This window comes from Xiphophorus hellerii, chromosome 3 (genome assembly GCF_003331165.1).
Source record: "Xiphophorus hellerii strain 12219 chromosome 3, Xiphophorus_hellerii-4.1, whole genome shotgun sequence".
In the NCBI taxonomy this organism is placed as follows: Eukaryota; Metazoa; Chordata; class Actinopteri; order Cyprinodontiformes; family Poeciliidae; genus Xiphophorus; species Xiphophorus hellerii.
Genome location: NC_045674.1, coordinates 26,356,286 through 26,499,638, shown reverse-complemented (window position 1 = coordinate 26,499,638; position 143,353 = coordinate 26,356,286). Strand labels below are relative to the sequence as shown.

The window sequence follows — 143,353 nt, the reverse complement described above, 5'->3', positions numbered from 1 at the left end:
GTAAAAGTTCTTGAAAGCCATATTTGATATTTATAACATTCTTATATCAACTGAAGGCAACATTGTTTTTGATTATGCTATAAAATCTCATTATGTGCGTGACAAACACATAATACTGCCCCTTTAAGAGCACTTGTTTATGGTGTCTCTAAATTAAATTCCTGCACTACCGTCACCATTCATTCTCACACATTAGGATAACAGAGCACTGATCAAATGTGACCAAATGCAATGAGCAGAGGAAGATAAACACTGCAAACACCCGGAACAACCAAACCCCTTCATGAAACATTTTTTCTGATCTACATTTGAGGCCTTATTATTGAAATAACTTTTTCTTAATATTGTTCCCAAAATATTTAACCCAGCATGCATTTTTGTTTGAGTAACGCTGATTCACCGAGTATATATTTTTTATTTGAAAAGCGAAACAAAAAGAAAAGATACAAAGAATTTGTCAACATACTTGAACAAAGTAGAGCTTTCAGCTAAATACAAACAATGAATTGCATCTTCTAATCGCCATCATTTTAATTTAGCTTAGTAGCATGACAGTAATTGCCAATTAAAGCAAAATGAAACTACAGTTAAGGCTGATGGAATTGCAATTAAGCAGGCAGGAACTTGTTCATAACGTAGCCTTATAACAGTTTATCTGAAAACACAATGGGAAACTTTTTTTTTTTTTTTTTTTGTAGCTGCAAAACAATTTCCAGAGTGCAAACAAATATACCGGCCGGAGGAATACAGATCTCATTGGACATGATTCTTTCAGTCGTTCTTTTAAAAGGTGACAGAAATCTGAAGCTAAAGCTTGCAGTGCTTTTGACCTCTCTGTGGTATTATCTGATTACACTGCTGGCAGTCGAACAATACTACACCACAGAGGAGCAAGGACAGGAGCTAGACATACTGTACACGCATTCACTGAGCTCTGCGGCTGAATGCCTGAAGAGCTGAGAGAAATGCAGCCTGGGCAGTAAAACACATAAAACTACAAAAAGAAAAAGAAAATGCCTGCCTGGTGTAGAAGCTGAGAGTCTGTTCAAGCTGCGATCTTAATCGGTGTTGAAGGAAACAACAACAAAAAATAGTCCAAGTAAACTGACACACTGCCGCTTCTTTGAGATGATGCTTGACATCTGCATTAGGACCTCAGATGAACACACAATTAACTTACAAAAAAATAAATAAAAACTAGAATAGGCTTTTTTTTCCTTTTCTTTTTTTACAAGAAAAGAAAAACAAATCCTACACTTTTTGGAGTAATTTTTCATATTCTGATCACATTTTTGAGCAATTTGTTGCTTGGATGTAATGATGTTGGACGTGTCCGTCTGAGTTTAATTCTGGTTTTCTATCATCCACACAGGTTCTAAATTATACATCCAGCATGAACTATGTGTTCGTACACCACCAACAAATATTTGCCATCAACAAGTCCTGGCTTTAACACTCCATTCAAACCGATTGATGTGCTAGTGCAGACCTAGACTTTAAGCTAAGTCTATTAAGTTTCCATAGGAGAACCACACCAGAAGCTTCACGTTATTTGTCCCAAAACCAATTTCGATGTTGATTTGGGATCGTCGTCTGGTTGGAACACCCAAATGTCTATAGTTTGACCCAAAATGTCGCCTCTAACGAAAGGAATTTGGTTAAAATGTTTAGGAACCACTCAGACGCCAACATGACCCAAAGCTTGTCATCAATTGGAGTACGGTTGCCACGTGAGGTAGCATCATGCTAAGTGTCTGTTTTTTTCTGTCTGTGGCACAAACTGTATGCCATAGACAAACAGTAAAGAAAGAGGATAACCTCCTAATGTTTCAACAATTACTCACTAGATTGTTGGTACTTTGAGAGACAATGTTTTTTTTTTCCAACAGGGCAAAGATCCCTAAATCATATCAAAGCCAGATTTGGAAAGAGTGAAAAGGTAGACTAGGAGTCTGGAAAGGCAAAATCCAGACTCAATTGATAACTCTGTCAATTCTGCCCAGAAGACTTTTAAATGCCCAACCTGAATTGTGCCAGAAGCTTTTTGATGCCTACTAAATCACTGGGTGAGGTGCAACATGCTAAAGGGACTTTTAGCCAAATATTAATCGAGGTTGTGTTTATTTTCTATTCAGTTTTTCTGATGATCAACCTCAGCGTCATATCTCACCATCACAAAGACGTACCGTTCGAATAGAACGTCGGTTTTGTTTCATGCATCTTGAGAATCAGCTAATTGTCAAAGAGTTGGAAGCTGAATAGCGCCAGAGAGTTTAATCTGACCACAATGACATGTTTGATTGGTCAGAGCGCGGCTGGGTACACCGGGGTGGAGGGCGTTGGAGGCTTGGGGTGGGGTGGGGTGGGGTGGGGGGGGTGCCCCTCTCTTGTGGCAGCGGAGAACAAACATAAATCTTCTTCAACAATCTATTTTCCATCATACTTATTCACAGGGGACATCTCAAAGTGGTCTTTACCCTTTCTGTCAATGGCTGCCCTCATCCATCAATTTCATAGAGAATTATACCCAGGATCGATGTAGTTCACGACCGCTGAGCATTTGTCGAGGGGCGGTGGAGGTGGCTGCGGTGGGTGGAGGTGGTGGAGGGGATACCGGGTGCATGCATCACTGCTCGTTCTCAGCACTCCGATGGCTACTTCTCCTCGGCCTACCCGCTCGCGCTCGGATAATTCACACCACGTCGCAGAAAACAAAAACAGTGTTTTTCCCGGTCCTTAAAGGTCTGCCTTCTCCCCCTGCAATTAAGAACTTAGAAGTGACCAAGTAAACACAGAAGGATTCACTAGTAAATGGAAAGCCATCAGCCAAATGAATAACAGCCTTCCTGCGAAAATGTTTGCATTTTGCTTTCGAGGAATTTATTATGCAGCTTTATATTTAATTAGATTGAAAAAAAAAAAACACACACACAAAAAAAAAACACTTGGCTGGTCATTATTCCACCACGCTGAAATTAAAACTGCGTGAAATGGATGCACGCTCACTACAGCTCACACTCCGGCAGGCGGAGAACACAACAAACAAGGCTTTTAGATTGCCAAATGATATATTTGCTGTTAGCACTAACCAAAGGGTGTATTAGAAAAAGAAAGAAAAACAAAAAACACAATTATGCTCGTAGCGGAGCAGCAGAGCTTCAAGTTTGGATGCGTCGCTCGCTTTTCTTAAAAGCCGTTATTCAAAAATAGAAATGAAATTTCAAAAGAAAGGCGTAATTGTGGCCGTCGTGGCTCTTCTCGGCAAAAGTTATCACGCTCCCTCCGCAAATATAGTCTGGATGCATAATGAAGCTATGAGGAGCTGCAGCACAATGTGTAATTGCTCCTTCTGAAACATTGATGAATTAGATTAGAGTGTGGGTGGGATCAAATTCATAAATCAAATTACAGTACCTTTCCTTCTGCATGCTCAAACAGCCGAGGATTCTTTAGAAGAGGCGCTCAAATTGAAGGGGTTGAACTAAAGTAAATGAAGTCGACAAGATTATGTGTGTCTTCTCACTCCAGCCTCCAATGCATTTTTTACAACGGCGACCATTAGGCACTAATAAATACCAGTTAAGCCTCAGCATAACTGAATTATTAAATCTGTCAGTCAATATCCCATTACAGCCATCTTATGAATAGTTGATTTAAATGACAAGGCTTGTCATGCAGCGGGGCCCTCAGTGGCATCTTTTGGACCTAATAAATAGTCCATGTAGTATCGTGGATAGTACGCTGTGAAAGTATTCATACCTCTGTTTTCACATTTTTGTCACATCAAAGCTACAAGCTTGAATGTATTTCCTTAGGATTTCATGAAAAGTGGAACATTATGATGAACCGATGCATGGTTTTAAAATTTCTTACCATATCCGTCTGTCGGTCTATTGTTTAAACCAGTTATTTACATACACTACAAAAAGACAAGTCCACATGTTTTTTCCTCATTGTCTGAAGTTAAATCTGACCAAACTTTCCTTGCTTTAGGTTAGACAGAATTATAAATATTATTTATATTTGATAAATGCCAGAAATAACCTTGGAACTTTTTTTTGATTTCAGAAGTTACATAAATTTGGTCAGTATCAGAGATAAACATCTTTTACTGTATGACATGGGTCAAGCCATATACTTTTTTTTATTCAATGCACATACAGTACATATCTTGTTTCAACTCTATCTATCTAGCTAGCTAGCTAGCTAGCTACTGTAGATAGCTAGCTATCTAGCTATCTAGCTGTCTGGCAATATAACTAGATAGCTAGATAGATATCTAGCTATCTAGCTAGCTTGATAGCTAGATAGCAATTTATATATCTAACAATATAAATTGCTCTTTTATGTTGCTATTAGTCTGAAAGTTTAATTTTGGGATGAAGGCTTTCTTTCATTGATTACCTTTTTTGGGGCCAGACTTGTGGAGTCCATGTCTAACATCAGTCCTGTTGATAAGACCCTCCAACTTGAGCTGTGGAGCTCTGCAGTTCCTCCAACGTTACCAAGGGTCTCTCGGATGCTTCTCTGAATAACACTCACCTTTACCTGATCTGTCAGTTTAGGTGGCATTATCTGAGGAGGTTTGTTCTGCCTTAGTCTTTCCATTTCCAGACGATGAATTGAACAGTGTACAATGCTGAAAGCCTGGGGTATTTGTTTTCTAACCTAAACCTGCTTCATAATTCGTTTTGTTGGTCAGTCACAGAAACTTCCAGTGAAATACATGGAAGACTGTTGCTGTCTGTAACATTATAAAAGAATCCAGGGAGTATGAATACTGTGAATAATTCTGCAGACATATGATGCAAGATGTGAGTTCCTTTCACATTCTTTTGACTCCACTGCTCGGTTTCCTTGCTTAACATGAATGGCTTGCTTTAACAGCCAAGGCTCTATTTCAATATCAATGTGATGAAGCAAAACATAAACTAAAGTCACTCAATGTGTAAATTAACTGTCAAAATTAAAAATTAGACCCCCAAAAGGGCAATAAATTAAATCCAGACTCAAAGTTTCCAGATATACATCCTTGTTTGTTAACTTCCAATTTCTTGCTAATATGCAAGTCTCCCTCTTACACACACACACGCACACGCACACACACACACCCCCACTTAAGACATTAAGTCCTCAACCTGGACTGTGTTTCTGAGGGATATTGGCATGTACACGAGATTGATGAAAATTACTTCCAGAGCATTTATTTCCTCTAATACCAGTGAAAGAGGAGTGTGCACTCAGGAGATATTTGATCTGAATTAGGGAAACTGATGAAGCAATTGATTAATTGGAATTTAAGCCATCAGTCACTGGAGCCATCAGCAGCATCATTTACATTCCAAACAATCAGCTGATGGTCCAATAGGACACTGAGTATTAATACGCAAGAGTCAATGTGATACAGCCGCGTCGCCACCGCCCTTCATTGACATGCACAATGACACTTTAATCCCCGCTTTATCAAATTGCGTATATTTTGGGATTCTCCGGCCAATTCGATAAATCCCATGAATTTTTAATCCTAAAGCAGGAGCGGTGGTTTCGACACGTAGATTTGTCTTGTTCTGTTTTTGACACATTAGGGCTGAAGAAAAGACTGAAACAAAGACTCCAGCCTGTTCAGCATAACTTTTCACAATTTTCCTATAAAAAGTTAGCAGATATTTAGCATTAGTCAATTTTTTAATTTACACTTTTACAGCTACAGTAAACAAATCGACTCATGTGTGTGTAAAGAAATAACATTATAAGACTAACAGAAGTTTTCCAAAACTGTACAACTGTAAGTCACAGAACCTGTATTACTTGACCACATAACTTCATAAACTTACAATTTTAGAGTTACTTTCTGGTAGCCATTGAGGTCTACACTGTCAACAATTCTTGCTAGTCATCAACAAATACTGAAATACCTGTAGGGACTTAACGATGCGCTCAGCACACAAGATGAGTTGACACATTATTAGATTCTCGACAATACGATGGCTGAAAACCTCAAATTCCCCATTTTATTATTTTCTAATATGAAGAATTGTCTAGAATCCGTCCATCCAACATTACTACGTTATTTTTTTATAACTAATTTCAAAATATTTTCTTGTCCGATTCTGGGACGCTCCTCTTGCCAAAATGCCTTCCTTTTGCATTTTTCCAAATATATTTACTTCAATTTCTAATCGTATTAAAGATTCTCTCTACGGTGCAGAGAAATTCAGTTCACGTTTAATCCGTCTGAATATTTTAGAGGTGGAGCCACTGGAAACTGTAAAATAGCCCCTTAGTTTTGTAAATGTAGGAAGCTCTGAATCAGTCGTGATATCCTCGCAGAGCTGTCGGTTAGCTCAACGAGCAGTTTGTGAGCAGACTCTGTCGCTCACAAACACAATAACTACTTCCTTTTTCATAACAACAATAAGCGTGTGTCCAGGTGTCGATGTAAAAGCGACACAATTTGGTTGCATTTAGTTCATCAGAAAAAGTCACACACTGACAGGAACTAGATAGAATTTGACAAGAAATATTGGTTCATTATTTCGCGTCACGAGATTTCATTACAGCCCCCTGTGTTTATGCAATATGTTAAATTAGAACAGCTAGGCTACTTCACTAGTCGCTCTTCATTTAGCTGACAACTGAGTAAGCTATTTTTGTCCAATAATCATTTTAAGAAATATTCTGGAATTGTCACTAAGTTAGATCCTCTAGAACCAAAAACAGAGAAGAGTACATGTATTTCAGTATCATATGTCACATATTCATACAGCTGTGTTGTTGCCATTCTCTAAGTTTTATTAAATATTTGGTCTATTTTCATTTTTTTCTGGTAGCCATACAGGGTAATATTTTTGGAAACCACTCTATTACAACTATTTTTCACTTCCTGGTCAATTATTTGTTACATTAGCAAAAAATTTATGTTTCCACAAGGAAAAAGCAATACGTTACAAAACCAATTTTGATCTACAATCAGCTGCAATAAAACAAAACTATAAGGTGAGCTCTTAAAGGCTTCCTATGCACAAATGACAAAGTAAAAAAAAACAAAAAAACTCCAGATATATAATATATGTAAGAAAATATGAGGAAAGTCAAAGTTATTTAATCAATAACCACCTTTTCAACACGTTTTGACATCAATTTAAAGGAATGCCTCGCTACGTTTTCCTTTGCAACCGCATTTTTATGTTTTCTTTCTTGCTTTTTTTTTTTTGCAACACTCTGTTGTTTGATGGGGGGTGGGGGTGGGGGGGGGTGATCACACAACTTGCCTTAAAAAAAAATTTGCTTCAGAAAGATATTTTCCCAACTAACATTTAGTGAATGAGCAGTGACATCAACGTGAAGATTAATTCCTCTATCCATTGGTACCGATTCACTGGATACGTCATAATACCAGCCGCACTGAGTTCGCAGTCCAACAAAGTCACACTCGAAGGAGAGACAGTACAACAAAGCATCGAGTTCACTGTGAGTCACACCGTGAGCCACAGTGCTGGAACCCGTGAAAGGTCACGCATAACCATTAGCTTAGTTTCTTCAGACTACAAATAGTTTCTGCTTTCTGACGCAAACATGAATTATACGTCGGCCTATATGATTCACAGAAGGCAGTGATTGTCCTTTCAAAGTGCCCATTACGGAGGCCTATCATTGCGACATCAAGCCCTCCTTCCCATTGACAGCCCTGACGTTTCCCCACATGGCCTGAGCCCCCCCACTGACAGCCATGCCAGTAACTCTGCCTTCCTCCCTCCTTCTCTGTCTTCGCTCCCTCACTCGGCCGCCCGCTCTCGCGTTGTTAAGATTTTGCTGAAGAAGTTAGTCATTAGTTGAAACAGCAGAGTGCAGTAATGAAATCTGCCGGCCGCATCAATAGTGTTTACTGTTGCCAGTTTGCGCTTTTTTTTTCTTTTCTTTTTTTTAATGTCTTTGTTGGGCGCGCCGCAGTGGTGCTACAGCAGGCATCGGTGCAATGCTGCTGACCCCCACTGATGTGTGAGGCAGAGCGACTCAACTGTCTGTAACGTACAACCGCGTGAATCAGGTGTGTGTAACTTTTTGTTGCGCCTCCTATTATGTATCCCTTCCCCCCCTTTTTAAAAATCATTCATCATCGCCTGAAAACAAAAAGATCCCATTCATGTTTGTTCAGAAGTCAAAAACGCATCCGGTTTGCATCGCCGGTCGCCCTGGTGGCTGATTGACTCGTTGAAGCGACTGGCTGCTTTTGCTCCGTCTTAAAGCTCTAATTAAGTCGCCGGGTGCGAAAAGTGACAAACAGCCCCAGCAAAACGGACCGCGCCGATGCGAACGGTGGCAGGAGGAGACCCACTCGTTTCCACAGATGGGTGTCAAAACATGGCCTCCAATCAAGGCCCCCCCGCCGCACACGCATGGGGAGTGAGCTTCTGAAAAGGAAAGATTAAAGTATTCTGGAAGCACTGCTGGCAGCTGCACATGCCCCAAAGATAAACTTTGTCAGACCACATGTTAGAAACTGTGCTGGACACGTTTGTCATTTTCGAAAGTAGTACGTATCCAGGCTACGGCAATCTGGTGTTCTCATACAGTTGTGGTAAAACTCCTCCAGATATTTGACATATGTTTCATGGTTTGTAGCAGCTTTTCATCTTCTAAATTTTTTTTTTGTCCTTGCTCTGAAGTTTTGATTGTGTTTTAAGAAGGAACATAACTACGTTTTTTCCCCCCGGGGTTCATAGATGACTGGAGAGAAAGCTCATGTCTCATGTATGACATAAACGTGTCATAAAGTCTGTCTTTCCCCACTAAATGATGAGCAGATGTGAGTGACGGCTGTCACCATGGTTACATAGCAAAAAAAAAAAAAAAAATCTGAACATTAACCATATTTAAAATTTGTGGTGTATGATTTAAAGACATCCACATTCAATAAACTACAAATTTTACATTGAACTGTGGTCAAACACACTTGCCTTGTTGGCAACTTTAAAAATTGAAACCCGCCAAGAGACATGTCATTAGATCTCTGAGGGTTCGCATGTATATTTTTGAACCTGTTGGTATGATTTTGAGCTTGTTTGGGTTATTAGGGGAGGAAAACATCTAAATAATGTCTGCAGATATTTTCTCGACCTTCCGATGTTTCAAAATGAAACAAGTTAAACTAGTTTCCACGCGTGCATCCCACAGCAGAGCAGCAAACTGTGTCTTTGCCAGATTGCGTCTAAAACTGACTATTATAGAGGACTCATACGAAGGAAAGCGAAGCAAAAATAAGTTTTATATGACAACCACTTGTACCAAATAACAGATAAAACAAGATTTCACCCCGTTTTCCACACCTCTTCCCAGCAGGGGAGAGGTGTGGGAGAGGTGTGTCTCAGTACGCAGCTGATCCTGAAGTGGCATCGAGAGCCCATCTTTCATCACAGCCTTCAAGCGGGCCACTCTCGCACGAGGCTCATCCTCTCTGAAGGTGTACGTATAAAGTTTCACTAATGAGCAGTCACAGAAAAATTGCTATTTACACCCACTTAACCCTCAGCCGCACACGCTCTCAGAGTGGCACGCAAATGAACGTGCGTGTACACATCCTGCCAGTCGACGCCCCTGTGCCAGCTAGCCATCTGGTCAAAACATGATCATCATATGCAATCTGCCCACCCAGCCTGGCACTGATTCACCATGCCAACACTCCAATTACCCTCATCTTGCCAACAGCGCAGGAGAAAACCAAACAGTGTGCAGGCACCACAATGGGACCCACCTGTGCTGGGAGGGGCTCACGTTGCCTGACAGTTGGTTGCAGAGGTTGGTGGTACAGGATTGGAAAAGGTTTTGTTGTCCTTTTTTTTTTTTTTTTTTTTTTTACATGCATTTTGGAAACATACTGCAAGACTTTACAGGTTTTATGCTACAGAAAACTTACTCTGCCCTCAAAAAGTAAGCATACTTGATCTTTTTTGCATTTTTACACAGTTTTCTTTTTTTTTCCCTACATAAAACACAATGTAACTTTGTGTTGTAAAGTCACGACACAAAGTTGCGTTTCGCAGAGGCAAGGGCTTTCTATTCGAAACCCTTTATTTACTCTGACACGAAATCAAATCCGATGCAGCCAACTGCCTCAAAAGTCAACCAGTTGATGAATTCATTGTAATATTCCTGTGAAGGCCCCAAAGCCTCCACAGAAAACACACCAGAAAGGTAAGATAATGTAAGGTAATTTGGTTTATATAGCACATTTTCAGCAATGAGGCAGTTCAAAGTGCTTTACATGAATTAGAAGGAAATACAAACTAAAACAAAAAGGTAAAAGTATAAAACTACATATTGGTTCCGCATGTTTGATAAGAATAAGCATTTATAAACTAGTAGGGTTTTCTCTGGATTCTTGATCTGATAAAACTAAATGTTGGTTCTAGGTTGACCTCTAGATTTGTACAATATAATGCTCGATGTTGGTTCTCCATGTTTGATTCTTGTTCAGGGAGTTAAGTACATGGTACTTTCTAAGTTTGTTCTAGATTTGTAAACTAACAGGAGTTACTCTAGGTTTTGCTCCGATATTAAAAGTATAAAGCTAAAAGTTGGTCTAAAGTAATAAGTACTCCACAGTTTATAAAAGTAGCTAGATGTTGATCTAAGGAAGTGTGTACTCTACAGTTTCTAAAAGTAATGAACTAAGCAGTTTTCTGAATGGTATATGGTATAAACTGACTGCTGTGCAAAAGTAAGTAAAACTTTACTTAGATAGCAACTCTCAAAACATAAATCATTAAGTACTATACAGGAGAAAGCCTAAAACATTAAACACCAGTACATCAAATAGTTAATTAAATGTAATTGTAAAAAGAGTTTGAAGTTATTTTTTAAAAAGCTGACAGCTAGCATCCTATCTCAGGCTAATGCTAGCTTGTCAGTGCTAATGGAGAGCAGAGGAAGTAGGCAATCCAATGGGTGACCAGTCCAGACATGTTAGTTGCCAACTTCTCCAACGCCAACGCAAATTAATATTCTCCTTCCCCTTTACCGGACAATCATTAAGGATGTCAGTGGCTGGCCTTTGGAATGGGTTTAGCCTCCTGTAGCAAGGAAGTAGTCTTCATTTTAGCACTTATGCTGTCAAACATATTTAGGCAGGGGAATAATGAGTTACAGTAATCTAACCTCAATGAAACAGATGTATGAATAACAATTTCCGGTTCTGTACACCAAAATGAAGATGGCCGGAGGAAGATCTACAATTTGAATCAGCCAAACATCACCAACAATCAGAAAGATATGAAAAAAAAAAACCACTGTAGGGCAGATCGTGATACATCGGCTCAACATCTCAACCTGGCAAGCAAGTTCTGGCGGTCAACTGTATCAAAGGCTAAGGTTAGGTTCTGCAGAGCAAATTACGAGCTATCTGTGTTGTGTTATTGTATTATTAAAGTAATACTTTAATAATACAATGTGAAAAATTAGCAAATACTCTTAAGAGTGTAGATTTCTGATCATCTATTTGCTTTAAAGTTCAGAAAAACGTAGAAACAGGCATACCTTATTAAGCTTTCGTTGTGAAATTGAATGCAAAAGTTCCTAAATGATGGATTTTGCCTCATCAGTTGAGCCTGAAATCTTCTTCTTCAGCCCATATCTGCCGGTAAGCCCCCCGGCTCAACAGTAATCAATCTCACAGCCCATCTCCCTTTTCTTAATTTTAATTTTCCCTTTCTTAACCCATGCTAATTCACCCCCCTCTGCTGTATGATCCACGGACCAAAGGCCTCGGCAGCGCAGAGTGCCAGGAAGGGTCACTGTCAATTATATCCATTTAATACCCACTTATGTCTGCAACAACGTCTTCCTCCTGGGGTCACGCAGACTTCGCCCTGCGCTTTATCCAATAATCTCACAGAATATAGGCTCGGATATTCCGAAAGATCAATGTCATTAACAGGGAGACACAGAATGCATTTGATTATGGATGTAATTAGTACAGGCTTGAGGGGGCTTGCTCTTATGCACAAAGAGGCAAAATCCATTTAGTATCAAAATTGCCTTAAAAGTGGACACCACTCTCAGATCATTTTTGCAACTGATGACCACCATAATGCAATTAGTATCACTAATGACAGGGAATTAGGGCTCATATACATAATACTGAAGCCTAACTTTGACAGATAGTGGAGAGCATTAAGTGTGGCTGAAAGATGTCCGGCCATGTGGTCAGAGGGTTCAGTTTACTGTGACCAGTCAGTGGATAGTCTAACGTTGGGCACTGATTTAAAACCAGTTTACCTGTGACAAAAAAAAGTGCACTCCTGTGAAATGCTGCATTCAGAAGATGAAAGTTTGATAATTGTGTCAGAGGACCAAAGAATATCGGACCAGGATCAAGAATTGGATTTCAGTCGACTTTTGTAGATCTGAATGGATTTCTTTGTCAATTCTTCTCTGCACCTTAGCTCAAGCTCAGTCAGATTGAACAGAGAGCGTCTGAACAGCGGTGTTTACATCTTACCACTATTTCTCTAATGGATTCAGGTCTAAGCTTTGACTAAGCCATTCTAAAATATTCATTTTTGTTGTTCTAAACCATTCCATTGTAACTCTGGCTGTATGTTTAGGGTTGTCTGTACTGGACGGTGAACCTCCTAGCGGTCAGTGGATGAGTGTGGCTCTAACTTAAAACACTTGAGTTGTTAGTATGACTAGAAAAGCTGCATTTTCATGACTTTCGTCTTATCACTCTTCCGCAAAGGCCGGACAGATAAATCCCAATAAAACACACCGAAATCTGTTACTGTTACTTTCAACAGGCACCAAAAGGGCCGTTTTGGCCTCCAGTGGAGGCCTGTAGCTGTAGATGTGAAAGGAAACAGGCAAAATGACAAGACAGAGGAGAGTTTCTCTGACGTCTATTGGATTGCAACTGCGCTGAAACCCAAGCCTGTGTGGTGACAGAGTACGGCCACTTAAGATGGGGAAGATAACCGCAGTGACAGGCAGGTACATTTTTTATATAATATCATCCACCGGTCACACTGCGCAAGTGCAGAAACAGGGGAAACCAAAAGCGCAAAGCATTCTGTGAAAAAAAAAAAAGGAAAAAATATTTAGTTATGTTACAGCTTTTTTTCCCCTAGTTTAATTTAATACCGGCTTCTAAGGTAACTAACAGCGTTTCGCCAGGACGGCTGGTATTAATGCGATCTTGTAACACCTTGTAACATGTTAATTATAAGCACCAACAACCTATAAGATGTGTGCTTTGCATGTTAACAAAACCTCCCAACATTTCATGATACTCAATTATAGGCTTGTATATGCTTGGGCAGATTAGAGGACCATGTCAAACGATGGAGAAGAAAAAAATGGAGGAGGGGAAAGACAGCCTTATAATGTCTAGCTGATTTTCCTTTATAGCAGGGCTACTGGACCACTGGAAGTGCACACATGCTAAAATGTTCCTCTGTTTTCCATCAAGCTGCTGTGTAGTGGCAATGTTAAATGTAGGTGGTAAGCTCATGTATCTAATTATACAATAGCCAAACATTTTTTGTTAATGAAATGGAAGGAGTGTAATTGAAAACTTCAGCATAATTATTGCTTGGCAAGTGTCTGGCTTCGGAAAATTGCACATGTAGGAAGAAGTCTCAGCAGGAGTACCTCTGACTTATGAATCAAGCCGGTCCAAAAAGTTCTTGCAGAGAGAGAGAGAGAGAGAGAGAGAGAGAGAGAGAGAGAGAGAGAGACGTGTGTCCCATATAGGAATGAAAGGTTCACCATCTTTTATGATTACCGGGATAACGATGCTGACTGTTAGTATTACAGTTATAAAGTAAAAAAAATAAAAAATAAAATAAAAAACATTGAAAAATGTATTTCAATCAACCCTAAAGAAAAATCTGAACATTTCAATTGTCTATTATACAAATCATATGATATGCAGAGGTTGCTGGAAGTAATGTTTCAACCACCAAAAAACACCAGGTGTTAAATAAAACACCTGGTGTTATAACAGCACTACAATGACATGTTTAAGATGTTTATTGCATCAATACTTGTAGGAGGAAATGATGTAAGAAACCCTTTGCCTGTGGCTTTAGCCACTAGGCCGCTAATGCTAGAATTAGCATTAGGTACCTAGTGTTAGAAGTATGCAAGATAATTGTGAATCAAATGCATTCCGCTATTTATCAGACTTTAACAAATTCTAAACAACTCAACCAGACCTTGTTTGTGTTTATAATACAATGGCTGTGAATATTAAACATTTAACATGATTCTGGCAGAATAACCTCTTGTTTTCTTCAGGCTAACAAAATCCTTGTTACTTCATGAAGTTATGTCGGAGTCTCCCGCCTACAATAAGCTACAAGCTTTCCCATTCCCACAGCCTTCAGTCACTTTGTGATGTTATTTATTTTTTTCAAAAAGCTCACAGAGATGTGACCTGTTTTGTTACCGGTAAGATAATCGTTACCAATGGCAACTTAAAAAAAAAAAAAAAAAAAAATCTTCCACTTAAGAAAAGGTCATTCAGCTGCTTCACTCGAGAGATTTTTTTTTTTATTGCTATTACAATAGCTGATAGTTTACACGTGCAAATTTAGCAAACCTAAGCATTTTGCTGCTTTTAGTTTTATTCTGCCTCGTCCTCTCACTGAAGCACAGTGTCTCTTTTTTTTTCTTTAAACAAAAAACCTCGTAGCAAAACACAGATATAAAACTGAGCAGAACATATTCTGCCTGTGCGCCTGTGATTAACAATCAAACGAATATCACAGCCAACAGCAGAACAATCCTGTTGGCTTCATCTTCAAAATATACTTTTTTATATATATTTAATACATTTGTAACAAAATGGTTAATAATAATCATAAAGCATTTTCATCCAAAATATAATGATTCGAATTTGATCATTTTCATTACAGTTCTAGCTTTGTCATTCATTGTTGTACTTTTACCTTTTCGGAACAATGCAGCTCATAAGACCCTGTCCTCCCAAATACAGTGTGAAAAAATAAATAGCATTTGGGTGCCTACAGCTGCACTTTTTCCTCATGTGAGGGATTAAAACGGAGCAGGTATTTGAGTAACTTGGGACATCACCTCATAGGTTCTTCCACAAAGAAACCAGAGCAGCCAAGACATATAAATCCAGGTCAGGGTGTCTTGGCAGCAAGGCTAACAATGTTTGTCACAACTGCCCTCTTTCCATCTCAAGCTCAAATGAGAGAAGTCAGAGAAATATGGGATTACCATGAGTTATTTATGAAGCTGAAACCCAAGAGCCCTCTTTATGAAATCATCTCCGCTGATTGGGGCGTTTTTTGTTTTTTTTTCTTTTTCTCCCCATCGTCCCTCTCAGCATCTGATATGATTTTAAACGGGTTGACATCAAAGTCGCTTGTGTAAAGTATGAGTGGTTTTGCACGCATTCAATCAAAATACAGATCTTTATCGGCATCACGCTGATCGACGCCAGCGGCCTGTTTTGAAACAGATACTGGGGCTTTCGTAGTCGGAATGGATTTTTTTTTGCAGTTTCGAGATACGTTGGCAGGTTGGGGGAGGGAGAGGAATCCAAAAGTCCTTAAGAACCTGGAACCGATGCACTTCTTTAACCTGGTTAAGCAGGTTTCTTCTCAAGCAAAACCAGTTTTTGTCTGAGAATTTTTAAATAATACCAAAGATTTTAATTTAGTTTTCAGCAGAACGCCAAGTATATGTGTAGAGTTACTGAACAAAAGAAGAGCGCGTTGCTTTAACAGTTACATATCCTCACTTGTAAGCCTACACCGGGCAGAGAAATACACAGGGACACAATCAATGGCAGCTCATAGTTAATGAACTTTCTGACCTTTAGGAAAATGTACACTGCTTAACCAGATTCTGGGTAATTAATAATTCAGGTTCACCGTAAGAGAGATGGAGAGAGGAGCATCCTTCACCCACGTTCGGTCTTCAATATTATTTTGCCCAGACGCAAGGCGTGATATTTTATTTTGGACAACCGGACACAGTAACAGAAAAGCTCATTATGGAGACTTTAATTTGGTGTCGGTTTTAATAAAAAGGCCGAATGAATCTCGGTTGCCTGACGAATGGTGGGATCCAAGCAGAGCAACAACTCGCTTTATAAACGTCCGGGACATTTTAGGCCGTCGCTGGAGACATTTTTGTTGAAGCTGCGGCAGAGGGTGGTGAAGAATTACAGCAGTAGCTTGAGCTGCCATTGAGAGCTTCTAAATGGGAGATCAAGGGTGCATTATTGATGAGTTTCAGTTTAAGTTTCAGCTCTAGAGGAAATGATAAGATGTAATGCAATGGTCCGCTGTGATCATGTACAGCTTTGTCCTACATACGGTGTTGTCAGAGGCTAAAACGGCAGTCCGCCTCTCCAGTATGTCATTTTTTCTTACCTTGCTGTAGACAGAGTTCTGTTTGAACTAAAAAAAAAATGGGTATTTCCAAGTTCCCACCCAGAAAAATGAACTTAAGCATCATTTTAAGTTCTGGTTTGGAAAGTCAGAGGTCCCAAACTAAAAGTCCAACATGGCTGCCATTGAACAGGACGTAGTGTTTATTCCAGTAGTGAACTGTTCATCTGGGTTACTAAAGGAGCGTTAAGCCTACAGGTATAAAACATCCATACAAAAGATAAGTCAACTAATTAAGACACATAGAAACAGATTTAAGGAGTTTGGTTGATAGCTGAGCAGTTTTAAAACTAAATGCTGCCTTGATTTATTTAGTTCTGATCCTGGGAACATAGAAGTGAATGGGACTCTGATAATGTAGGAGGTGTCGGTTGTTGATACCGGGCAAATCTGAAATGTATTTAGGCCCAAGACTACTCAGAGTTTTATAGACCAGATTTTATAGACCAGTCCTTAGAACATCTTTCTAAGGACTGGTGTGAAATGGTTGTACGTCTGAATGGGTTGCTGCTGCCTGATTGATTCCTTGTACAGAAACCAGTAAATACACATTGCCGTAATGCAACGTACTGAAAGTAAAAAAAAGCGGTTTCGCTCTATCCAGTGTTTACAGCAAATCCTCTTACTTAGATAATATTTTCAAGATGGTACTAGGATGAGTAGTGCTAATAGACTTTATTGGGGTGTTAAAATATAGGGCCGACTCCATGACGACACCTTGGTTTCTCGTATCACTTTGGCCTTTACTATTTTTGGAATGATGTAAACTGAATATGCTTCAATTAATTCATAGCATGCCACATAATGAAAATGAAATGGACGAGCAATTCATAATAACAGGGACAAAATCTGCTTCCTAGGCCAACTTCCTAGGTTATTATTGCTGTGCGTATGGTGTTTTCTGGGCCTGTACATATAATCAATACCCCTAGGCAATTTCAAACGTGATCACTTTGGATGGATTATTGCTTCGAAGCAAGGCTTTTCCATTGATCCCCTCATCATGTCAATCACCGACACTGACAACTCCGAACTCTTCAGATTCCACACATCAGCAAGCCCTGTTCCCAACCAGGCCGCATCAAAAGCAGCATGAGTGAAGACGCTGTTGCGGGATGTGCTGAGGTTGGCTTTTTTCTTCGTTTTTATGTACACCGTAATGTACTTGAAGGAGCCATCCAGTGTCAGTGATCTGCATCATTCTGCTTTCTGCTGTGCTTCTCTGTCACTTTTTCTTTTTTTTTTTGTTTTTTTTGCCTATGAGAAAAATTTTCCAGCACAGGTTTTACAATGCAAATGCTCCACAGCTGTCACAGCTTTGTCACAAAATGGCAATGTTGATCTGTCGCATGATATTTGGATTTCTAAAGTTTAATCCAAAATTTGCTGTAGGTCACAACTAGAGCCGACCGTGCAACACTTTGCAGACTGCTACTGGTACGTCTAGCTTTCCCTTTTTTTTTTCTTTCTCTTTTTTTTAAGGCTTTTTATTCATTCCTGCAGTTGCATCAGAGGCTGAGATCTCATCTAATGAACAACAGATAGCAGAAGCTGTTTCAAATCAGTGTTGGGAAACTAGGGCTGGCTGGTGAAACACAGAGTGAGTTGTAATATCCTCATTTTCTCCCAGCTGGAGCAGACTAGAAGCATGTAACCGATAGTGTCTGCATGCATATTTTACCACCACAGACCAGGTGTAGCATTTCAGCCCATCGTACAGGAACTGAACTGATTTGACCAAGGTAGAGCAGAAGACGTGTAAAGAATGAGGCCGCATGCAGATTTGGTTTGGAATCACTCTGGTAGTTTATGCTGACGACATGTTCACGATATGCTTATCGGTTGCTCTTCTCGCAGAAACCTCAAGCAGCCAATACAGTCTCAAAAAAGGAAAGGGACTTTAAGAAATGTGACACAATAATAACTTCATATGGTAATGAATGAATTTACAGCTTTTTCCTTTCGGTCTGTTTAAGCTGATGATCATTCATTTCGAGGGCAATTTGATAAATTACCATAAAACTATATTTCCCCATTCTGCTAGTTGTGGTTCCATAAGCATGAAAAGACAGATATTTATGCTCCAGCAGGCAAATCAATTGATTTTGTCACAGATTCACGACAATTGTTTGCCAATTGAAATTGTTTGCCCTCCGACATGAGGTGTTTCGAATGCATTGTGCCACGTAGGAATAAATCTCGTCAGTTCTCCATTCATTCCACTTTGAAACACACTTTGTTTTTTTGCTTGTATGCGGTTAGATAGACGTATTCACAATACAAAAAATCAAGGGGAGAGTAGGGGGGATGCGAGTCAGTTTCTCAATTTCTGGTCAGGGGGAGTCTCTGAAGATGGTAAAAATGTAAACTTTTTCAATGCACTCCAACGCAGCCTCCATTTTGAGCTACGTAAAATGAACTGGAGAGTGTAGGTAAGAAGAGGGATGTCTGGATTTGCTTTCCAGATTTGTTTCGCCAATGACCCAATCTCAAATACGCGAAATGTATTCGCATTTTTGACGGATCAAAAATACAACATGTCGGTTGGTTTAATATTAGTTTTCACTTTCAAAAAGGACAGAAACTGTTCATCGTTTGATGGTGAAAATGTCAGTAGGCCGAGAAACATTCAATACACTTTCACAAATCAAACTTTAAACTAGAAATTGAATTTGGTTTTTATAAAAGAAAAAGTTAAATAATGGTCCTAGGATAAACATAACAGCACATTGACACTGGGCTGTCCATACATTAGGAGCACGGTTAACCGAGCCGATAAAAAGATGAAATGAGCCGTTGTTAATCATTGAATAACTCAATTGTAAATCTCATAATGGCCTCTGATAATGAGGAAGCTCCTCTTAGTCATATGACTGAGTTGGAGCCCTAATCATTGAATTGTTACAGTAAGTCTCGACAGTTTATTGGCATGGAATTCCATAATGGCTCGGATCAATAGGAACCCAGGAGGGATTCCTCACAGTCGGATTTGACGTATCTGAATAAGTGCCACTAAGGGAAAGTAGGCATACGAGAAGATGTCCTTACCAAGCAATTATATTAGCAAGAGTGTTCTCAACTTGCTTCGATTTTTTATTCTTTTTTTTTTTCTTTTTTTAGAAAATGAAGGCAAACTGCTTGTGAAGTTGTGACTCATGAAAAAAAAAAAGGCTCTCAAATCTTCTGGTCAGTGAGGCCATCAAAAGTCAATTGTTTGGACAAATAATGCCGTGAAACTTCTGCGAACAAAAGACTAAATCAGGCTCGTGCCCTTCTCGCCCTTCCGCCCCCCTTTTGAGATATATCTGCGGTTGGAATAATATAAGGCTTAAGGAAGCAGGTTGTGAGATAAAAGATCCACATCACAATGATGATCTCTATCGATCCGCAACCTTGGGAACACAGAGGAGGTCCGGCATTTGTCACGTCGAAGCTGAACCCAATAGCTGATCCGCAACGCGCTCTGATGAATTGGCCCTGTTCGCCAAGTTTGTTTAATTGATGACATGTTCCCTTTCAGGTGGACCACCGCTATGTTTCATGCATTCATTGATTTTCCAAAAGACCCCCACCTTCTCCTGCACTTCTTTCCCTGGCTCTCCTTAGACACCTCGGTGCATACTACAAACCCGCCACCACCTTGATTAGACCTCGACGGAAGAGGAAAGCAGCGTTCCTCGAGCCGGCATCTCGACAGCTTGTCAAGCTTTTAGAGATGACGAGGCAGAGTACGTTTGCACAGGAACTGGGCAGAAGTTAAATCTATTTTCTTCACAGACAACACTACAGATGAAACCGATGTGACCCTTTTGACTTGCAACATTCCCCAAAGGGGTTGAGGTACCTAAATTGCTGTAATGATGGAAGAAGGAAGGCCTGACTGGCTCTTCAAACATAGATTTTTTTGTATTTTTTAGTCAAATAGTACTTTTTTTTTTTAGTATTTCACTCATCAAATAGCACTGTTGTCATTTTAAAGCAAATCAAAATTGTAAGATTTTTTCCCCCCCAGATAAAGGTTTTCACAATCCCAAAAATCATTATCATGTTCAGCTTGATGGTCTTCAGCCTTTGGGACCATAATTATTAATCTTTAGTTGTATCCCATTTCACAACTTCTCCCTATTTTGCACACCTACTCCCTAACTTTCAACGGAAGTTTCCTAATGACCTTTTTTGATGAATAGGAGCTAATACAATCAGATTATCTGAGGTCATAAAACGATGAAACCTCAACATTCACAAATCTGAGCATTTGGTTTGCTTAAAAAGACAAAAATGTCTGCAATGCCCCATTTCATATCAAAAATGTTTTAGGCCTGATCTAATATTTACAGTGTAGTTGTTGAACATTTGAAATTTGGGTCTTCCAATTATGCAGTAAGGGTAAAGTTCAACACTAGTTGTGAGTGTAGGGGTGGGGATGACATCAGGAAAAGGCGTTTGGAAAACAACACGCCAAAATGCCAATAGGTGCTCGATAAAAGAGTTTTTAATTTAAGGTAAAAACAGTGAGTGAGATCTTACTTGTAGCATTAGACAACGCTCCTGGCATTTTCATTTAGGATAAACTCAGGTTAGTTTGTCCCGGAGTCTGAAGTCAACATTTACCCTGAAAGACCACAAAAGCAACTTCATTTCAACTGCACTCTCAATAAAACCTCGTAGGTGTCTGTGCAAACATCGTTTCATGAACCTCCAAACCGCTGTCATGTTGGCATTTGGAGGTTATTTATGCCAAAACTAATCACTGTTTACACAGAAAAAGGAGGTAGGAGGCTGTGTACCACCCATGATTTTCCTGTGTAAAACACACGCTGAGAACGGACCATGTAAATTGTTTCTGGTTAGAGTAACTATCTAATAGAAAAGTAAGGCAGGATAAAAAATAACAAAATGGTCTCTTGCAGAGCAAATAAAACATAATAGGCAAACATATAACATGTGGGGACATCAGTTTTTACACTTTAGCTGAATACCGCAATCATGGTAGCAACGTCATCTTAGCTGCAAAAATATGAGGGTAAAATTTAACTTCATTTGTTTGTTTTGTGTTTGACGATTTTTAAGTGGAAACTATTTGTTGTACTTTGAGAATACAACTCTGAAAGGAAAGATCAGAATGTCATACAATGACGTAAGTATAAAAAAGATGCACCAGTCCTACCTGACTGGCTCCCAGCAGTGCTGACAATGTTTTCCTCCATGTTCTTTTTCTCTGGCCGTTGGTCGGAGCCGGGTCGGGTACGGTATGCCCAGCAGTCTCCGTGTCGAGGAAGAAGTGAAATGAACAAGCGTTAATCCGGTGATCTTTTTCAGTTTTATTCATCTTGGTTTCCTCACCTGTCGAAAACGTAGGGAAACCGAGCCGCCGATCGCAGGAACAATCCTGTTTCACTTTGGGTGGAACACGCTCCTAGGTAAAACTGCAAACACAGGAAGTGCCGAAGCTTAAGAACAACAAAACTGACAAAAATGAGGATGAAATGGTGCTTAAGCTACCTGAGAAACTGCTATCTACATACAATTCGACAATAAAACAAATCACTCCACTTTTGTCTTAGCGGAGAACCTTCAGTCAGTTCTACAGCCACACAACTAGGAATATGGTGGAAATGATAACTACTGTAGATAAGATGATGGCTTCCTATAAGCCTTCAGTGACGCACTTTTTATCATTTGAGTTATTGACAATGTTTTCTTTCTTGGCTTCCCGTCTTCCTCCTTCCTAGTGGCCTCAAACGTCTCCAGTACCGTTCAGGACCGGCGATCACTAACTATTACTGATTGCGTTCAGGAAAGCATGTAAAATGTGAAGTGCGACCGCAGGCGGCCTTCTGACGTGCCACACTGAATTGTTTATCACTTACTATAGTGAAAGGTTAATGTTTCAAATGCCAGCTAGGCTAAAGTGTACTACGCCTCAGCAACTCTTAACAACCCATACAGGAAAGAATTTGAATTGGTAACCACACAATGCTTCTTCTTCTTTTCTTTTTTTTTTCCTTCAGGGTATCGGGAGTGCATAACTTTGTCATCTTGAAAGCCTCGCTTGAAAACGTACACTTGGAGGAGCAGCAGAGCGAGCAGCCAGTCGAGCGCTAGCCGGGGCAGATTTTGACCATCAAAGGGGGAAATTCCGGCCTTGGTGGGGTTTTAGAACCGTCCACAGAAAACACTGATTACCAGAGGACTGTTATCATACAGACACCCACCCACGCACGCGCACCCACACCTTTCACACTCTCTTAACGTTGAGTTTGTACTTCAGGCGGATGCCCATGCTTTAGACAAGCGACAGTGGGAGAGGTGTGTGGGAGGGAATTTGACAGCCGAATGACCAAGAGTCCAAATGTGTGGCGTCTGTCATTAAGGCAGCTCGGACTTCGAGCAAATATAAAGGAAAGCCAGCGGAGCACCTCGGCGCGCTGCGGATTGACTCCACGACCGAGACGTGGAAGTGAAAGAACAAGAGGCGCCGGAGCAACGAAAGCAGAAGAGCAGTGCAAAATGAAGGTAAAGAGAAAAAAAAGAAGAAGAAAAAAAAAAAAGGCACACTTTTGGATTTAAAGCACCTATCTCCAATCCCACAGCCTTGAGAATGGGATTGGATTACTGTCGGTTAGATTTACTCCCGAGGCTCTTCACCACTACATCATCGCAGGGCCCCCTGCCTCTGGATCAATGGGGATATTTACTGCGCCTGTTTCAGGGAGACTTTCACAGTGGGCAGGGCATTAAACAAACAGCCGACAGCCCCCGTCCCAATGATGGCCTGTCTGTTCACACTGCACTGTGCCCAAATGTCACACACGTTCACTTGGAGCAGGTAGCCAACACAAACAAGTGCAGCTGAAAGAAGAAACGGTTGAGAGATATGCTCTGTGAGGAATTAACAAGAAAGCTAACACTTTCTTTCTTTGTTTTTTTTTTTTTTTATAAAACGTAAAAAAAAAAAAAGGCAGAGAAATGCAAAAGCATGTTTATTCAGATAATTAGCCTTGTAACCTACTCTTAAACTATACTTGTTAAAGTCCTCCTAAATGGACATAGCTCAACTGATCCTTTGTCTGGTTTCTATTAAAAAGTTCTTCACTAGTAAAACAAAATTGCAGGGCTAAATTACATTGTATTCTATTGCCTAATGGAAAAATAATAAAATTCTGAAAGGAAAATCTGGATAACAGTGTTTTTCTATAGAAATAACATTCATACATAGTCACCGCCGGGTCTAACCTCACGTAACCCCGTGTTGAGCAGGCAGGCCAACATGGCTGAAATCACCCAAGCAGCTGGACAAGCAAAAAAAAAAAAAGGGAAAAAAAGAGGCAATTGAAAATATCATACAAATGTGAGGAGAATCACCATTTAGTGTCCCAGACAACAGCCTCCTCATACGCGGATGTGCCGGCTGTCTGCAAAATCATTTGCTAAATGCGAGCGCATGAGTGAAAGCATGAGTGGAATGCGTTCTGCTTCCAGACAAATATCAGCAAAAAAAAAAAAACGATCGTCTCAACAGAGGAAAAACAGTCAGCGTGAGATTTCTTCATTACTCGGCGATTTCTCTGACTAAGCTCCCGGTGATCAGCTGACAGCGCGGTGTCAGACAATGGGCCCTACACGCAGGGAGCATCGAGCATTACCGGATCAGCCCCAAAGAGCTCTCCAGGGCTCTTGAGGAGTTAACTCACATCCATCAACATGAAAAGTAATATGTGTGTAAAAGTGAAATGGGAAGGGGGGGAGTTGGGGAGGATAACAGAAAAATAAACACTCCTGGCTCAGTGGTGAAAGCCCATATAAGCTGGACTTTGATAGACCAGTCATTGCCTGGCAGCAGTGGTTTATGTCCGGGGTGACTGACTGGGTTTTTGCAACAGGAGTCATAAATGGTATTTTTGCACCGAAAGGGGGGTGGAGGGGATATATTTGTCTTTATTTCACATCTTGACTGTATTTGGGTCTCCATGTTAGAGTGTAGCTGATTTAACATTGACACGCATTTGTTTTCAGGCGCGTCCTTGCAGAAGAAATCGGACCGATTCATTCCGAAGGGCCTCAAGTGTTTCATTCTGACCCCGATGGATGACTCTTCTTGGCAGGAGCGGGCGTAAGGACAAGCTAATTTGACTTTGTATTGTGAGGAATTCAGGATAAGCCCCTTACATTAAAGTCCTCCACGAAGTCGTTAGACACAGATAAGCATTCAAATGCTCTTTTGATCTCAGCGATTGCGCGATTGCAGAGCTTTCATCTCGTAGCTGATGTGGATGCAGTTTGTTTGTGGTGGAGATATTGCTTTATCCTGCCTTTCTAAGAATATATATAGATTTTTTTTTATGTATATGTGGTAATTGTGAGAGCAGGAGGATTTGTGTCAAGAGTCTGAAGTTGTGCGGATGTGCGTTTGCACATGTGTGCGCCATGTGTCATCACGGAGTCCCCTGTAATGTTATTGCGCGGCATTACTCAGACACATCGCTGTCTCACGCTTTGGCTCCGGTGCCACAGCTTTGGCAGACGTCTTACCTTGGAAAGGAAAACTGTGTTTAACAAAGTCACAACATGATACTCCAGCCTGATTTGTTTCTAGAATGTTCTCCTGTATTAAACCTAACAGCAGTGACTTTTAAAGTCGGGCTTGATTGCAACACGTTTTCATTGGGGCTGCTACAAATTCGTTTCAATCATGTGCTGTTTCGGATAATGAATGGAAATACTGAGAAAGAAATGGGTTAGGAAGTTAATTTTGCACTCTGTGTGATGTTAGAATTGAGGTTAATAAAACCTGCCCAATTTTGTTTATTTATTTGCTTATTTTTAGATTTGAAAGAAAGCTAATTTGACAATATCACGAATAACGTCTCATATTAACACGTTCTTTCACATTTCAGGAAGGTCTGAACAGCTTTCGAATGTGTGCACGTTTTCTCAATCTGGGTAATGAAGCGAGCCGATGTTAAAAAAACAGTACTGATGCAGAAATAGAGTGAAATAAATAGCAATTTGTCTTTTTATTTTAACTCTCCAACTCTTAAAAATTCTGATCAATAAAAATAATTAAGCTCACTTTCAAAAGGCTTTAAAAAAACAAATCCTTTTAGAAATATAAAACATAAAAACATAACTTAATTTATTATCATTCAGTTATTTATTTTTGAATCTTCTTTGTTATAATGAAGCAGTTAGCGCTGAATTTGTAAGAAAACTGAACTGGACTGAATCATGCACTAATATAATCTAATCAAATGACAAAACAAGCTGCTCATTGGTAATAACAGGTATAAAAAATGTATTTCAGTTTTGTGATTAGAAATATTTTACATTGTGTGTTTTAATTTCTAATAGAAACAACAACAACAAAAATAAGACGAGTAAAAGAGAAAACAAATTCCACGAGAGAGAAAGAGACCATTCAGACGCACACACACACGCACACACACACACCTGTTTTCCTTTTTTATTTGAGGGGGGGTGGGGGGGGGGGGGGTTGATTGGGCGATGAGTTTTGCACTCTTGACGAGTTGCAACAGATGCAATAACAGAGAACCGACTCAGTCAGCTGGAGCAGTGGTTTGCTGAAAACAATGAAAACAGCACGTGATAGATAGCTCAGTCAAAAGGTTAACGGTAACTCACAGACAAAAACGTCTTGTTTTTAAAAAGTGCATTCACAAACATGACAAATAACTCTCAACTCATGATGTCTATTTTATGTGATACAAAATATGCATACCTGTTTTAGATTTGTCTGTATTTCTATACATAGATATTTCTTCAAAAGGTTCACCTCTTCTTTTTTTTCCTTCTTATTTTTATTTATTTATTTATTTTTTTTTTACAAAGGTTAAAAGCAGGGTTGTGGTCATAGCAGCTTTGGATATCTCTTGCCTCCTTGTCATGTGAGAAGATACACATGGTGTCAACAGATATCCAAATAAAACCTACAATTTTATCTCTGTTGTTCAACTCAAGTGACATACTGCCTTTATTAACAGAGATACTCATCAGTGAAGCCTGCTGTTTATAAAAAAAAACCAAACAAACAATAAAATGCTTGGGCTGTTAAATATATTTTTGAATACCCGCTTCTTCTTTTTTTTTTTTTGTCAATATCATAAATACTAAAGACACGGGACAACATTATAAGACAATGCTGAGAGACTAAATGTAAAGATTAAAATAGTTCAAACATTATTTTTTCAAGTTTTCTAGTTCATGAGAAAAAAAAAAAAAAAAACAAAAACAAAGGTTGTATCAAGCGACCACGAAAACGCTACACTTCAGTCTTTTCTTCAGTCTCGTCTCGGCCCTTGCGTTTAAAAGAGCTACCGCTAACGGGGCTGCTGGACAAATGTCAGACTGTCGTTAAACAAAATTGTTCCTGTGTGAACTTTGTTCTGTCCGTTAAAAGATGCTTTGCCCATTGTCGCTTAGGCAGGATCCTGGTTTTCAAAGGAATTCATAAAAGCAGTCAAACATACCAATAAAAACAAAGAAGTACCATGCATATCTTGCAAGACGACATATTCTCAAACAAGAGACAAAGTTTTCTTTGTATAGACGAAATATCAAGTGAGAAGGGAGTGGGTGAAAGGCAAAGGCCTCTAATCAATACTAAATACCATAATTCCAAAACCAAACAAAAAAAAAAAAAATCTGTACACACAGAAGTATGCATGAGTTTAGACTGGATCAGCAGTTTGTTTTTTTTTCCTCAGTAATTTTCTCATCATACTTTAAGTCTTTGCCAAACTGCTACAATACAGACAAGTTTTCAGTTGATCCCAATCTCTTTGTTCTCCTCCATATATCTGGAAAAGGGTCGACTGGCTGGAACCTCCAGACCAGACTTCTCCATACCCGTGATGGGGGAGCTTCTGCCAGTGTGAACACGGTCCATGCCTCCTCCAGGCATGGCTCCCAAGGAAGTGATTCCCGTCCCGCCGAGTCTGACGGGTAGCTGGGTGATGCCTCCGTTCTGAATCACAGAAATCTCATTGTTCTTCATGGCCAGGCCGTTGGTGATGGCGGCGGCGTACTGGTTCCAGAAGCCCGGGTCGACGTTCATGGCCCGGGCCGCCAGATCCTTCTGAAACATCTCGCTGAACTTCATGGCGTCGCCGCCCAGGAGGGCCATGGGGTTCTCCACCGACAGGCGTCGGCCCCGACGAGCGGGGGCGTTGTTCCACATATGTGTTCCCATGTGAACCTAAAGGATGCAACAAAATGAGCAAAACAAGGTCAACCACGGTTGGGCATTTTCTGTACGTCAAAACTGTAAATACCACATGAATAACGTGCTACGGTCTAAAATGAAATAGAAATTGCAAAAAATTTTACATTAAAGAAACTTACCAAAATCAACCCCCCAAAAAATAATGCAACAGTGATGTCCAACTACTGTGCTCAAAGGACAATATTTCCACATGTTTCTACTCTAGTACAGCCGATTTAGGTGGCTGAATCACCTAACAGTCAAGTTGTCAAGTTCAGTAGATGCCTGTTTTTGGGCCATCCATTTTAATAAGGTTTGTTGAAATGTCAAAACTCCTAAAATACGTAGGACGCTGCCTTTGAGGGCTAACACCAGCCACCACTGTCTTACATCAAGCAAAATTACAGAACAGTTTAGTCGTCAGCAACTTTGAATATATGTTGGTGGTTTGATCCTGGAATTAGTCTTTAATCCAAACAACCAACTCTCCTCCAGAGAAATACGATAAACTGTTTCACCAAGAACATTTCCATGAAGCTAATGTGTTCCTGCAACCAGAACGACCCAGTGTGTCCAGAGTTTGTTTGGGGTCTCACCTTCAGATTGCCCTTTGTGGTGAAGGCCCTTCCACAAATGGAGCAGGCGAAAGGTTTCTCTCCCGTGTGTGTGCGCTCGTGGATTTGAAGCGCGCTGGCCGAGGAAAAATTCTTCCCACACGAATGGCAGTTGTGCTGCTTAGGAGTGCGACGTGGAGGCGGCGGTGCCAGCATAGGGTTGATGCTGGGGCTCATGGTGGTCGGGGGTGCTGCGGCTGGAACCTGAATGCCCACGGGCAGGTGAGCGCTGTCGCTCAGGGACTTGCCATGTCCGTTAATTTCCATCTTGATCATGTTTGTTGCCGTACTGGCTAAATTAGGAGTACTTAGTCCTGAAAAACAAACACAAAGGTAGTATTTTAAATGTTGATTAAATACATTTTCATATAGTAATTTAACAAAGTAGGAGTCTGATAATTCTCTCAAACATGCATATTTTCATAAGCCAATATTCTGATAACTAGTAGAATGAGAAAATCGACAACATACACATAACATTCTATCAGGTTTTGCTCAGACTCACCTCGATCTCTGTTTAGAAACAGCATGTTGAAGTGGCTCTCCTCCTTGATGAAGTGCCTGCCAGGTTGAGTGGCAGTCAGGTCAAGGGCCCCGGTCCCTTCAGTAACAGAATGGGGAGACGGGGTCTCAGATTTTTCTGACTTCACTGTTGCCAGGCCAGCTGCATTGTTCTCCTGGCCCTCCTCTGCTGTCATTGCACTGCTGCTGTTGTTATTATTGAGTGTAGCTGGGGACTTGGGCCGCTGGCTCTCAGAATGGCTGTGAGCTGGGGACAAATGCTGCATAGAGCCAGAGGACTCTGACAAAGCGGGACTTCCCAAGCTCTGACCTTCAGCATCCCCCATAGCAGTCAGGGAGTCAGTTGTAAAGCAGTCAGTCTCCCCAGGAAAGCTGCTGCCATTCTGTGCAGTCTTCAGGCCAAATGTGCGACTTATGTTGGCAGTAGAGTCAATCATCTTCATCTGGTTTTCCATTGCAGCAATGCTAGAAATGATAGAAGTTGGAGGTGAGCTCCCAGGTGAATAGGGCTTAGAAGGGTCTACTTCTCCGTCTTTTAAGTCCATGTCATCATCCATAGCCTGCTCCATTTCATCCAGCAGGTCGTCATCGTAGTTACTCATTGCGTCTAGGCTCTTTTCATCGAAGGACACATCCATGTCCATCTCCTGCAGATTTTCAGGAACAGGGGTGTTGGGAATCTGCCCTCCCATGTGCATGCGGATGTGTTGTTGCAGCACAACAGCATTGGTGAACTTTTTCTGACATATAGGGCAGGAGTGCTGGACTCGAAGTGGTGGTTTCGACCTGTGCACGCCAAAGTGCGTCTTTAGATTTCCCTTAGTAGTGAATGCACGTCCACATATCTTGCATTTGAAAGGCCTCTCGCCAGTGTGGATACGGTAGTGCATCTTCAGAGCACTCTGACAGCTTAGAACACGATGGCAGATGACACACTGGTTGGGATCGGTCATCTTCTTATCAATGTTCTCGACAAGCTGCTGCAACTTTGACGTCTCTGAGGTTTGCATAGAGTCTAGGAGTCCTCCAAAGGGAAACTTTGCCTTAAACTGGTCAGAAAGCATTGGAAGGACGGGATGGGAGACAGAATTTGAAGCGGAGTTGGAACTGCTGATAGGCTCAGTGATTTGGCCACTACCTGACAATGTCGTAGAGGTGACAGTGGTGGGAAGAAGCGCTTGACTTATTGTGGTTGTGGTGGCTGTGCTGTCTCCTGGCCTAATAGGGCAACTTGGTGACAAGAGAATGCCTTCAGGTTTCAGGAGCGGAGGTGCATCACTCCCAATGCTAGGTTTCGGGGAGGGTGAAGTAGTGGTCATGCCAGAATCATTGGCAATATTTGGGGACAAAGATGCACACTCACTTGTGGGCGGTGAAGGCCTCTGAGGGGACCTATTAAGTGGAGTGAGGCTAGGAGAATCTGTAAAACCTCCAATCATACTGGAAAGCGTTGGAGGCAGCTGGAGGCCAATGGATGTGGGGACAGTGGGGAGGACCGGTTTACTGTCGAGCCAGGTGGTTACAGGTTTTTCGGGAGGCAGCGACATGCCGTATGGAATACCGGAGCTTGTGGGCACATTGTCCAGGTACTCTGGTACAGGGTAAGGGTTCATTTGAATGTGCGGGTATTTTTCTTTGTGCCTCTGAAAGTGGACTTTAAGATTCCCCTTGGTGGAGAAACGATTGCCACATATATTGCATTTGTAGGGCCTCTCTCCAGTGTGAGAGCGCAGGTGGATCTGCAGGGCGCTGTCGCTGCCAAACACCTTGGCACAGAACCGACACTTATGCTTAAAGAAGGGGTCTTCAGAGCTGGGCTTGGTGTCAAACACAGACACATTGGGGGGCTTTCCCTTGCGGTGTTTCATTAGAGCAGAAAGGGGATCAAGTGCATTGGCTGTGGCTGCTATGCTAGCCAGTGGATTGGGGAATATGACGCTGCTCGAGGAACTGTGAGGTATCAGTGGTAGACTGGAGGCAGAGTTCAGGAGGCTGCTGTGACTTAGCGAGGGAGGGGTGGTGGAGTTCCTGGGAAGAGCCGAAGTGCTGCTGACGCCACCGCCACCTCCTGTTTTGCTGCTACTAGTGCTACTGTTGTTATTTGAGATAGTGGATGAGCAGGTGGGATGTAGGGCTGGCAAACCAGAACCACTTGGTGGTGGAAACGCTGAGTTGTTAGACGATGTGTTTGGAACTGAGGAGTTAGACTGTGAAGTACTGCTCTGCGGTGTTTGAGAGAGAGGCCCTTCTATTGCTGAGGTGAGAGATGAAGGTCCTTGAGCACTAAGAGTGGCAGGCAACCTGACAGGTAGCTGATGGACAGGGGGTGTGATGAAGTTATGTAAATGAAGTTGGTTTGCAACGGGAGGGACACAGGAGGATACAGAGCCCTGGTTTCCCACAGCACTGTTGTGATGGTGGCTGAGAGCAGGTTGTGGGGCAGACTGTCTGTTCATGAGAGCTACTTGACTTCTTATTTGTTCTATAAGCTGCAGCTGATGAATCTGTTGCTGCTGGAGAGCCATAAGCTGGTCCAGGATCATAGGGATAGCCATAGTGGACACCCCACTGCCCGCTGCCGCCGCCGCCGCCCTTACACTCTGCGAAAACTGGGCAACTGCAACCCGAGTACCGTGCAGGGTCTCCAAGGTAACATTGGTGCTTGGCATGGTGTAGCTTGTAATTGCAGAGGGGACAACATCGCTTAGCTGAGGTAGGGAGCCATCTGGCTCGGGTGATGTCACGTCTCTCTCTTCGGAGTCTATATTTTTGTCAGGAGAAAGCTCCAGCTCCATCTGCTCATCCTCCTTTTCCAGGACACCGACCTCGTTTAAAGGATCCGTCTCTGGGATGTCGTCGCCCTCACCGGCAGGACTCTGGTTCCCCTCCCTGGCGTCCTCGCTGTCGTCTTGCTCGCTGTTGCAGCTCGGGATAGGTGAGGGCTCTGAAGGGTACTCCTGGGAAGGGTTCGGCGTGTCCTCATTGTCGTTCACGATGAGCACAAGCGGGTTCTTTGTACAGCTCTTTAAATGTTCACAGAAGTCTGACCACTTGAAGAACTCGGCACAACACTTCTCGCACACGTGGGTTTCTTCACTGCCGCTGCGGCTCTCGTTCCCGCTGTCGGCATCCTCCAGCACATCACCTGGGGCTGCAGGGAGGGGAGAGGGTAGAGAGGAAGGGAGGAGGGGGATGAAAGAAGAATTAATGAATAAATAATCAATAAAGAATTCACACATATTTTGCAGTAGAGAGCAGCAAAGATTTAACCTTTGATTTTTTTTCCCCTCTCTTTTAACATAACCAAAATCAATATTCTTTCTCTTTTTTTGCTTTTTACGCTGAACAAATTACCCTAGTTCACCAACTCTCAAGACCCAGATTTGTGCATTCACACCCTCTCCAAAGAGCCAGCTAATAATTTTCTTTGTGCAATCCATCAAATTATGAGGGCCTATCAATTGTGGATACTGCCGCTTAATGAAATTCCATAGAACCCATTGATTTCCAATATTTCATACAATTCACAGCTGCCTCATCTGTTGGGTACAAATAAGGACTTTGATGGCCCCATTAGGATTCCCCTCTGCTATCAAGCTCAGTCATTTCCACCTGAATTTCAAATGCTCCGGCCTTTCCCTTTAGTCCTTTATAGCACTGCAAAGATAATCCGCGAGCCCCGAAAAAGCACGGCAGTCTGAGCTTTCAGCTTAAACGTTATTACAAATCGACTCCTATTTTAACTTAAAATGGAAGAACATGAAGGAAATTGGGCATTTCAAATGAGCGCAGCCAGAGGAATTTAAATTCTGTGCAACAAAATGTTCTTCTAAAATATTCAGAATGCTGCAGTTCAGTTCCTTTCAGCTACTCACTTTTTCTTCCCAACACTAGACTCTACAAATTACATACTTGTGCCATGGCAGCAAAGTCACTGATTAGTTACACATGTTTAATCACAGTTGTTGGAAGCCACTTCCTCTTCCACATGCAGTCCTCGAGAGTCAAACAAGCCGGCACAAGCTCTGAACATGGATCCAGTTCACACTTGATCAAAACCGAGGCAAACGTCCTCTTGTGTACGTTTCTGTTTTTCTTTCTTCTTTAAGTGCAGCTACACAGCATGTCTGTGTCTCTGTGTGTGTAATGTGCACAAATAAGTCAAATTAAGCAAGACGAAGGGGAGGGATTATCAGCATCAGAACACACCAAGACATCTAAACAACAAAAAGTGATACTTTAGATGGAAACCTAAAGACATATTTTTGCAGGTGAAAGCCCTTTTGGTGAAAGAGCAGAACGTGACGGATGTAATTTCCTCCTGTATGGAGCACAGAGTCCCTCCCAGCTCTACCTGTTGCTCCGCTCTCTCAATCACTACGTCGAAATAAGTCCACAACGCCTTCACAAGTGTGACAAGCAAAGGTTGAAAATATTTTAGTCCAGAAAATTGTGGCGTAGAAGCTAGAGGAGCAAACACCCATCACTCTTATTAGGGAGACTTTGTTTCAAAACTACAGCTTTACCTGCCGAGCAGCAGAAACCTTCACTATAAATAAACAGCTAATTCTTTTTTTATTTTTTTTTTATTTAGCAAAACGGCAAAAATATTCCGCACAATAAGCAGCTAAAGTCAGCAGGTGTTTATTCAAAAATATTTTGCTCAGTTTTATGAATAAAACAGAGCAGATATTACTATCATCCTAGGCAGAAATTGTTATGTTAGCAGCAGTGGGAATATTGTTTCTTGCTTTTCTGTTTCTTTGATTCAAAGAAACCTGATGTTATGGCATGCATTTTTGTTTTAAACAAATCTGAAAATCAAATCTGAAAATATCATGACAGCCTGAAGCCGTGGTGTTTTGACGCTTTGAGAATCTCACGCAGGCCTGCATGCCTGTCTTCGGTCTCGGTAGGACGCGTGTTCACTCGCGCGTGTTATTCTGATCTAAGTTTTTTATTGTCATTGATACAAACTGAACCCAAAGATCGTTCAAGCGTCAAATGCAAATCAGCTTAATTTTATTTTTCTTTACCATTTTGACAACTTCTGCCCTGTGTGTGACTTATTCAATGAAAATATTCAAATAAAAATACAAAATAAAATAAAATTAAAAAATGACAAATGAAGCAAGGTTCCAATTACAGAGCCTTGTTTGTGTTGTCATCGCCACTGCCTGCTAGAAGTGACAGTCAATTTTTCTTATTAAGGTAAAAACAAAACCAAGCAGAAGAGAAATAGAAAGCTAACACTAAGCCCACTTTAAATGTGCATGATTATTTTAGAGTTCCCACCGTATTACAAAGTACATTTAAGCAAGATTTGAATGTCATAATCTCCCTTAAAAATTATATATATATATATATATATATATATATATATATAATGTTCAGTTTCAAAAGAAAAACAAAACCCAAGAAGAGGAAAAAAATAAAAGTAAAGAAAGGAGCCAGCGCCTGGAAATGCAGTCGACACGTGACAGCGGGTTAAAAAGCTCCTTAACCCGGCAGCGGACAGCACAACTCATTTCCATAATTGAGGGTTGAAAGGTCAACTCAAATGAGCAGGCATTGTGTTGAGCTGATTAGTTATTAGAATGGTATTACTGTCAATCTCTTTTATTCATTCATACAATCACAAGTGGGGGCCTTTGTGTGCCTCTGACCTCACACACTCACACACACTGGCACGTTTTCCAAAGACAAAGAGTGTACTGAGACCCTGCGCATATGTGTGGAGATCAGCATGTTAAAAAATTATATACGTATACACTGAGAATTTTTATTTTTATTTATTTTATTTTTTTGCACAGACTTGACAATCTAAAACTGACTCATATTAAAGTTGGTCCAAAAACAAAAGACAAAAAAAAAGGACTTCCACTGTTGTGAATTTACAAATTCCTCATATTAGAGGAAGAATGTATAATTAACAAGATTTTATAAAAAATAAAAAAAAAAGCTCAACTAAATTAAATGCTAAAACTCGATAGGACGCGTGTGTGTTCGCCGTTTAAAATTTCAGAGAAACAGGACAAAATAATGAAAAAAACAATCAGTAAGCAGAGGCGTGCTGCCGAGTGTGTGAGTTCGAACGCTGCAACAATTAGTCAGTGTTAATTACAGCGATGCAATCCGTCGCCATAAACCACCTGAACACTTCCGAACCTCGAGTGGAAACATCACAACGTGTTGGAGGCTCAGGAAAACAAAAAAAAACAAAAAAAAACACTTCGTCATGCAGCTGTCAGAATTGTTGCATCTTTGCAGCTCGAAGGTGTGCGTCTGCAGACACGTGCGCGCGTGGGGGTGTGTGTGTGGGGGTGGAAGAGTGTATTGATTTTCTAAGGACTACAGGATGAGAAAGAGTGTGGGGTGGGAGGAGGAAAAAAAAATCCAATCTGTTTTTCCATTCCTTTAAAAGTCTTCATTTACACAGATGTAAATATTTAGCTGAACGCAGTCGATGGAGGGATTGTTGGGACAGAATCTGTGTGTCCACGTTTGTTTATTTATTTAATTATTTTATTGAATTTTTTTTACTGGAATCACTAATTTGACATAAAAAATCAGAGATTTTTTATGCTAATTCTGCAAAGGACATACAGGAAGGGGATCGACAAAGAGAAAAGAAAAAAAGAACAAAACACAAGTGCCGACTACGCTCCCGTTCCTTCGTTTTACAGATTCAATTAATAAGACACAGAAACGACGAGCGACGCTTTTCACATCCGAAGTGTCTTTTTTTAGAAAAAAAAAGAAAAAAAAATCAGGTATTGTCATTAATTTGCCAGCTTGTTTTCTACATAAACCGTCGATGATCAGCATCTGTGCTCTAATTATTCCCACATCATCCATTTCTTTCAAGAATCCGAGGACAACCTCACACTCTGAGAGAGAGGAAGAGAGAGAGAGATGATTCACTGTGAGTTCGCTCTCCAGCTGGGAGAAAAAAAAGAAAACAGAAAAAAGAAAGAAGACCTTAATGCTTCCAACATTGTTGGAATTCTGTGATTACGTTTTCTTTTCTTCCGGTAAATGTTCTTTTCAAGATACAAAAAAAATAAAAAATTCTGCTCCCAGAACTCTAATCATCCAGATAATCATTTTTAAAAATAAATGTATGCTATAGATTCCACTCAGAAAAGATGAAAAGTGCTCTGCTTTGAGATGTCCACAATACCACTTAAAATTAATTATGTGAATCTCTCTAGTTGAAGTTTTGCTCAGTGTGAAATCGTATGTGTTAATTATTTTCCTGACATTTTTTTAGTTTTCTTTAGTGTGTTGGGGTGTGTGCGTGGGTGTGTATGCGTGTGTATGCTTTGGCTATTGAACAATTCCTGGAGACTGGTGTCTGCGAGGCAACACCCCGGTGAATCCCCCAGACCTGGCGGAGGCTCGGCCTGCTCCGAGGCCGGATGTGCGCACGTCATCGAGTGGTACAGTCATATCTGCAAAAACAGCCACACACACAACACACACACACACACACACACACACACAGAGGCCTTTTGTCATCCCCCTGCAGATGTGGCGCAGCCAAAACATTAACGATTTGTTTGTGCAAGCGTTCGCAATACAGTATTCAGTGACGGCGCTCCGTCCGGATGGCCGCGCCGCTCGGCACGATGGCTCTCCTGCGCGTGGGGGGGGTGGGGGTGGGGGGTTCAGGAGGTACGACACGCGAGCACATGGACATTTCGTCAATTTATGTTCTTTCTAAACTCAATATTCGCGGCAGGCTTCAACTGCTGAAGCAAAATTGGTTTGGAGTTTGCTCTTCCTTTGCATTGAAAGTCTGCACCTTTTACAGCGGTTAGGGATAGGGTTAGGTTCTGTGAAGAAGAGGAAGGAAGGTTAAGACAGGACGGGAGGGAGTGGGGGGGGGGGGGGGGTAGAGTAAATTTGACCTGACACTGCAGGGCAACTAGACCCACCACACTGTTTGCCATGCAGGACAGGGAGGTGGGGGGCGGGAAAGAAAGTGCAACATCTTCAGCAGGTGATCCGTAAGCCTCCCAAACAAGCTCCAGTCAAGTCAAACAGCGCCTTCCGTCTTCCTGCCTCGGCCCTTCCTCTCGATCCGGATCGCGCTTGCTCGTGCGCCGTTTTCAAGCTCCGAGTAGTAATTAAGACGCAGCCATCTTTATTTATTTATTTTTTATTTTTTTTGTTTGAGTGCCTTCTCAAAAAGACATCCTTGGCACATCCACGTGGGTGGTCCGCAGGCCTGCACCCAGTGGTGAGAAGGGATTAAAACAAAAGGCAAACAAAAGCCCCACTGCAGGGGAAGTGGGCAACAACTATGTTGTCACTGTCAGCAGGGGTTTTAGCACTCGCTCCATAATTTCTCTCTCTCTTGTTTTTTTAACTCTTCAACAAAGCACAAAAGAAGAAGGTTCTGACTGAATCATTTATCTCTCTCTGAAAATGTCAGCCTTGAATTAATACAAGCACCGGTTTCAGGAATGTTGCGGCTAAAAAAAAAAAAAAAGAGCAATAAATAAAAGGTAAAAGAGCAACCGAGTTATGCTTGCTCATCCATGTCCTGCATTTTCCCCTGAACTCTCTCACCACTGCACACAGGTTGAACGTAAAAGTGTAGACGGAGTGACGGTGTGCTGCTTCTGCTGCTGCTGCTTCCCACTCAGACACGAGTGAGCTGTGCAGCCAAGGTCAGCATCACGCATGTTCTAATTGTACAAAGAGCTTGACATCTAGCGGCAGGATCTGCCCGGCCAGGGGACTACACAAAGGTTAAGTCAGCAAGCTTTGTAAAAGCACTCCTAAGCTGACAACCCCTCCCTCCTTCCTCTCCCCATGCTAACACACATACACAACCCCCCCTCCCCAACCCCCAGCCTCCCAATCACCGAGCCCCCAGGCGAGGAGGTAGAAGGGTGGGGGGGGGCAAATGTCCTGAAGGCCTTAGAGATGGCAGCAGACATACTCTCTGGTACTTTATTTCAGTTTTTCATGTTTTGTTTTTTTCCCCCTGTTGTAGTGATGCAAGACAATTACCGTGTTTGAGCTGAAGAAGAGGGGGAGGCTTTGTCTGAAACACATCAGATCAATTTGAAGGTTTAGGGAGAAAATACGACGTTTTTATTCAACTTTTGTTTTTCTTTTCTTTAACAAAATGAACGCCTTACTTTTTTTTTTTGGTTTGTTTTCTTTTTATAATTTCCCCTTTCCAGGAATATCAATTTCAACTTCGAATTGGAACTTTCGAGCTACTTCGGGGAGCAGGCTTCGAAAGGCCAGCGGTCGATATCGCCGTGGCGACGGGTGGTAAGAAGGAGGAAGAGCGGAGAAAACCGGTCACGACGACGGTGTGGCGTTATTAGGTTTGGTGAAGTGACTGTGCGGGGATTCGACACTCCGTGCCAAAAAAAAAAAGGTTGGGATTGTTTCCATCCCTCCCCCCCCCCCACCTCAACACACACACACACACACGCACACACACCCCCCCACACACACACACACGCACCCATGAGGACAAGCCAGCCAGTGTGGTGCAACAATGAGAAGAGGACATTCCACGGCCACTTCCAGGCTCAGGCACAATGGCATTGTCGGGATACAGTAAAAAAAAAAAGAAAAAAAAAAGTTGCAAGTTGAGTTGAGAAAAATCCAGTAGTAAAGTCTACATTTACGTCATCTACTCCCGTTTCTAGATCCATCTCATTGCAGATTTTCAACAGGAACAAGAAGTCCCCCCCCTCCTCTTTTTTTTTTTTCCACATTATAAATCCAACAGGAGAGAAACCTGATGGATGTTCTGTATCTCTGCCCAAAATTCAAGGGGGTGAAAGGAAGGGAACAGGGAGGAGGGGTAAAACGGGGCGATCTGAGCCCCCAAACACTGACGGTGTTTGTGTTTTTTGTGACTGTGAGCAGCCCATAAATTACCCCCCAAAAAACACAACAAAAAAAACAATGAGCAAATTGAACAAAAGGGCCAGGAGTCATTAATGTGAACCCCCTCTGTCTCCGTACACACACACGCACCCGCACCCCCCCCCCCCCCACACACAGCCACAATTCAACATGCAAAGACAGCCGCTCCCCCGAGATTACATCACGCATTTCTTCCCTAAAGAAGCCCAGAGAGATGTGTGTGTGGGGGTGTGTACGAGCGCACAAGTGTGTGTTTTTGTCAGTGGAAACGCAGACATTACCAGATTTTTCTTTTTTTTTTTTTTATTTTACCTTCAAAGCCGTAACTTTGTGACAGATTTGCATTTCGACAGTGTTAATACGAAGGCCTAGACCGAAAACGTTGCATCAAATTTCAGCATTTTCTCAAATAGCTGCTACACGTTCCAATATCATTTTCAGCACTCCGTTTTTCTTTTTAAATTGTTAATTTTGTTCTTTTTAATGCCCCCTCTGCCCCCCACTTGTTTGCACAATTCCTACAGCTGCCTCCAGACTTGAATTTAACTCTAATATAGTGATGCTTTTGCGGCGCAGGCTGAAGGATAAATAATCCCCTCTCTCCATATGGCGAGGACAAGCTCTGTCAAGCGATGTTGTCGAGATTGTGAGCAAGAAGAAAAAAAAGGAGGGGGGGGGGACAAATCAAGTGTGGTAAATTTATGTGGAGGGGCTGTGAGGGGTGTTTGGGGTTTGGAGGAGGGGGGTAAAAAAAAAAAAAACATTTCCATGACAAAAAACAAACAAAAAAAGAAAACAAGGCTTCGACCTGAAACAGACTCCCGCATTTTGACCCCTTCTTACAAAGCATATAAGACAAAAAAAAAAAAAAAAAAAACTAAACAAAATAACAAAAAAACACAAAAAAAAACCAAAAAAAAAAACCTTGAAAGGACATTTAACACAAATTATATGTGAGGCCTCACATGAAGGGTAATTCCACATTTTCAAAGACAGACAGCAAGAAATAAGACTGTCAACTATCCCACGGTGTGTGTTTGAAGAGTCGTGGACGTAACGACATAATCAAGTGGAAAACGACGTAGATGTAAGAGTTTGTACAGCTCGGATGTTTAAATTAGCAGAATTTATTATTATTATTTTTAAAAAGAGGGCCTTTTTTTTTTTTTTTAAAGAAGTAAGGCCTACTGCAAAGACAAGCCTGCAAATATGTGAAGCGCCACTGCGTCCAGGTCGCTTTGATACACGCGTCTGTTCCGTTAATCCTAAAGGTCATCTGTCAGCCAACAGCCGATCATGATGCAATCTGTGCGACAATCAAAAGGCAAAAACTTTCCCGCAGAATAAAACGAGGAACTCCTGCGTCGACAAGTGGATTATTGAACTTATATAAATATGCTATTTTGTAATTATTGTTATTATTATTAATTTCATAAATAACCCACACCAGAACCTTAAGAATAACGCAAATTAATTCAGAAAGGATAATAGCAATAATATCAAGTGTTTTACTCTGAGGGAAAAGTTGAAAGAAAGACCGCGTCTGAGGTCGGAAGCTGACCGGATCCCACTCACCGTGCTCGGAGATCACCCCGGTCAGAACGGGATCCTCGTCCGACTTGAGGTGCTGCGGCTTGGCTTGCTTGCGTCGGGACATGCTGCTGCTGCTGCTGCTGCTGCTTCGGCTGCAGGCGTGAGTGCTGGCGGTGCTGCTTGCGCTGATTTGACGCTGATGTGTCCGCGCTGTGCAGATGCATCAGCGAAGATCGGCTTAAAAATTATTATGTTTTTAAATGATATATATATATATATATATACATATATATATATATAAAAATAAAAGTAAAAAAAATAAATAAATAAAAACAAAAAATAAAAGTTCACAAACAGTCTGCGGCGCTTTGGAAAGTGTGTGTTGTGCTGTTGGCGTGTGTGTGTGAGAAAGAGGGGGGTTGCAATCTGGGGAAATTAGCCAGTGTTGCCGCTCCTGTCGCCTCTGTCGCTGTGCGTCGGATTGCGCATGTCGGGATAATAATTATGATAGTGAATAATGCCTCGCGATTAATGGCACCGTGTGAAGGTGGGGAGGATTGGCTGGGGTCCAGCGGACGCGCATTGGATATGGTAATGAGGGACGGACTGAGCAATTAGAGTTTTTTTTCTCCTCTTTTTTTCTTCTCCCCCCACCCTTCCTCCTCCTCCGTCCCTCCGTCCGTCCGTTCCCCCCACACCCCCTGTCACACCTCCAACACAACACACCAAAATCTCTCCTGTTCTGCCCCGTTCACAGGGAGCTCTCCACAGAGGAGCGCAGGGCTCAAACTCCGCTGTTTCTGGTGCGCATCGCTCAGCCTTGATGGAGCTGGGGGAAAAAAAGAAAGAAAGAAAGAAAAAACTTCTCAAAGTCTCTTCTGGAACAGTCTGTCTTCCAATCTTGGCTCACTTCTTGCACTCTCTCGTTTTGCCTGCTCGCACCTCCTCCTGCCCCCCCTCAAAGGAAGCGACTTGACGTGTGGTCTCTCTCTTTAAACTTTTCTCTTGGAGCGCATCTTTGGATGCTTTGGGTTGTTTTTTTTCTTTTTGGAAATAGCAGTGTAAACCATCACCGCTTCCCCCCCCCCCCCCCCCCGTCGTTGCTTCTTTTTTGTTTTGGAACAGATCGGTTCTTCCAAAATATATATATATATACATATATATATAAAAAGAAAATAAAAGAAACGAAAAACAGTAAAGCAACAAGAAGAAGAAAAATTTTGACGCGCGTCTTCCGAGAGAACAGAACGGGTTTTCTTCTTCTTTTAAAAAAAAAAAAAATTCTTTCTCTCTTTTTGTTTTGGCTCAGCAACACCACACGCTGATGCGGGAGCCTGAACTGAACTGTCCCCCCGACAGAAGAGAAGTCTCTTCAGTCTTCTCGATCGCTTGTGAAGTTGCTGCTTCGCTCCTCCTGCAGCCCCGCGCTTTCAGCTCCCGGTTGCGCCCCTTTGCAGTCGGTGCGCTCTGCGAAAGTGACCCCCCCCCCAGAAAACTAAAAACTAAAAAAATATGTAAGGATAAAACAAAACCAAAAGAACACCCGCTTGTTTCCCAGACGAAAAATGAAAAAAAGGAAAAAAGAAACTTCGGTCACCGCGTCGATTCTCCCTCTCCCTCTCTCTCTCTTTCTCTCTCTCTCTCTCTTTGGGAAGCGAAGCCAACTTTGAAATTATCTTCTGACTGCCCGCTCGCAGCGCCGCTGCCTCTCGTCGCTGGGCATGGTTCTCTGTGTGCGCGGAGGGGGGGACTGCGCTCTCTCCGCGTGTGTGCGCGAGTGTCAACCCCCAAGCAAAGGGTTCAGCCCATTGCTCTCAGCCACCACTAGGATGTACCACCACGTTGCTGTTCAGTGGCTCGTCCCTCTCAGTCCTCCACCGGCGCGAACCGCCGATCTCCCATCATATCATCATACGGCGCGGGTCGCGGGATGAATGGATGCCGGATTCGTACGGATTTGTCGTGGAAAGTTCTGCGCGCTCTCTGAAGTTTTATGACGCGTTGACGCAGCCGCGGGAAAGACTGACGGTCTTCAGTTGTTTGCATATATCAAATCAAATCTGGTGACCTGGACCTGCGTGTGGCCTTCAATTGTGCAAAGTCAAATATTAAAAGACATAAAGACCGACTTTCAGTTACATCCAAATGTCTGGACGTTTAATAAAAAGCAAATAAACAAAATATGATTTGGCACAATTAAAATAGCTTTACCTTTACTGCTCTATTTAGAATTTTACAAACAATAATATTCCATGTTATTGCAACGCATCAAAAGACAGAAAACATAAAGTTGTCTCCAGTTTATGGAGTTTCTTTCACTGATGCAAAATAATATTTCTCTCCCTCAGAGCCAACTCATTCCTCCACCAATTTGAAACAATCCCTCCAAACAACAGACGTTAACGGAGGTTTCTTTTGTGGCGAACTCGTGAGTAAGCCTATATCGAGCAACGTGAAAATGCAGTTTAAAGTTCAAAAGGGTAGCTGCTGATGGGATTAATGTGGCAGAAAAGTTGTTACGGTTGATCAAATGTAACCAAAGGGATGTTATATTCTTCCCATGGTTGATAACTCAAAGCACGTCGCTGGTTTCTGGTCCTTAATCTGGTTTCTGACCTCAAAATTTAAGCTAAATTTGGAACAATCACATGACCTGGAAAGATCTGGAATTATTATTATTATTATTTTCCTATGTCAGGTCAGCCAATTATATTTAACTCAAAGAAAGGCTGGAAGCATGTGGCTGAAAACTGAACAGTGGAAAAGATCACAACAAAGATACATTTGTCTTATTATTGTCAAGGCAAATATGTCTCCTGGTCATATTTGAGTCTGTCTTTTACTCCCAAACTCCGAAAGTTCCACATTCAGGCCCAAACACTGGACTTCCTGAATGTCTTTCCTGTGGCTATTTCAGGTGGTGGTCAGTTCCTTTATTCAGCACAGAAATATGCATTGAAAATGCAACTCTTTAACTTGCATATCTTGTCTAAATTGAGTCTAAACAAATACTACGAAGCTACAGAATAGACAACGATAGACGCAGGTGTTCAAGAAGATGCCTACAGGTCTACATATCGAGGTCGATCAAATAACTAAATTTTGACTTCCTAAATCAAAATGCATCGCTTTATCATGTTTTTGTCCAAATTTTAGCCTCAGAACCTCCAAGATTCCTTCTTAAATTTAGAGCAATTGCTCCAAACAATGGACATCTACTTTAAGATGCATAAAGATGTCTAAATGTCAAAGAAGTTGTTGATGCGATTGATGTAATGGCCTAACCAGCAGTCGACAAGTCCTTGTCTTTATTTAGCTGTAATCAGGCTATAAAAGCTAAGACGACATCATTAGCCCCCAAAGACAACGTTACCTCCCATGTTTACGTTGCTAAAAAGGCGAATAGATGTGTTTTGAAATCTAAATGTGACTAAGAACTTGTGAGCCTTGATAAACTGGGAGCATAGTCTAACCTTGTGTATGTCGTGAACATGTTAACGTCTGACTTTCACCTTCAAAAGCTGAAGATTTTAAAAGAAACATGAAACACTTTCTCCTAGAACTCCCATCAAAATATTTCTTTGGAGCAACTGTTTGATAAACTCGCTGATCAGTATAGAGCTCCTGTTCAAACTTAGTCCACACGCTGACATTGAAACTCATACCATGAGCATAGAACAGACAACACTGCCTTGTGTTTAAACACTAAGAAAAATGAAAAATGAAATCCGGACATCTCTTCGCCTTTTCAGACGGAAGACAACGGGGTTTTTTTTTTAACGTCTTTTCAACCTAAGGCTTCCCTCCATCCTCTCCGTCCCTCTTGTCTGTTTGACGTCTGCTCCCCCGTGTTCGCCTCATGCGAGACGAATCTGTTGACAACAAGGTCGGCCTGCAGACCAAACTTTACTCCTACTCCCCCCCCCTCCGTCCCACATCATCCCCTCGGAAGGATATGTCCATGAGGGTGTTATTATCTGGTATTAATAGATGCAGCCCCGGGAAGACAAAATCAGCTATTGATAATTGCAAGGAGTCCACGGCAGCCATACTGTATCGATCGGCATGTCCTCCACTCCCCCTGGTACCGGGAGATAAGGAGACACACTCTTTAGAGCAATATAATTTCTTTTGACCTATCTGCTTGCTACAGACTTATGATGAATAGCCGCAGTGGCCGGAGTCTTTTATCACCAAAGTTACCCCCCTTGATATAATATTGATTCTTTATAACTAGCTCACCGCACAAAAATCAAACTGTCCACTTGGCCATCATCATCATCAATATCATCACAAAGGCAGCAGAATGAAGATCCCCCCCCACTCCCCTTCACCGCCCCATGCCTCAGAGAGGGAGAGCCCTTACAATCCCCTCCGTACAGGCTTAATCTTTTATTTTGCTGATGATGAAAGGGAACGTGGGGGAAAGGAAGTAAGGTGCCATTTAAGTCCAGGTGCCACTTTAATTCGGGGTGGACACAGGAGGAGGGGCTTAGAGGGGGAGATCCAAAAAGTCCAGGGAAAATCATTAGGATAGGGTTTTATCCTGTTTGGGATGTAATGAACTCACAGACGCTATAAAAAGGTTTTCATAGGCTACGTAAGTTTAGGGAGGAAAATTCCAGAAGTTTTAATGACATTTTCAAACATTTTATATGAGTAAGAATCTTACCCTCAAATGTTGATTAGAAATTAACTAAAACTGTCGCATCAGTCCACTGTTATTATTACACCGCCTGTAACAGAAACATGTTTGTATGGCTTTTGTTTTGAATGAATTAAAAACAAAACAAAACAACCTACTAATAAAGTTGTTATTGAAAAAGTTCCCATTTAGCAACGATGCCAATGGTATTAGGAGGTCCAGGTTCTTAATTCTGATAGTTACTGTGAACGGATGGCATATGTTCACACAACTTATATATATATATATATATATATATATATATATATAAACATTCACATTCCACCTTATAAAGGCAGATTTTAACTAGAAGTGTTGTGGGACATGATCTCCAAATGTTAAAATGCCACAATATTTTTAGTCAAAGCTGATTTGGTCTGACAAAATAACATTACGGTATTATTTTCAAATAATAAGTTAGACACTAGTTTTATGTATGTTGGAGGCTCTTATTTTGAAGTGGAAGAGGAAGTAGTTATTGAATTGGTTTGTTGTGTTGACTAAGTGGAGCTGGCAGACAACACTTGCTTAGGAGTTGAAGACGCATCGTCTCTTTGAATTAATTTATCTGCCCGCATTTTGGGAACAAGACAGGATAAGGAAACACTAACAGGCAGGACACAAAAGATCTGTAAGGACTGTAAACAAACACACAGACGGCTAACTATTAGCCGCTAAGCACAAATAGGTGGCCCTTAACTTAACCTATTTTTCTTAAGGGGCTGTGAAAAATGTGCAACTATTGGCCCCCATCAGTGCTACACTAAATGGCTGTTTCACAATTTTTATAGTGTCTGTATTACATGTAACAATATTTATCTAGAAGGATAATTCTACACTGAAAAGTCAATCTTTAAAAGAGTTTGAGAATTTTAAAATCTGTGTTCTCCGTGTGAAGATGCGCAAAAAGAAGATTTTGCAATTATATTTCAACCATTACGACAAGCAGCAGCAGACATTCAACTACCCTGAGACCAGTCTAACCAGAACTGGAGATCTTTAAACAATTGATTGAGCCCTGTACTGATGAAAACAAATAATAATTTTTTTTTTTTTTGCCTCTAAATATTGGAAAAGCTATTTTGTTTTTATGGACCCATAGTTATGCCTCTATTTCAGCAACATTTCATAGCTTCATCAAATATCACGTTTTACATTTGTTGTTCCTTTTGAACATAGGATGATAAAATGATCCCAAAAAATCTTAACAGTTAAAATTTAAGTAATTGTATTAACCTAAGTGCCTCTTAAAAGTGAGTTGGAATCTACGTTGTTTAATTTAACATTTTTATTCCCCCCCCAAAAAAATATTATTGAGATCTAATCCAAATAAAAATCGTAAAATATTTACTTTTTTTTTTTTTTTTTTTTGCTTTCAGCGGTTAAAATCTGTCGCCGCTAATGAATTACAATTAGACTCGCGCATTTCCGACGCCGACAGCAGAAGGGAAAGCAAAAACTAAAACCTTGTTTAATGATGCTGTCGGTACCGGATGCGGCTCACTGTTTTGGCTGCCCCACCGAGGCCACTCACTCTTCCAACGAGAGAGTCACCAAACGCTGCTGCTGCTGGAGGAGAAGGGAAGAGGAGGAGGAGGAGGAGGAGGAGGAAGAAGAGGTGGTGAAGGGAGTGGGGGGGGGGGGGGGGGGGGGGGGGAGTAGGCAGGGAGGGTGGGAGAGAAGAGGAACGCGTAATCTCCCAAACATCCGTTGTTAACCACTTCACCCCCTCTGGATCCGTGCGGCAAGGTAAGAAAAAAGCCTGCGCGGCTTGGCCCTCTCTGCATCGTAAAGTGCACAGGCAGGCGGGTGTAGCAGCTCCTCTCCTCTCCTCTGCTCTCCGGGGCTGAGGCTGAGGCTGAGGCTGGCTTCCACTGCGGATAGAGAGCGGATGGAGGCCGGGCACGGAGCAGGACACCAAGAGGGTAATTTAACTTTTACATTCCTTACTTTTCTTTTTTGTTCTCCCGCTCTCTCTCTCTCTCTCTCTCTCTCTCACACTGTCGCTGTGTACAGTTAGGGGAGTTGGCGTGTGTGTGTGTGGGTGTGTGCGCGTGTGTGTGTGTGGAGGGGGTGTTCAATATTTACCACACGGAGCCATCCATCGCTGGGACATGATATTACACGCGTGTTCCGGGGAGTGGGGAAGCATTTCATATGCCCGCTGAAGTTGCGCAGCATGAGAAAAAAAAAGAAAAAAAAAAAAGTGAGGATTGCGTAAGCGACCAATCAGGGGTCTTTGCGGCGCCGCAACCGACGCGCTTACAGACACAACCGCGCGCTTGCGCGCACACGCAAACACACGCCGCGCGGGCTACTGTAGCAGCCAACGGCGCACAACCCGGAGCACCATCTGCACCAATCAGACAGCTGGGAACCCCCACCCCCCCTTATTAATATGATCATCTCTGAAGACAAATTTTATTAGTTATTGCGCGTCTATCGTCACATTGCTTCTTAACGCCAATTCTGAACTATTTCTAGTAACACATGGACAACTCAGACTTGCAGATTATAATAATATCATATCAGGTCCTATAACTTGAAGGGTTGTCATTTTCTGCAAGGGTCAATGTAATTTTAATAAAAGCACATTTATGCAAATTCATAAAATGTTTATATTATTTGCATTTTGAAACAAGTTATAGTCTAGGTTGTTTCGGTGTGTGGAGATATTACAACTGCCCCAGCTGATACACACGTTCAGGTATTAAAATGACTTTAATTGGTTGAAGTATTTACTGAAAATGTCCAGACATTTTACAGTTACCGTGCCCAAACGGACTGACAAATATTTACTGGAAAAACCTGAGAAGTCCTGTCAAAATCGGAAAAATTGACTTAATACATGTGTCAGCATTTATTCTTAAGAGAGTTGGATTTCAGTCGAACGTTCTGGCTCGCTTCGAAATAAAATTAGGGGGGGGGAAGTTAACTTTAACACTGTACAGTTTCAACATTTCACTTGAAGTCAGGGTAGCCCAAGGAGAGTTTGTGGATTTCATTTTCACACTAATGAACTTTAGCAGTTGAACTGTGGGAATGTTGCGAGGGAAATCGCAAACTGTATTGTGTGAAAAGCTTTTACTTTGGGCTGATGTGGGTGAACTTACAGCCTGATCCTGCCTGCGTTCATTTAACATGACAGCGTTGGGTTTTGGGTGTAACCCAACACACTCTGTTGGGTTTGAACAAAAAAAAGAAGAAAAAAAAGTGTTAAAGTTTATAACGTTAAGGATAAGGAAAGGGGTTGTTAATAATAATAATAATAATAATAATAAACACAAAAAATATATTTTACATATATTGCATTAAAAATGATCAGGTTTTTTTTTTTAATTGAACAATCTCACAGTGTTAAAATGTATAACTTTTTACGTGACAATTCGTCTTCATGTGGAAAATGATGCCTGAGATCCCTGTACTTTGCAGGTGAAGAGTTAAAAACACACAAGCAAAACTTCTTCCTCTGGTATTTAACAGAAGCATTTTTCATTGTGTTTTTTATTTATTTATACACGACTCAGAGTTTTTGTCAAGGAGGTCCAAGGGGATTTTAAAAATAAAATAAAAATGAATATGTCAAAAACTTTGCTTTACAAAATGCTGTATAAATAAAGTTGAGATGACTGATCAGCACTGTATAGCAAGGTCGCCACAGAGAGTTGAAAAGATTGTTGCTACAAGTAATTTTTGGGTGAAACTAAATGAGTTTAGATCACACTCCACGTTTAATTGCATTTTTACACAGGATTTATGAACACATTTTTGGTCAAAGTATGATTTTGTTTTTAAATTATGGTGATACATTTTTTATTAGTCTGACCTTTTTTTAACTTTTACCCAATAATAATAATAATAATAATAATTTTTATTAAAACAAGCAAAGTAGTTTAATTTCTTAATCTTTGGAGTTGTGGTTAAGGGCCACACAAACTCATTCCTCAGGACCATAAATGGCCCAAGAGCCACACGTTGGACATCTCTGCATATAGCTCGTGCTAGCTAACCTTGGTAGCTTTTCCTAATTGAAATGAAGAAAAATCATTTCTTCATTTTAGAAGAAATGACTTTTACATCACACACATTTACATTATTAAAAGTATAGTTTTAATTTAAATGGCTTCTATTCTTTTATCTAAACAACAAACTGGGCCACATTTTTGTGACTCATTATTTGGGTAAATAATAGAGTAATTAACATTTTGGATAAAAAAATAAAATAAAAAATAACAAAGCTGCCTGACCGAACAACGCACTGTGCATCTTTTTATTTCCAGACGGTTTGTAGCGTTGCACTCTGCCACACATCTCTTAGTTAACTATGTAAGACGCACACAATCTGATACATAATTGTGGACATCATGAATTAGTAATGGCTATTGTAGCTGGGGCTCCACTAAGTGGCAAGTGGCTGTGAGCCTGCACTGAACGTGGAGTGTTTTTACTCTCCCTCAGATCACAGACTCAGCATCTACTGCCTCCATTCTGAGAGCCTAACCAGAAATTATATTATTTACCATATCAGGCCCCCGTTGCTTATCTCGCCTCGGCCGAGACGCCCGGAGATAAAAAGCGGCTGTACCTGAGATGAGTCAAATTTGATCCGACTGGCCCGATCGGGAATAAGCGAAATGAATTGAATCAAGCCATTTCCGCTGCTACTGTAATTAAATTAGTTGCCGGGGCGTAATTGGACATCGAGTTGGCACTTCAGGCGGAGACGACACAACGCTCACTCCTGCCACCGAACGGCGATGTGTCAAATTTAGAGAGAGAGGCAGAGCAGTAGATGATGGCTGACACAGCGATGAGTCTGCCGCTTCAATGGAGGTTTTCTGAAAATGAACCGGATTCACATATGATTTATAAATGAATGCACACACACACACACACAAAAAATCAATGCTATAAACTGTTGAATTTTGTACCCGGAGAATATTTAGTAATTCATTGTACAATCTCTTTTAAATGTGAACAGCCTTGGCTTGTTTTAAGATCCACTGGCTGATTACGTCATTAGGAAGTGCAGAAAAATATCTATTGTTTACTTTTTCGTAAGTCTCTATAGTTGGTGTTTAAGTTTAGTCAATAATGTGTTTCAATAACGCGTCATTACCTTGTGATGCTTTAAAATTCCTCGTCAATCTTTTACAGTTTTGATGCAAAAATGCCCGCTGGTGAACTTCCCCACTAGCCCTACCACCAGGTTTAGCTAGTTTTATATATATATATATATATATATATATATATATATATATATATATATATATATATATAATATAATATAAAGTGTGTTAGAGTTATGCCTTTAATTTCTGTATCAAACCCTGCAGAAATCCTCAAATTTTACAGTTTGGTGGTTTTAAACGCAAAGTAATCTCCACGCGGCCACAAGTCTCCTAAAGTGAAAGTAGAATCAAAGTTGCCCGAGTTGAAACTTGTTGGACGCACATTACTGTAGGAACGTTATCACTCTGACATTTTTAAGCTGCAGGTCCTGCATCAAACATCCCTGGTGTAAACCAGACCAAACACTCAGGGGAAGAGGTTTTATGGCACCAAGACGTTGGCCATTTCAGCCTCGAATGCGGCTTCCAAGAACAATGAGCAGAAAGGAGCTAAAGCCGCAATGATGACACTTAATCTCACTGGAATTCCTCGTCAGGTTTGACCTTGGGACTCGACAAGTGACTAATAATAAGTGCGTGTGTTTGCGCGAGGGGAGAAGGTGTCTCTATCTACAGTGTTGTGAACGCAATGTGGTGGGGTTTTTTTGTTGTTGTTTTTTTTTTACAAGTTTAATTGCACAAAATGATACAAAAATTCCATAAAAACACATTCCCAGGACGGGTTTCAAAATAGCAGCCGTCGCAACATTTTCTCGCACTTTTCACTGCCAGGCCGGAGGAGCTGGAGTTGTGCACCCAGATGTGCTGCTGGAAGTGGAGGTGGAGGAGAAGGAGGGCAGCAGCCAGTCGAACCGGTGTGTGGCGCAGGGATGTGTGTGGGGGTGTGTGGGTGTGTGTGTGCAACAGTGTCTGCTCAATAGAGGCCCTTTGAATTTTTAAACAGCATCGGTTACCTCATACCGTCATTGTTTTGGCACCGTTTGCCATGCTTAATCCTGGTAAGTGCACATCTACCCTGTCTGACTGTGTGGACGTACAGCTGTGCGCTGGTGGCTGTGTGTGCCACACTGCAGCGCGACCTCATGCTCATGAGGGCGACTGTAAATGAAAATATGGAGCAACATTTTTGCTTCCTTCGCAGTCATACACTTGCTTATAGACAGTGTGTGTGTTGTGTGTGTGTTCGTCTAAGGGGAATTTAAATGCAATTTGGAGAGGAGTTGATTTGATGAAATTAAATGAATTTAACGTCACGTTATGAGTAACTCACAGTGAAATCTGATGTTTCTCTGGAATTATTTGACAAATGAGTGGAAGTGATTGCATCGATAGAGCAGAAAGCTGGGGAGAGCGGTATTGGATATAAATTTTAATGCAACTTTAGATGGAAATAGATCTTAAAGTTTGTAGAAACGGTGTGAAGAGCTTCTGACAATGTTGGGTAAGAAAAAAAAAAGATTCTCCGCTCTCTATTGACCTTTCAGCTCCCCCCACTGTCCTCCACAGGGCCTTCTCATCTCCTGCTTTTCATCCTGCAAATTGGGAGACAGTGTTCACGTTATCACAGAAAGTGCGGTTTATTCTGACCACGTTTGAGAATTACAAGTTAACTTGAGTCACAAAAAGCAGACCAAAAACAAACAAAAAAAATATAGACACAAAAAAATATTAAAGTCCTGTTAGTTTTCCATGGCACACCATTTGAGCAGCCAAGTTAAACTGTGTTTGCATTTCTCTCCTGAGATGTCTTTTGTGTGTGTGTGTGTGTGTTGGTGTGGGGGCGTGCGCGTGTGTGTGTGTGTGTGTGTGTGTTTGGTTCAGCTGTACATACTAGTTCCAGGAATACAGTACAGTGCAACTAATGAAAGGTCTGCTTTAAAAGGCCTGCAAGCTGTAAAAGCAGCAAATAGAGTTAAAGCTTCACCTGACTGCAAAAAAAGAAAAAACACACACAGCGAAGGTAGGGGACATGTGAGAACTATGTTTTTGTTTTGCAATAATTTTTTTTTTTTTAAATAAATTCTGATTTAATACAGGTTTATTCGCAGGTATATCATTATTGACCTGTAAGGACATTTTGAAATGAAGAAGCTATGCATCTTGTGAAGATAGACGTTATTTGAATGTGTTTTATATGTTTAAATGCAAAAGTTAGGAGTGCTGTATTGTAATACTCATAAACAAGGGCTATTGAGGCATGAACAAATATTTGGCAAAAACAAAACATGGTTGGTTTGAAGATGATACCTCTGCTTAAACTGATATAGATAAAAATATCTAGTCTGACATCTGGATATAAAGGGCAATAAATCATCTACTTTGAATAATTAATTGAGCGTACTGTACTGTTTGATAAGTAGGATGGATTCAAATGTATGTGTGATTGAACTGAAAAGATTTTATTTTTCGCAAAGCGCCTTTAGACGACTTTCGTTGTGAGCGGGCGCAGAACTGGACTGAATTATATCAGACACTTATAAGTTTAAGTTTTACATTAATTGGACTTTTAAACTTAAGCTTAAAAGCTTAAAACTGATAAACAGGAAGAAAAAAAAAAAGGAAGTTGGTCTTCCAGGCAGAAAATAAAAGTATTTAGGGAACAGGTTGGTGTTTCTGAGTGACCAAGCTGATTGAGATGAACAAATGAAAAACCTTGCTGAGTTTACTGTACTGGATGCTGTGGTGTGTTTGCAGGCGTTTAGCTCTTCTCTTCCCCTGCCTTGCTTCCGTCTCCATGGGGGAGAAATATTTGTACAGGGAATCCTTTTTTTCTCTCTCTAGCTTCTGTAGTCATCCCTCTTCGTCCCCCGGACTGACTTTATTTATGGCTACCGGCTAATGAGCTATACGCCGTTTTGCAGCGAGCGACAGCGTGTGTAAACATTTAGATTTTACCCCCTCGACTACAAGGAGCGGTCCGGCGAATTAAACGGCGCAAAGCGAAATGAAATCGCAGAGCAAACCACAACGCCTGATCAAACACAAGGTTACCCAGGCTGTGTTTTTGTGTTCTGCTGTGTTAACGCCCCGTGCTGCTATCAGTCTGCCATGTGTTTTGGAGGGCTGCCAGGCAGGCGGAGGAAGAGCACCTATTTGGTGGAGAGGTAATTGCTACACAGCATAGCCTCTGATTGCCAGGAGCCTTCGCCGGGGAACATCCTCGGCTCCCCTTTTCGCTCGCTCCGGCGGCCCTGATTACAAATCATCTTATTGATTTGACGAGCGCAAGATGCTTTGCTAATAACTGCTCTCATGCCATCTGTTAATCTTTTGTTGTGATTAAAAAGGTAATCCCAGTAGCCATTATTCCCGGTGACAAGTGCCGCCCGGGAGAGAGAACGCGCTTCTGTTCTGACAGGGGCCAGAAAGGAGTGAAAGGGGAAGTCAAGGGGGCGAGGGGGGAGGGAAGGATGGGGAGGGAAGGGGGAGTTCCAAGGATATCAGTGATCTCTGAACGCGATTGAGAAATCTGGTCAATCCTTAACACGACATACAAAAGAAAGAAAGAAAGAAAAAAAAAAAGAATTACATCCCTGCTAGAAAAAAAACCAATACCCTGTATAATCACGCAAAATGATTTTTCTTAAATATGATAATAAATCACAGGCCAAATCAATAGCCTGCAGACCAACTGCTGTGCCCTGATAAGGCATCAATCAATATTTAGTATTTAGATTTTAATTAATACCTCGGCCGGGGGCCCGTGGCCCTCTAACACTGGGAGAATTATGTTCTGTGATAAAAATGGATCAAAATAAAGCAAGTGACAAAAAAAAGCAGGCCTGTTAACACTCTAAGCTGTTACTCATTTCTGCTATTGATCAGTTCGTTGTTTAGCTGTGATTGAGGACCCTTTAAAAATCAACCCGGTGTGCGTTTGCGTGCGCACGCGCCTGCATGCGTGTGCCTGCGTGTGTGAGAGAGGTTATGCATTGCACAGGGGAGGTATGGATGTGTGCGTTCACATGGCAACAAACCCAATGATCACGGTCGGTACAGGAGCCCGAGGTAAGCTTCAGGAGTACCTGCTGCAGACAGAGCAGGCAGACAATCTCTACCTGACACCATGTGTTGGATTAGAGGTGGAGCGAATGGGGCGGGGGAAGCGAAGAGGGAGATGGGCCCAGATCCATTTCACGGCGAAACGCAACCGAGACGACATGTGGGCCAGCCGAACTCTCTCAACGCTACATTTAGTAATCCCAATCTTCATAGTTGTGGTCACCTAATGGTCGCGCGGACCGGTTTACAAAACAGTTTAATAGCTGCTTCCCTGAAATGCTCCCCAGCATACAGGAAAGGATCTACAACTAATTTCATGTTGTGCAAAAATAACGGAAATACTCCGGCTAATGGTGTCGGAGGGATGCATTTAGGGTAACCGGTGGGATGTATCTGTTTGTTGTGCACAAAATAACCGAGGAGAAAATGTGAAGTATAAACAAATAGAGCAGATGAACTCCAGATTTTACTGCCCTGAGCTAATTGTTACATGAAGTAGACTTCGCTTTCAATATGGAGTCGCAGTCGTGTTTTTGTTAGAATTTCTGTGAGATGCCCTGCAAATTAATCAGCGACGTCATGTCAATGGATGTACACAACATCTGAAAATGAGGTGTTTTTTTTATCTCGGAAATGACTAAATCTGCAGTTTCGCGCTGTACGTTACTTCAACAGCAACAGCGTTTGATCATTTTACTGTTAAAACTGTAAAAAGAAATAAAAACCTGTTTACAGGGTAAACAACTAGTACTTTCTTCCAAATGCTCTAATTATGGGGTTGCAGTTGAAGTACCTGAAAACCCATTGATGGAACTGCACCTCAGATACATTTATAATGCACTATGAAAACTGGAGGATGTTAAATATTGTAGAACAGATGAATACAACAGATCAGGAGGAAAAGCTCCCAAAAAATCCACTTAAACAGTACATTGCATATCAAAATAAAGCAGTGGCAATTGCTTTTCCCCCCCTCTCCTGTTAATATTACTGTGATTTAAATTAATTATAGAATTTGTTGACCTTCAGTGACGCCATGTAAACTGGTTGTACAGTACCGAATTTAAGTTGAATTCAGTTTTGTTTTCAGTTCAAATACACACGCTCACGTTTAATACAGTAAACGTGGGTGAAAAGCTGCAGGTCGAAGCTTTGTCTTGTTCTACCTCCACGTCATTCATGTCAAGCATGCTTCACACTCCAGTGAGTTGAAGCGCAATACACACAATCTGGAAAAATTAATAAATAAATAAAAAAAAATATGATGAAAGAGAATCAAACCCTTCTGTTCTCATACCCGCTGCTGAGAACGTGGTAACTTTACTGTGAAAACCACTAAATGTACCGGGACACCGTGTACTTTGCTTTGACAGTAAAAAAAAAAATAAAAAATCTGTTGTAAATAGAGTAATTTTACAGCTAAAACAACACAAACAGTTTTCGGTGCGTCCAAAAATAACCGTTTCTTAATGTTTGTTGAAAACTTTCAACATGATTTAACTGGAAGTGGTTTGCTTCGTGTTCGACAGATCCACTGAAATGACTGGATCTCAAACGCGTCATGGAGGTAAGACTCAAATTTTAATAATACAACAAATGCACAAAATATTTAGTGAACTTTATCTCAAAACGGCATTTTTTTTTTTACCGATTACTTGATATTACTGCGACTGAATTCATACTATTTTAGAATGTTTCCAGAATACTTATATATAACGCTACAGTAATATTGTGTAAACAAACAGGACATAACTGCAAGAATCACTGTAGTTTTACTGTAAAAAACAAATTCCTCATTGAAAAAAATCCATATTCCTACACCTTAAGAGATGCTGTAAAATTTCTGTTAATACAACATGAATGTTTACATTGTGTGCAAAAAAAAAACCACTCAAAGCGTTGAAATGTTATCCAATGGGTCCATGAGGAACTCATGACAATTAAGGGTTAAAATTACCTGCACCAAGTATGAAACCGTTGAAATTTCTTTGACTCATTTGAGTGACATTCATCTGACAGCTACACAAAATTTCAGGTAGGGTTTGACCGGCGGGATTTGTATCGTTAATAACTCAGTAAGACAATTTGACAAATTGGATTCAGTGTTAATCTGCTCAACTGGTGCATCTGACTCATAATCTTCAAACGTGCGACATCCACCGCTCAATTTACCTAAAAAAAACATCAGTTCGTTCAGCTTTTCTTGTACAACTCATGTGCAAAAATGCCAGCGTGAATTCCTACTGTCGACATGAGCTGTGCAGTCATTTCGTCGCCTGTCGGGAAACACCGTCCCGTGTCTGGCTTGACCGAGGGTGTGGCGTTGCAAGATTAGTTGAAGACGAGCGTGGAAGGCTGCGCGGCCCCCTGTTTTTTTTTGTTTTTTTTCTTTTTGTGTTTTTGGCAGAGGGCCCGGAAGGTCCCCCTGTTCTCCTTGATGTGAGCTAACCAGACATGTGCGTGTTGCTCGGGGTTTGCGGCTGGATTTAAGTGTCTCAAGGCTGTCTGCTGTCTAACTTAGGTCAACAGGATATTAGGTCGCAGCAAGGCAGTGTCCAAGTGGATGGTGTTTCTTTTAAGCCGATTCCTAAGACACACGTCCAGTGTCGCCCAATGGCAGACGCACACACACACGCCCACGGGACGGCGTCTGCACAAACATGCGACGGATGTCAGCTTAATCAACCTTGGTGTCAGCCGAGGCGCTGTCGCACACAGCGCTATCATGTATCGACATCATTTCTTTGCTGCAGTACAGTACAATTAATTATTTTTATTTGAAGTTTAAAAAAATGCTTGAAAATATCAAATGGTCAAAAGGAAAATTTGCCACACTCCTGCAGTCAGTACCGGTTTGGCTTCGCCAATTGGCCTGCCAAGTGGTAAGACAAGACGAATATGTTTTTACTCAACGGAGAGAAGCCATCAAACTGCAGTTATCAGGGTTTAGCTTAACCGTGTGATAAAGTTCACACACCATGAGTCTAAACAGGATTTGACAATCCCTATTAATCCCTTCTTACTGTTAGATGGACAAGGTGCCAAGGGGGCCGTGTGTGTGTGTGTGTGTGGGGGGGGGTGCGTGCGCGGGTGTGTGGGGCCAAGCATAAGCGGAGTGAGTCAGCTGCTGCTGGAATTACTGTAATTAAATTAGCGTATCTGTGACAGCGCTCCGTTTCAAACCACAGATTAAATCTGTTTTTTAAGAGAAAAATAAAAACTCAGATGGTTGCAAAGTCGGGTGATCAGCATCAAACAAGATCCTAAAACTGCTTTTCAACTGAGCATTAAAGTGAACATATGAGAACTTATAAAGCCTAATCATAAGTTAAAAATAGGAATCCTCAACATTAGGCGTAAAATAACATACAAAAGAAATCCAAACGCTTGGTATATCAATATATATATATATACTGTATATATAATTAGCAACTTTTCCTAATATGCAGATAATGTTTCTATTGTTGTTATAGAGGGCATGGTTTGATCTGGATGCAGTGCTGTGTTTCTGCAAACAGACTGCCTCACTTTGTAGATTACAACATGCTCTTGTCTAACAGGCATTACGTCCTGTAAAATATTATAATTTGAAAAGTTTTTTATCTTTATGTTGTCTGTATTAAGTGAATATCCACTCAGATTTTTGCACTGTTTGGTGAATAATCCTCCAGCATTAGTTGTAAACCCATAGCTGACTTGCTAACTTGCATTAAGAGCCATAAAAAGACAATGTGGATTAAATAAAGCTTCCCTGTACATCAGGATAAAAAGATATACTGTCACGGAATTGCTAAAATACAAAGAAATCCTACATATTGGTTATGATTAACTTTCTTTTAACGCATCTCTCCACCTCTGTTTTTGACTATTAGCATGTCTGCCACTAAAATTACACGCCAACTCATATTCAATGTGGGTGATAAATGTCTTCAACAGGTCAAATATGTTACTTGACTGAATAATTTGTAATAATATCACGCCAAATATTGCATCCAATCCATTAATGCATTTCATACCATTGATATTTTGATCCTAAATTCCAATTTGATGAATTATGCAGTATATCCAGTTCTTACGGTGTCATGGTGAACCTGTGGCCGTTTCCTGCAGTCAGTGGGCAACAGGCTGGGTATACCAGTCAGTCACAGGGCTTACTGACATCCACATGCATAAACAAAACATACATTTGCATTAAAAGGGACACAATTTCTATCCCTAGTCATCACTACAGGCCTGTTTTCTATGGAGACGTCGCTTCAGTATGAAGAACATCCTGCTTCTGACCTTCTGTCTAACTTTAATCTTCTTATTATCATTATAATCGGCTAACAATCTGACCTTAATGGTTTTCAGGATTACAAAGTTATTTGAAGTGTGTTAATTGACATAAGCTTGGGCTTGACATAAGCTCAGAGATCCCTTTTTGTTTATAAAATGTCTTACATTCGTGCTGCCTGGGATCCTTTATCAACACATGTAAAAAATAATCACTTCTTTAGCCTCTTTCATTCCTTAGGATAAAGTTGGAAATGGAAATGTATGTCGTGCAAGTTTAAGTTGATGTGCAAGTTCAAGAGAGCAATAAAAAGTTACTTAAGTTTCAATGTAAAACAATTACAAGCAGGGACAGTTTATATCAACTGCGTTAAACGTCGCTGGTGCAAGTTCAGTCATTTCTAGTTAAAAGCTAGCAAGCTAACCTTTACGACAAGCTGATGAATGCATGAGTTCAGCACTATAATGTTTAAGATACAGTCAGTTCGTGTTATTCAGCTGAGAGTCCGACTGTATTCTCGTTGAATTTCAATGTTTTTTCGGATTTTTTTTTGCCTTAAATTTGAGTCCACATACATTTTTGACTTGGTTATTGGTTCTTCATGAGGTCCTCAGTAGCTGCATTTCCATTAATGACATAACTACACAAATTGGAACTATGAAAATAAATTCACTTAATGGAAACACGGCAATTTTGAAAAAAAAATCTCATGTTTTTTTTTATATGTTTTTGCACCAGGATGAGGTGGGTCTATCCGGCTGTACCGAAATTAGGGTACTTTGCAAAACTGCAATGGGAACATTCAAATCACGTGATCAACAATCTGCTACTGTTGGCGGAAAAGACGACAAAGACGACAGGACGTGGTAGGAGGATCACGGCATAGCGTGCTTTTTTTTTTTTTTTTTTTTTTAATTATCGCGTGAACAAACTTATTCCCTTGATCTTTATTGCAAAATCGTCACAATTGCGAAATTTTGTTTTTCCGACATTAGCGGAATATTGACAAAGTTCTTTGCACATTTGTGATGAAACTGTAGCGAGTGTTGGCATCCTAGCGTTACCACCGCTGTGGATCTAGTTTGGTAGAAAAATCCAGTGTGAGATTTTAACAAAAATATTTGTTTCAATGGATCCCAGTCAACTCAGTTTGAGTAAAGGTTTAGAGCAAAGGTAATTATCAAATCTATTTTAACAGAGAAGATTCCAAATACTTTAGCATTTCTCTTAAAAAATACAAATTTATCAAGAAGAAAGAGCTGCAGGCTGAGTCTTTCTGATACCCCACCTCTGCTCTGAAGCCTCAACAGTCTGTGGTCTCTTCCAATTACTGTGTGCATAGAGGTAACCCAGACATGCACACGCCAACACACACTGTTTGAAACTTTAATTAATGTAGTTTGTGTTTATAAGGTTCGATTGATAGGATTAGGATTAGCAGAGGCGATGCAGAGAAATCGCCTGGTGGTCAGAATTGTAGTTTTTATTAGACGGAAACTCAAAATGTCATTCTTTGACATACTAAGTGCTACCAAGCTAGCTGTTTTCAATATCGGTGAAGTGTTTAAAACAAAGTCTGCAGAAAAATAGGGACGGATAAGGGCAGAACTGGAGAGATAGATCAGGTTCTAGTTTAACGTCATCTCCAGAATCGTTCAGGTTTTGCTTTAAAATAATTGGAAAACCCGGTTTTACAGTGACAATTGTCTCACATTTATAACATTGCCTCTGCTCCTAATGCAAATAATTAATGACCACTCAGGAAAAGCAGACTAAGAAATATTTGAACTTACTGGCAAAACTTTACAGGAGTTTAGAAATCAAAATCCTGATACAGTTAAGTGTTGGAATCAGAGTCGGTAGGTGGTGACAAACCAAACCCCCTCCCCCCCCCGACAGAAACAGAGAACGAGTAAACTTTTCAAGACTGTGGCATCAAACTGATGTAATTTCCTGTTTCGGGTTGTAACATTCTTATCAGTCAACTTAAACCAAATCTGCTTCCTTGGGATTTCTGGACCGTTCTTCTCTTTACGTGGACTTGTGGTGGGCCATCTGTCTCAGACAAAAGCCAAAAGAGGTCGGCGAAGATATTTTCTAATTCCAATAAAATTCATGCAACAATAAATACCAGCAGGATAGACAATAGTGACACTAAAGCCTCGACTTTCATTGTAACATTTTAATTTAAACTGCTTTTAAACTGTACATGAAATGGGGTGTGTAACAATTTTGCAGGCAAAAATGGTTTATAGAATGAGGTAAATGTGGTTTCTTTGTGCGTTAATGTTACTTGTGAAATCAGGCTGCATTTTCCTCATGTTTTTATCTCTCTTGAGTAGTCAGTGATTATTCTGGAAATGCATTGGTGATTTGGTTTGTATTGTTCTTGTGAAGTTTGAAGTAACACAGAGTGAAACGTCCAGGGAAATCACGCAAAGTAGATTTTTAATTATCAGCAGAAAAAAAAAAAAAATGCTTTCTGTAATAAAAAAAAAAACACACCCAAAACTTTTCTATTTCCACATAACTTGCTTTAGGTTTACATGTTTAAATTGGCATATTGTTCAAATTTGACTGGATTGAAAAATTTAAAAATGAAAGTTTAAAAATCGTGCGTAATCTCACAAAGCGCACGCACCAAATTTTAACCGTATAATTTCTTTTCAAGCTCTGCATTGAGTAAAATAAAGAATAACAGCAATGCAAAAGCAATCAGGTGAAAAGATTGAAGCAAACCTAAAGAAGAGAGCTGTGATGGTGGAGGACTGGGGGGCTTCGGGGACGGGTGGGGGTGTTGATGGACAGTTGTGGAGACAGGGTTGTTAGTTTATGTAGGCTGCAGGCTGAGTCGACTGGAAAATTTTGATCACTTTAATTTACTATATCCAGCGTTGCTTCTCTCCCTGTCCAGCACTTTTATCAAGTCCTGTAAGGCCGTATTGATTTTTTTATTTTCTGCCCAGGATAAGAAGACAGAGAGTTAGGGAGCTCTGGTGAATGGAGAACTTTCCTCAGATTGCTGCTATTCTCCAGCTTATTGCATCCTGTCGTTTGTAGTTTCAGATGATGTCCAGTACGCCACGGCTGCTCCAGCCAATAAACTAGGTGACTAACAATGGGAGAGGGCCAGGAATGAAGAGAGGGAGACAGGCCAGCCAGCCAGCCGGCCGGCCAGCCACACCACACACAGATAAAACACAAGGTCGGAGGACATTTTACAGCCAGAAGTTGCCGTGTCGAAAACCGGCAGTGGGTGGGAGGAGCCGCTTTCACAAGGTTGCGTTGAAATAATTGCATTTTGTGTCAAAATACTGTTTTCATTCTATTTTTTTTGACCCAATTAATGTATTTCTAGTAATCAGAGAGAATTTATAAATTTTTTTAGACGCGTTATTTTTTTTTTAAATGCTTTAACTTTTTTACCTAAAACAAATTATTTTTCTCATTTTAAAGAAAAAAATTGTAAGTCAACCTGGAACTTTTGCGGCACGGGTTCAGCTTGCTTACTTTCCCCTTCCCCCGCTAGTCTAATAACGGTGGATTGTGAATTTTGGGAATGCACTTTAACATTTTCTTTTGCACATTCTTGTTGTTGCCTCACGTGTGCCTCCCTGAGTAAAACGAATCATCGCCTTTGCCCCTACAAAAATGCAATTAAAAAGTAGAGGTAACAGTTGTTTTTTTTCCCCCCTTCGCAGTGAAATGGGAGAACGGTTTTCTCGCTACTTTATGGTCCTTCTCATAATGTGGATATCAGACAAATTGTTGCGTAAAGTCTTTCTTTTGTTATATTTATTTTTGCGCTCTGACGGCAGGAAATTTGCATTTTGTGAGTGTCGGTATGAGATATGTTTGTGTGTGTGGGGGTGGAGAGGAACGAGTGAGATTAGTGACAGTCTGATAAAAGATGTCTCCAAAACCCTAATTAAAATTGAATACCCCTGCAAATGCAAAGCAACATGCAATCTGCAGGTATTTCATTTAGAGCAACTAGCTCAGTGAGGGGCAGTTTTTTTTTTTATGTCTTCCCTCATTGCTACCAAATAGCTCTCCCTCTTCCGTTTTATTTCTTCACACCTCTACATCTGCTGCTGTCTTTGTCAAACCTCACAAGTTTGCCCTTCTCTTCCCCTCCACCCCTTCATGCCTCCTTGCTCGATGTCAGACATAAAGCCAAAATAAAATTAAAACAGAGGTATTCGCAGTGTGTCCCTCTCTTTAATGGCAAATCACTTCTGATGCTCAGCTCATTAAGAGAAGAAAAAAGAAAAGGGGGGTGCGAGGGAAGGAAGGGATTCCAAGTGTTGAAGTTTTTACCTGATAGCGCAAATGGGCTAGGAAAAAAAAAAACAAAAAAAACTGAAAATGTAATTTTATTCCGTAGCACCTGGTGACAAAGATGCTACTCTTTACGTGATTTGCTGTTTAAAGAAAAGAAATTCTAAAAATTTGGTCTTCCAAGGTCTCTGCAGAAACCCTGGAAAGGTGCGTAGAAAGATTTAGAGTAAATTTCACTTAAGGAGCAGAATCTCACATGAAATTCAACTATTTAAAATAGCAACATAGCAGTTCAGTAAGTTATGTATTTCTTTAAAGTTATATATATATGTGACCAGATTCCTAATTCCTACTAATTTTATCTTGTTTTAGGTAAAAAAAAAAAAAGTCACTATAATGAAAGAAAGTATTTCTCTGAAATGTATTTATTAACATCATCAAACTTAGAAATGTACATACATTTTCTCAGTATCTAAGCTTAGCCTCTGAACTGCATGACTTCTGTCCAACACTATGGGATTGATGCCATGGCTTTGTGCTGGCCACGTCAAAACATTGACTTTTTGTAACCACGTTGGCTGTATGCTTAGGATTATTTATCCATTTGGACCCAGTTGAGCCCCAGCTTTAACATTCTGGTTGATGTCTTTAGATGTTGCTTCAGTATTTCCACTTTGCTCATGATTTTGATTTTGATTATTGAAGTGCACCGGTTCCTCCTGGAGCAACAACATAATGCTGCCACCTCCATACTTCACAGCTGGGGTGGTGTTCCTCAGTTTTTTCTTGTAACAATTTCGAGACTTTGTCGCTGTGTGCATCTGCAAACTGCAATCTGGCCTTTTTATTCTTCTGTGGAGTAATGAGTTCCTCCTCGCTGGGTGGTCAGTACAGGACAGGTTTCGCTGTGGGTAACGACACTGTCTTACTAGTTTCAGCCACAAAGCCTTTGGCTTTTGTTTTGGGTTCAATATGCAAACTTAGGACCAAAACATGTTACACTCGGACACAGAACCCGTCTCCTTATGATTTTTGGACATTCCCATCATGTCTACATCAAAGCATCTGGAAACTGTTCCCAAGAACGAACCAGACTGGAGCCGCTGCACAGTTCTCTTTCTGATATCTTGGTTGATTTTTTTTTACTTTTCCAAAAAAAAAGAAAGAAAGCAAGCAGTGGGCGTGGTTTAAAATACCTCCACAAGTGTGCCTGCACTTAACTTAAGTGGGTCAGTTAAATTGTTAAAAGTCTTAGAAGCCAACACATCACTCCTCAAGAAAAAGGATATGTACATAAAATAAAAAAATAGCTACATTAACAGCGGTCTCCTTGTCGCTGGTCTTTAAATACCTCTTGCAGCTTGGCGGCGGAAGCAAGAAGAGCGGCTGCACCGTAAAGCGGAAAACCGCGGTTGAGGTCTGACCTGTGTTGTGGCTGCTGTAGCACTTTCACTTCCTACTGTCTGGACACAGACTGCCGGTCATGTGAACCCTCTTCGGAGGAATTCACAGACAGACAGACACTTGCAAGTGTCATCAGCAACTTGCGTTTTATGGTTAAATCATCGCCTTGCAAAAATCGCTTAAAACTTTTAGTTACGGGTCTGAAAGTTAGAGCAAGGATTGGATACCAGCATGTCATTTGAGGCATTTTTTTAACTTTCCACTTTTTCTTCTTTTAACATTCAGCTTCAATCTTTTATAAGTGCGTTGTCTAGTCTTGCAAAGTTTGTATTCCTACATTATATATGCAAGACTTTGATCATTTTTTGGTCACTTTTAAAACTATACTTTGCACCAGAGCTGGACTCTGCATTCCTACTCATGTTTCTTTAAAAATTAATTACATTAAAACAAGCATAAATATATTTTGTGAAATGTACAGCTGCAAAAAAAAGCACAGGAAATTCAGCTTTAATAAAAGAAAAATGTTGAGTTACATTAAGAAGAGGAACAATATCAAGACCAAATTGTTTGCTTCTAATAAAAAAAACCACAAAAATGTCCTGAGAAACATTTTGCCATATCAGCCTGCGTTGGAAGTTTACCCAAAGCTCACTGCTATAATAATTTCTACTTGGCTGCTTGCTGAAAAATCCAAAGGAAATTGCTCTGGCCTAAGCTGCCGTTTAGTCATAAGGATATGGTCAATTTGGTACCCAGCCAAAGCCATGTCCTTGAGTCATTTTACTGTATGTATTATTGTTTTTTCTTTTTTTTTGCTTCTTTTTGTTATCCGTTCCCAGAAAACCCGTTGAATCATAGACAAACATTTCCCAGCTCATGACGTGCGCCTCGAGCGTCTTGTTTCCTTTTCACCGCACATCTCTCTCCGTTTGCCTTATCCTCATTTTCCACTCATACAAATATAAACTTCTCTGATAATTATTTTATCATGCAAACTATCGATTCCCCGTCGTCAGAGGGTCTGATATTAAGGATATCTCCCTGACGGTTTGGTTCCATCTGCCAGGAGAGACGGTCCCATGTGTTAAAGACATGTTTTCTTCACTCTGGGATCAATAAGTGCTGTGAGCATGTGTTGCCGTCGTTATTGATGCACAATGTATCAAATTATGAAATATATGTAGGAGGAAGATTGAGTCCTCATAGATCAATGAGAAGTATGAGTGTTAATATAGCGTTAGCATTCCTCTCCTCTTGAAACCCCACTTTGCTTTTTTTTTCTTCTCATTTTCCTCTCAAACCGAACACTGCTCCACGTAAACGTGCTTAGATGTGGACTGGGTGCATTAGGTTTGCTTGTTGCTGTTTCAGTCCAATAAGTGCCACTGAAAGGATTCTTTTCACTCCCATGGCCAAAGGTCTCTCATTTTAGGTCCAGGAGAACAGCAGTACCTGGTAGACTTTAAACTGCGTTATCAAGATGGAGTATTTTCTAGACCTGGGTTTGGGTGTTGTGTGTGAGACATAGCAATTTTCAATTGTAGCAATTGTTACAGGTTGTTGTTGACGATGAAACTAGCTTGATGCACTCAGGGATATATCCTCTTTACATATGATTTTCCCACTTTCTTACACTTTAAAACTGATTGATAAGCAACCTGTTGTGTTTTGTTTTGGGGTTTTTTGTGAACCCAGCCCTGGGTTAATGTAGCACAACGGGGTTAAACTACGAGTTTGCCCTAGCATACTGAGCTAGCTTTTTAACGCAAGGCAACGTACTGAAACACAATTAACGCAATGTAACGTAGCATTTGTTCTCCTTGGTACGTCGTTAACTTTACACTCCAAATTTAATCAAACAAATGTTGGTAAACTACACCTACAATTATAGCATGTTGGTGTCCTTTTGGCCAATAATAAAGAATTGTTTTGGTCACTATAAAAGTTTTAAAAGCTAGCATTAGCTTCTGCCAAAGGCTTAGCAGGTAAAAGGTTAATGTTACACTAAATCAAACAGGTTCTATAAATTATATCATTGGTTAAAAAGAAATTAATAAAACTAATTAGCTCATCTATAATATCTATAACATATTTGTTGGTTGAAGTGTGAATGTTGATTACATCTAGCTTTATCTGCTGCTGATAACTAGTGAGAACTAAATTGTACTTTGGTTCAAGCAAAAAATTGAATCGAACTTATTACAGCTAAAATTAAAAAAAAAACACAGGATGACAATTGTAAAAACTGAAATTAGAAATGCATATATAAATTCTTAAACTATATTTTCTAAATGTTATCTTTAATATTTTTTGGACAAAGGGTTAGTGCGAAACATAGCTAGCAGTAGACTGTGAAATTACTAAGTAGCTTAAAAGCTAATGTTGGCTAAAGTGAATAATTTCTCTCTTCGATGTAAAGATTTGTTCTTTAAAGATGTAAAGATATTTATCAATATACAGCATAATTTTACATTTCACCATGTTTTACGTCATCTTGTAAAAGAGTTTTATAAAGTCTGGTCATGTTGTTGACGATCCCAAAATGGAAGCATGAATAAGCTCTTTCCCAAATACACAAATCCAGCATGTTGAAGATATAACCCAGCTGTATTTATTTTTTTTATTTTTTTGCTTATTTATGTGTATATAGTTCAACAAGATTTTGTTAAATGTGACAACAGCCTGTTTCCATTTTCATTGAACTATAATTTAAAGCTTCCCCTTTGTGTGTTTTTCAACTCAAAATAACTTTTTTTTTTCTTTTTCCATTTTGCCATAAATACAACATTTGTGCCTGGTTACCACCCTGACCACATCCAGCTGACCTCACATATAAACTACACTCATAAACAAATTTTCTATGACGCATGTCAGGCTCGCATATATGAGCGTGTGGGATGAATATGTCCCCACTGTAGAGAGCGACAGAGGCACGCTGTCGGCCGGCTGACCCTTGAAGTACGGCCTGATGAAGGGCAGCGAGGCGGAGGAGGAGGAGGAAGGGCGAGGGGTGGAAGGAAAACTTTGTCCAAGGTCACGATAGCTAATTTGTTTCCTGGATCCTTGTGCCTTCCCAGAGAGGCAGACCACACACTGCCCATACAGAGAGGGCTTTAATGTGGTTAAGGGTGAATAACATGAGGTGGAGGTCACCGGCTACTGGGTCCTGTAATGATTAGGACACATGATATGTTCTTTTGTGGTTCTATATTTTTGCTGCGAACGTTAAGACACAGGCACAGCGAAGAAACAACGAAAGGGGCGCTTAACCCAAAAGGCTGCATGAGAATAAATAAATAAAAAACAAACTATTTTCATGAAAATACTAGTAAATACTAAAAAAAAAAAAAAACTTCCACGAGTCAATACAATAAACTTCACTTTAAGTTTCTTAAATTTCTTGTGATAAATGCAAATAAATGAGAAAAAAAAGCCATTTAAGGAAATAAATGAATGAAGAACACAGAGTCACTTGTGCAGCACCATAAACTGGATGACAACATGTCTGTTAATTAGGCTTGCTATGACTCGTTTTTTTCGAGTCGCAACAGACATAAGGCATGTGAAACGTCTCTAAATGAGACGTTGAGCAATTTTATGCAAAAACAAGATATTGTTAGATGCTTTGGCGTTACAAAATCAACGTGCAGTTTTTCCAAAACATACAAAAACCATAATTTGTAAAAGGATTAGTTTAATAGTTATTGTGGGAAATTGTCATCCTAGCAAAAGCCAATAAGACAATTCTGAAGATGGATATTTTTTAATGTGTTCATTTTATTTAGCACTAAATACAATGACTGCATACTTCCATAAATGACTTATTATCATACAAGTGTTATTGAAGCCGTCACATCTACTGAAAGTCCCGGTTGCTCTAAAATTCTTTATTTGCATTGGAGATTTTCTTTTAGAAAGTATTTCCCTGACTAAAGGTATGGGCCAGGTTAAATGAGTGGCTCATTTCTTTCAGCTATTTCCCGATTTATGAAGATTACAGGACTTTTCTGTCCGATTGGTAATTCAGCAGGCAACTGAGGTTTCATTTCTCATAGTACTTCTTCAAAACCAAGTTAGAAAAAGTAAAACAATAAAATAAAAACGGCTTTAGATTATTTACTAAAGGTTTGCTTCTTCAAACATGTTCCCATTTTGTTTCCTAAATTAGCTTTCGTTCTTAGGTTTCTGTGAAATTGCAGATTTTTTTTTCAGCTGACGCTGGCCTTCTCTCATCATCACCCCTCCTAATGTGTACTATGCCGTACGGGAAAACTAGTTGTGCCAGAGCAGCTGTACCGTCTTCTTTTAACAGTCGAAGTCAAAGAGGAAATGAATGTATTAGCCACCTCAAGGGCACACATGTTTCCTCAGTTGATCCTGTAAAGCGGTAGTTAATCAGCATCTGCGTGGGGACTCAAGAGCCTTCAGTGGGGAAAAGCCAACAGCCGCAGAGGAGAGAGAGAGAGAAAAAAAGCATGCATTACTGAATTGCCATATTTTACAAAGAACAGACCCCAGACCTCGTTATCTTACCGCGTAGTTGTGGAATAAATGTTGATATGTTTACAGTAGGAACGAGGAGAAGCTGGGACATCGGGGCGTCTGACTGCATGCGCGACTTCCCAAAGAGAAGTTGGCCGTGTTCGCAGAGGGTGAGCAAATAGATTGACGGCCTCAAAGATACCGAAGAGATCACTTTTTTCTTCTCTATTTAATTAGCACCTGTGAGCTGTTTCCCATTAACACTGGCCACATTAAAAATCCCTCTGTTTTTTCTAATTAAGTAAAGTGGAAACAGATTAGATGGCTTCTTTGAACAAAGGTCAGTGATTGCACTCTGTCTCGCCCCCCCCCCCACCACCAACCCCACCCGTTTGTTTGTTTGTTTGTTTGTTTGTTTGGCCGACTTCAGGAGAGGAGAGAGTGCCACCCCTTGCCAGAAAGTCTCTTCGTGATCACCTCTTGTTTTACAGAACATGCTTTTTCTCAGTTTCATCTTCATGTCCTCTGATTTTTTTTTTTCCTCTTGTAGAATTTGATCAATAGATCCTCTTTTTAGTCTTTTTTTCCCCCCCACCTCCCCGTTTCTTCGTGGTGGCGTCCTGTAAAAGCAATCTCCACAGGTGGAGGGGAGGAAAGGCGATTTATTTATTTATTTATTTTTTGTATTTGCGGATATGATTATGAAAGATGGGAACCTTCAGATTAAAGCTGAGCTGATGAAAGATAAAGCATCAATCGGCGATCTCTCAGGAGAGGCTGCGAGACATGACATGGTTGTCAAGATGGAGGAATATGGTGACTCACGCCGCGCTAATCTTCCCTTTCCTGGCCAGATTGATCTGACTTTCATATCCATTAGCTGGGCTTTCATAGCCGCTTTAATGAATGGGAAGACTATAGACATACTTGTAGAAAAAGGTTGTCTCTTAGAGTTAAAGAAAAGAAAGGAAATGCGGAGCTGGAGGCAGTGATATATAGGTAATACCAAGATCTCGTGGATGTACCGTACCTCTGTAAATCCTAGGCAACATGGAGAAAAGTTTCAACGTTTAGCTTATTTTTCCAACAACTTGTTTCACTCTGAAAGCAGAAACTTCAAACAGCTTCTTAAAATGACTAAAATGTTTGATTACACTGGATCAATGATTTACTTAAAAAAAAAAAAGTCAAAAAGATTAATAGATGATTTTTATTTTTTTTTTCCTTTTTCAAATATGAGTGTACAATGTTGTTACATTGTTTCTTCATTGCTGTAGTGTTATAAATGACATTGTTTTGGGATTTCGAAACATTTCCGACCAGCACGGCCTAAAGAAAGTTTCTAAATGGGTGGTCAGATAGTGATCACCGCCAGTCTTCGGTTGAACAACCAAAACTAAAAGCCATTTTAGAATTTCAGGAGTTATTTTCGGGTTGGAGTTGGAAGTAGAGGCAGATACTCAATAGTGGCACACTGTAAAAAACAACAACAACAACAAAGAAAACAGGTAAAACTTTGAATAAAATAATAAAATCAGAAAGTTACACATGGTTGAAGTTCAGTCTTTGTCTTCACAAAACATGCCGGGCATAGAGCTCTTCTGCCCAGGGGCACAGATGCTCCTAACATGGTTATGTTTTATTTTTTTCATTTAGTAGAACAGACTGTTACTGGAACAACTTCATATATATATATATATATATATATATATATATATATATATATATATATATATATATAGTGCTTCTGTATTCAGATACAACTACATATGGGTTTAAGTAAGGTAACTTTGAATTTTGAACAGTGAACAACCTCAATAAACTTTACATTTTTTACAATATAATGTTTTTTGCATATCTGTTTTATCTTTTCGAATAATTTAAAGTACTTTGAACTGTCTTGTTGCTGAAAAGGTGCCATACAAATAACTTGTGTTGCCTTCTGTTGGATGAAGTTGTTCTGAAGATGATGCTTTTGAAAAATGTATTTAAAAAATATTGAACTGAAATCATTGGTGTTACCAAGACTGAATATGCTGACGTTGATATTTTACATAACATAAAGTGGAGATTAACACTTTAGTAAAACACTTTAAAGTGGAGATTTGTTTCTAGACATTATTAGAAACATTGTCATAAACGGTAATATTGCTAGAAAACACAATAGTCAGGTGTTTTCATGTTTTATTTCCACATTTCTCTCTCTCTTTGTGTCGACTCTGTTTTCTTGTAAGCATCAAATATATGTTAAAGAAGTTTTGACTGAAAGGAAAAATTCAAAAAAACTTTAATAAAAGTTGAGCTATCGATGCTTTGGAGGATATTTGACCTGACGCTGCTTTAGCCATGCTCAGGATCATCTTTGAAATGTCAAATTTTTTTTTATTGTGCAATCTGGTTTTGTAAAAGGAAGTTGTATTTCCTGAGTTTCCAGTTAATAAAAAAAGAGACTTGAAAACAATCAGAATCAGAGTTCCAACTGGGAAAGTAGAAGAGCAAAGAGCATCCTCGATGTAGAATTCAAAATGGCTTCACATACATTAAGTTGAAGGAACAAACTATTTATTTACATTCCTGATTTTACATTAGACCACAGGGATACAATGAAAAGCTTATTTTACTGAGCTTGTTCCATTTAGCTAGCTAGCTAAGTCACTGGGTTGCATTGCTGACAGGTTTCCTGATCAACTTCCTGATAACCATTCAAGATCGGAGTTCCCACTTCCGCGACAACTTGAACGCACTTCCAATGTTTACATCCCTGCCACCTGGTGGCACAGTATAGATACTACAAGGTTTGACATTTTCATTTCACAAACATCAGAAAATATTAAGAACATTATTTGGAGCGGCGTCACAGGGCAGCGAGAACCACAGAGGAAGAGCAGAACATCAGTAAAGACTATATAAGATTCTGACCAGAGTCAAACATTAAACGGAGAATTAATCAGGAAGGGAGAAAGCAAAGATGAAACAAAGACCGATCATTGGTGAAACTATGAACTTTTGGAGGACTCATTTATAACAGCGACAGACACAAAATGCACTACATTAGGACAGTTCAACCTTTTAAAACAGCTGTTTACAAACCTTCTAAATCGCTGTATATTTATTTACAATGTTGTGTTCACAATTTGCCAATTGATCATACATTTGCAAGCCAACTCTCTCTGTTATCAACTATCTCCTGGCTTTTTGCTGTAAATAAAGCACTTACAACTAGCCTGCTAACTGTGTTCCTTACATACAGTTCTTTTAAAACATTCTGAAGCAATTTAGCCACTCAGTATTTAAATACATTTTATAGCTTCCAATACAATAAGACCTTATTTTACATGCATCTCTGTAGGATTTTATTTTATTTCTTTCTACCTAATTTGAATTGGCTCAGGGTGAACACCCGCCACATTTCCTAAACAGGAGGACAAAAATCAAAACATCTGAGCTCTGCATGAGGAGAGGCTGACAAAAGAAGCCAGACAGGAAGGAAAGAAAAACAGAATTTAATAAAGTTCAACAAGGCAGAAAGGATTGCCCATTCAGTGAATAGAGATTCTACTTTCTTTTTCTTTTACAACTTCTGCCTACTTAAACACTTTTTCACCGCACCCCCTACCCGTGCTTTCATCCAAGCCCGCTTTCACTGGGAGAGGAATAGCGGGGACACAGAGGGAGATGCTCGTTTCGTTTTTTATTTGAATGTTGACCGAGGATGGCCACCATCTGGGCAAACTGTCAGACTCTATGACTCTTTTTTTTTTTTTGCGGCCATAAATATCCAGACGGAGCTTCCCTTGAAAGATAATTCACACATTGCAATTTATGGTCCCTGCTCGCTCTCTCGCTCTCTTTTTTTTCTGCCACTGTTTGGGCTTTTATCACTATTCTCTTAAGTTGGCATGAGCAGAAGCACTTTATCATTTGCAGCAAACACAGATTTCTGCCTTTCATCATCATTTCACACCCTTCTCTCTAGTGCTTAGTGTGGCATCTGGGGCTTTTGTTTTTCCTGTGTCTCATCGGAAAGGACAAAAAAAAAAAAAAGTCTTCAGTCCTCTCTGGAATGCAGCATACACTTATCTTTTCTTGCCTTTTTGTGTGTGTGTGTTTTTTTTCTGCCCGCTTTCCTTTCCGGTCACTTTCACTAAGCTCAAACACAAAAGGGGAGTGGTGAAAATGGGCTAAATGACATTGTTTTCAGTGATATTGACGCTCGGCTCAAAGACAAAATCTGCTGGCTGACTGTTGTTATGTCAATAAGCCATCAGTCGCGCCGCTAACAATAAGTTAATGATTCCCCAGCAGTAATACATCTATGAATAGAGAAGTGTCTCCGTCAGCGCAGTGGGGGTGCCCATTAAAACGGAGCATGAACAAAATAATTGTGATTTGCAGATAAAATCCACTTTAGAATGGGATTCCGACTGAGGAATTGTTGAGAGAGCTGTAATTTTCCACTAAAATGTGACACACACTCACAGGAGTCCCGCTAATCTACTGGCGTGTGTTGGCGCGCGTTTGGACGTGTGTGACTCATTTGAAGTCTACGGCTGGCATTATGCTCGAATGAAATGATAAAGAGATGCAGTCAGGTGCTGGTTCTTCAAAGTTTAAACCTGTTTTCTTTTATTTAAAAGCTGGTCATAACTCAACTTACAAATAGGACTGGAAAGTACATGTAAATGTGGTTTGTTTTGCTGTTGATGAAAATGGGAAACGCTGGGGATAGCAGTGGAGAAAAGGAGATATTCCATCCATCCATCCATTTTCTTACACCCTTGTCCCTAGTGGGGTCGGGAGGTGCTGGTGTCTATTTCCAGCTAACGTTCAGGGCGAGAGGCGGGGTCACCCTGGACAGGTCGCCAGTCTGTCTCAGGGCAACACAGAGACAGACAGGACAAACAACCATGCACACACACACACACCTAGGGAGAATTTAGAGAGACCAATTTACCTAACAGTCATGTTTTTGGACTGAGGGAGGACGCCGGACAACCCACGCATACACAGGGAGAACATGCAAACTCTGTGCAGAAAGAATCGAACCCAGGACCTTCTTGCTGCAAAGCAACAGTGCTACCAACTGTGCCGCTGTGCAGCCCCCATGCTGGGGATAGCAGTGGAGAAAAGGAGATATTCAGAAAGTGTAAACTTTTTCCTGCTGAAAAATACTTTGCTCTTCCCTACAGTAAAAAGTTTAATCAGAACTTATTCACTTAGTTCTTGTTGCAGTTCATTTTCCGCTTCATTTTTACTAAATGCTTTCAAAGTTGTAGAATTTTTCATCTGTTTTGGGTACACCGTTCTACCCAAGGTACATACTTCATCTTACCCCACCTGATCATGTTCATGTCTGCTTTTGAAATTTGTTGAAATTTCTATTTGTATAAGTCATTCTGACTATCTATTTCTTTTGTTTTCTTTTTATTACATGGCTGTTTACTGCCATGTTTGCAAGTTTTTGCTAAACGTAACCCTACACCACTGAAACATATTTGTGTTGTCGCCCTACTGTATGGTTTTCATCAACCGCATCATCACTTATGGAAAAAACCTTTTGATGGAATGTATATGCTAGTATGGCTACCACATCTTCAACTAAGAACTATTTTAAAGGAGAAAAGCTAAGCAGCCTAGTCACCTTTAAAAAGCAGAAGTTGGAATATTTCTCAAGGCAGCAGAACAAAATGATTTCCCCATAGCTATCTCTGAAACGAAGTATGACAAAGCAAAAACGGTAACCACCCTGCTCCCTAGAGCTTCTAACCAGAATCAAGGTATATTTTTGCTGAATATAAAAAGTTTACCTGCAGGATATGCTATGGGACTGAAAAGAGTTTTCTTTTGCCCATTCTCACCGCCTACCCTCATGTAGCCAGTGCTACATGGACAGATTCCTCATCAATCAAAAAATTGCAAGGCCAGGAGTTTCAGAAATGATGTGTGGCTCACTCGCCATAGTGGGACAGCCATCAGTAGTGTGTCATTCAACATTGGAAGTTAAGGCAATATCAGGTACGTCATTCTCACTCACTTCTAAAGGTGTTTCTAATTTGAATGTGGGATTTCCCTCTCTCGCCACTCACCGATGTTCCTCGTCTTGGTTTGCTTTGCTCTTCTAAATAGTTGATATTTAGTGTTGGGTTTAGTGAGTGTATATAGTGTTGGGCTGTCATTTGCCCTCTTTACTTGGTGTACATCTTCAGTCTGGTACATCTTGTACCCCAAACTGCATTGCATTTGCACTAAGAGCATGATTTGTTCTTCTCTATTCAAGATCTTTCTGTTCTATAACCCAGTGTAGAGTTTAGCGAAACAACTGAAGATACCTCCGATCTCCAATGAGTTCAAACGATGAACAGAACCTGATCAGGAAGCTGACTGTTCATCAGTTCACCGTTAAATGTGATTGATGGATGCCTCTTATCTCGAACTTTTGCTGCCCAGAAGTCTTTAACGGAGGCATGGAAGCAGAGGAGGAGCTGCTGCATTTTGCTTTCCTTGAGTAATAAAACGTCTAGACACCAACTAACACAAATTTCCCTAAAGAATTAGTGTCATCAGTGTGAGAGCCATGCCCTGTGCTCTGGGGTGTAGTTTGAAATACTGTCTTTCAAATCAATGCTCACCTCTCTTCTCTCCATTTAATTGAACTTTGTGGCCTCCCGTTAAGACCTTTTGTCCAAGACAACAATCAAGCCCTTAGCAGTAATGAAGGTAAATCAAACTTTTTCTTCAAACTACTGTGGCCCGGTCAGATGTGAAGACATACAGAAAACATTCTTAGGTTTTTCTATGCCGTTTTCCCCGACTAGTTAACTCTTTGCAAAGTTGCATTCTTGAACAAAAAGAAAAGGGCGACCGCTAAAGTGAACACCGGAAAGAAAACGTTGATTCCTTATAAGCAGAAAAGACAGTAAACAGCGTCAGCATGCAGCGGCAGAGGCATTGTGAGGTGATTTAGATAATGGCAGTTTTTATTTATCTTACTTTCAACAATTGGCACTTTGGAGAAAAGTCAACCCAAAATGTCTCCATCTATCATGCTAACTGTGTTTCCACTGCAGCGTTATTGACACCATAAATTAAAGGAGTCTCACATAGGCTACTTGACGGGTTCAAGGCGTCAACAGCAAACTTCTGTCACAGTGGGTGAGTCTGCCCCCCACCAAACCCCGGTCTTTCGCTGCTATTTTTTATTTTTTTTTACATCCACATCTCTCAGTTTTTTGTGCATCTTCATTCTAAGAAGTAGCAACAGGGTTTGATTTTTATGCACACTTAAAAGAAGGAAAATGGATCCCATATTTTATGGAGTGTTTTATTCGTCTACACCAGGAGTGTAATGAGAATTTATTTTCTGAGACCTCGGAATATTAATAAATCACATTTATTTGTCAAACTGAAGTCTTCTTCTTGAAGGGCTATCCAGGTGACTGCTTATCCCTCACATCTATGTTTAAGGCTCGTTGTTTACAGAAAGGCCGAAGTTTTAAGTCGTCATCTTACTGTATGAAGGATTTCAGCAAGAATTTCATCCTTTTGTAGACCTACAAATTTCCATATTTGTAGGTCTACCGAGCAGTCAGAATTGGGGGTTGAAGATGACCCACCAATATACGGTAATACCTCTCATACATGTCTGAGGGTATCCAAAAATCCCGTAATGAGAATGAGATCTGAAAAATAATCGCTGCCTTTGGTCTTCTAGTGTCTAATTTAACATGTATTTTGATTGGCAGAATCTGGAGCGTAATAACAATAGCTTTGCTTGTATTTAACCACTGAATGCATCTTGGCAACCTGCATGAGGACTATGGCAAAGATCTTGGCCTAATACAGCAGCTTTTGCTGTATTAGGCCATACATACTTCTTCTGAGTAAGAAGTGCTATGTGCAGGTGCATGTGAAAGGTCATAAACCTTTGGTTCTGCACTCCAAGCAGCATGGTCTGAAAGCACACATCGCCCGTCATTTATCTAGATCAACTTGCACAGTGTGGATGGTGAAATTAGCTATAAATGGAGGTTTGTTGTTTCATGTTCCAGGTTGGCAATCTGAAAGGGGTTAGTGAGTGTATATCAAGCTCGGCAGACGACATTTAATTGAAACAGCAGTAACCAAACTGCTGACACTTCTGGCACAAAGTGATACACAGGATAACTAAAGTTTGCCTCTCTAAAACCTTATAGACCATTTACATTTTGAGAAAATCTGGACTCAGTTGTGCAGATCTTACCCTAAAATAGAGAAGTGAAATCTGAACTTTGTATTTCTAAACTGAACAGAGATTCATCAAAGCAGAATTTGTAAAAACCTCACTGGAACCATTAAGAGAAGCATAAACTCTGCAACATATAGACTGGTCAAATGTAGATTAGTGTTAACCCTAGACTATTTCAGCATTCTAATTTTGTATTTAAACATTTACATAAAAATAACTACAGCGTACTGTATTGTGAAAGAAAAAATTAAGCTGATAAAAACGGTAATAAGCATTCATTTGTGTTGAGAAGCCTCTTTGTCTTTCAGTTCTGCAGCTATAGATCACATTTTTTCCTGTGATTTTGTCCTTTATGACTAGTGATAATAAGCAGGAGTCATTTTTGTCCAACTTAGTAAAAGGTTTTTGTCTGTATGGGTGAAATGATTGGACTTTAAGAAGACATACGACCTGTTGCAAATCTTTTTGACATGTTTAAAAAAAGTAATGAACCACAGCAGGATGAGAGCAGCCCTGAAAAGTGGAAACCTTGTTAAAAGTGTTATAACACTAAGTCATTAGCATCATCTTAAGCAGAACATTGTTAAAACATTTTAAACGTTCTGTGTTTTAGGAACACCTTTGGGAGACTTGGGGATGAAACAACAACAAAAAAAACAACAACAACAAAAAACTACAGAAAAACGCCACTTTTATGTCCCGGGCCTGGAATCTTCCCTGGTTGCCATGGCTATGAGAGGGTTCAAGAGCATATTAATCATGAGGATTTAGATTTCCCCCGCTCATTTAAAAAAGACACAGAACCTCTCCTTTATGAAGCTGATAAATCAGCCTCTGTGTGCCGATCATGGGGGGGGAAAAAAAAAAAAAAAAAAAAAGACTTCAGGAGCTTCCAGTACTCCAGCGTTAGTGTTGAAGGAATTACTTTACGTCTTCATGTATTACGGTAAAAATGTGGAATACAGCAATTCTTTTATCAACTGTCTTCCTCTTATTGATGAACATAGATGTGTGGAACTGGTCTGCCATGCAGCAGGTTTTCTGGCACATATAATTTCAGAGTTCAAGAAAAAAAAATAAACATCACTGTCCAAAGATGCTTTCTATTACTCTATCTTATTGCGTAACCACCATCTCGGTGAGCATGTGCGACGCAGACTTGTCCGTTTCGTACCCCACGACAGACAGGGCAGCTGATAAAAATGAGATAATGCATAAATAAGTTTCACCTTCCCCACCCCACCGGTTTTAAGCTGCAATTTTTTCCCTCTTTGTCTTTGGTCAGAGACTGCAGATTGATGACATGGTGACGGAGTGACATTGCATTCTGGGAAGCCAAGGCCCGCAACTATAAATCCATGGCGATTCAGCTTTACAATGGCCTACTGTCTAGCCATCAGAGGGGCTGGGAGGCTGTTACTGCAGCTCCCCCGCTGAGCTGCTAGGGTACAACCATTATATGCCGTTCAAGGGGGAAGAACGGTGAAGTGAAGGCGTCGGGGCCCAAACAGCCCAGGACGCTAATGAATTATGAAAAACTAATACAATTAAAAGGAGGAAGGGGAAAGAGTGATTTCTTTGACGGAGGTGGTGGGGAGCATTTCCCACACTCTTTACAGGCTGCCGTTCTTTTCACATAGATCTGTCAAATCTGCTGTATTAGACAGCAAATAAAGCAGTCGGACAAACAAACTCTGCGAGTTCCTGACTGACCTCAGAGAAGCAGCTGTGTTGTGGGGACGGCTCAGCTTCGATTATGGGATCGGTCTCTATATGATTCTGTCTCAGCTATGTGTTTTTGTTGTTGTCTTTTAAAAAAAAAAAAAAAAAACTAAAACATTTCAGACTAAACGAGAGAAATTTTCAGAAATGATTCTTAAAGTGATCCCTTGCTCGTCAGCATTGATATGAGAAAGTTTCTGCGGGCTGACCTTCGGCTCTCATTCTGTTTGCTCGCCAAGCATGGGCTGGCATGAGATTCTCACGGCATCATAACCTTGAGGAAAAGTCTATATGAAAGAAAAAAATATAAGTGAAAAATGTGAAACATGACTGAAATGAATTGGAAGTAAATGAATAAAATGTTTAAAAGAGATAAGCAACAATTATTCCTTCCGAGGCAAAAACAAATACTTGAAAATGTCAAGTATTACAGTTTCAATAGTCCTTTTTTGGAAATAAAATAATCACCTACTTAATGTAAATCTCCTTGTGTAGAACATTTTACTTTTTAAAAAATTTTTTTTTACTGTTTTTCTTTTTTTTCTTCTTCTAAACAGAGCCGCGGTGAGTGGCTGCCTTTTTAGTTTCCGTGCCAAGGCCGTGTTTGTCACAACTGGAAATATTTCCCCCCCAAAAAATAGACTTCTAAGCACATTAAAGGTGTAGTGGCCTTCTGTCAGCCAGAGCTTCTGCAGTGTGGAGCACAAAGTGTGAGAGAAGCCAGACTTTCACCATTGTCTGACTGAACTGAGTTTAAATAGAAAGAACGGCGGGAATAGAACATTTTTGCGGTTTAGTAGCAGTGATTAAGACACTGGTTTGAACAGGAAATATTTTTCATCAATGGACAAATGTAATAAAATGCTTTAATACAGTAACGCAAGTCTAAAAAAAAATACTTCATTGTGGTCACATCTCACAAATGAGAAGTAGAAACATTTTTTGGCACCCCTAATAAATCCTAGAAATGAATTTAAGTGAAACATTTTTGTATTTCATCCTTTACCCGTCTATGAAGTTTTAATTTTTTTTTATTTTATTGACTTTCAGTTTCCTTCTGCACTTTGACCCTCTTCACAATGGGAAAGACAAGAAAATCTGCCATTTGCATGAGGTCGATATGTTATGACTGTCGGAACATGAAGCAAAATAACAGTGAAAGAAATTCAACTGTTTGATATTCAACTGCAATTGTAAACCAAGCCCACTGGGTCAATCAGATAAAAGGTCTGCAAGAAATACATTTCTGATTTTCTGAAAGTGAAAGTTGGTGAAAGTTTAGCTAGAGAGCAGTAATAAGAGCAAAATACAGTAAACAAACTGGAATGCAATTAAATGGATTAAAGCTATTTCAGAAGAATTGCTCCAGGGTTGAATTTTCATGAGGAAAACATAAAATTTCCTCAATTTAACTATGGTCTTCAACTATTTAGAAGATCTTAAACTGTTGCAAATGTATTTTATTGTTTATTTTATTTCTAAGGAATGTGTGGAATGCTTTGACATTTTGGTTCCTGGAATTTTTTTTTACAATTAAATCCTTTTGGGGCATTTGCAAAATTTATTTAGATTCATTTTTATTGAGGTTAGGTTTTAGCTGCATATCAAAATCCCCGTTTTAGATGCTAAACCGTTTTAAAAACTACAATTCCTCAGGTTGACAACATAAAATGTTTTATTCTTAAACACCAAAAAATTTACAAAAAAGCTGAATGTCTAAAACAAATAGGACTTATTTCTGCCATGCAGAGTTTTGCCATAAGTTTTTTTTGTTTTCTGACAGCATAACTAGACTTAAATGCATCCTTTCCAGCAATCAAAGACAATTTGAATGGAAAAAAACAAAACAATTGCACATATTTAAGGTATGAATATTCTTTTGAAAACTGGCATTAAAAATCTGGCCAGATATTTATGGTTTAAAATGTATTTTATCTTTCGGATATTTAAATCCATCTCAAAAGTTGTCATATTTAGCTAATTAATTTGTCAATATTCTTGAAATATATATTTTTTTTCTCTAGAACTTGGAACCAGTTTTCTGTAGACAACCGTCTTCTTCCTCATAAATTACAAATCAACATTCAACATTTTACCGTTACAGGAAGATTAAAAATTGAACAAAGCAACTGAAAAATGACAACTGTTGACAGGGTGTTGAATTATCCAAGGGACACACTAGATCATGGTAAACCAGCCCAGACGTGCTTCATTTTATAGCAATCATGTTTTTCGGCCCAGACCGTTTCTGATCGTATCCCGAAGTGGCACCGGTCCCATTCGAGTTTTCCGAACAATTGAACAATTCTCTGTTTCGGGAAAACGTCGGGCATACGTTCTCCAAGCGGCAAAAAAAAAAGAAACGCCACAAACACGTCCCCGCTGCACAGTGACCGCAGAAGTCGAAGGAACGGCCTCCGCTCGAGCTCGCCGGTGTGGTCTGTGCGAAGCCATTCCTGAGCTAACTTGACTAAAATACTGTAAAAAGCAGTAAATTCCAGCCAGGCTAAAGCTAACCGACATGTTTACCCTCATGAATGAAATGCGCACAATCATCATCAAGTGGAAAATATTTGACTCTTATTTGATCACCACAGAGAGGCTCTTGGTAAATTTGGCCCAGTAATGGGAGCCATGCCTCCTTCCCCTCACTGTAGTGAGAAAGCAGCTCCACTGTACCGACCCCCGCCTTCCTCCCCCTCCACCCCCACTTTGGTGTTCTCAGGCCTGCAGCACTTGTCATCTCCCCAGTGGCAGCTTAGATCCTCCAATTTTAGGTTAATTAATCAAAAATGATTTCTTTTCTCATTAGCCATGCAGTTGGTTCGCAATCTGCGAAATCGATGTTTTACAGATGTTTCCCTGGGTTTTGTTTTTCAAGCCGGTGCTGATTTTTATTGGATATAGATTTAAGAGGGTGCTGAGGGATTGAAAGTTAACTCAGCCACACAAAATCACACACATATGCAGCCACAGCCACAACAAGTGCCCATTATTAATAGTCGCATGCTCACAGCAACACAAGCTTCAATAAAGTAGATAAAATAAAAAATAAAAAAAAGAAACACGGAAAGAAATCACACGTTTTGGCTCTGCCGCTCAATAACTCATCAATAACTTTTCTTCAAAACATTCATTTTCCACCTTATGGATCACGGCGCTGTCTTCGCTTTGGCTCGGGTTCTCCTGAAACCCGTTTGGTTGTTGCCAAACCCATGGAGATTGGAGCCCCCCACACACACACGCACACACACACGCCTACACTCTCTCTGGGTAGCGCTCTTTAATCACGTAACGGCTTCTTGTTCTAGTTCCTGCTGGTTGTAAACAAATGTAATGTTGCATTTCCTGTCGTCTAGACATAACAACAAACCTGGCACGGGGGAAAACAGTGGAGCGACTTGTGGTCGTTAAGGAGTGGCTGGCACGAGTCGCCAAGCCAAGCCGGGGCATGTGAGGTGTAAACGAAGAAGCAACGGAGACGGAAACAGTGGAGGTGTCGGGGCGTCGCATGGCGAGCCTCTCTGATGTTCTGGATCACTGGGTAAGGTCAGATTTCTAACGCCGAGGTATTTTTAGGTTTTATTTTGGAATTCGGACTGAATTTCTACTCTGCTCTTTATCTCCAGTTTGTAGAGCCGATTTGCATAGATTCACAGCCACAGCGTTACAGACGGGAGGAGTATTAATATTCATACCCCTTGAACTTTCTTTTTTTTTTTTATGCAAAAACTTGAGCCGTGAATTTAGGGTCACTTTTTTTCTTAAACCATTTAAATAACTAAAATTTCAAGTCGAGGCAAGTAACAAGGCAGTTCAAAGTGTTCTACATCATAAAAACATAATACAGTGGCCAATTATGAATAAAGAAATAAACATTGAATTTTGTCAAATGCCATCATCAAAATCATCAAGCTCATACACATCAGACATATTGATTAATGATCCAGTTATTATGACTCAAAATCAATTCTAAACAGGAGGGCTTTTAGCCTTGACTTAAAGGATCTCAGTGTTTCGGCTGTTTTGCAGTTTTCTGGAAGTTTGTTCCAGACTTAAGGTGCAAAGAAGCTGAATGCTGCTTCTCCATGTTTGGTTTTAAAACCAGGAGATGTGATAGAAGGTTGATGCAACAACAGCAGATCTTTAATGCATGTTGGTGCTAAGCTGTTCAGTGACTTATAAACAAGCACAAGTATTTTAAAGACTATTCTCTGAGCAACAGGGAGGCAGTGTCAGGTGTAAAATTAATGCAGAGTAATCAATTACCTTCAGAAAAGTTTTAATAGTGGATTTAAAAAAAAAATACAAGCACAAACCTATCTGCCTTGTGAATGCTAGTTAGAGAACACTAGAGATGTAGATGAACGCAAGGTCAGAGAGAAGGTTGTGGAGAAATTTAAAGCAAAGTTAAGTTATGAAACAATGCTACATGTTTTCCTTTCTTCAAATTCATCATCTTAAAATTACAGATTAAAAAAAATAATAACCTAGGCAATGTTAAACAACTAAACAGGCAGACAGGGCAAAGAGATCAATAAGAGAAGGAGCCAAGAGCCTCATGACAGCTATTTGCCACACACTCCATAACCTGGCCTCAAGAAAAAAAGGCAACACTAGAAGAAAGCTGTAAAAAATCCCATTTGGAGACAAACATGTGGAGGAGGGTGCAGTGGTGCATCAAAAAAATGCTTAAATAAATAACACCCCGAACAATCCATACACATGGTGAAACATGGTGGCGGCACCGTCATGCTGTCGGAATGATCTTTTTTTTCTGCAGGGACAACGGGACAAGTTCCATGAGAACAGGCCCAAACCTACAAAGAGTTAAAACAAAGTGATTAGATCAAAGCTAATTCGAATGTTCGGATGACCCAGTTCAAGTCCAGGGCTAAACTCAGCTGAGAACCAATGAAGTTATCTGAAATATTACATTTACAAGGGGTTTCCGTCCAACCTGACGGAGTTCAAACTGTTTTGTAAAGAAAAAATGAACAAAAAATTTGAGGCCTCCAGACGTGCAAAGCTGGTAGTGACATAACTCCAGAGATATTTAGCTTTAATGCTGATGAAAGAGAGTTCTATCTTTTTTAAAAAAATGCTCTACTTTGTTGCTTTTTCAAAAATAAGAACAACAACAACAAAAAAAACTCCCTGAGAAACACGTAGAAGTTTGTGGCTGGACTATGAGAACAATGTGTAAAGGTTTACGGGGTATGAAGACTATAGATTTTTAATCGCTCCTTCAATTAAGTGTTTCCAAGTGTTAAAAATTTTTCTTCTCTCAAAATTTCTGGACCCACCAACATGCCCACTGTGCCATCTGGGACGCAGTTGTTCTGTCTTTTCGCAGCATATGGCAGCTCTGTGTGTGTGTGTGTGTGTGTATGGGTGAGCATTCTGTGCGCTGCATTTCTACTTGTGTGCGCTGCTCCCCGCCCACCGTTCCACTCAACTACACAGGAAAAAGAAGATGAAGCAGAGGAGCAAAGGAGCCCAAACAGAAATTATTATTGATTTAATCACATAATCAGCTCCAAACACTTCAGGCCAAGATAGCAAATCCATAATAGCCTCCCCACATAACCACCCTTACAAATTTACCATCACAGCCCTCCACGCGCAAACTGCAAACACAGGAACCGGGGGTCACCTTCAGTCGCCGGCAAAATATTGACTCTCCTAATGCCTGTATATGTTTTTGATTTAGGCGTTATCAATCACTGATAAGGGCCTCGTGTCTCTAAAACATAACTCCTGTGGCGGCGGAGGATTACGGCGTCACTTTTCTTGTCATAATCTGAGAATATCTGTCCAGAAAAGACGAGATGTGAGGAAAAAAAAAAAAAAAAAAAAAAATCAATGCAGCTCGGCGGCGGACATTTCCCACTGCGGACGGTCTAGTCGTGTGTTGACACGAGTTACAGGAGCTCCACTCATCAGGTGGAAGATCTGGTTTTGTGAAGAGATTTAATGGGGAGGTAAGAGGGATTTTTGATATTTGTTGGTTTAAAAACTTCCTATTTTCCACTTTAGACACTTTAGTGGTGTGTTGCCATTGTGTCTTTAATAATGAAGAAGAACATCTGAATTCATTCAAACGGAACAAAAATCCCCAATTGTGTTCGAATTAATGAATTTGGACCCAAGACTAAGCATAGCAACTAAATCCTTTGTTTCAGTTTCTATGTGTATTGTTTGATTTTTGTCTTACTTTCTACGAAAACATAATAAATTAATTGTTAGAAACACAAAAAACACAGTTGGAGTGACATTAATTGAATGAATAATAACCTCATGAAACAAAAGTCCTTTTTTCCCCTCTAATTTGTTGTCAAAAGTAAAGTAAAAATTGAAAATTGAGGTTTTTTTTCTTTTTACCTTGAATGCAGCTTTAGAAATCCCAAAATCTGCAGCCCACATACTTAATCAAAATATTTCACAATGTCTACATGTATGCCCATTTTCTACTGTTTTTAAAAAAAAATTAATCCTACAGTAGCTTCAGGTTAATTCGCCCCACTTCGTTCCCCCCCTTCAGTTCCCATGTGCCGCCATTTGCTTCCTTCGTTCTTCCATTCCCTACCATACTGTTCCCCCACACGTTACTATTCCATGTCAGTTAATTTGATAGTTAAGGTATTTGGGTAAATACTAGAGAGAAGTAACCAGTTCTCATTGAGAAATTAATTTTATTGTATATCCTATTATAAAGTCACCCTATATTCATTGATTGTAGATTTGATCCCTTTTAACTCTTATGAAACAGCCTGTGATCGCCAGGATTTGACTTGTTGGTGATACAGAATCAATAATTTTGAGTTGTTGCCAGATGTCTGATGAAGTCGACTGTCAATAAAGTAAGCGTTAAAGAAAGTTTCCCATGTTTTAATCATTCACGTTGCATTTTGCGTAATTGGTCAGCAAACGAGAGGTATTGTCTTTACACACAAAGGAAAAAAAAAAATCCCCCATTCTCCTCAATGGTTGCGTGAAACCGCCAACCATTGGTGGTTTTTGAGGTTGTTCATTAAGGCACTTGCCCAGAGCAGCATTGGCGTAGGGGAGGCACAAGCACCACATAAAATTATATCGTCAGACGAATCTCTAAGCAAGTTTCCTGGAAGACCGTCTCGTTTTATGTGGAGATTCACTGCATTTGACCTCCGCCACAAAACTTCGGCAGAAGGAGGCGTACGCCAAGCGCGCCATTCATTCAAGTATCGCCACTGCCTCCAGGAGAATTCAACTATAAAACTTGAATTTATAACTACTGTATGTGCAGATGTCCTGGTTTCTAAATTTTTAAGGACAATAGAAAAAAAATACATTCTAGAAATGATAAACTAACATTAAGAAATAGTCAACACTGGCCTTAAATATTTGCTACAGTGTTTTGCTCCATCGCCCCCTTCTTTGTTGACATCCAGCAATAAATCTGATTTAGATCTTGACACTCTCTCAACATTCATATCTTAAAGCATCTATCCATCCGCTTGCCTATCCTTGTCCGTCCAGCCTGCGGCTATGGAAGCCTAATTGTTTACCAAAGGGTTGCGGCTCATTTGCTCCTGGAGATTGGGCCTAATTAACACTAACTTGTCTGAACACCGAGAAGCGCTGTCCACTCCACTTTAATCTAATCTGTACTCTTTCAAAAAATAATGAGATCATTTACACCTCATTAACGAACAATGTAATGTCCGCGCATTAATCATAATGATTGCTTATCATTTCACTTTGCAATATTATCTCCTCTAATGAAACTGTTCACACAACTGCCAAGAGGGCCTTAATTGGTCGTGTGAAATCACAGAGCGCCCAGCAGCTTGCTGCAACGTGTGTGAAGTTCTAATTTGCATGGCAGGCAGAGGGAGGGGATACGGGAGGTGGGCACGAGAGGGGATGGTATCACTTTGGAATGCGCATAACGGCGCATGAAAAGGCAGGATAAGGGGTTTTTGATTTCTTGTAGAAGGAAAGTAATGTGGTTTTTTTACAAAAATAAATAAATTTAAAAAATCGAAAAAGTGTCACAAGAACTTAAACGGTCCATCCTCCAGCAGGACAAAGACCTTAAACATAACTAGCCAAAGCTGCAAATTAATGGTTTAGATCAAAGAATGTCCACGTGCTCGAATGACCCAATCAAAGTTCAGACCTAAATCCAATTAAGAATCTGTGGCACAACTTAAAAAAAAAAAAGTGATTCTAACATACACTTTGCATCCAGTCTGACTCAGTGTGAGCCATTTTGCTAAAAGGGATGATTAAAAATAAATCAAACAAAAAATATATCAGTCTCTACGTGCAAAGCAAGAAGAGACGTACCCCAACACACTTAAAGCTGTAATAGTAACTTAATTTAATGACTCAGAGGGGATGAAAGCAAATGAACACCACCCATCCGGTTGTAACTTCACTGCAATCTAATTTTACTTAGTGACATACATATTAGTTTTTATTAAGAGCAGCTTATGTGATATTTGGTAATCCACAGATTTATTCAATAGATATTGTCAGTCAAAGGCTGCATTTCCTGATTCTTTGCAGTCAAAACATGGAAGAGAAGTAGTTGAGATTTGCTAAGGAAAAAGAGTCAAAGCTCACTTTTTTTCCCTATTTCTGCTCCACATCATTTGAAGTTTTACATCCTGCTCTTTTTTTTTTTGCGAAGTGAATTTGCAGCAACATATCCCTTTTTTTGTTTTATTTTTTTCCCAACAAATTCGCAGCCATACAATGATTTGAAAATGTCCAGAAATACAGCAAATAGTTTGTGGCTGGCGTGTGACGAGATGGGGGGGGACGGGACAGTTCAAAGGCTGTGCATACTTCCGTGAGGCAGCGTAGACTGAAAATTTAAAACAACTCCTGGCCATGGATCTTTTTGGCATAAGATCCATGCCAGTGGTGGATGTGATTACTCAGATGATGTGGCGTCCAGAGTGATCCCAGATTTATGCAGCCGCCTTGAAGCCAAAACAAGAAAACTCATCCAATATTCCAGTTTTTGCTTTGCTACTTCCTCTTTCTCACTGTATATGCAGCCACCTGGTCACCCCTCTACCCCCTGGGAGCTTGATCTCCGGTGGGGTATTCTAATACCAGTTAGAATATATTAACCCACCATAGTGTGTGGACCACCTAAAGAGGCCATGCTTGACTGGGGGAAGGAGAGCTCTGAGACTGCTCTGTGCCACAGCTCCTCGGGCTCAGGAAGGCTTAAGTATGGATGTCATTTACTCTGTCTCCCTGGTCAGAATGGCTAGCTGCTAATTGTGGCCCCTGGTCTGTGAGTTGAGCTTGTGTAGCCTAGGAAAAAAAAAAGAGGCTTGCCTAAATTGAAATCTTATAGCGTGTCTGAGAGTTGGGGCAACTTCTTACCAGTCCATAAGGTTTTAAGACGTGGTCATAAATCCCTCTGGAGTAATCTCGTCAACCATGCAAACGTTATTTTTCCTGTTCACCGCACCAGAATCTATGAGCCTTTCTTCTTTTTTTCCATTATAGTTTTCTTTTTAGCATATAATTTTTACATAAGTGCACAAAAACATTGCAACCTGACGGACTCCAGGAGCAATAAAGCTAGGAAAGGTCAAATAGTTGAATCTTTGTCATAACGATCTGACAATGCAATTTAAAATTTCAAACTGAGCACAATTTTCCTTTTATGGCAATAGATTGAGTTTGTTTCTTCGCCTTTACAAATTAGTTTGGCAGAAATTATTAAAATACGGCATGTGTCTATCTTGTGTTCTTCAAGTTTAACAACTAGTTATAACCTTAAGGATAAAATGTATTATTTATATTTTTATGGTTTTCTTCAATTCACAGCTCCAACATGAAATAGTTCTGGTTTCACTAATCCAAGTTTTAAGAAAACAAACTGTAGATTATGCAGCTAAAAATGCTAACATGGAGCATCAGAAATCTGGTTGATCCCCTTTAGTTAGACCTGAGCAACAAATGAATTGGCCAAAAATAAAAAAAATGTTTTGTCTCCGACTAAAAAAGTCACAGACATAAATCCTTGGTTGGGTCCTCCTCAGGTCCCAAACAAAACTCAATTGTCAAATGCTGACATCATTTAAGCTCATACTCCCCGACAACAAGAAATGTACATGTTTTACTTTGAGAAGTAAAACATTTTTGACCAACTTAACCAAAAACAAACTAGCCCCATGCAATACCTTGACAAGGGATTATAAAATCTTGTAGATATATGCAACATTTCAAAATCTACAAAAACAATCTCTTGGAGCCATGGTTCAATCCCAGAGGAAGTCAGCCATTTTTTATTAAAGTGATCATTTTACGTACATATCTCAGCAAACTCCTCCTACAGCTTTCCACTTTGAGACTTCAAAATGAGTCAGTAAAATGTTCAGGTATTGGAGTTCAAGTTATCAAAAGCTTTTTGCTGCATCAAAGCATGTGGGTGTGACCGGTCTTCAGAATCTGACTTCTCGCCATCAAAGACGAAGGTGTGATAACTTAAAACACATAAGGTAGGAGTTTATCAAATGTGATGTGTTTGGTAAAGCTCTGATCTTCATCATCAAACTAATAGAGTAAATACGATAGGTATTGTTTGAATCATGGCTTCCTTACTTGAAAGAAATAGAAGCCTTTCAAACCAATCTGAGTTTGTGTGAAAATGTAATCTCCCATGAAATCTAATCACTAGTTTTGTGGCTTTTGGCAGGAACGACTGACTGAGTGTTCGCAGTAACTAGCAATCAGTCGTCTACATCTCTGTCAAGGAATCTTAACCATTCAGATGTGGACTTGCAGGGTTACTGTCCCTGCTGAGCAACTCCAGTGCACCTGATGGCTGGATCATTTTCTTTTTGGAGAGCAGAAGTCGTGGTTCCATCAATGATCTGAAACATTTAAGAATGAGCGAGGGGGCGGGAAAGAGCAAAAACAGAAGACATCTATAAAAGGGGAAATGCTTTTCCCCAGCTCAGTCAGCACACACAAACAAACAGCAGTTACAAGGCCCATTCTTTCAGAGGAAATGTGTGACTCATTTATTCATAAAGATGCTAAAGTTTGTCCTAAAAGTTTCTCATCTCTGAGGTTTTGTTCCCTCCAAACGTTCAATGGAACGAGAACTGCTCCTGAATTAGGTTTATGTAAAAACAGTGTTATTAACCTCCTGGTTTTGGTTGCTTTGCTCGTTGTTCAAATGTAGCTCTTTGAGTCTTGTATATTTTCTGTAAATAAAGATTTGTCAGTTTTGTTTTATAATAGTGAACCATACAAAATATAGATTTTAGTCTTGATATCTTCGAAAACTAAATATTAGTAGCTCTGTTTCCATTATAAATGTGCACAAAATCTTCCGAGTATTCTGCTAATGTTGAAAGAAAAAAAAAACTAACTATTTTGCAATTGTGGTCCATTAAATAGGAGGCACAATCAAAATCACACATGAATGGGCGTGACGTGGTGATGTAGAGGATAGCGCGACCCATGTTTGGAGGCCTTGAGTCCTCAACGCAACCGTCGTGGGTTCAACTCCCGGACCTGACGATATTTGCTGCATGTCTTCCCCCCCTCCTTTCCTGTCAGCCTACTTTCATATAAGGGACACTAGAGCCCACAAAAAGACCCCCTGGAGGGGAGAAAAAAAAATCACGCATGAATAAGTTTTTCTCATGCGGTAAGTCATTAAAAAACATGCCACTCCATGTTCCTCCGACTACTTCCTGTTGTCTTCTTCTTTGTGGTTTGAGCCAGCAGCAACATCGGGTTGTTGATCATGTGACGTATGTGATCCAAAACAGTGTTACCATTGCAATTGCAGTTTTCTGAAATAAGCCAATTTTAATACAGCCAATAAAAAAGGAAACATTTCTTCCTGGAGGCAAATTCTTTTATATCAAAAATCTTTTTTTTTGGTTTTTTTGAAATCAGCGTGTTTAACATTAAGCAAGTTCATTTTCTGAATATCAAATTTTGCAGATACACGGCCAATGGAAGCATAGTTATATTGACCTAACTCGTTGCGTCTTTAATTGGTCTTAAATGTGATCCTGTGATCCACAATGAGCCATTTTAGGATGTAAATCCAAGATGAAAAGACAAGTTTAGGGTGTCATACAAATTTGTTGCCACAGCTATGCCTCGGTATAATCCTCTCCCATCAGCGATCCCCCATCATAACCACTTGTCTCCTCATCTTCTCCTCGTTGTAAAGCGAGCTGTCAGTTCCTCTCTGGATTATTGAAGGCTCTGGTTAACCGCCGTATGACTGAGTCAAACGCCTGGGCTGCCATAACCACGTGCTGATATGATTTATTCTCTCCCTCGAGGAACCTCCTAATGAACAGAGATGTATGCTCAGCATCCCCCCGTGCAAGTAACCCTTGGCGCGCTCGGAGGACACGGCCGTGCTGTAATATGATAAGTACCATGTCGATGGGCTGTATGATATGCTAATCATACTAAAACACGGCGCCTCGGGCTCTCCCCGTGTTTATTTATGAAGGGTTGACCTGAGGGAGAGCAGTAATCGGCTTTTCTCTGAACTCTGCAACCCCGGGAGCCCAGGGAACCGCCAATCACACACATCTGAGTACCATAATTCCCCCACCTCTCTTTTCTTTTTTTCCCCCCTTTTCCCTTGTTCGTCCCCCCCACACACACCTCAACCCCACGCCTTCAACTTCAGCCGAAACGGTAGATTTATGCAAGCAGCACTGAGTGCACATTTTCCTGCCCCCATTTGTCCAGGGCACATGTCAAGCGCTAACATTATTTAACTAATTATTAATTGGGACTGACATAAACAAGCTGTCACCGGCCTGAAGACTTCAGTATATTCGGACCGCAGCAAACATGGCACCTTAGTGTAATGTAACTGATTCAAATATGGAGCACTATTTAAAAAAAAAAAAAAAAAAGTATTCACAGCCTTGAAATTGTTTACGTTTGTCTCATTACAGCCCTCTTCAGTGGATTTTATTCACTTTTTTTCTTTACTATTAAAGCAAAATGGAGTGTTTTAGTCAGATGAGAACAAAAAGTCAACTTTTTGTGCCAAATACATGTTACCCTCACCACACCGTCCCCACAGTAAAACCTGGTGGTGGAGTTATGATGCTGTGGGGTTCTTTATTACAAGAAGGAACGGGAAGCAGTCCAGAGTTAACAGAAAGGTGGATGTAGCAAAGTACAAACGATCCTAGAAAAAAACCTCTTCAAATTAGAGAAGAGGTTCCCTAATTTGAAGAGGTTCCAAAGAACAGTGGCAATGATTTGGATTAAAGCACATAGGAGATTTAATTAGCATATAGATCTAATTTTATATTTTTAAAAGGGCGGTATTACGTATATTTTAGCCACATAGTATCAATTTCTGGCACAATCAAGACATTATGTCACTTTCAGCTCTTCTGAAAATACTGTATATATCAAATAGGTTAAAAGAAATTTGACTTCACAATGCCCTGAAATTGGGCCTCTGTCTCTTTAAGAAAGTCCAGTTCTTCCCGTCAATCTGCCTTCATCACGTCATCACATCAACATTCCTCTGTTAATGTATACAAACATTCATCGGAGCATTGGAATGAGAAATGGTTCATATAATGAACTCAGCAGGTGTGCAGTTCCACCAGGTGTTTGCTAATTGCTGCTGCTAGTTTGAAGGAGCTGAGTGGAGCAGTCAGACGGGAGGGGTGCTCCGGGTTCGTTTTTCATGAAGAACAAACATTAAAGCATGATGTAAGGCTGAAAAAAAGTTGATTTTACATAACACTGTCCCTTTAACATAAGATAAAAGCAAATTTGTGTATCTGTTAAATTTCACTCTTAAATTTACAAATTTAACTAATAAATTTCACTCTTAAGTGAAATTTGCAAAAAATAAATAAATGTTGCTTTGACTGAGCAAGAACATTATTTTTTTTAAAGATAAACATGTCAAATTCTTCAGTCTCTAGACGTGTTCAGTTGGTTGAGACGTGACACAAAATACTTGCAGCTTTAGTGTGTCTGAGTTTTTTTAAAACTACTTTTAAATTTGGTTTGTCTAGATTAAAATCAATCAGTTCACGGTACATAAACACTCTGAACTTAGTCCACAGCTTCAACTTGATGTAATCATCATTAATTTGTGATATTTTCTTTCAGAAATGTTGAAAAGTATATAGATCATGATGCATTTATCACATTAGCATGGCAATTATTCTATTGCCCAGCAGATCTTTTATTCTCCTCTGTTAATAATACTCACAGGAACTGTATTTTACAATAGAGTTCCCAAAACAACTTCTGTCAGTCAAATATTTTAACATTTTCATTGTAAGAAAAACAAAACAAACAAAAAAACAAGTTTGAAATTTTGACTGAAAAGCGCTTCATTTGTAACTGTGGTCACTTCTAAACCCCAACATGTTCCTTATAATAAAATCCTGACTTTGTTTGGGCTCATTAGCAGATAAACCTATTGTCATATAATATAATTAACTGAACGCAGCTGCAGGTTCTCTGGTTCTCATTTCTCCATCCAGAAATACTAAAATTGGGGTGTAAAAAAAAAAAAAAAAGATTATGTTTAAGATGGAAAACCGTGTGCAGGACCAGCTGTCAGGGAAAAATTTGTAGCCATTTATCCTTAAAAATATCCAAAGTTTTTCCAGGTCGTAAATCTTTCATTCTCCCCTTGAAAAACAAAAAAGCAAAAAAAAAAGAAGAAACTTTTAAGTTGCCCCCCTTCATGTAAGAAAAAAAAAAAAAGACAATTCCTTATGTAAAAAACAGTAATCAACAAAAGGTGGTTCTACACGGCATTAACTCAGTCTGGAGGTAAAACTATGTGCCACACCGTTTCCATTTTTACTTGTAAACATTCTTAAATGTATTTATGTTTGTCCATTTGATATAATTGCATTACTTTGTGTTTACTGAATAAAAGCTCACTGAAATACAACAAAGGCTGTTGTACTGTAGGAATTGATAGAAATTGTGGATCTGAAACACCATAGGAGTGTTTCAAAATCGCTTCAGATGTGGTCGTTTAATTTAAACACTAAATGTATTATCCCTAAAAAGAGCACACAAAAAAAAACTGCTAAGTTCCTTTCCCTGCAGGTTTCCTGGTCTTCACTACGGTTTGGCATGCCTTGCTGCTCTTCAGTAAGTGCAAACATTGCCCTGTACAAATATTGCAAGCAAGACAGACAAATGGATCCATAAAGTATGAAGGTTATGGCTGACGATAATAAAGTTTTATTTTCCTGACACTTGCGTTTCAATAACCTCATTCTTTCATACCGTCTTAGTTTCAAACTATTAGGGGGGGGAAAAAAAGTGCAAATAAGTTGCGGGGAGGGGCGTAAATCAGAGCGCGCAGAGCTTTGCATCTGTGAGCTGGGAAACAAAGGTTTGTTTGTGTGCCTCAATCACTCTTGCTCATGAAAGCAGACACTTAGTTGGGAAAAAAATCCTCTCTTGCCTTCTTTCTCTCTCCCTCTCTTACTCTTTTTTTTTTTTCAGGGAAACACTCTAAACCAACATCCTGGGTATAAATTTGCAAAACGCAATACAGGGCTGATTGTGTGTGGCGTGGATGCGAGGTGCATACGAATAGACCCCGGACCCCTTCCTCTCTCCTCCGAATAGTACTACTAGTTCCCTATACTGCACACACACACACACACACGCGAACCCACACACCAAACCCTCCACTTTCTGTTCGTTCTCATGCAGCCGATGGAAATAAAGAAGAGAAAACTCAGAGTTTTCTTGACTCAGTAGTGTTGGATTACTTCATTCTGACGATGCTTTTCAGCTTTATCCACAACAAGGAGTTAAGGGACTTGAATACATTTTTTTACATTATTTCTTTTCTTGTCCCCACACGTTTCAAACGACTAGCTGACACAAAAGTAAATCTGTGGAAATACTTTTTAAAGTCTCTGGTTCGTATAAATCTACAATTTTACTCGTCATCTCCGACTCTCGACGGCTAATTTAGGGCGATCACAATGAAGTGTTAGGTACAGTGTGCTCTGCCATAGCAAAAGCTAAGGCTGGAAGACTTTGAATAGAAAGACTGAGAACAAGTGAAGACTTGGCACCGTCTCCAGGTCCGTTCGAACCCCCTCCCTTACCCCCTCGAAGCCGAGCCCCTCAGCACCAGGTGTTCCCCTTGCATTCAAATGATACTCTTATTCATACACTGCTCCAACTGCAGTATTACACTCAGAATTTGCAACTGAATGCTGATATAATCCCGCAAATATATGTCTCCATTAAAAAGTAGCCCATTTAAAGGAACAAGGCGGCCTTTGTGAGAAGCTTTATGTATATTTATCAAGGCATTAAAGGGGAACTAGGGGTGAGGGGCTGAGGGGGAAAAAAAGGGGATGGAGAGGTGGGTGGGGGACGGTGGAGACTTTCCAACTGTTTACATGTTAATTTCAAACTTAACAGCCCTTGTCATGGAACCATTTATACACTGAATGCTAATCAATTTCTTGTCCTTTTTGTTATCTCCGGTTTCTGCAGACACTTGACTCTTGATGGAAAAATGCTAATTACTGCGAGCGTGGAAAGTTTTCCGGCAAAATTCTCCTGCGACATGTCACGTGTTGCGTTTGGCCAACCCGACATGACGGACTCTTACTAAAAGCTCTTCTGTTACAAAAATGAAAATATTTTACACAACGTAAATATTCATATTGTTTTTTTTTTATTTTTATGTTGTAGAATAGTAAAAAATAAATAAATAAATGCATGTGCAGCCAAGAAAAATGAAAATAATAATCAACTTAAGTAAATTTTATTTTACATTTTAGTGACGGTAAAAGCATGCGAGGATAAACTGACATAATGGAGAAAATGCTGCTGGACAAAAATCCAAGAAAAAATATTTATCATAATAAAATACAAACTAAATTCAAGTCAGTTTTAAACAATGTGTACAAGAAAGTAGCATCACTGAATATTCTGCTTTAGCTGCGTGAAGAGCAGGTTCTCAGGGAGTGAAGTGGATCTGAAGTAAAGAAAACATTTAGGTCTGGACTTTGACTGGGCCACTAATTCTTCAATAACGCTTTCTTTCTAAATCATTTGTCTTCTCAACACTCATGAAAGCTTGCTAATATTCAGATTTTTTTTAAAAACAATATTCATGTAATTGTTCTGCCACATCCTCCCACCTGAGCTGTGGATCTCTGCAGCTTCTCCCCGAACTACCGTGGGCTTGTTAACTTGTTGTGTCATGTTACAGTAAACCATTCGTGAATACCAGGGATGCATTTATTTTAAAACATTTTAGACACATGTCATCTGAAAAAGGGCACATTTTTTATGAAACATTTGGAAAAATTTGGAAATGCTGACCATCCACTTTATTTCCATTGTTGCATTAAGTCGTCCAAAACTCAGTATTTGTTTCATAACCTAACCATGCATCCTCTACAACCGGTCTCCTGTGTTTTTGGCCGTCTGTAAGAAACTTTTGAGGCTTTCCCAGCACAGCTGCATTTACAGTATGTTGTGACTCTGTTTACTGTTTGAGTGGCATCTGAGGCAAATAGGTTGCACTGACTTTCATTCATAAGTGCCAGAAAAATGGGCTAAATATTTACAGATGCCACTCTTTTGTGGTTTTAATTGATGGAAAAAAAAAAAAGAGAACTGTGTTTTGTTTTCCTCCCGCTTCCACTCCCAGCATTGTAAACACATTGTAAAGTGAAAAAGTCAACAGGTGTAAAAAAGAAGAAGAAAAAAAAAGAAGATGTTTTTGTTACCCCATCTAAGCTCAACTAAATAGTCAGTTGGCAAATTGTGAGGTGTCGCGTTTCTAAAAGGTTTATAATTAGTACAAAACTGTATATTTAGGACATTTGATATGAAGTTTTGGGAAAACAAACGAAAGTATGGGAGACAGAGGGCAGACAGAGTTCATATCAAAACTAGTCAAATGAAATGCCATGGCAACTGGTCAAGAGTCCACAGAGAAGGAATGTGCCTAATGAAATGTAACAATAACCCCCCACCCACACACCCACCCACCCACTCCCCACTCAGCCCTCCTTGTCTCTCTGAGTGAATGAGTTGGTTTTATGGTTGGACTTTCAAAGCTCAGCTGCAGCGTTATTTAGACAGGTTTCAGATGTTTGCCTCGTTATGTTTAGGTTCTGCTAAATGTTTTTCAGAGACAGATTTGATGGAATAAGCAAATGTCATCACTTGTGTGCTGTCCTCTGAATGCTGTCTTATCCCTCATCTGTTATCTTAGGAAAGATCATTAATCGTCAAACATAAACTGAAGAAATACAAATAGTCTTAGAGGGAAAAAAAAGGAAAATGCCATCAGAAGCAACCTGGATCGATTTGAAACAGTAAATACCCCCTTTGTTAAATTATTAATTACTGTCATCAACTATATATTTTTTGGAGTAAAGCTGAGTTCAGTTCTTTTTAATCATACCTGGTATCTTATCTAGGTATTTAATCATATCTAAATTGGTCTAATCAACAAATCACTTATCCTGGCTGACAACAAAAAGTTGACTAAAAGACCTCAAGAAGCAACACATCACACCCCGATCTAAATAAATTTTTAAAACCATCTAAGAAAGAAAGTAACAGATCTATCAGTGTGGAAATGGTTACAAAGTCATTTCTAAACCTATCTCCAAAAACAGAAAAAAGAAAAACACACAATATTGGTGGACCTCCTCAGGAGTGGCTGGGCGACCAAAATTACTACAAAAACATAGAAAACTTAATCAAGAGGATTTAAAAGAACCCAGAACTAAATTTAAACTAGCTCTGAATGCTCTTCATGCCTCTCTACTCTCTTTATAATTGTAAAAAGACTGGAAAAAATATCACTGTACTGTGTGTGCTTATTTGCACACATTTTATGTTACGAAATATGTTCCACGGTTCATTAAACAATTTGTGCTTAATGAAGATACTCAACGGACCGGTGAGGAAAACAAAAAAAATGCCACTACGTGCTAGAATCACAGCGCCGTATAGTGGCCTGGCATGAGAACTACAGCAGATTCTAACAGTGACGGCTAAGCGGGAAACATTTTCCCCAATCGACATCCGAAAATACCAGAAGTTTAGCAACAGCGGCCTCCTGCAAACAACAAGAAGGTTTTTGATAATCTTGAAACATTTAAGCGTGACAAAAAAGGAAAACAGGAAATCTGAAAGAAATCAAGTAGTCACAACCCTGTAAATCCATCATTTGGCTTAAAGGAATAAATCAGCAGTTTTCTGAGAAATCAATCTACCATGAAAATAGTTTGATTCTCAAACAGAAGAAAGTACCAAGGTGGAAATATATGTTTTATCTGTCAGGTAATTGTCTTTCCAAGTTACACGACAATCAGCTTAAGTAGATACTGCCTATAAAAGCTACAAACCTAAATGCGGACCGGTACAGCTGATGCTTATACTTTGCATAACTCAGGCATCATTGGCACTTCTTTCTCTCTGTCTGATTATGATGCTAATATCACCACTCTCAACAAAGAAACAATCCCAGTGACAGAAACGAGGGAGATAGCACTGTCCTTTACAAAAGAGAGGGAAAGTATGGAGGTATTATTTGCGCTCCGGAGCTGCCAGGCGAGGGTGATGCCTGCGGAGAGGTTGCTTTGGCCCGCTAATGCGATCACCTGAATTATGCGCAGTCCTTTGTGTCCAAATATCATAAATTGAAGCATGAACACCCCCGCAACTCAAACACGGGCCAAAATTATTATTTATGTGGCTGCGGAGATGCACAGAGACAATTAGTCATATTCGTATGGTGAAATTAATTGAGAGAGATGTGGGAGACAAAGACGGAGAACAAAGACAGCTTTTTATCACTTCTCTCCATCTGACAGCGATAATTAGATATATGAAATTGAAATTCCTCACTGGGGGGTCCTGTTGACAACACTTTTTTTTTTTTCCTTGTTTTGTTCCTAACCCCCTTTTCTTTTGTGTTCCTGTTTATGCAAATTTGGACCTTGTGTTTTTCCCCCGACCGCTAAAAGCAGCATCCTCTCCCGCCTTCTGCTTTAATTCACTGTAGACAAAGAGCAGCTTGTCAGACTATTTACTCCCTCCTTACCTGCCACAGTAGAATGTAATGAGGGAATATCTCCTCCCTCTTTGCGATCAGTGGAATCTAATTGATTTTATATCCTCAAGTTCACGGTCGCCATTGAGGAGTCCTGACGACATTAGAAAGTTAGATCCTTCATACCTACACCATTTAGAATCTTTTGTCGATTTTAATTGTACGTTATTTTATTTGATTAAAATTTTTATATAGATATCTTCACTTGATCCATTGGCTTCCAGATTAGGTCAGAGAGTGAACCAAGAAATCTCTTTTCAGTAACAATGTCTACTTTTTCTGGACAATGCCAAGGCTAGAAGGGATTTAAAGTCTTTCTTGTAAGTTCTGGGTCTATTGGTGTTTTCCTCCCAGTTGCATGAGGCTGAAAAACCTCCAAAAGGAGGCGGACAGGTGATGTCCTCATCAGGTGGTTGCACGACTACGACGGTATCTTTTTGATATTGACAAGCAGCGGTTCTACTTCCCCCAAGTTGATGGTCAGTTCTCACCCTATCTTGGAGAATCTTTTGCATATTTGCTGTCAGTTATGCAAGGACAATAAAATTTTTACGTTTGTTTTGTGTTGCCCTATGATGCACTACAGGAACCTGTCCAGGTTGTTTCCGGCCCTTTGCCTAATGACTTGTGGCGATGGGCACCAATCGTCTTTGGCCTTGAAGGACAATTTGTGACTCACACAAATTGTCCTTGCTCTGTTTCTACCACATCAACTTTAAAAATAAAATGCTCTCTTGTCGTCTAATGCATCCCACGCACTAAAGGAGTCAGAAATATTCAATATTATTAGTCAATGGTCATGATCGTAGGCCTAACTGAAGAATGAGGATCTAAGTTTTTTTGTCTCAAGTTCTTAGCAATGCTCAGCTGAGGTATAAAATATAAAGAGATTAATTTAGGCAATTTTTAATATTTATTCCATCTATGAAGAATCCTCTAATTATGTGTGCATTTACAAAAAAAAAAAAAAAACTTGCTTCAAATCTCACCTTTCTGTGCATTCAGCCTCTTAGCAATTTGTCATTTGCAACTGGTTTGTATCATGTGAACAGCCCTCGCAGTGCCAGAGAGGAACATGTGATCAAAGAACCTTGTGGTTGGAGTGGAATTATGGGTTATGTCACCTTTCACCACAAAACTGGAAGCGGCCTCCCAATAGTTTTTTTTTTTTTTTACATGAGAAACTACCGCCATCATGTTTCTCACAACTGAGGAAATGATAGCAGCACCATATTGACATATTGTAAAGTTAATATCATAAAAAAAGAATTTTCTTGGATAACTTTTACAAAAGAAGTTAAAGTTCTCATTTTAAATCATGCTTATAAATGAAGATCACCCACCTCAAAAATTAAATTTTTTTCCCAAAATGTCTTCTTTCTAAAAACATTAAAAAAAAATCTCCCTTAAGGACACTCGGGTTAAGACATAATGACTAGTCCAAAAAAGGAAAAAGAGAGAAAAAAACTGAGGATGGAGTGCAGTTGTTAGAAGGGGAAGGAAGGCAGGATGAAGATATGAATTGAACCGGAAAGAGCCTTGTGTCTAATGCTTGCCACATTCGCTCTTGAATGAAGGTCTAATTACCCATCGGTATTTGGTGCCAGCGTTCCCAGGTCCCAGCAGCCCCTGGGCCCGCGCAGGCAATGAGCGTCCAGAGCCAGCTGCCTCTCAAACACTTGCAGGTATACAGGCCTGGGCTAATAGTCCTACCACAAGGGAGCCAGATGAAAGAGCAGGAAACTGCTGCCAGAAGCCCTGAAAGGATTTATGTAAAGACAGAAGGGGAGATGTGGGCATGTGTTTGTGGCTGACCCCACCAAAACTTTCTTACCTGTTTACGGTTGACGAGGTAAATCTTTACAGCCTGTTGTTCAGGCGTAATTTGAAACGACAGAAACAAAATCATGTGTTGTTATGGTAAATATTTCACCTGAAGTGTACAACCTAATATAGACAGTGTATGTATCTTAATTATGTCATGCTCCCAATGAGCATGGAGCGGTCTAAAGCAGGAAATTTCCCCCTCTGAGCTGCCCCTGTACTCCTTTGTTCTGTTGCACGGTGGAGGTGTTATTTTCCAGGGCTGCTTGAACAATTCCACGCTGGAAAAGGAATTCTGAACAACAACTTTATTTTGGGAAGAAATTGTATCTAAAATTTTTTATTAGAACTTAAGTTCTGGGTTCAGTCAACTTTTCTCATGTTCAGTGTTTAAAATGGCAGAGCAGGCATGTCTTTCTGGGTTATGCTAATAATTGCATCAACTCAGGAAGTCCTGAAGTTAATCATAGTTGAGGAGGTTTCTGTGTCTGAGCAAGAATATTAGTTTACTACAGACAGCGCTAATGCTAAAGCCATTAAGCCAGCAAGTGGAGCAACTTAGCTCTGAGACAGTTGATGCCAGATCAGCACCTCTTAGCTTTGTAAGGAAAAGTTTTCATGGTTAGAACGGATTTGAAAAGTTGCAGGAAAAACAAATTAAATAAGCAGAATTATGGTAACAATTAGTAAGAATTTGGTAAATTTATGTATTGTAATCAGTGGTGGGAAGTAATGTACAAGTACTTCGTTACTGTACTTAAGTACAATTTTCATGTATCTGTACTTTACTTAAGTAGTAATCTTTCAGATCAATTTGAGAAGCAATTTTCATAGGTGCACTTAATTTTATTGTGTCATGTAGAGCGGGGCGCTGGTCTTGGTCTCGGGTTAAGTGGTCTTGACTACAACACAGCTACGTCGCTGCTTGGCTGCATGTCCTCCCCCACCCACCTTCTTTCCATCCCCTTTCTGTTGGATTTCTTACAAAATAAATGCCTTTAGTGGCAAAAAAAAAAAGTGAAGTTCATGCTACGTTAGGACAGGAGACAAGATGTTTCCGTCCCTGAAATTATGATGCATAGAATCACATATCTAAGTCTAAACTAACTGACAGAGAGTAAACACAATAAAAACATGCTTAATCTGCGGCATTGTTCATTAAAATGGCCCATTTCCGATGTATTAAAATTAAATACGATAGGTACACTTGATATTGTATTAGCGATTAGAGAATGCATTCAGCAAGTACTTTTACTTTTAATACTTAAGTATTTTTAAAAGCCAGTACTTTTTAACTTTTACTCAAGTAAAAAATGTTAATGTGGTACTTTTACTTTGGTACATTTTTGTCTGTGTATTTGTACTTTTACTTAAGTACATTGTTTGAGTACTTTCTCCACCACTGATTAAAGGTCTTTAAACCTGAAGGATTTCTACTTAGAAATATTGATTTCACATCTACTCAAAGAAAAGCAGCAGTACTCAAACTTAAGACATGCACATTTATAGTAACAATGACATTGTTCGGGTTTAGCAACAGTTAGCAGCTTATTGGGGACGTATCTGTCTTTGCATTGTAGAAATGTGACACTTTATCAGTGTGCATCTGGTGTGAAAGATGGTGGGTTGATAAAAATTTAACAAAATTGAAGAATTTACGACTGGCTTTTTGTAAATAAAAGTTACAAATATACAGTACAGACCAAAAGTTTGGACACAACTGTGTTTGGACAAACTATAAAACTTTGTTAATATGTGTGGTTTTAATGCCAACAGTATCCCAGTTCCAAAAAGGTTAATAGAAATGCCCTTTTTGTTTTCTTCATTAAAGAATAACGGTTTCATAAATCTTAAAGAATTTCTCCTTACTGTAGATCCATTCAGTTTATATTACTAATACGGTTGGTGTTCCAGGTTTTGAACTTGTTGAAATGAGTTGCAAGTTGGAAAATCTGTAGTTTCCCAATTGTTGTGGTGCAAGCTATGATTGGAAATACATATAATAAAAATGTTTCCCACCGTTTTATAAATTAAAACACTAACAGAAAATGTATAGAATAAATGTATTTTTTTAATGTGGCAGCTATATTGAATCTTAAATTTGAGCAATCTGTGAAACCTTTGACTCTGAATCGGTACACCTGCTTCAAGGGTTGTTTATTTCTGATTGGTGAACTTGAACGATTAGATTTCACAGTACAAACAGAATCCGACAATAGCCAGTTTGTTTAGCGCTGATGAACAAATTGTCAAGCAGGTGATACTTTTAGCATCAGTTGCAGTTAACATCCTCTTGTGGTTTTCTCACAGTGCTGACAAATTGTGGGCAGCTTGACTACCATTGTTTTTCTCTAGCTTAAAGTGGAGGGAGACTGCTTCCATGCTTCTTTAACCGAATGTCAGCTAGCATCAGCAGGGCAACTCAAGAACTACTTCCTTTCTTGCTTCAAAATAAGGGTCTGAAACATAAATGCCATAAGGTCTCACACTTAAAGAGTACCTGTTCATATCCAAGGCTTATAATAATTTACACTTACTTAATGACAAGTATTGTGAAAGAAAATGATCTTGAACAACTTAGCATCTTCCAACAGCTGGCTCTCAGTCATTAGCTTCTTCAGCTAATATTTGAAGATTAATGGAAACAAAGTCAAGTCGCAAAGCCTCCATTTCTCCATATAGTCTCCACATATACACCTTTTCCAAAATCTATTTTGGTAATTTAAAAAAAATATATGTTATTGGCAGAACTTTTTGATTTCCTTTTAGATAGTAAGTACAAATGGATCAGGAAATACCCGTTCCCTAAAAACATGTGGACAGGGCCTGAGAAAAGTCACGCCTGGGTCCATGTTTAAAATAAATGATAAACACACCCTTCTTCTTTTGTGCTTGTATGGTTGACGGTCTCTAATGTCTAAGAAAACGAAAAGTGAGTAATTGTCTGTCTGTGAGGGATTTGATTTCCATGAAAGAGCCAAGCTGGGTGGGACGGGAATATCGCCAATTGTGACGACTGCAGATCTATCCTGAGGAACAGGAATTCCCACAAGCTGAATAAACATGCCGCTCGACATGAGGGGTGGGGGGAGGCAGGGTGCTTGGTACTGCTTCTCTCATCTTTTAACATGGACATTCTCTATCTCTTCTTATATCTTGTCCTTTCCGTGAAAGTAATCATTCAATATCCCATCTGCACACTGGATGGGGATCCTGCGTTGAAAATATGCCGTTTTAGAGACAAAATGAGCCAAAAACTGTGGACAAAAAGACAGACAGGAGGTAATAAAGTGTAGATGGGTGGAGTCAGGGTGTATACTTTTAGACTGTTTTGCTTGATGGAATGTGTCACTGTAGGATAACTCAGGAAGGACAAAAATAATATGAAATCTCAAGCAACCTCCATAAGGTGCATCCAAATGAGTTCAGAGTAAATCACATACAGAATTTCTGTCAATCCGAATATGCCACATCTCCTTTGATATCTGATCATGTTGATTTTGAACCGCAACAGTTACTTGACATCACTGTTGCCGAGATGTGATCGCCGTGAATCGGCTCTTTGTGCGTGGCTTAAGTCATAAACAGGAAAGAAAGACCATCGCTGTGCCAGAAGGGTAGCTCGCTACAACGCTCCAGTGGCAGAAAATGAAAAGCTGTAATTCCTCCTGTGAAGTGAAGTCTGACTTGTCTGAGGAAAGCACTTCCTATCCTTTTGTTCGGCTCTCAAAGGGAATTATAGTGGAGCAAGTTAGATATGGCTGTTAATAAGACCAGCGAGCCCTGACCAGATGAACGTCAAAGTGATTTAGACCATGGGAGTTGTGTTAAACTCACAAAACCAGATTGCTGAAACCAGGATGGTCAGATTTCGGGGCAACGTGAAACGGCGTACTCTCGTCTGACTTATTGTGAAGGTAAAATGTAGAGTAGAACAATGAAACGCATTTATCTTTAAAGCAATCCGGTAATATTGTTAGTTGTTGCCATCAGCTCTCAAATTGGTAAGCAAATAAGAAGCTGTTGGAGGGAGGTGGTGGTGTGTAAGGAGGCAAAGGGCGGCCGGGGGGGGGCTGTTTCTTGGAGATCAATGAGCTAATAAAACAAATCAATGGCATGAAACCACAGAAAAAAGTGAAGTCATTAATTTGCAGAGACAGGATGATCCCACCAACCACCATGCATTGATTAGAAATGAGGTCTGTGGAGAACCTTGAGGGGGTATCATATTAGTGGAGGGAAACAATGGGCAGGGCGGGGTGGTAGTGGTGGAGGTAGCAGTGGAGGTGGAGGTGGTGGTGAGGGTTCTTTTCTCTGAGGGCTTGCGTCTGAACTGATGCAGGAGAATAGGTTAACCGGTGGATCAATGGCCTCTTTGGAATAACTCCAAGAAGTCACCGGCTGTGCGTTTCCCCTCTGAGGCTCTGTCAACGCCTGCAGGTGGGATGTTTTCTCTTTGCCTGTATGAGCATTTTCGTCGATGATGATCTTTCCTTCGTTCGAACTAAAGGTAGTCGAGCATGATTATGCTATTGAATGCATCACACACTACAAAGAGGTCTCTGAATAAGGTCAAAGGTGAGCGATAATGTTTCTTTAGACGTTACTCTGAGGCGGTGCATTCATAACTAAGCTGGAAGTCTAAGAAGTGTACGCATAACCAGATTTCCCAGATCCATCATCTCCATCTTGCTTCTTGAGCGCTATCTGTGTGTGACTTGTAAACAGGTGTTTGTAAATGAACAGAGTTTAAACCGCGTATGGCGTCTCCGTTTGACCTCCGATGTCAGGAAAGCAGCCAAGCTGCAGCTCCTTGCATTGTTTTTCCCGTAGGTCGGGGTCTGTCTGATGTGCAGACACAGCATCGCTTTTCTGCAGCTGTTTGGCTGCAAGAGAGAAAAGAAAAGCAGGTGATGTGAGATTGACGACTTAAATACTTCATCAATCAATGCTGCGGCCAATGTGTTGTTTGGTGATTGGTGGAGAATTCAGGCAATCCATCTTTCCCACCAGCAACTGGCATTCAAGATTCTCCTCAGGTTCTCCATGTATTGCTTTTATTTCTTTATTTCCAGGGTTAACCTGGGCTGGAGATATTTATGCGAGGTGTGTATGTAGGGTGGAGGGATACAGAGGTCTGCACAGTTCACCTGTTATTACAGGCTACATGTAAGCTGTAGCAAAATGTGCACGAAAAGCACTCAAGTGCTATTATGATCAAACATAATGCTAGGAAACTTCAAGGATTTTTTTTAGACATTTATTCTGGAGCGCTACAAACTCTAGCTGTACCTTGAGATTTGGTTCTAGGAGATAATTTTGTAGAAGTACAAGATTTCCATGTCTGGAGAAAGTCCATTTGTTACCCCAAAGCCTGTAAGAGGCTTTGGGAGACATTGTTTTCAAAAACTATTGCTTTATAATAGGGACCCACATTTATCATGATAAATTTCTTTTCATGATAAGAATTGTTATCACAAAAACCTCCAATTAATGATGTTTTAAAAAATCCTAAACTGTCAGTTTTGTTGGGGTTGTTGTTTTTACAGTTTTCTTCGCTGTTTGTTCATTGAATGGATCAATAAATAAAAAAATATGGTTAAATGCAGTTACTGTGTGCTGCTTACTGACATGGTATCACATTTCTTTATGTGCCTGGTGTCCTAAGGAAGAGCATTAAAAATGAGAATGTTTTTTAAGAGCAATATGTGTGTTTGTGGAGCTGTGATTGCTGTGCCATTAAGTCGCAGTCATACAATTACCTCTAAATAGTCCTTATTGTCAAATGTATCATTATCACAAGCACTCCACAAAAAATTGTGATAAAACCTTCAGTCAATATCGCCCAGTCCAACTTTGCCACCTAGCGAAAGCTGATTTTTCAATGCCTTCTTTTTATTTAATTTTTTTTCAGAGGGGTTCACCTCCCTTTAACTGTTTTATGTTTTCTCATGGTTTAACCACCAGCTTTAATTAGATGGTTTAGGGCTGTAAGAATAAATTATTCAGTGCATGCCACACTGTTCAGATTTTTGATTATAAAAATGTTAAAACATATATGTGATTTTATTTCTGCTTGAAAATTTGCTACTTTATGTTGGCGTATCCTGAAAAAGAAGGTCATGCCCTTAAATGCATTTAGGTTATGCAATGATTCATAACATACCAGCAAGTCCACACCTAAATGATATATTTCCTTGGAGTGGCCTAGTCAAAGTCCTGAAGAAAATACAACTAAAATATTGTGGATTGACTTTAAAAAACCCCCCTCTATACCCAACTCATCTTTAAAAATTGAAGTTTGTATTCCCTCATTGCATGATATGAAAATTTGCTTAATGATTTGAATAATTAAGTATAACAACAAAAAAAACATCAAAAACAGGAAATCTTTGAGAGGGCAAATACTTTTTGCATGACAAATGTTAATGAAAACATCATTTTATGCACAATTTTATCACATATAACAAATATTTTTTTATAAAATACAATTTATTTGTTTTCGGATTCCATAATAAAATAACTATTTAGCATACTTGGCTATATTTAGCTATATCAGTGCTGGGTTAAGAGAAACAGTCACAACTAAATCTAACAACACCTTGTAAACATGGCATAGAGAGAGAGAGAGAAAACACAGGGGAACGGTACTGGAGGAAAGAAAAAAAAGAGATTGGAGTAGGAGTGGGTTGAAGAGGTGGCACCCCCCCACCCCCATTTTCTGTGTAAACCTCCTGGATTTTGTCACTGAGCTGCGTTTTCATGCTAAGCTCTGAGCTTGAACCGAAATCCCCTCACTTATCCTCAAAATCCAAGATGAAATACTGTCAGATGTTCTGTGATCCGGGGAATTTGGTGGGGAGACTGAGAAGGGCGAGAGCGGAGAGGCATGAACGACTGAGGGTGAACGGCATGAACGTGTGTGTCGGTGCATGTGGAGGGAGGAAGAACGGGGACGCAGAGAGGGAAGATTTGATGCAATGATTTGTCACAAGCAGAGTGATTGAGTGACTTGTGTTACTTTCTATGCGCAGTGACCAAGGATAGCAAAAAAAAAGAGAAAAAAGGGAATTAACTACACCTGACCTAGCAAAATCTAAGAGAGTTATTTAAAGGGAAACTTGTTATTTTTAAAATTGTGTTTTGTTAAATGCTGAAGACATTCAATATCTTATCTTCTGTACTGTAAGTTTCTCAACATGTTAAATGAGTTGGTTCCGGAGGTTAAAGCTCCATAATAAAGTGGACTTTTATACTTTTGAAGCAACTCCAATCTTAAAAGCAGCACAGTCATCTATCTAGAGGTGATGCTATTTTTCACATTTGCTTTCGGCAGTTATTTACACAGAAGTCATGACTGTTTTTCACATGACAACTGAGATATTAGCGGTAAGCCACCAGTGGTAGCATGGGAAACACATGCTGGTAATGGAATATGTAAAGCACTTCTGGTCAGAGCTGCTGTCTGAAAAGTAAAGGTGCAATATTATTTTGTCTTTAATTTTTCAACAGCCATTCTGAATGAAAATGTGTCACATCAGATCCTGGGGCAGCCGAACTAATTTTCAGTTCCTGTGCTCATCCAAAATATAGCTTTTATTTTGAAAGAAACTGCCGTTCTCACTGAGTAGCTGCATTAGCTTCACTAGACATTAGCCCTTATGCTAAGGCGACGTTAGCATGAAGCGCTGATGTTGCCTTATGCCAAAAAAGAGGGTGATACAGAACAGTACAGTTTACAATACATATAACTGTGGATCTACATTGAACTGCATATTTTCACTCATGCCAAGGTGAGCGTCCATATTCACAGTACTTCATAGGTCTATGTGGAATTTGGTTGGTGTTTTGAATTGTCAATGCAGCACTTTGCATATCAATATGATGTTCAAAATGAACAAAATCAGTTTGGTAATGCAAAATTAGGGATGCTGCATGGCTCAGTGGTAGGGCAGGGACACTGTAAGTTACAGTTCTCAACAGTTCCTGGTTCAATTCGTGGCCCCTGATCATTTGTTGCATGTAGTTCTCTACTTTCAATGTTTTTTTTTTTAATCATCTAGCTACTGTTGAATAAAGGCTACAAGGGGAAAAAAACAACTAATACCAATAATTATCCTACTCGGAGTTTATTATTAAGTACATTTTTAGAAAATCTTAGTTAATCTCTGTCCTTAATCATGACACTAATGTGAACGAATACCTGCCTACCTCTGCTTTACATGTTCCATTCTAAGCACGTGTTTCCCACAGGAAGATCATTGGTGATGCACCGCCTCCAACCTCTAATTCCTGTTTAAATAACCACTGGCTTTTGTGTAAATAACCATACATCGCTAACATGACTGTGGTTGAAAGGTTCATAAAATAGTTCCCGCACAAACTGGTGTGGCATTGTAGAAGACGGAGTTGTTAGCCTCATTCTCTGAGACCGACTAATATGAATTTAGATGCCAAGAAAGTTATCCACCACAGGGAAGATATTAGCTGCTTATAAACCTTTAACAAAACATCATTTCAGAAATGCAGAACAATTTGTGTGTTGTATCAAAATTTGATTAGCAAAAACTGCACATGGCAACAGATAGTATCTGTATGTGTTCCATACAAATGTTTGGGAAATAAAAAAGTGAAATTTTGAAAATGGGGGCTGGGGGGCTGTTCGTTCCTCATCTCTGAATAGCTCTAAGGCACAGGCAGGAAATGAAGTTGTGGCATTTTGTTTTGCATCAGTGCCCCTCTTTATTAGAGAGGAACAGAATCGGCATAGAATAATAATTGGAAAATAGTAACCTTGTTTTCATTATAATTAGCGAGATCACAGAATGCAATAATCCAATTATTTTACTTAAAAGCAAGTTTCCTCATCCATCCCTCCGCTCGCCGGCGCGCTGCGGGACGTGTGGGCCCCCGAACCCAACACGAACCTCCTGTCGCCTCAAAATGGCAAACTCATGTCTCCCCCCTCTCTCCCTCTCTGCCCCCTCACATGTAAACACCAGCATGCTTGAGCGTGCTCCGATGGGCTGAACATACACACGAGCGTCGTTTAAAAAAAGGGCCGCCACGTAAACACATGTGCGCGCAACCTCTGCGACATACAAATAATTGAGCGAGATTTGCTGGTACATTAAGTTTAATGTGTTTGACATACGGGGGGCGGAGGGTGGGTGGGCGGGGGGGAGGGGGGGCAGGGTTGAAAGCATGACGTGGAGTGGCCGGGCGGCGGCTTGCTTCAATCAGGCCACTGCAGGGGCTTCGTTTTACTGCCCCGATGCAAAACGAAAGCCGTCAAAGGTAATTAGCGCCGTTGCAAATGGACGCAGGTCATGGCTCTCAGCGGACTGGTCCTCGGAGGGGTCAGCAGGGGTCAAACCTCCAGTATGGAATGATATAAACAATCATCCACGGGCCATGAACCAATCAATCCCTTTTAACACTAGCCACTTCCTGGTTGGTTGCTTTTAAAGGCTAAAGGTCAGTGTACAAAAAAAAGAAAAAAAAGAAAAGATGACTTAGCCAGTGGGTTTAGGTAGAGAACTGCACATCCTTAATTATACGTTCTGCTTTCCGTAGGTGGGGGATCGATACTCTAATTTATTTAAATCTATTTTCAGAGAGAATTACGCGTGTTATTCCTTTACTTTTCTTTAATTGTCTAATTTTAATACCTCAAAGGCTTACACGATTGATGCTCAGTTAAGATTCTTTTGCAAAACACTCCAAATTCAAAGGAGGAATTTTGATTCTACATAAACATTCTGTTTTTGTTGTTGTATGTAAAAATAAGTGTGTGTTTTCATGCACACTGAATCAGACCACTTCAACATCAACACAAAGTTTGGCAATTAGCTGCCCAGAAAGAAAGAAAGAAAAGAAGGGAGAAAGAAAGAAGGAAAGAAAGGACAAAAAGACAGAGAGAGAGTGGGGAAGTGGAAGGAGGGAGGAGTGGAGGGGGGAGATGGAAACCGACGCTTGAGGAATTGAATTACCGGAGCCTTTTCTCATTATCATTTAGCCGTCTTTTATGGCCCACCAGTAAGAGATGATGTTCCCATGACCCCCGCGCAACACACAGACATATTATTCAATCCTGCCTCGATGAAATTCCTGCAAATAAAACCTTTGTGCCGGGCAACAGCTAATTATTTGACAGATTGGCCCCCTTCTGGCTCAAGTTACAGTGTGGAGTGGCCATGTTTTAGTACACCCCTCTCCTCTCGCCGCCCCCCTCCAACACACCACCAGCACTCACCCAATTTCCCCCTACCCTAGGCCAGAGAGGGGCCACTTTCAGAAAATCCCAGAGGGCCTCATTCTTTTCAGGAGATTATATATTTCACCCCCCACCCCACACACACACACACACCTCCTTCCCCTTCCACCCCCTTCTCTTCCGAACTATCTATCCATCCGAAATCAGGGGAGCGTGGGTGTGTGCGTGTGTGTGTATGCGCAGTGACTGGAGTCATTTCATAGGGTGTCTTTAAACAGAAATATTTAATCTTCCCACGAAAATAAAGTTTGGTGGTGAAAGGAGAGCTCCAAAAAAGAAAACACACCAAACAAGGTCAAATATGTGTTTTGTTACTCTGTATTTACGGCGCTTTGAAGAGTTACTGCACCTATGAATCTAGCGTAGGTTTTGTAATTCCAAATTAGAGAGTGGGAAACATTAAGGGATTACAGTTTTGGGTGGGCATACGCACTTGGCTTTGATTCAGTGCACTAATAACAAGAGTTTGTCATTAGTGCTCGGACATGGACCACCAAGATAAATGCCAACACATGTTTAAATTATCTGGAGAGTAATGGCATTTTCCTTCAGCCCTCTTTCCCTCCCTTGAAGATCCCCCCGTTGACTCGACGACGCTGACATTTTCAGTTATCAGTGCAGGTTTAATCTGTTGCTTATTTAGTACCCATGGGGATTGTATAATTCAAGACGCTAGGAGAGGTTACGCAACCACCACACACACGCACGCCCATACGCCCCCGCACACGCCTGCCCACACACATAAAAAAAAACAAAAAAAAACAAATGGGTTATTTCTATAGTTAGAAATTTCTTTTTGTTAGGATTGAAGTTGAGTAGTTTTAACTGAACACTGGGTCAGAGGTTGGGACCTCAGACTAGAAGGAGTCTCAACATTTTTCATAGGCGGGCATTTTGTAACACAATGACCTGATCAAACATCATTGAACGTTTTCTATAGGATTAAATAGAAGATCATTTGAAAGTAAAATAATGCTGTGTAATAACGGGCATTATTTTACTTCCCAATGAGCAAGCAACCTGATTTTAATGTTTGAAGCTCTATGTAGGCTTAATTTAGACAAGGGTCAATGAGATCTTGATTTGTTGCTTAGATACTTTTATCTCTAAGTTTAGACAACACCAATCTGCCTGGTCTGTCACATATCTAAGCGCAGACTAAAAATTGTAAAAATTGAGAACTTCTGTCAAAAACAAACTCTCCAGAAATACCACAAGTCTAGACTGAAACTCAAAGACAACTTTACTTGATTTAATATTATGAACAGAATTTGTAAACACTAGGCTGGATGTGAAACAAAAACCTCCTGATTTTCTTATAGTGGCACTATGCGTTTGTAAAAACCATGACACTTTTGGTGGGAGCCAAGAGAACTAAAACAGGGAAGCGTCGCCACTGTTTGAGGTCTTTCTACTGCCAGGCTTCTGAAAATATGTATTTCTGGAGGTAAATAAGGAAACGATTTCATAGAATGAAACAAGAAAAAAATGGAAGTTGGATTTGGGTGTATTTGGAAGGTTTGAGGACAGAGTTTCATGTAGAACATAAACTTTACAAGAGACAGTTTCCCTAGAGAAACTGAAATGTGATCCAATGTTGAAAGAATGAGTGAATCCAGTCTGGGCAGATGCTAATGTGAGTTTTTCATTGTGTGATTTTATCATATTCCATGATTTACACACAAAATAAGATTAGCATGTGTAGCATTGTTAGCTTGTTTGACCTTTAAACTTCCAATTGCTGCTGAAACTGTGTAACATGGATTATTACAGAACTAGCTAATATTGTACGGCTTTAGTTTAGCTTATCCTTTCGCCAATTCATAGCACATTCTGTACCTTTACATTGCCGTTTTGCTTTACACAAACCATTTTGTACCCATGTCCAATTACATAGTACTTTATTTTCTTTTAAGTTTTCATAAATTATGAATAATCCAATTATTTTACTTAGAAGCAAGTTTCCTGATCCATCCCTCCGTTCGCCGGCGCGCTGTGGGACGTGTGGGCCCCCGAACCCAACACGAACCTCCTGTCGCCTCAAAATGGCAAACTCATGTCTCCCCTCTCTCTCTCTCTGCCCCCTCACATGTAAACACCACTATAAAAAATAGAGCAAGTCTCACAATTAATTTCATTCAATTGTATTTTATGGTTTAAAAATGTTATATTACACCCTGTTCCCACTTATTTTTGTTCAGATCCCCTCTTGGGGCAAGATTACTCAAATTAAACACCCCATTCAGCTGAGCTTTTTCATGATTTAATAATTGGTTGAAGGTCTGTCACTCCATTTGTAACAAAAAGTAAAATCAGTGTGACATGTCCAACAATAGATGGCACCATTTTGTGCCAGAAAAAGGTGTTAATAGGACCAAAGATGCAAAACAACCAGCATACCTTTAACAAAAATATCAATGCCCATAATGTAGTCAAGCATGCTACTTGTGCATACCATCATTCCTTGTCTTTCTGTCCTTTAAAGTAACCCTCTAGAGCAAGCCGCTGTTAGCTAGCTAATTATCTGGGCTAACTGCAAGCTAAAAAGTTGAAACATTTTCTCCCTCCACTCTCTCAGCTTCCGCCAATTGGTGTCATTACTTTCTTGCTGGGGATCCTGTTGTGGGCCCGAGATGCCTGTCTGCTGTGTTCGCCTGGCATGAACCCAAGCGAGAGGAGCCTGGAGTATTCATTGCTCAACACGGGTGAAGGTCACAGAGTCCAGCCTTCTCGCTCTTCTTCTCCCCAGCGAGTAAACATATGGTCACGGAGCACCTTGAACATGTTTGGGTGACCAGAAACTACTTAGCCCGAGTGGCTGCAGCAAAGGGAAAGGGGTATTAAAGGAGTTTTTGAGGCCGGCCCGCTAAAGAGACAACGAGGAGAAGAAGGGAAATGGGGAGCTAGCAACCTCCAACCCCCCCAAAAAAACATTTGCTCGTTTAAACTGAGTGAAGTCATTCTCTTTGAGAACGACGGTACTCCTCAGACTCCATCACTCGTCTCCCTTTCTTTTTGTCGTTTGGGCCGATATAAGATCATAAGGCGCAATATCGTTGCCCTGTTTTTTTGTGTGTGTTTTTGAAACAGCCAAACCTCGTCTAATCGCTTCCACGTTTCCTCAGTGTTAAGCTCATTAGTGGGTGACCTAAAGGCATGTATGAAAAGACACCACCCTCACCCCTCCTCCCAAAAATAAAACAACAAAAAACAAACAAACAAAAAAAAAAAACCTTGGATAATGGATGCTTGCTGTTTTGAGACTGTAAAAATAAACAGGTCTGCGGTTTATATAATGAATATCAGTCTAGAGTGCGAGTTTATCACAATCTCCCAGCTAATAACCTGCGCTGTGCACTAGGCGCTCGCACACTCGTATAAATACAGTGTGAGTGTTTGAGCAACGCCTTTGGTCAAGCCCGTGTGTCATGGCAGGCGTGTGGGTGTGTGTGTGTGTGTGCGTGTGTGTATTTATCTCCGGCCTGACCGAGACCGAGGAAGCGGCAGGGGAGTGTTGAAGATGTTGAATTGCTATCAGACTTTGTGAATGAAGGGAAGGTGGGGTGTGTTAGTGGTGGCAGGGAGGAGGTGGGGGGGAGGTCAGCATGTCTGTGGTGCCTGAACGTCCGGCCCAGGTGGCGACTGGAGGACCGACTTCATTAGGCCTGAAGAGGAAACAAAGGAAGATGCATCGTAAAAAAGTGCCATCCCTCATCTGCGAGGCCACCGCCTGACACATTAGGAATCTGTATGCTCAATTAACCACTGGCAGGCTCATTTTTCCTCCCTCCCTCTCTCCTTTTCTCTCCCTCTTTCTCACTCCCTCCCTGCCCCTAGCTCCTGATCAAACAGAGCAAGCGAGAGCGAGAGCGATCACGCCGGACCAAGACGAGACTTTTATCCGCGGGCGAGTTTATGAAGCGTGCTCATATTTTAGCGCCGCACGGTTTTGTCGTTCAAAACCTCACGGCCTCATCTCGTGGGTGGAAGCGGAAATTGTCATTTCCTGTGACTAAGCATATTTTATTTGCTGCTATAATAATAAAAAAAGGGGGGGAAAAAAAATCAATTTTAATTTCCATATGAATTCCACAATGACCTCCGTCTTTTGTTACAGGGGGAAGATGGAAATCGGACGTCCGTGGGGAGAAGAAATTGCATGCCAACAGCACGTCGTTGGTGGAGTCCTTTTATTTTTTTTTTTTATGGGAGGCGTGTTTTAAGGAGCTCTGTTTCGTCCTCATGTGGTAGGCAATCTACTTAGGATGGCTGAAATTTCTGTTCTGCAAACACGACACACAAAAGTAACACAGGGAAAACTTTTCCTAGCAGGTTTACAATTGTATTAACCTCAAAGAAAAAAAGAAACTTAAAATAAATGTTTTCTCTAAAAAAAAAAACTTGAAATATTAAGTTAAAAAAGTGGAAGCTTAAGAATTTGTGTATTGATTTGCTAGCCCATATTAGAAGTCAAGTGAAGTCAGTTTGTGCAGAATTTCAGCAACATGTCAGTTTAAAGTTCATTGCACCATACAAACATAATGCAGCAACCAATTACAGAACAAGCAAGAAACATTGAATTTTGTCAAATGCCAACAAAATCATCAAGCACATATACATCTAATGTGTTTATTATTGTTTCAGTTATTAATCAAAAGGAAACTCTAAACAGTTGGAGGTTTTAGCCTGGATTTGACTCAGTGTTCCAGCAGTTTTGCAGTTTTCTGGAAGCGTTTTCCAAATTAGTGGAGCATAAAAATTTTAATCTGCTGCATATACAGCTCTGGAAAAAAAAAAGAGACCACTGTATTGAACCCCGTTGAAAACCTCCTGGTTGTTCCACCAAATATTGATTTCTGAACTTTTCTTGAGTTAAAACATTAATATTGTTGTTTCTAAATGAATATAAACTTGTTTTCTTTGCATTATTTGAGGTCTGAGAGGACTGCATCACTTTTATTATTTTGACCATTTCTCATTTTCTGCAAATAAATCCAAACTTTTTGCTTGGAATATCAGAAACATGTCGTCAAAGAACAATATTCACTTTACTCAAACATATACACATAGAGAGTAAAATCAGAGAAACTGATCATTTTAAGTGGTGCCTTAATTTTTTTCAGAGCTGTATGTTTGCTTGTTTTTTTTTTTTTAAACTTACTTCCCAGCATTTACATATGAGCACTTCAGCAGTTTTGCTTCAGTCAAACCTGCCTCTTTGTATAATTTGTTCTGTTCTGTGTTTACATGTGAGCATGTGTTCAGGAGGAAGTATCAAACATACATTATGTTACACCTCAGTGAAACTGAATGGCAATTAAAGAGTCTTCATCTTCCCATGAACCTATTGTGTTAAAAGGGAAAAAAAAGATAAATGGTACCTGGCTGAGTCCACTCTTGGGGGTGTGTGTGTGTGTGTGTGTGTGGGGTCTGTCACCGTGATACGCATCAGCCTTTGATTAACGAGTTGAGATGAACAGTCTTTAAAATTCACAGAGGTCACGACTTAGGAGGCATCCATATGACACTTCACTGCACTTCACAAGACCAAGAGTATTTTTTCCCCTCATCTGACCCATTATACATCTCTCTCTCTCTCTCTCCCTCATGTTGCCTCTTTCTGCCTCTCTTTTAAAGGTCCGTCCCAAGGATGAAAAATGGCGCGCAGCTGGCTGAGTACTTCCTTCCCCTTGTTGGGGTCAGCAGTTCACCGTGCTGATAGAGACCCTCACACCTTCTTTATTAGGAGCTCCTCTACACTCAGACAAGTTGTTATTCTGCATCACTGGACAGCCGTCAGCACTGCCTTTGTCTAGGTTATCTCTGATTACATGACTTCATCTTTGCATGAAGAGGAGACTAAGAAAACCTTTGCAACACCTTTTCTTTTTCAAATTAATCATACTGTTAACCTTTGCTCCATCAGAAAGATTTTGTTATTTGGGGAATAAATATTTACTTGAAATCTGAACAAGAACAGGGACATCTAGATGTGTGAATTTAAGAAACAGCAATATTTGCTTTACAGATTTGTTTCTCCCCATCAAAGGAAACTTAGCATTAATTTTCTTACCCAGAAATCTTTGATAGGTAACAGTGGCCAACTTTGACTTAGTTGGCCACCGTTTCCTACTAAGTGGAAAAACCCTTTTAAAACAGTTTCCAACCAGTATCTAGACGTCTTCTCCATGTGTCCGAGTGATTTGTGTAGGCAAAAAATAAATTGAGGTCAATGTTGTCCCACCTGTACTATGCCTCTGAGCTGCCAAGTAAGCCAGTCGAGGTTTAAATCATTTAAGCGAAATTAAGTCACAATATGTTTCCAATTTCAGTTCTGTGTTATGAATATAATAAAAAAAGGTTTTTCATTTAATTGTCTTTTGAAATTGACTAAACTCACATGTTCTAATACCTTCTTTTGGACATTTTTTACTTATTTTTGACACGTTATAAAGACACCTGTAGATGTCCAACATCAGGTTTCAAGATGCCATTGCATGTCAAAGTTATATTGGCTTAGGACATTCCATAGATTGTAAATATTTGCTAGTCACCATTCACAGATAGAAGAAACTGAGTGACATTCAACTCTTAATCTTTAGTGTTTTGCATGACATCAAACCATCTGCAGCTGTAACAACTTAAAATTTTCTATGAAGGCTTTCTGTAATTTTTAGAAGTGTGTTTTTATTTGTTTTGAACAATTATCCACAAGAGCTTGCAGTCTCCACTAATTCATTCCAAATCATGATCTTTTTGGTTGAGGTCAAGACCGTCTGGTTCTTTCACACCAAACTCGCTCATCCGTGTCTTTGTGGATCTTTTGTTTGTTCCACTGAAAAGTTGTGCCTCAGGATCCACTAAGACTCACCAAGACTGTGACTTCATGTCTTAGTTGACAAATCCTTTCCACTTCCCTATGATACCACTAAAAGCTGACTACGGAACGATTTGTAGGCAGAAAATTTCACAGCTGGACTGGCTGCTTAGGTGGCATTTCATCACAATACACCAGGCTGTATAAATAGTCTAGTAGGATTGGAATAGTGATAATAAAGGCGTCCAAAGTTTGTAGTTTCTTGTGGTGGACTGCAGTCCTTCCTCTGTTCACCGATAAATAAGATAAGACTCATGAGAGTCAGAGTCTGAATTTGTAAAATAAAAATCGCAACCTCGACTTGTATAATATTTTCCAGTAAGAACTGTATCACCCAACTGACTTGCAAAACATGGTGGAAAAAGTAAGTGAAACTTTAGTTTCAGTGTGTTCATGCAGGTGTATTATGATGAGGAATGCACAGTATTAGGTTTTTGGTCGATATCCGGTATGCCGATATACTAACTCATTTGGCTGATAACCGATACCAAATTTTTCCCATACTTATTGAAACTATATGGCTTTCTCTGCTGTGGAATTAAAATACTGCATTATCTTTGACGACTTAGCCTGCTACCAAATGCTAAAAAAGAGGTTGAAAATGATGCAACACTTTCAATTTGCGTTATGTTTAATGTCAAATTTATTCATGACATCTGACGTGCTGTGCTGCAGGCATCATTGTCACTTGTTTGTCACATAAAAAAAACACATTTTATATAGGTGAGTTATTTTTAAGAAATGGCCGATGTCCGATATAAAATTTTACAGCCAATATTGGCCGATACTGATACCATGCCGGTAATATTGTGCATTTATGATACACACGTCTACACAAAAATTATCTCAACTTTAAACTCATTTAGACACGTTTTAATCCAAACAAGTTTGGTGGGTTCGGAAATATTTAGATCCTATAAATACTTCTGTAATGAAGTACTTATCTTTTTGCTAAATACTTATTCTCTTAAGGTGACAAGGGATGAGGGGCAAATCCCAGTTTACCAAGAATCGTTTTGGCTAATCGAACACAACATTTTCCTGTTCATCATTTGATCAATTAGTTGCATCTTTTCAACATAATGAAAGTTGCTTACAAACTTGCTGCCTTCAATTAATGTTCAAAATTCTACATAGTCAATTTTTGAATCATTTGTCAATCTGACAAATGATTCAGAATTACATTTAACAGACTTAACATGGGCCCTGACTATGCGATGGTAGGTAATGTGTTGACAATAAAGACAGACTGCCTTGCTAGTTTTGGTCCGACACACTGTTAATCGACATTTCTAGGACGAGATTCATTAAAGCTTCTGCTTTATAAACCCGTTGCTGTCCCCTGTGTTGGCTGTCGAGCAGAAGGAACTGACAACAGAGGGCCTAAGTGGTCAAATTTTAAGTGGACTCAAAAAAAAAAAAAAGAAAGAAAGGTGCTAATCATAATGCTGAGCTGGCCTTGTTGAACAACTAATTACCTCCATTATGAAGATGTAGAGGCCTGTTTGGAAGTGTGTAGATGTGTTACTATGCACAAGCCAGCCTGCTCCGATTAAGAGGGGGGATTAGCCGTCCATCCTGAGGAAAGGAGGCAACTCGGGGGTACGGGGATAGAAGAAGAGGGAGGGAAGAGCGGGTGGTGACGGCGGGGGAGGAGGAGAGCTCACCCCCCACCCCCTCCTGGAGACGAGCCCTGACCTTCTCATTTCATCCTCATTAGTATCTCATGTCAACAGAGCAGCCACTCCTTAATCATCTGCTATCATCCTAGGCCTGCACACACACGCATTACCTCCCCCCCCCCCACACACACACAAAGAAACAGACAAACAGAAAGTTGTCCTTACAGTTACTTTTAGACGCAGGAACTGAAAGGTCCCACATGGGGTGTTGTTCAGTCTGAAAACTGTAAGTGTTTTCAATCAAAGTCCTGCCTCTGTCAAGACAAACTTTTAATTTATTATGTTTATGTTTTATCTTGTTTATCAACGCATTACACAGGAACGTGTGCTTTGCACTAGGGGATGTGGCAGCGGACAGCGGGGTCCAGCAGCATGGCACAGAGTGACCCTGTCTGTCTGCCTCGGCCCCGGTGCCACGGAGGGCCCCAGCAGGGTCGGGGGGGGGCGAGAGCTCGGGGTGCCAGCACAAATGAGCTCCATTCATTTCCCCACTTCAGCATATGGTGGCCCATTGTCCTCGGCCACAGAGGCAGAAATGATGCAATTTGTTGGCATGTCCTGTCATTTTCACAAACTGTCCAACCCACAGAGGCCCCGGCCAGCAGAAGACAAGCAAGGGCAGCTTGTTGTTTTACACAATACACACACACACATAATGTGTGTGTGTGTGCCCTGATTTCAATCCAAAGATAAAAGCAAGAGCACAAAAACACGACAGACATTTATAGTGATTAGTAGAAATATTTCTTATTTTTACTAGAAAAAAACAAAAAAAACAAAAAAAAAACAAAATCAGCCAGTTTTAAGCTTCCACATGTGTGTCAATCCTTGTTGTGCTCCGTGTCCCAACAATAGCTTATCCTTATTTACCGAATAAACTCTAATCTGATCCAAGACACGATAACCTTGATATTTGCTTCACGGTAAGCAGATGAGCTTCAATAAACCAGCTCAAGTGCAAAAACAAGAAAATATTCAGCAATGAAATTAAAGTAAAAAAGTGAAACAGCAGGTCTATGAGTAAGAGTGAACCGGGGCAACTCCACTGTGGCCTGTTCCTGGTTTCACTATGCCAGGCATGAAGCTGCTGTCAGACAGGAGAGGGGAAGGAGTCTTGTTCAACTTCCTCAAAAAAAGTGAACTTTTGACACGTCGCACACAATACAGAGTGAACAGCAGCAGTAAAACAGAAAGAAGCGTCTAGACATGCCTACATTTAGCTCAGACAGAGGAAAACATATGATCGCACATCCATGCACCAAAAATGATAGCGGTTTATCAGATGGACGGGGTCAAATGTCGCTACCTCATCCTGACATTTGTGAGTGTGTGTAAGAATGGCACATCCCAGTGGTGCCAGCCTGTTCTGGCTTTATGGGTTGAAGGATGTTTTTCTTATTGTTTGCTCTGCGTGTAACTTGCTCCCGAGGGCCAGATTTGTGACTTTTACTGGACCGGGCTGATTCCTTTTATTTTTATTCTTTTGATTTTAGGTAAACCAACAAAACACTGGGTCTTCTATAGTGCTTTGAAAAGACATCCATACCACTTGCACTCTGTTGCAGTTTTTCCATGTTATTGCATAAGAATTCTATGGCGTAGATATATTTAATATATAAGTAGCACCCAACTCTGCTTTTTGATTGAACTTATTCTCTTATTTGGAACTGTGGGTAGACAAAAGAGACAACAATGGATTTGTTTAGATTGTATTTGCTAGAACCAACTTTCTATCTCATCCCAGAGTGATCAATTTTGATTGTCTCCATAGTGAATTAGACTGACGTATCGTCTTTCTACTTTTACAGACACCAGTCAATTCTATGTCTTATTCATATTATTAAAATCAATCAATACCATAAAGGCCTCGATGGCTTATTCAGATTGGACTGAGACGATCAGTCCAACTACTTATCTTTAAGTTAGTATTTGAACCTTTTATTTTCTTTACTCTAAACTAGTGGTATCTAAAATGTAAAATCCCCATTTCAAAATCCAGCAGCTTAATGAAACCAAGAGCAAAAAAAAAAAAATCTGTTAAAAGGGGACTTTCGGACTTTTGCCTTGAAGGGGCCGTGTTATGTATTTGGGATACATAGTTCCATTTCATAGCACAATGGCACATAGCAGAAATAATTGTGCTAAGTTCAGTTGTTGTGCAAATGCTGTATTTAAATAACTTAAAATAACTTTATTTCCCATCTGATGCCTTGAAATTTAGCTTCTGCCTCTTTAAGAAGCTTCTGAACTTTCGGGCATTGCTTTCAGGACATCACAACAGTGCTTCTCCATGATGTCATTTACAACCGTTCAGTGATAAGCTCTAAAGACTCAAAGTTCCACCAGGTGTTTTTCTAGTGCTGCTGCCGCTAGTTTGAAGGAGCGAAGTGAGGGAGGATTCCTCAAACATGCATGAGTAAGTCAAAGCTACACTTTGGGTATGCTTTTAAAAAAGTTGATTTTGCATAATCCCCCCCTTTTAATAAAAGAAAGTTGTAATGCTTTTAAAGTTTTTGGATTAGACATTGTTAGCCTTAGCTGTGGCTGTCTACTGCTCCTCCAATTTTATAAGATAGCTTTTAGTTGCCTGTAGTCTACCATGTTAAGTTGACATCCATGCGTTGTTTGATTTCCACCATACTCTTTGGCCAATTGGTTAAGATGGGTTTTATTTATAGATATTAGAGTAAAGGAGACTGAATGCAAATGATTAGAATTATGCAGTACCTACTATCAAACATTTATGATAAATCACAAACAAATCTAAAGCGATAAATACTTTTTCAAGTTTTCCTGAACTCGAAACTTCCAAATACTTACGATTTTAGCCCAAGTGACATAATTCACTTTTGTTTATATGTCACATTTAATAGATGCTCATACTGTCAGATAATCCATCTTTGTCCCCCCACACAAACATTTAACCAGGCTAGCTGTGGCTCTTGTAATTCCCAAATCATACATCCCTGACCTCAATCCTGGCCACACTTCTCTCCAGTTTCCTTGTCCCCCTCCCCCCTCCGTTCTTTCATCCAGTGGCAACCACGATCCCTCTTCATTCCTACCCTTAACCCCATTTGTACTCTCCACCCCCGCCTTGTCCTCCAAACCTGTCAGGGACCGGTTTCCCATGTCCATCACTGGGTGATGGATGAGGTGGAAGGTCATCACCCCACTCTCCAGAGTTTGACGATCCCATCAGCCGTCCAGACACCTCCAAATCATAGCGGAGCGTGTTATGGAAATTATACACTATGGAAAAACAACCAGGAAAATGTTGCCTTTGCGTCGCCATTGGCCTTAGTAAATATAGGGAGTTGTCACTGGCGACAGAAAGAAAATATTTACAGAGAGAAATATTTAAAATGGATCTGGCTATATACCTTGGCTGTATGCTGGTATGGGTTTGCTATGTTTGGCAAGTCATTCTGCATTGTTTTGGCCACAAGAAGGGCCCTCGATAAATAAATATGTTATACCTTTACATAAAACACTATACTTAATACAACAGTTACATTACCATTGATTCGTAATACGATTGTCTGTAGATATTAGTGATGTAGCAAGAAAAGCAGTTGTCATGTTGGCTAGTTTTACATACCATACCTTGCAAAACCTGTAGTTCTAGAACTTTGACATAAAAAAATAGATACATGCATGTAGAAAATATATAAAAATTGTTGCATGAAAATTTCCACCCGCCTTTGTTGAAACTTTTCAAATTTTATCTTTTCGTTCAGTGAAAGTTGCAGTTCTGTCTCGATCAGTTTTACACGTATAAAGACTAAAGTTTCTCCCTATTTCTATTTGTGGAATATCTCATAACTAATCAGAGTGTCTATACAGAGCATCATTCAAGTCTTGCCACCAACTCTTAATTGGATTTTGGTCTAATCTTCAGTCAATCCAAGTCATGTCATTATGTGATCTGTAAGTATTTATCAAACCTCGTGGTCAATTAAAAGGTCCCAGAACACGAAGGGGGGGTTGAAATCGACCCACCAATAATACACCTCTCAATGGGAGATAGTTGTAAACGTATAAACCGAAACCATTATGTGCTATAAGGGGTAATGCACAATTGAGTGTGACATAGTACAAAGCAAAGATCGATGTTATAGTCGCACAGTCGGGTGAGAATAGAACATATTGCATCATCCTACAGTGTCTGTCAGACCTAAGAAACATGTTGAGAAGAATCTGAAGTCAAAAATATTCTGACGATGTCACATAACTTTGCTTGTATTTAAAGCAATGAAAGCACCTGGACAGCACTACTGCATGAGGATAGTGATACAGAGTTTAGCATATGTCTTTCACTGAATGCTGCAAGTTGTAGTCCAGATATCTTTGGGTTCAGCAATCCCATCTGTATGATTTGAAAGTGAAAGGTGATCTGTAATTGGGAGTTTGGCAATGTATGTTAATGGCAAAGTTGTTATCTGTAATCGACTTTCAAACAATCCACTCTAACACAAATGTTCTTTGATCTAATTTCGTGGTTCTCAAACATTGGTACCACCGTGCTATGGGTTACCTAAGTAGAGCCTGTAGTTCTACTTAGAAACTGCAAGTCTAGTAGAAATCTAGTATCAATTATTTCCAAGTCAGATTTCATGTCTATCAATCAAGAAGATGAGTTATTTGTTTCATCAAAAAGTTTGAGGACTCCCTGGTTAAACTGCAGCGGATGACAGTGAAACAGGAACAAACACTGGTGGTCACATATGCGGCTCTGCGTTTACCTCTAAAGTCGGAACTTGAATTTGGAATGACATCGGTGGGTACCTTCAACCATGTGTGTGAAAGATTTGATTATAAGAGTATTTAGAAAAACAGATTGTTTTTTAGTTGGCTCAAAAATCAAAGTTTTAAATGTATAGAAATGGATTTTGTAGGCCTTGTGTTTCAAAAGTAAAAAAAATGTATAAAATATCACTTTCCAGGAATACTTTCTAAAGAACTACGTATATAGTCCATTCAACCAAAGCTACATAAGTGACAATACAGGCGCTTCAGTTGGTGAGAAATGCAGACAAGTCTGTCCTCAGTTTTCCAGCAAAGGAGAATATGTCAGCCAAAGTAGGCAGGATTTTGTCCCACTCATATCAATCTGTCAAGACAAGATTGATATCTCAGAAACACGCAAGAAAAATAAATAATACACAACAGTGTCAAGCTTCTCCACTGGCAGGAGCATAGATCAATGTTATTTCCCGCTTTTGCAAAAATACCTAATTCCCCTTATTTAATCAAGCGTCTCCTCGCTCTGGACGCTCCGGCTGATTTATTGCGCCCGCCGTCTTTATGAGTACCTGCTTCATTTTCCTGTCTATGCGGTGACATCTAAAGTGATAGGAATTTTATGCTTTTGATAACAATATGAGTTTCGCTTTGGCCCGGAATTCATGGCCGTGTCAGCGGCCGATAAATAACAACCACAGCGAGGTGAAAACATTCACGGGCTTCCGAGACAAAACATCCACCCAATGGGATTTATCTGGAGATGGAAGCAGGGAAGACGGAGCTCTAAGTGGGAAGGGAGACACGGCACAAGACGGGACGGGACGGGAAAAACGCCGCAATCACAGTTAAAGGTCATGCAGACAGCATGTGGAGTGTGATATGTTCCAGATTTGTCTCTTCAGGATTTGTAACTAGACTGGGATCATAATATCTCTAACACTGAACATAAATAAAATGATTTGCTACATTTGTGAACAAAAATATATATATATATATATATATATATAACAGCCATCTTAAAAAAAATTCTACATCGTCCTTTTTCAAAACATGTACTGTAGGTGAACTACACTGACCTTTCAAGGGTACTGGTGATCTACAAACACTGGAAAATATGACTCCTAATGCTAGCTTATGCTAAATACACACAGAGGATTAAACTGAGAAAATGCAATGTTGTCTTCCACGTAAACTAGAGCTGTCCAAACTTTGTTACCAAAACCAAAATTAGCTTCTGTGGCATTGTTAAGGTGGTTTTCACTAAAGCATATTAATATGCTTTAATATGCATATTAAAGCATATTAAGGTACACCTCTGGAAAAAGTTAAGAGACCACTTAAAATGATCAGTTTCTCTGATTTTACTCTGTATAGGTTTATGTTTGACTAAAATGAACATTGTTCTTTTATTCTAAGAACTACTGACAACTTGTCTCTGAAGTTCGAAGCAAATATTTTCTGCAAGTATTTGCAGAAAATGAGAAATGGTCAAAATAACTAAAATGATGTCGTGCTTTCAGACCTCAAATAATGCAAAGAAAACAAGTTCATATTCATTTAGAAACATGAATGCTAATGTTTTAACTCAGGAAGAGTTGATCAATCTATATTTGGTGGAATAACCATGAGGTTTTCAATGGGGTTCAATGCAGTGGTCTCAAGTTTTTTCCAGAACCGTATGCCTGGTGGTTGAATTATTAAAATAGACGTTTTTAGAGGAGGTCTCAAGTATTCATGGATTTTAGCCATCTGTGGGGACTCAACCCCTGTGAAAACTGGGATCCATTGCAAACTGTGAAAAGATGTGCATATTTAAATGTCTTCTGACCTGTAGATTTGGTTGACAACTGGATTTGTTACAGTTCATCAATTGAGCTAATCAAACTTAACTTGTGTCTTTTTTTAGTCCAGTGCTCTTAGTCCTACAGTGCAACTGTAATCGTTCAGTGCCTCCGTACTGAAACTTTTGGCTCCTGCTCCCACACACCTGAATCAAATGAGAACTTAATGACCAGGCCTTTGTAAAACTTACTCACATGCCAGGGAAGTTATTCAGCCTTTTGATTCAGGTGTGTTGGAGCAGGTATGCACCCAGAAGTAGCAGGACAGTGGCTCTCCAGGATGTTGCATGCCCCTTTCTGAGTCTTTATAGGGATGAATCCTATGGGCTGCAATAGCCAAATTTTTCAATTTTTGTGGATAAATCAAGACCGGAGAAACTTGAATAGCCACAAAAAGATTCCCACAGAAGTCATATCTTGAGGGCAGATAGTTTTAGTCAGGCTCAATGCTCAGATAGTGAGTTCATGCCACTTGCAGTTTGAAAACTGTAGTTTTACAACAGCTTTACTTTTACAATAATAGGTGATGCTCCTTAGTTTTCACACCATAACTGTGGCTCTTTGTTTGCCTGATTACAAATGAAGCAGCCTGTTTTAAGTTAATCCGACCCAACATGCATGGATAAAGTTAATCATTTTCATATGGAGTACATCCTAATCATTCACATATTACAAAGAAGGTCAGTCTCTGCCATCCCAAAAAAAGGCAACTGGAACTTCAAATGCCCTGAAGGTATGCAACAAACCAAAACATTCAAAGTGACCATACTGACCATACTGTGTGGTTCCAACTTGCTTGTTCCACCTTCTTTGAAACATACTTCCCATTTATCACTTGCTGTAGCAAAGTGTGAGAAAGTGACGCTCCCAAGCTTCTCATAAGCATTATGAATAAATTACCTTGTGAGTCAAGAATGAAGGCTTGAGATTTATATCAACACTTTCCACATTCCCTTGACACATTGTCCGTTTCTCTGTTGTTGCCAAACACCTGCTGGTCACCAAGGCAATGACATTAAACTGAGATAGCTCTTTGCGTGTGATGAAGTCTAACAAAGATGACGCACTGTACCCAGGACTATGTCTCAGGAATACAGAGTAAAATGTCAAGCATTTCAAAAGAGAGTGGCCATAAAGCGTGGTTATGGAGACTATAATGAATCATTGCCCAGAGCCAAAGGTCTCTTTGTTCTTGGCCCCGTCTGCTCACTAACTAAGAGAATATTATTGGTCTTACTGAAAGAAAGAGGGGAGAGTGTGTTGTGTTGATTGTGCATCGCTACTTGAGTCCTGTGTGTGTTTGGCACAGGGGCCTCAAAAAGAGTGGCAACGAAAACAAAAGGCAGGGTTAGCACAAGTGCTTGGTGGTATAGGGGACTGAACTGGCGAGGGCTCTTGGCATGGAGACAATGCATGTTGGGACGGCTGTGTCCAACGGGGACAGAAGCTGCTTGGAGCCGCATCAGCATCTCAGTGGGGCCACAGGAGGAAGAAGAGAGGGAAACATGATCAGAAGCAGAGGGGAAAATTGAGACAGATTTTCTTGCAGGTGTTGAGATAATGGACGAACAAATGATGTAATTGTTGGAGCATTTCAGAGAGAATCGAGTGGGGGGAGGCCCTCGCGTGCCTCGCGGAGGTGGTTTTGGAGATTGTTGTGGAAGAAAAAAAATATACATTTGAATCACAAAGAGAAATTGGATAACATATACAAACCAGAAAACCAAGACCAAATATTGGAATGGCTCAAGACTTTTTAGAATTTTGTTGTGCTGTTTTTTTATATATGTATATAATTTCAGTTCTTTCTTTAATGCTGGTGGACAAACATTTAAGAGGGAAAAAATGAGAGGATACAGTTTGATCATTTTGAAATTACCCAACAGACAAAACAGATTTTCTTTTCTCTCTCAGGATTTCGATTTTCTTTCCTTGTACGTTAGCAATACTTGCCATCCTTTAGACTGAAGTGTTCAGACGGAATATCCAGGGAATTTCAGTTCGTACCGTATTTGTTGGAATTCACTGCTGTGGTATCAGGAATGTCCAAATAATTTTTTTTATCCTGAATTTTGATAAAAGTTGTTTACAATTAGCCTTTTGTAGATACAAATCTTACAAAAATCTTGACTGCAAAATAATCATGCTACAAGCATTATAAGGTCTACATGAAATTCACTCCAATGACAATCAGAAAGCTGCAGTATCCAGACAACACATATTTTGTTAAAACTAGAGATTCTGCAGAATAACCTTGATTTTTAAGTTATGAAAGCCACTACAATGGAACCTCTGAATACACATTTAATCTGTTCAAACATTACATTTTTTAAAAAGGGCTTTTAAAAAGAAATTAAAATAATTTATTCCAACACCTCACTTACACACCTGCCAAACCATAGACAACATGCAACATGGCAGATATTCAGCAACTTAAAAGTAAATAAATGGTGATAAATGGAGTAACTTCTAGTCATACTGGTCACTCAAAGCACCAATCACCAGTCAATAAATGCTACCTTCAAGTCTTGATCATGATTAACCTCTCTGATAAGTAATGACTTATCAATGAGTCTTTTCAAAATCAGAAAAATGACAGCCGTAGCGGTTGCTAGCTGTCTATAGTGGCAGCTGATAGACAGTATAACAACAGATATTGGGTGTTGAATTAAATCTCTGTGTCTGTTGGCATAGTTAAAAAGAAAGATGGAAAAATAACAACTATTGATGCTTCCGACACAAAACTCGACTCAGTTTTTGACCATGTTTGAGTGGACTGGTGAGTCGAGCGTGTTTTGCCGGATTAGTAGAGCTAGCCAGGTCAAACGCCATTGCTTCACAGAAAAACAAAGTTCTTGTTTGGCTGAACTATCAAGCAACAAAGTTTGGAACAATCTTGAGCTCGATTTCTCAGGACGCATTTCATCCTGATCAGTCAGCGAAAAGAACGACGACTCGCCGTTTTTAAATTGTAGTCCGCCGTAAGTTGTAGTTGGGAATGACAGCAGGGAAAGCGAACAATGTCTTCAGTCCGCGTTGGCCACAAATTCAAGTTTTGAACGATTACAGTCAGAGCACGAGACAACGTATTTTAATGCTGGTAAAGATGTTGATGCCCTTCTCATTGGTGGAGGATGGTTTTTAAAAGCACTCTCAATTTCCAGTAAACTTCTAGCTTAGCTTACTTCACAATGAAGCTGCTGCATTACATAGCCAAATGACCTATGTAAACTTCAACAGAGTTCATGCCTCCAGCAAACAATCGTTTCTCAATAGCCGATGGTCCAGATCGGCTCTGTATGAAGCTGATCTCTGTACGAAGCAAAGCGTAAAACACCAGGACGGTTTTACCAGACTATATCAAGTTAACTTAATATTCTGTAGATCCTGGCACAGTGCTCACTAATAAACCTAATTTACACAACAATCATGGTACAATCTCCAGCATTTTTAATCACACCTGCATTAATGAAATTCCTTTTTTTTAAAAAAAATCTTTTAATCACTTTTAATCTGTCTTACAGATTCATTATCCAGCTGGTGTTATCAGAGCTTATTATTAGCACCTTACAGTATTAGCTGTGCCCCCCCCCCCCCCCTTAAAGTTGCAGACCTTTAACTTTGAAACACATTTACACTCGTTCTAATCAACCAGCTCCTCTTTAAATTATTCAGGAACATGGCTGGGTCCTATCCATATGGCGAGAAAGGAGAGAAGATATATTTGGAGCATCACACTTTTAAGAGCGTGAGCCTCAACTCCCCTGGGTCATTTTCTGCTTTGGTCTTAATTGAGAGTGTTCTTGAAAAATCATTACTATATTAATGATTTAACACAAAGTAACTACCTGCTTTTTTCCAGGAGGAAAGGGAGATTTGCCTCCAATCAATACCCATGCACGCTCATTATAAGGGAGGTAAAGTTATAGTAATTAGGCAGACACCAATAACTTTTTAATGATCTTTGTTTTTAATTGCATATTATCGGGTTGCACCGTGTGTGTGTTTATACCCAAATATAAGATAATGGCAAAAGGAGAAGTAGATTAAAGAGGAGCTTGCAAGTTTTTCTTTTTTTTTTTTTTATTTGTTTCAGCAACAACAGCAGCCCAGATTGTCTGCAGAGGAAAGGGACTATGAATGCAACCAATGCCTCTGCATCTTTCCTAACGTGTGCATCAGTTTTCCAGTAATGTGCCTACACCCGCAGTCTGGGATTTTGAAATATTTGTAAAACAACACTTCCTGCCGTCTATAAGAACGAGGAAGCGAAAGCGCAGCATGGAAAGACAAAACAAACAAACAAAAAAAAGGGCACGAGGAACTTTTAGAGAAATGAAAACTTTAATATGTGAGTTGACTCAAAAGAGAGTCAACGCAATGACACCAAACGATGCCTTACAGGTAAAGCGAAAATCGTCAACAGAAAAATTTCAATTTTAGGTCATAAAAAGACAGACTGGCGGTGGATAGAAGGGGTTTCATGTTGCCCGTATAAAAAGGGTAATAAAAATATTAATGAAAATGCAACCTCAGTGTAGCCATCTGCTAGCTCTTAAAGGGGAAGCAGCGTATTTAAAGCAGCGGAGGGGAGTGTGTCTGATACAAAGTAGAAAGAGAGAGGGAGGCTGAACTGGCAATCCGGTACTGCTCTGCATCTGAGAGAGCTAACATCGACCCCCTCCCCACTGCCGTCCTCACATGGCCCGTTCGCCGTGGCCCGCTCCCCGGAACACGGCGGCAGATTGTCGATTCAATGACTCCCCTGTCAGGTGATAATCTAGGAGCTTTAATGTAATCTTCCACTCACACGTACCATATTTAAATTACGACGGCAGTCGTGAAACAAGCTGCAGATTCAGTTCGCCCGATCGCTCCGCCGCCACCTCCTCAACAATGTCAACTGTAAAAGAGCGCCAGCTGAAGGCAATTACGCATGTTTTCAGAGCCAATTATGATCGCTCTCGTGGCGGCAGTTATGCCACAAGCAAGGGAGTGTTCGGAAATTTTTAATTTAATGACAATATGCTCATAGCAGGATACGGCGGGCTGCCCCCCGCTCCCAGGCCTGCAGTCTAGGAATACGCATAGGGGGAACATAAGGCAGGCAGGAGAAGATTATGGCTCCTCTCAAGGGCCACACTGGGAGCACTTGGAGGGCCTCGGCAGTGAAGGGTAGATGGCATCCACTCATCCTTTCTGAGTGAGCACAGCTGCCAGGGCTGAGCACAAGCTGGAAAAGAAAAGACAAGCTGGGGTTTGCTCGACATCCAGTTTGGCCAAAGATGGCAGAGGGAGTGCAATGTCACGCCTTCCTGTAGCAGCAGTAGGTGTGGGGCAAACAGAGACTCCTTATGAAATAATGTAGTTCTATCTATAACATAATCAATTGATCTTGTCAATAACAAGTATTTCTACTGCTGCAAAATCATAGGAAATACTCAAAACCTGAATATTATGTTTAATTACAGCAATTTTTAATACAGCGTGTACCTTAATTGGACAAAATAAAAATGAACAAAAGACCTGCTAAATTTAGTATAGTGTTGCACATTAGCAAGCTCTGTTGCCCAGTAGGAAGAAGGCTTACTCCTAAAGTCCAAAAACATGACTGATAATGTTGGTTAATGTTCCCTCTAAATTGCCCTGAGGTGTAAAAGTGCATGGCTCTTTGTTCTGTATCTCCTTGTTGCCCTTTTGATGGGTTGGGGGCCTGTCCGGGATGTTCCCTGCCTCTTGTTCAGTGACCGTTGGAGCTCGACAGCAACTCCCCTGCGATAAGCAGGTATAGACGATGAATATATGGATGGATGTATGGATGGATGCGGTGAACTTAAGTTCTAGTATGAACTTTTTTCAGGCAGCGGGAAGCAGCAACAGGTGAGGAGGGGCAACACTTCTTGACTCAGAGGAATCCCCAGCGACTCACAGCGCCTTTTCTATCTTCTCGCTAAAAGGGTTTTAAACTGGTATGAATGGTATGATGTGGATTCTAACAAATGCTTAAAACCTTGGTATAAATAACACCATGAACCAAGCTGTGCCCACTGACCAAAGACAAAAATTAAAGCAGTGGGTTTACCTCCTATTTTTCCTTTAGTTGGAGGCCTTGCACATTATCCTGAATGCTTCTGAATAATGATGATACATTTGATTAAATTATTTTTGCTTCAAAGCCTCATTAAAATTGGGTCCAGCGGGAAGAGGCCAAAAGAGAAATGCCAGATATCCCTCTTCTAAGCGACCTTCTGCTCATTCAACCCAAGGTGTTCCCAGGCCAGAGGAAGAATATGTTCTTGTCTCTCCAACAGGTTGATGGTTCTATTCCTAGTAGGATGTGCCTGGAAATCGTTGAAACGGAGGAGCACCAGGTAGGCCTCATAAGGGAAGATGAGGATAATTTTTTTTTAATCGTAAAATCTATTTTTTTTCCCAGTCATTTTAATATAAGTCAAAAGAACTTACTGAAATGTTCTTTGGCATATTTGTCTTTCTAATTAGCCTATTGTCAAATTTACTACTTAAGCTAGCATAACAAGTGAGAAACGGACACGTTTTTGTCAAGAGGAAGACAGAATTAACCATCCGTCAAGCAGCCCTGCTGTGGAAGACACCTCTGCAAAAAACCCCTAAGAAGTCATGTCCAACTAAAGTCAGAAAGTATGAGGCAGCATTTCTGCTAAACAAATGGAATAATTATAGTGAATGATAATAAAAGTGAGTAAAAAAAAACATTCTAAAAGTAAGTTTTTTCTTCTCTTGTAGCATTGTTGTTGGGTATTTCAAGGGGTTCCACAGCCAGATGTTATTGCTGTTTGGGGTGGGATGGGAAAGTTTATAGCAATATCATTCAATCTTGGCGATTTATTTTTTTCTTTTTACACGTGTCGCTTTGTCTTGTATAATGTGTACAGGCAGCAAAAATTAGAAACTAATATCATGGACAAAATCTTCATAAACTTAACTGGCACCAATGTAAATAAATTCCCATGTCAGGTTACTTTTTATCATTTAATACGAACAGTTTTGGATGTGCAAGTGTCTTTTCATGTTGAACAGTACTTGTGTCATTATCACGCAATTTATGCTAGAAATGCAATGTTTGAGATTCCACAAAAAGCTTGTGGCAATTCACCATCAACGGAGATAAAGCAGGGGTTCTAATAACAGCAAACACACATATATGTGCTACATATTTTTCAGCCATTGTTTAACAGTTTAAGGAAACAATCTGACAGAAATCAGGTTGGATCAGTTAGCTGCCACTAGGAGGCTTTTATGAAACCCAAGCGTCAGTTCTCAGCGGTGGAGGTTGACGGAGGAAGACATTGCCTCCATTCCTGGGAGATTGGTGAATACAACACATATATTAATGTATTAAAGGTGTTGGCAGTGCTGGATGCAGGAGAGAGAGAGAGGAAAAAGAAGCTGATGTAATGTATGGTGTTGTCTTGTATAGCATGTCTGACAGAAGGGGTGGGGGGAGGCGGCGCGTTCCGGCCAGATTATAAGGCCTGTGCTGAGAGATGAGGGATGGCTGGCTTGTAAACAAGTGACAAGCGTCCTGGATGACAATTCCTAATCCATCATAGTGCTGTCAGCGGTGACCGGCGGGGTGACGGACAGGACCCAGGAGAGGGGACAGCTGCTGCACGTCAATCCACATCATAATTTGAAAAGCTTTTTCACATGAGCTAAAACAGAAGGAGAGCAGCGGGGAGGGAGGGGAAGAAACTTCCTACCTGATGCCTTCTCCTTAGTCTGTCACTCTAATCTCCATTCCTTCCTCCTTCTCGCTATTCCACCTGTCTTTACTGTTGCCAGCCTTTAAGGCCTGGTTTTAAGTTGCATCCATCTGAGAGAAAACAAAATGATGTCATTACTTGTATTTTCATCTATTTCTGTTTGCTTCAACTCTGTGATCAAAACAGATTTAACTCAGGTTTAAGTCGAAGTTATACTGTGTTTTGCTGTAAAATTTTTAGAAATGTAGGAAATGTAAATCCCAAAGTTACTCAGCCTAGACAACTACAGTTAACATTATTATTATTCATACACTTAGCAGATTTAAGTGTAAAATAATGCGAATTTTACCAGCATGTTTCTGTTTCGACTGGAAGTAATGGTAAATTTTTGAAGTGGCCTAGTCAGAGTCCTGACAGAGAATCTGTGGAGGAAGTTCAAAATTAGGATCCTGGCAAGGATCAAAGACGTGGAGCTCATCATCGACGATAAATCTCCACAATACCAATAAAAACACAAACATACCATAGGGGGTTCTTTGTTGTTATGCAAAAAAGACTTTAACTACGATTCTTGAAAAAAATACAAATAATTTTAAATGTTTGCTCCTTTTACCTAGATTTTTTTTTTTTTTGCAAAAATAAACATCAAGCCAGAAAACATAACATTGTAACAGACCAAATGTTCTGTTCTTTGTGTGAGAAATGTTTGTGTGGGTTTTTTTGCCGTTTAATCCTGATGGATTAGTGGACCTGTTGTCAGTCAGTTGCTATGGTAATGGGTCTGTATGTAGCATAAAAAAATAATATATTACTTGTGGTTTTTAGTTATTCTTCAATGGCATTTCTGTGTTATTCTTCCCCTTGCTGCAGCGCACTGCACTAAATTAATAACAGCTACCTGCAGGTTTCATTATGTTAATTGCTTTAATATAATAGCGTGGCTGTGGATGATAAAATAATCGCCTTTTTGCCCTCCATCGTTGTGTAAATGCACAAAATTTTCTGATTTAAAGCATAACATGCAACATGTCTACAGTGTCGGCCACAAAGTGAATATACAGAAAAATAAGTACTGTATGTATGCATAAAGAGTTAATACTGCTAACTGCAGGTGTAAATAATCCCTATGTAGAGAGTATTAATCTTAGGCAGCTGATTAAGTCCATTTCGTCACGTCAAGGCCACCATTCTTTCCCCAAAGACTCCACTTCCCTGCCAAACCGGGGTTTCCGATCGAGGGCGGAGGGGAGACCCTCAATGACAACTTTGATGTGAGCTACATCTCACACGGCAAAATGAGAGGCGAGAGCGCGCAGGACTGCACAAATGCCCGACCTTCCCACTGCATCTGCACAGATCCCACTCTAAATGGTCACATTGATGCTCCTGCTTAGCTCTCTGCTGCGAGCCTTGATGGAGCCAAATCTGGGAGGAGGCTCTGGAGGGCGGGGGGTGGGGAGGGGCGACTAAAGGGGCACAGCAAAGCCTGGAATCCTGCCAAAAGACAGGCACAAAATTAATGGAGATAATGCCAGCTCCCATTGCATTTAACTCTGTTCTTTTTAGTAAGGTCTTCCCAAACTTTGTTCTTGCATTTTCTTTTGTCTGTCATGATTTATGTTCACCCTTTCCTATTCTTATTTGTTGGTTACATTAATTTTTTCTCTCTCTCTTTCTGATGTTAATTAATATTCAATTACATTCAGGAATGTTTCACATAATCACAGCAAATGTTGGCCTTCAAGCCTTATTGGCTGTGTTTGGAAAGACACTTGTGAATAAATACAAAGTATTGGTGGGGGGGTTCGAAGGGATGGGATGTTTGCTTTGTGCCAGGGGCATTGTCTGTCAAAATGATGAAGGTGAAATTAAAAATCCCTTCAAACTATGCTTTCTTTTATTAGAACACCCTAATAAAAAAAAAGGAAAAAAAAACAAACACTTGAGGATATGTGATTTACCTTCACTGCCAAACTTTTCTCCTGTCAGGTGCAGCACAAGGACGTGGCAATGATCCAAAATATGTTAAGTGTGTCTTTCTTTTTCATTATTTTTTTTTTTATTTCCCAACAATTTTGCAAAATTAAATTTAAAGAAAAAAGGGTGAAATTTTGTTCCTCGTTACAAGTGTGTTTAATCTGCCACCTTCTGGTTACACGTTCTCTTTTCATATCCGTCGCCTTTCCTAAGGGGAAGGGGCCACCGCTTCCAGGAACAGATGGCGGATCAACAGTACGCTCGAGGTCACCACCGCTAACACAAGAGTGCGTAGAATCAGGGGAGCAAAAAGGCAGAATGGTCAGTGTCGATTTAAGGAAGAGGGGTAATAGCAGGGAGGACGGTTGGAGGGGCGGGGGCCGCGGGGTGAACGGGGGTGGGGGGAATCAATAGCAACATAAAACTGATTTAGTGGGTGTCATAAAACATAAGTAAGTGCTGTGAGATGGAGAAAACCAGAGTCTCAATTTAATCTGGACAAGAGCTCCACTGTACAGATGAAGTTATGTTGAGAGAAGAAGAGATAGAAACGGGATGGGAGGAGCAGGGAGGAGGTAAAAGGAGAAGCAGAGGGGGAGGAGGGGGAGAGCAGCCCACAAGATAGGGGAGAGAAAGATGCAATAAAATCTAAAAGACAGACACTTAATTGTCATATTAAAGACTCTCTGCAGTGCTTGGCTGAGTGGAAGGTTAGCTCCCATTCATCATCTGGCTAACAGCCACTTGAATGAAATCACAATTAAAATCTGCTCAATATTGTCCCTGGGATGTTTTTTGCGAGCATTAATTTATTTATTTTTTTCCCCATTGATTCTCCGCCCGCCATAAATCAGAAATGTTGCGGCGCATGTAATGGTTTTTATAGAGAAAGGATTATGGCGTTATGAAGCTAATGTAGCAGAACTGGCTCATTTACACACACAGCCCTCCCAGACCGCTTTTACAGGGGGGACAGAGTTATTACGCTCCGCGAGTGCAGACTATACAACAAACACAACTCACTGACATTGTTTAAAAGATTCATGTACTGTAGTCGTTTATGATCATAACGGTTATGCCGAGGGATGATGTTTTTTAGACGCGAGCCAGCAGCCAAAGACAAACGTGCAAAATAAGAGGCACAGTTCACCCAAATGAAAACATGTCGTAAAACATAACAGCTGTCTTGTGTTCTGCCTTGATGTTTCTTTTAATTTTGGTATTAATATTAGCATAATTCTCACTGACAGAGAAAAGAAAACATTTTCTCAGCTTGAAAGCAGGTAGTACTCAAAAATGTAAATATTTTCAATCCTCCTTGTTTTCTGCTAAAGGTGGCAGTGGGTAGGTCTCTCTCTTTCCAAGAAAACTAACATTTATTTTGTGGTCTTCATTGCTGCACCAAGAAATTTCAGTTGTAAAATGACCAAAACACCAGAAGAGTGAAAAACACTGAATTCCAGCTCTGAGATACCAAAGTGACCAAATATGCCTCCATGGGAAATGGTTTCATTTCCTTAGCTTTTAACTTCCTCTGAAATGTTTTTAAAATATCCTGACAACACCTGGGTAGCTTTGTTTTTTTTTTTTTTTTCTCAAAAGTAACAAGTTACACTCATGTTACAGTTAGCCTGACCTGTTAGCGGTTGCTGAGCTCAAAAGGATCATATTTCCGGGCTTATGACTGATGGGTCACAGCTCAGAACCAATCAAGCTGATAATCGACCGATTCCAGTCACAAGCAAGTTTGTCAATGCGTCTTTAATTAAAAGTAGTGGTGGGGCTTGATAAAAAAAAAATTTAACACTTTAGTAACACTTTATTTGAAGGGGTGTGCATAAGACTGACATGAAACTGTCATAACGATGACATAACACACATCATGAACAGGAATGACTTCATACATTTTTAAGGCTGTTGTCACAAAGTATCATTCCGTAAATAATGAAACTTTTAATGCAAAAGTACACTAAAAGTTGCATCAAAAGTCAGTTAAAAGTGTCAACTTTTAATACAAAGTGTCATTATTTACCAAACAGCACTCCAAACACGAAGCTTGTGACTTCATGAATGGCAGTCACAAGCATTCATGAAGACTCCTTCATAATTATGAAAGTTGCTGTCATGGTCATGACAGTCTCATGATAATCTCATGCACACGCCTTCAAATAAAGTGTTAAAATAAAAGTTATCTAGGTAATTGCAGATTCTGTGATTAATTAATCACATTTCAATTAAAATATACATACCAACAAAATTAGAAAATTTTCAAATCAAAACCTTTTCATGCTGCTAAATTATTGAACAACAAGACACATGAGCTCAACAATACAGATATTAATTGCTTTTAATCCTTTTCTTTAGGTTATTCGACTGTGATATTGGTGCTGGTATATACTTTCAAGTGTTTCTGGAACCCCTTATTCATTTCACTTCTGTGATAAAATATTTCTTTTGAAATGTGGATTGCGGACGTCGATGTTGGCGTTGGGGACATCTTGCTCCAGTTGTCATTAAGCCACTATTATCTTTACTGTGAACATAAAATGTCTATAACTGTGATCAAATGATTTAATTTCAAATCAAGAAATGGGTGGCTAAAATATATATGACTAGAATAGAAGTCAGCTTGTCTTTTGTGCTCTGATGAGACTTCTCAGACGGCTGTGGCCCAGAAGCTGAGGTATCCCAGCTCTGGCTGTCACACTTCAATCTGAGCATGTGCGAAAGGGGAACCCGGTACACAAGCATCAAATCATCATCACATAAACTGGCCCTGACAGCAGCTAAAAAGGGTGATGGATCATGTGGGTTTGTTGTGCTGAGGAAGTTTGTCCCTTGATAGGACCCCTAACTCAAACCTAGTCCACCCCCCTCCTCTTTCCATTGCCACCAGACATCCCTAAACAGCACCGACTCTTGCACACAAACACAGACACACACACACACACAGGTAATTTTCTCGCATCTGGGTCAGCAGCACAACAAGGCCAAATCATAGCAAGAGCCTCTTGCTCCTGCCAAGCGTTTGCCTTTTCACATAATGGGTAAACTGTTGTATGTACAATAAAAATGGAGATAATGTTTACAAGCAGAAGGACAACCTTCTCCTGGAATTTCAATATGAAGATGAAAAGCTGTAAGTCTGGTTGACAGCTCTCACAGCTGCCGGTGACTACATGTAAAAATGATGAAATGTCCACGAGTGCCTTGGCCTGCGTTGTTCCCTTTACATGCTTCTGATGGAGGCTGGTGACATGGTAAGGACACGACAAGCACATGTACGACAGCTTTACTATGCGCATAAAATACCTGCATAGTGGAGAGGAACAGAGTTATACTTTTTTATGTCCTCAATTCTTAAGAAAACTGCATCGAAAGCTTGTAGGGGGTAGCAATATAGGCAGACAAACGCAATATTTATTAAAAAGGCCTCCATCAAGCTCTCGTCCACACAGAAATGAGTTTAGGCGTTTCTGCAAACATTTTCTTGCTATTTTGGTTGTTCGTCCACACAGATCTGATGTTTTGAGAGACCATAAACGATTGTCTGCAAGAGTGAACAAATTTCAAAATGTTGCTTTCTTGTGTACATGCAAGCCACATCTTTTTCTTGATACGATAACGTTGTAGCTCCATCTCTCTTTTTAACCAGCATGCACCTCACTCTCACAAATAAGCACAATGCTGTTCTGTGTTGTTCAGCGTATAGTACATCTATTTATTTCGAATTCATACAAGATTACACACCAGTGGTTTACAGTTTAAGTCTATGAATCAAGAAATGAAAACTAAAAACTTGTATAAAAGTTGGTTGGTAAAATGTTTTTTGACCCAGTTAGTTGGGTTGGAGAAAAGACCAGAAGGAACCTCATCATTCTTCCCAAAACAACATTTTGAATTAAACAAGGACCTGATCCAGCTTCACTGCACCGCTTTTACAGGATAAAATAAATACGATGGCTATAACATGCCTATGAATATTTTTCATCTCAGTTGATTGTGTTAATCACTCAAACTTAAAGAATATATAACATATTCTTATCTTATTATCCAACATAACTAAACCTGGGACAATAAAGAATTGCTATTCTTTTTGCAGTTTCCTTGCTAAATAGCTAGAACAGCTGGTGCTAACTATGCTCAACATTCACACAAGTAGCAGTCATATAAAGTCAATATGGGAAGATAAAGTGCAGTTATATACAGAGTAGAAATAGTTATTTGTCAACAAAACTTGTTTGATGCTATGAAGTTTTTTGTTTTGTTTTTGTTCCCAAAATGATTAGCACTACAGAGAGCATTTAAATGAAAAATACTGATCTTCCAGTAGAGAGTTGCACATATATAAGAACTGCTGCCACACAGTAGAATCCTGTGAATGTGTGTGCTTGACCTTACAGTGTATTTTTGTGTTTCTTTGTGATGTTCTGGCATTTTGTCCAGGGTCTGTCCCATTTCTCTTTTATCATCTACTAGATCGGCACCAGCAACAGATGTAGAAATGTACCGACTGATGGCTCCTATTTCTCTTAATCAGCCATTTCAGTTTTGTAATGCATAATATTGATATTATCAAATATTAACTAGAATATTCTACACTGAGCAGAGACATTTAAACCAGAGTTTGAGATTTATGAATCATTTTGCCATCATGACTAGCCTACAATCAGAAAAGCTTAAATATAGTCACTTTAACCTGTTGGCTTTGGTCAGAAACCATATGCCAGTGGAGTTTTAACATTCAAAAACTCAAAGCGTAACGATGAAAAAAGAATTACTTCTTGCCATACATAAGAAAAGGATGACACTGACAGACGAGGTTGTGCAGATATTTGTCTGCGTGTTTTACTGAAACGTCAAACATTACAAGCAATGCAAAAAAAAAGATCCCTATTGTAAACAATACGAACAAATCATTTGATAAAAGCTAGGCATTATCTTTATATCACCGTGAAAAATGTTTTTTGAGTGACAAATGGCTACTCGAAACAGATTAGGGCCTTACTGTGTCTTTTGGGAAAAACATGGTAGTTGCAAATCAAATGCATTCGAAAACAGGTTGTTGTAATTCAATCTTTAGTTTAGATCTGCGCGGCGAAGCCGAGGCCTCCACCGTCAGCTGCCGCCTGCCACGGAGCGCCACGTCTTCCTGATAAATTCTCGAGGCAGTCCGCAAAACGCTCCCATAACCAGTGACACGAGATGATTTCCCGCCTCTGACAAGCCCCGGTATTGAGTATGATAACACTTACTTTGTCTTCATCCTTGGCTGGAGTATAATATCAATCCGTTTGATGATCCAGCAAAGCGAGTCGAGCACTTGTGTATCAATCTTCATACATCGCTGCCTGGTGTCTAACAAAAAGCCCAGAATGGGATCATTCAATCACCCCTCCGCTGCGCTGCGTTCACATTGCTCGGCTCTCTCTGCAGCTCAAGTGTCTCCTGCCCAGTCAGCATTTGGCCTATTTCTCATCCCCTTCTTTTTCCTATCCATTTCTTTCACTTGTTGGGGATAAAGACCCAAATTACGGATGATCATATCAATGCGTGCTTATCATAACTAAACTTCACGTGTTTTATCAGTCCGTACGGCCTCTTCTCGTCTTTTGAGTCCCCCCTTGAAAGTTACTTTTAAATTTGAAGCAAGTGCTAACACAAGTTACCTTCATTAACTGCTAGATAGTTAGCAAAGGTTCCCGATAACATTTAGTGGACATGAAAGCAGCTGTCGATCCAAAATGCCATCGGTTAATGTAATATGGAGAATGAATGAATGTATTGTACCGGAAACCATGAACTCTATTTGTGAAATTAAACAGTTTCAGAAAACAAAGTTCATCAACTCTGGTTAATTTATGAACGCCTGGCATGTTTGTTAAAAAAACCAGATATTACTCTTGGTCCAATCACAAAGAAATTAAAGGAATCTTCTGAAATATCAATATCAAATATCGTTTTTCAAGGAACTGGATAATTTTTGATGTGTTGTAGTTCTGAAGAATGTATGCCAAAAACATTTATATATTTAAGCACCTTGATTCGGTACATTATTTTATAGTCCAGCGTATTCAGGAGAGTGTTTCTACCACCAATTGGACTCTCACTGGGTAGGTGGAGTTAACGTCTAACATTTCGTCATATAGTGTGACAACAAATGTGACGCACTAGTATGTCTCTTGCTTGTTGCGAGCAGGGACTTTTTTTTTGCAAGTAGATCCACCCCAACTGTACCAAAACATAAGGACCTACAACTAAATGGGGTCCAGGAATTGTACGGTATTGTAGGCTATGTGCGCCACTTTTTAAGTGGAAACAGATAAAACAGCATACTGAATCACATCAACCTGTGACCAGTGGTGGGAAGTAACGAAGTACAAGTACTTCGTTACTGTACTTAAGTACAATTTTCATGTATCTGTACTTTACTTAAGTAGATTTAATAATGGGTACTTTCTACTTTTACTCCACTACATTTTACAGTAAGTATCTGTACTTTCTACTTCACTACATTTCTACAAAAGTGTCGCGTTACTCGTTACATCCAAGTCGCACTGCTCTCTTTTTGTCCGTTAAAATATGAAGTTCAGGGACTTTAAGGTGGCGCCGTAAAATCCAAGCAATAACGTGACTTAGTGTCTGTTGTCACCCATCGCCTCCCCCTTTACTAGCACGGAGCTCCAGACATGCGCAGTGGTTTCCTCTGAGCGGGAGAAGATGTCTAACTAATCGATAATAGCTGCATAAATCATAAGATATGACGACATGTAAAACCAGCAGCGCTTCGCTTTCACAGACGGTGGGACTTTGTCCAACTTTTAGCGTCACTTGGAAGGAAAGCTTAAAGAAAGGTAAGATCTGTGGACGTGATGCTAGCAAAGCTAGCTGTACTGAGACACATGTTGCATCTGCGATGAAAAAAAGTTGTCACTCATGCGCTGAATTATTGTGTGGATTCAGGAACGATCCGATTCTTCTGGACGGATCTTTACTAAGGTTGATGGGACTGAAGCCTCACTGAGAGCCGTTCTTTGTTCTTGTATACACTGCAATAGCTATATATAGCTATATATATATACACACACACACACACATTTATTTAATTGCCGAATAAGTAAAAGTTGAACGTATGAACACAGAGCATGCTCATTGATTGATTTTGTCTCCTGTCATGGTGGCAAACATGCAGTGGGAGGGAGGATGAGAACAGTCATGGTGCTCCTTCTGCTTGTTGCGCCGTTGGACAGTGTTCATAGTGTTGTTGTAATGTTACAATTACAGTTGTAATTGTAACATAGCAATTACAGTTAATTGCTATGTTTCATGGTTTAATGGTGCAGACAGTTGTGGTTTCTGACATGAGCAATATGGGCGTTATTTTTATAGGGATGGCAGGCGACCTCTGCGGATTGTAGCACAGCGATGAAAGCAAAACAGAATGAAATGAGTTGTAATTGATACTGGTTAAATATATTTCAGCTCTAAGTATTTATATCTAGGTGTTTTTATGGAAATGTGGATCTTTCAGATCAATCTGAGAACCAATTTTGATAGGTGCACTTCATTTTATTGTGTCATGTAGCGCAGGGCGCTGGTCTTGGTCTCGTGTTCAGTGGTCTTGACTACAACTCTGCTACGTGGCTCCTCGATTGCATGTCTTCCCCCCCACACCTTCGTTCCATCCCCTTTCAGTTGGATTTCTTTCTAAATAAATGTCACTAATGAAGTTCATGCTACGTTAGGACAGGAAATAAGATGTTTCCATCCCTGAAATTATGATGCATAGAATCACATATCTAAGTCTAAACTCTTACAGAGAATAAACACAATAAGAACATGTTTAAT

The 143,353-nt window shown here is 40.0% G+C and overlaps 1 protein-coding gene and 1 long non-coding RNA gene across 4 annotated transcripts; one reads left to right on the top strand and one right to left on the bottom strand.

The window, feature by feature from the left end:
- Nucleotides 1-25,870: 25,870 nt before the first annotated feature.
- sall3a (spalt-like transcription factor 3a) lies at nucleotides 25,871-41,319 on the bottom strand. Of its 3 annotated transcripts, XM_032558894.1 has the most exons (5): nucleotides 40,257-41,319; nucleotides 36,169-36,232; nucleotides 28,762-31,929; nucleotides 28,239-28,570; nucleotides 25,871-27,636 (listed from the first exon to the last, which is right to left on the bottom strand). In XM_032558894.1, the coding sequence occupies exons 2-5, from the start codon at nucleotides 36,212-36,214 to the stop codon at nucleotides 27,202-27,204; spliced, it is 3,981 nt and encodes a 1,326-aa protein (XP_032414785.1). In that variant the 5' UTR covers nucleotides 36,215-36,232; nucleotides 40,257-41,319; the 3' UTR covers nucleotides 25,871-27,201. The 3 variants fall into 3 exon arrangements, with proteins under 3 accessions (XP_032414785.1, XP_032414784.1, XP_032414783.1); XM_032558893.1 differs by lacking the exon at nucleotides 36,169-36,232; XM_032558892.1 differs by lacking the exons at nucleotides 36,169-36,232; nucleotides 40,257-41,319 and having other exon boundaries at nucleotides 28,762-34,137.
- Nucleotides 41,320-46,563: 5,244 nt separating this feature from the next.
- LOC116717762 (uncharacterized) lies at nucleotides 46,564-117,811 on the top strand. The gene is made up of 4 exons (XR_004338801.1): nucleotides 46,564-46,823; nucleotides 81,784-81,968; nucleotides 114,755-114,884; nucleotides 116,275-117,811. It is a non-coding gene; the product is annotated as an uncharacterized LOC116717762 (long non-coding RNA).
- The last annotated feature ends 25,542 nt before the right edge of the window (nucleotides 117,812-143,353 follow it).

Excerpts from the sequence above, each read along its gene's own strand:
- sall3a (XM_032558892.1), bottom strand. The coding sequence starts at position 32,017 with ATGTGTGAATTCTTTATTGATTATTTATTCATTAATTCTTCTTTCATC. Across the intron at positions 28,571-28,761 it reads GTTTCTAAACAGAGATCGAG|GACTAAGTACTCCTAATTTA; the intron begins GTGAGTCTGAGC and ends TTTGTTTTTCAG. Across the intron at positions 27,637-28,238 it reads CCACAAAGGGCAATCTGAAG|GTTCACATGGGAACACATAT; the intron begins GTGAGACCCCAA and ends TGCATCCTTTAG.